At 36.9% G+C, this 120,644-nt stretch overlaps 4 protein-coding genes, 2 long non-coding RNA genes and 1 pseudogene across 7 annotated transcripts; 3 read left to right on the top strand and 4 right to left on the bottom strand.

The window, feature by feature from the left end:
- Positions 1-31,729: 31,729 nt before the first annotated feature.
- On the top strand, positions 31,730-41,539 carry LOC102801602 (otolith matrix protein 1-like). Its single transcript, XM_006817544.1, has 8 exons — positions 31,730-31,910; positions 34,681-34,796; positions 36,930-37,047; positions 37,614-37,865; positions 38,184-38,310; positions 38,799-38,979; positions 39,582-39,665; positions 41,246-41,539. The coding sequence occupies exons 1-8, from the start codon at positions 31,730-31,732 to the stop codon at positions 41,537-41,539; spliced, it is 1,353 nt and encodes a 450-aa protein (XP_006817607.1).
- Positions 41,540-45,994: 4,455 nt separating this feature from the next.
- On the bottom strand, positions 45,995-50,375 carry LOC100375274 (uncharacterized). The gene is made up of 3 exons (XM_002735573.4): positions 50,188-50,375; positions 47,455-47,577; positions 45,995-46,534 (listed from the first exon to the last, which is right to left on the bottom strand). The coding sequence occupies exons 1-3, from the start codon at positions 50,234-50,236 to the stop codon at positions 46,308-46,310; spliced, it is 399 nt and encodes a 132-aa protein (XP_002735619.1). The 5' UTR covers positions 50,237-50,375; the 3' UTR covers positions 45,995-46,307.
- Positions 50,376-51,990: 1,615 nt separating this feature from the next.
- Positions 51,991-96,172, bottom strand: LOC144353146 (anaphase-promoting complex subunit 2-like; annotated as a pseudogene). Its single transcript, XR_014927011.1, has 13 exons — positions 96,098-96,172; positions 94,270-94,330; positions 92,992-93,375; positions 91,434-91,599; positions 75,509-75,641; positions 74,629-74,941; positions 73,880-73,969; positions 62,340-62,367; positions 57,612-57,787; positions 56,817-57,109; positions 56,314-56,575; positions 55,565-55,803; positions 51,991-55,364 (listed from the first exon to the last, which is right to left on the bottom strand). The product of XR_014927011.1 is annotated as an anaphase-promoting complex subunit 2-like (transcript).
- On the bottom strand, positions 78,463-79,091 carry LOC146732010 (uncharacterized). Its single transcript, XR_014927031.1, has 2 exons — positions 79,027-79,091; positions 78,463-78,550 (listed from the first exon to the last, which is right to left on the bottom strand). It is a non-coding gene; the product is annotated as an uncharacterized LOC146732010 (long non-coding RNA).
- Positions 86,112-86,740, bottom strand: LOC146732011 (uncharacterized). The gene is made up of 2 exons (XR_014927044.1): positions 86,676-86,740; positions 86,112-86,199 (listed from the first exon to the last, which is right to left on the bottom strand). It is a non-coding gene; the product is annotated as an uncharacterized LOC146732011 (long non-coding RNA).
- A 1,076-nt stretch (positions 96,173-97,248) lies between the features above and the next one.
- On the top strand, positions 97,249-101,631 carry LOC100375720 (peptidyl-prolyl cis-trans isomerase-like 3). The gene is made up of 5 exons (XM_085493371.1): positions 97,249-97,357; positions 98,331-98,458; positions 99,469-99,577; positions 100,563-100,681; positions 101,154-101,631. The coding sequence occupies exons 3-5, from the start codon at positions 99,485-99,487 to the stop codon at positions 101,290-101,292; spliced, it is 351 nt and encodes a 116-aa protein (XP_085349497.1). The 5' UTR covers positions 97,249-97,357; positions 98,331-98,458; positions 99,469-99,484; the 3' UTR covers positions 101,293-101,631.
- Positions 101,632-105,751: 4,120 nt separating this feature from the next.
- Positions 105,752-110,059, top strand: LOC100375577 (kelch-like protein 24). Its single transcript, XM_002735575.2, has 3 exons — positions 105,752-105,841; positions 107,367-108,403; positions 109,248-110,059. Exons 2-3 carry the CDS (start codon positions 107,386-107,388, stop codon positions 109,970-109,972), a joined length of 1,743 nt encoding a protein of 580 aa, XP_002735621.1. The 5' UTR covers positions 105,752-105,841; positions 107,367-107,385; the 3' UTR covers positions 109,973-110,059.
- The last annotated feature ends 10,585 nt before the right edge of the window (positions 110,060-120,644 follow it).

A 120,644-nucleotide genomic window follows, 5' to 3' on the forward strand; every position in this document is an offset into this window, starting at 1 on the left:
GTGTAGGTAACAAACAAGGTAACACCAAACAAACTGAGCATTAATATAATACCTAAATTGTAGCAAGCATTGCATGGCAAGCTGAGTAGTTTTTCTCCGAGGAAGAATAAAGATTAATAAACAAGCAATAATAAAAACAAAATAATCCTGAAATTGCCAAATTCTATAGAACTACAAATGGTTCAATAAGTTACAATCTAATTGACAAAATTCGAAAATAAAGTCATGGATGACACTGCTTTCGTTTGTTGTATTTTGAAAGTTGCAACATATAATTTAATCAGTGTTTGGCATGGACATGAATTGGCAAACGTGATTTCTATTGCATCTTCAAGTTTATAGCACTCTCCATCCTGGTCAGCATTATTCTCAGAAAATTCTCAGCTCGCCACCTCTAGTGGATCACGAAAAAATGGCATCTTGCTCTCACGTTCCTTTTCCCGACAAGTTGGACCTCTCTGATGATAGAAGTCGCGCTGCTGACTGGAAACTTTTTGAACAGGTATGGATGAACTATGACATATCTTCAGGTCTTCTCGAGAAAGACAATAAACTCCGTACTGCCACTGTACTCACACGTGTCTCTAAGTCGGCACTCCGAGTTCGACTCACTCAGTTTTGACAGTGAAGGTGACAAACAATATATCGAAATCGTTATGGACAAAATGCGTGTATTGTGTGTGGGTTAGACAAATGAGACTTACGAACGTTATCGATTTAATATGCGTGTCCAGAAACCTGATGAGAATTTCGATCATCTCTATGCTGCAGTGTTGAAAATTGCCTCAAACTGCAATTTTGGCGATCTACATGATTCCCTTATTATAGATCGTTTGATAGTTGGTGTTACTGATCAAACTACTCTGAAAAAACTACTACATGAATGGAAGCTAACTCTCAAGAAAACACTTGAAATTTGTCTGCTCGTTTACAGTCTATGGATAAAGATATGTCACATGGTACAGTTGTTGGTTATGTTAATAAAAGCAGTAACCCTGCTAAGAAAAAGTACTAGAAACGTAATGTCACTGCGCAGTCTACTTTTCAGAGCACTCAGAATAAGGTTAAAGGTCACACATCCAGTGACAGTGCTTGCGTCTATTGTGGTAGAGGGACTCATGACCGTAAAAGGTGCCCAGATCAAAATGCAGACTGTAGAAAGTGTGGAACTCGTGGTCATTATGCTGCTGTGTGTAGATCATCGCAGACTAGTATATCAAAAGCTACCAATGTACATGGTATAACACAAGATGACAAACCTGAAGCATTTCTAGGGTTTATTGGTCAAGGTGGACAGTCAGGTGATGGGTATGTTAATCTCAGTGTAGATGGTACCACTCTCAGATTTCGTGTTGACACAGGTGCAGACGTTAATGTTATTTCTAACAATGTTTATGAAAAACATTTCAGAGACAAAATCCTCACACCCCTACAACTACTATATGCACTAGGGTCATTTCAAGCGAACATTGAAACTCACAATAATCATACACAGGTCGAGATATGCTTCATCGCTGGCAGTGGGTTATCACTACGGGGACAAGATACCAGTTACCTCGAACTTGTATCCTTCAATGTAAGTAGTATAGAGAATTACGCCCAACTGTTAAAAGGTTTAGGTGAAATGCCCCATCCATATAAGCTCCAGTTGAAGGACAATGCAAAACCGTACTCAGTTCCAATACCTCGCCGTATTGCTATACCACTCTTGCCAAGAGTCAAGGATGAACGTAAAGTCACCGAACCGATCAACCAATCGTCGTTGTTCAAAAGAAAGATGGTGTCCGGATTTGTTGTGGTTTCACTAAATTAAATGAATCAGTGAAACGCGAATGACATCAACCTCCTACCGTGGATCACGTTCTGGTTCAGATGGCTGGTGCGAAAGTATTTTCAATGCTTGACGCTAATCGAGGTTTCCACCAGATTCGACTCGCAGATGAACTCTCTCAATTAGCCACATGTTTCATTACACCATTTGGTCGTTACTGCTATCAGCATCTACCCTTTGGTATTAACTCTACTCCGGATCACTATCAACGACAAATTCACAGTATGTTAAGTGGTCTCGAAAGAGTAGCAGACCTGATGGATGACATTGTTGTCTTCGGTGCAAATGAAGCAGAACATGACGCGAGACTAGATAAAGTACTTAAACGTCTTGCTGAACATAGTGTAACACTAAATCGTAGCAAGAGTACAAGAAATCATTTTTGCTGGTCACGTGATTAGAGAAGTCTGTATCAAGGCTGATACCCGATCTCCGTAGGTTCATGGGGATGGTTAATCATCTTGGTAAATTTGTCCCAGATTTGGCAACTCACTCCAAGTCATTCAGATAGTTACTATCAACTAAACAATCATGGTATTGGGGAGATGTTCAAGATAAAGCGTTTGAAACAATAAAGAATTTGATTTGTATGACTCCAACACTGGCGATGTTTGATCCATCTCGTGAAACCCGTGTATCAGTGGATAGCTCTTTGTATGGGCTTGGCGCAGTTTTGAGACAACTGGATAATGACAATATTTGGAAGCCAGTTGCGTATGCATCAAGATCTCTACTTCCAGCCGAAACTCGCTATGCGCAAATTGAGAAAGAATCTATATCTGCAATCTGACGATGTAATCATTTCGAACAGTATCTGAACAGATCATAAACCCTTGATCACACTATTGGGATCTAAGTCACTCTGCGAATTGCCAACGCGCATCAAACGAATGCGTATGCATCTAATGCAATATGACTATCAAATTAACTACATCCCTGGTGATGAACTGTATATCGCAGATACACTATCAGGAGCTCCGACGTTTAACGTGTCTTCCATTACAAGCGATCCATTTGATGATGATGAAATGGATGCGTATTTAAATTCTCGATCATCAATGCTCCCAGATGACCTGCCATAACTGACTCATGAGCAAGTGCTAGTACTTTATCATGATAACAAAATGGTACAACTAATTGGGAACACACTCATCCTCTATCAACATGAGGTGACTGAAACTCTATACATCAGCCCCTTGTTCATCACAAACCTTGCCCGATTGTTACGACATGTGATCAACTCCTCACCTGTACTCACTAACTTCCTAGCACGCTCTAATGTGGAATCAGAGTGCTGTGCCTCTCGCACTGCATCCACAGTAATAGGTTTCTTACCACCATTAGTATCAACCTCATTATGCAACTCCTTAAACCCAGGAACTATAAGCCTACGTAATGGCTTCTTTTCAGCTAACTTCCTAGCCCTAGTCTGTGCCACCTGTACAACATCAACACTATCATCCTGACTAGAATTACTGGAGGGTTCACAACCACTCCCACTTGCTGAAGGCTCTTTTATCTCAACACCTGGAGAACAACCTTCATCCATATAGGGCACACTAGCCTGAATACTAGTAGATGTACAACCTTCATTACCTGAAGGAACACTAGTCTCATTACCCGAAGGACAACAACCTTCATCACCAGAAGGCACACTAGTCTCATCACTCGAAGGAGTACTATGTTCACCACCCGAGGCTGAACTAACCTCACCAGGCCATACTTCATGAGCTAAACCTAGCTTCCAACCAAGATCAGGATCCTTGGCCCCCTAGCTCCACTAATATTACCAATAATAAGACCATACACTAGGGTCCTCATACACAGTGCCTCGACCTCACCAACATAGAAAGGTGTATCTATATATAGCCTACTTGCATCTGTAATTTCATGAACTACACAAGTAGCACTGACTTTCTGTGAATCATTACTATTCTGATCACATGCCAACATAGCAGCTGACTTAACATGCAGTTGACACTTTTATAAAGCTTAGGACAACTGACAGCACAGTGATTTGGATCACAACAAATATAACAGCCTGACATTCGCTTTACCTTTCTGACAACCTCCTTGAAACTGGCTAGATTTCTGATTTTTACCACCTGTCTGTCTACGTGCGTCTCTAAACTTATCAGCTAATTCAGCCATTTCTATAACTGACTTAGGTGATCTTTCCCCTATGAAAATAGACAACTCATTACCAAAAGTACTCATCTGTTAATCTCTCATCACTAAGTCCTTAGCTTCATCAAAACTCCTAACAACTGCAGACAGCTCTACCCAATGGTCAAAATAACTACTTAATATAGCTAAAAATTGCAAAATGCTCTCACCACCTTCTGCCCTACTAGTTCGAAATTTCTTTCTATGCTTCAACAAAGCTGCCTTTACAACATTGTAATCGATTGACTCTGCTGCAGACAATGCAGAAACACATACAAAGCTTTGCATGTCAATAATGCACTAAGATTCATAACCCAACTATCATGTGGTCATTTCTGAGTTGCAGTAAATCGCTCGAATCTTAAAAGAAATGCATCCATGTCTCATCAAACAAAGGTAGCGTTGGACCCTTAGAACTAACAATGTACTGTGTCAACTGTTCTAAGCCTCCAGATTGACCATTAGCTTCCGCACGTAGTCTCAACACTTTCATGTTCTCTATCTAAATTCTCAACCTTTCAGCCTCACGTTTGGCTGCTCTCTCAGCCCTTTCTTGACGCTCTTTCTCTTTCTTCTCATGCTCTCGCTTCTCACGCTCTGCCCTCACAAATTGAGTCAGCTCTTCTCGCTTATACCCTAATCTATTACCTAACTCGTCGAGTTCAATAACAATATCCATGCTTGAAAAGGTGTAAATCAAGTTCCAGTAGTATTAAATAAAGAAATTTAATATCTGCCTAGCAGTACAAGCTGGTCTGACGACACCGTGATCTGCAGACATGAGCAGCTACGAAACAGTTAATTTAGTCAAGGAATTACTGACAATAAAATCCAAATCAGAATCGCAATCCGAATCCGAATTACAATCCCACTTCTGACATCAAAATATCAAAGTGTGAGGCCTGCTTATCGCTAATGAGAGGGCACCTACAGAACTCAAACTAGATAGGTTTTGTTTCACTGCTAGTAAGGGGTAGACAAGACAATAGTACTGGTAATGAAATACACATACACCAAAATATCGAATTAAAGCTCCAGGCTTTAATACCTCTCAAAATAATTACAAGAAATAAAGCACAGAAAAATACAATGAATAAGGTGACTAAAATAGGGGATTACTTAGGGAAGTGTGCATTGGTGATAACTCACAGTTCCAGGATATAATAATGGACGACAGTCAATGGCTTCTGTAACACAACAATGAAGAAATACAGGAGTCTTGCTTGCAGAGGAACGCTGGTATTCTGGAGGGCACCGCTGAAAGCAGGAGATCGCAGAGCATGAAGAATGATGGTTGTAGCCTGTATCACTTGTCACACAATATTGTAGCAGCACACACATGATACCAAGTTGAAATGATGAATTCCAACTGTGGTCAGTCTGTCCAATTTATAGGCATGATTCAGTGACACCACCTGGGTTTCCACATGAGCCAATCAGAATGTGATCTTGCTAGCAGCTGTGTCACGTAGGCAACTCAGTAGATCATAAACATACTTTGTTATTCAAATAACAGCACATCTGGTAGACTCCAATTCTCCTTCCAGACTTGTAAACACACTTTGTTATGTGAATCACAAACAAACCTGGTATATTTCAACTGTCTTTCCAGATTTGAAAACAAGGATGACCTGTCAATCACCTTTATGACAGTTATCACATGGCAATGTACACATTTCCTTCCCATGATTCCATGCACACTTCTATTTGCAGGGTTTGAGGTAATATGACAAAATCATAAAATAAATGATGCTGACATACTGTCATTAGATTATCATTCAAATGTTTAGCTACCTTCATTAGTATATAATACAACTGTTTAGCTACTGTCATTAGTATATAATACAACTGTTTAGCTACTGTCATTAGTATATAATTCAACTGTTTAGCTACTGTCATTAGTATATAATTCAACTGTGTATCTACTGTCATTAGTATATAATCCAACTGTTTAGCTACCTTCATTAGTATATAATACAACTGTTTAGCTACTGTCATGAGTATATAATTAAACTGTTTAGGTACTGTCATTAGTATATAATTCAACTGTTTAGCTACTGTCATTAGTATATAATTCAACTGTGTATCTACTGTCATTAGTATATAATTCAACTGTTTAGCTACTGTCATTAGTATATAATTCAACTGTTTAGCTACTGTCATTAGTATATAATTCAACTGTTTAGCTACTGTCATTAGTATATAATACAACTGTTTAGCTACTGTCATTAGTATATAATTCAACTGTTTAGCTACTGTCATTAGTATATAATTAAACTGTTTAGCTACTGTCATTAGTATATAATACAACTGTTTAGCTACTGTCATTAGTATATAATTCAACTGTTTAGCTACTATCATTAGTATATAATTAAACTGTTTAGGTACTGTCATTAGTATATAATTCAACTGTTTAGCTACTGTCATTAGTATATAATTAAACTGTTTAGCTACTGTCATTAGTATATAATACAACTGTTTAGCTACTGTCATTAGTATATAATTCAACTGTTTGACTGCTGTCATTAGTATATAATTCAACTGTTTAGCTACTGTCATTAGTATATAATACAACTGTTTAGCTACTGTCATTAGTATATAATTCAACTGTTTAGCTACTGTCATTAGTATATAATTCAACTGTTTAGCTACTGTCATTAGTATATAATACAACTGTTTAGCTACTGTCATTAGAATATAATTAAACTGTGTAGCTACTGTCATGAGTATATAATTCAACTGTTTGGCTGCTGTCATTAGTATATAATTCAACTGTTTAGCTACTGTCATTAGTATATAATACAACTGTTTAGCTACTGTCATTAGTATATAATTCAACTGTTTAGCTACTGTCATTAGTATATAATTCAAATCTTTAGCTACTGTCATTAGTATATAATTCAAATCTTTAGCTATTGTCATTAGTATATAATTCAAATGTATACCTACTGTCATTAGTATATATTTCAACTGTTTAGCTACTGTCATTAGTATATAATTCAACTGTTTAGCTACTGTCATTAGTATATAATTCAAATCTTTAGCTACTGTCATTAGTATATAATTCAAATCTTTAGCTATTGTCATTAGTATATAATTCAAATGTATACCTACTGTCATTAGTATATATTTCAACTGTTTAGCTACTGTCATTAGTATATAATTCAACTATGTATCTACTGTCATTAGTATATAATAAAACTGTTTAGCTACCTTCATTAGTATATAATTCAACTGTTTGGCTACTGTCATTAGTATATAATTCAACTGTGTATCTACTGTCATTAGTATATAATTCAACTGTGTATCTACTGTCATAAGTATATAATTCAACTGTGTAGCTACTGTCATTAGTATATAATTCAACTGTGTATCTACTGTCATAAGTATATAATTCAACTGTGTAGCTACTGTCATTAGTATATAATTCAACTGTGTAGCTACTGTCATTAGTATATAATTCAACTGTGTAGCTACTGTCATTAGTATATAATACAACTGTTTAGCTACTGTCATTAGTATATAATACAACTGTTTAGCTACTGTCATTAGTATATAATTCAACTGTTTGGCTACTGTCATTAATATATAATTCAACTGTGTAGCTACTGTCATTAGTATATAATTCAACTGTGTAGCTACTGTCATTAGTATATAATACAACTGTTTGGCTACTGTCATTAGTATATAATACAACTGTTTAGCTACTGTCATTAGTATATAATTCAACTGTTTGGCTACTGTCATTAGTATATAATTCAACTGTGTATCTACTGTCATTAGTATATAATTCAACTGTGTATCTACTGTCATAAGTATATAATTCAACTGTGTAGCTACTGTCATTAGTATATAATTCAACTGTGTATCTACTGTCATAAGTATATAATTCAACTGTGTAGCTACTGTCATTAGTATATAATTCAACTGTGTAGCTACTGTCATTAGTATATAATTCAACTGTGTAGCTACTGTCATTAGTATATAATTCAACTGTGTAGCTACTGTCATTAGTATATAATTCAACTGTTTAGCTACTGTCATTAGTTGTTGGGGAGTAAATATAGTGTGTAGCAGTTAACTCCCCGGGGTAGGATTCGGGAAGACTATACCGGAACAGAACCAGACAGATCAGTTGTATGCAAAAAACACAGTGTTGGTTTATTGCCAGATAGTCTGATATAGTAAGTAGTAACAACAGATGAACACTGGTGAAATACACAAATTCTGAGTATATATACTCTCTGAACGAACGTGATAGAAAACACAACTCTATAAAGTAGCAATCGTAACATAAATATAAATTGGTGGCAATGTGTACGATAGGTCAATAACATCTCGCCTGTGATAGGCTAAAATTAAAACAATCTGATTGGCTGAGAGATTTATCTCAGAATCCGAGACGTAACGTTACATGACTGCTTCTCTAAATTAGTCTATGATTCAAATGTTTAGCTACTGTCATTAGTATATGATTCAACTGTTCAGCTACTGTCATTAGTATATAATTCAACTGTTTAGCTACTGTCATTAGTATATAATTCAACTGTTCAGCTACTGTCATTAGTATATAATTCAACTTTTCAGCTTCAGTCATTAGTATACAATTCAACTGTTTAGCTACTATCATTAGTATATAATTCAACTGTTTAGCTATTGTCATTAGTATATAATTCAACTGTTTGGCTACTGTCATTAGTATATAATTCAACTGTTTAGCTACTGTCATTAGTATATAATTCAACTGTTTAGCTACTGTCATTAGTATATAATTCAACTGTTTAGCTACTATCATTAGTATATAATTCAGCTGTTTAGCTACTATCATTAGTATATAATTCGACTGTTTAGCTACTGTCATTAGTATATAATTCAACTGTTTAGCTACTGTCATTAGTATATAATTCAACTTTTCAGCTTCAGTCATTAGTATACAATTCAACTGTTTGGCTACTGTCATTAGAATATAATTCAACTGTTTAGCTACTGTCATTAGTATATAATTCAACTGTTTAGCTACTGTCATTAGTATATAATTCAACTGTTTAGCTACTATCATTAGTATATAATTCAACTGTTTAGCTACTATCATTAGTATATAATTCAACTGTTTAGCTACTGTCATTAGTATATAATTCAACTGTTTAGCTACTGTCATTAGTATATAATTCAACTGTTTAGCTACTATCATTAGTATATAATTCAACTGTTTAGCTACTGTCATTAGTATATAATTCAACTGTTTAGCTACTATCATTAGTATATAATTCAACTGTTTAGCTACTGTCATTAGTATATAATTCAACTTTTCAGCTTCAGTCATTAGTATATAATTCAACTGTTTAGCTACTGTCATTAGTATATAATTCAACTGTGTATCTACTGTCATTGGTATATAATTCAACTGTTCAGCTACTGTCATTAGTATATAATTCAACTGTTTAGCTACTATCATTAGTATATAATTCAACTGTTTAGCTACTGTCATTAGTATATAATTCAACTGTGTATCTACTGTCATTAGTATATAATTCAACTGTTTAGCTACTGTCATTAGTATATAATTCAACTGTTTAGCTACTATCATTAGTATATAATTCAACTGTTTAGCTACTGTCATTAGTATATAATTCAACTGTTTAGCTACTATCATTAGTATATAATTCAACTGTTTAGCTACTGTCATTAGTATATAATTCAACTGTTCAGCTTCAGTCATTAGTATATAATTCAACTGTTTAGCTACTGTCATTAGTATATAATTCAACTGTTTAGCTACTGTCATTAGTATATAATTCAACTGTGTATCTACTGTCATTGGTATATAATTCAACTGTTCAGCTACTGTCATTAGTATATAATTCAACTGTTTAGCTACTATCATTAGTATATAATTCAACTGTTTAGCTACTGTCATTAGTATATAATTCAACTGTTTAGCTACTGTCATTAGTATATAATTCAACTGTTTAGCTACTGTCATTAGTATATAATTCAACTGTTTGGCTACTGTCATTAGTATATAATTCAACTGTGTATCTACTGTCATTAGTATACAATTCAACTGTTTAGCTACTGTCATTAGTATATAATTCAACTGTGTATCTACTGTCATAAGTATATAATTCAACTGTGTAGCTACTGTCATTAGTATATAATTCAACTGTGTATCTACTGTCATTAGTATATAATAAAACTATTTAGTATATAATACAACTGTTTAGCTACTGTCATTAGTATATAATTCAACTGTTTGGCTACTGTCATTAGTATATAATTCAACTGTGTATCTACTGTCATTAGTATATAATTCAACTGTTTAGCTACTGTCATTAGTATATAATTCAACTGTGTATCTACTGTCATAAGTATATAATTCAACTGTTTAGCTACTGTCATTAGTATATAATTCAACTGTTTAGCTACTGTCATTAGTATATAATTCAACTGTTTAGCTACTGTCATTAGTATATAATTCAACTGTTTAGCTACTGTCATTAGTATATAATTCAACTGTTTAGGTACTGTCATTAGTATATAATTCAACTGTTTAGCTACTGTCATTAGTATATAATTCAACTGTTTAGCTACTGTCATTAGTATATAATTCAACTGTTTAGCTACTGTCATTAGTATATAATTCAACTGTTTAGGTACTGTCATTAGTATATAATTCAACTGTTTAGCTACTGTCATTAGTATATAATTCAACTGTTTAGCTACTGTCATTAGTATATAATTCAACTGTTTAGCTACTGTCATTAGTATATAATTCAACTGTTTAGCTACTGTCATTAGTATATAATTCAACTGTGTATCTACTGTCATTAGTATATAATTCAACTGTTTAGCTACTGTCATTAGTATATAATTCAACTATGTATCTACTGTCATTAGTATATAATAAAACTGTTTAGCTACCTTCATTAGTATATAATACAACTGTTTAGCTACTGTCATTAGTATATAATTCAACTGTTTGGCTACTGTCATTAGTATATAATTCAACTGTGTATCTACTGTCATTAGTATACAATTCAACTGTTTAGCTACTGTCATTAGTATATAATTCAACTGTGTATCTACTGTCATAAGTATATAATTCAACTGTGTAGCTACTGTCATTAGTATATAATTCAACTGTGTATCTACTGTCATAAGTATATAATTCAACTGTTTAGCTACTGTCATTAGTATATAATAAAACTATTTAGTATATAATACAACTGTTTAGCTACTGTCATTAGTATATAATTCAACTGTTTGGCTACTGTCATTAGTATATAATTCAACTGTGTATCTACTGTCATTAGTATATAATTCAACTGTTTAGCTACTGTCATTAGTATATAATTCAACTGTGTATCTACTGTCATAAGTATATAATTCAACTGTTTAGCTACTGTCATTAGTATATAATTCAACTGTTTAGCTACTATCATTAGTATATAATTCAACTGTTTAGCTACTATCATTAGTATATAATTCAACTGTTTAGCTACTGTCATTAGTATATAATTCAACTGTTTAGCTACTATCATTAGTATATAATTCAACTGTTTAGCTACTGTCATTAGTATATAATTCAACTGTTTAGCTACTGTCATTAGTATATAATTCAACTGTTTAGCTACTGTCATTAGTATATAATTCAACTGTTTAGCTACTGTCATTAGTATATAATTCAACTGTTTAGCTACTGTCATTAGTATATAATTCACCTGTTTAGCTACTGTCATTAGTATATAATTCAACTGTTTAGCTACTGTCATTAGTATACAATTCAACTGTTTGGCTACTGTTGTGAGAAGGCTATTTAACTGTATTGTTAATATAACCCATATATTTATTTTACATTGTGCGTGATTGATGCAGTGATAGTTACTCAATAGTCATTAATTTGCATAATGTTAGGAGATAAGAATTAAGATATGAATTAATGTTGTGAACATGAAATCAGAATGTGTTGGTTAAATAATAAGTAATTGACACAATCAATTACAGTCCTAGACGCAAGATTGCTTCTTTCATAATTTCTCGTCGATTTACTTTCAACCCCACGCCTGGAAATTTGTCAAAGAAGAGAATATACCGTGGTATATAAAATGGTGACACCTTCCCAGTCAGGAAAGTCTTCATTTCATCCGCAGTGTAGGGAGTTCCTTCTTTCAGTACAAGACAAAGGCAGATTTCATTCAAATATTTCTCATCAGGAACAGGGACTACTTGCGCATCTTTTAATTTTGGATGATCTCCAAGATAGTTCGTGATTTCAGCTGGAAAAACATTGCTTGAGCCTTTAATAAACATGTCGTCTCTCCTGCCTAATATAACCAACCGACCATCCTCATCCATCTGGCCGAGATCTCCAGTATAATACCAACCATCTGAATGTTTGACTTTCTTTGTGCGTTCTTTGTCACCATAGTAACACAAGAAAATATTTGGACCACGAACCCATACATCACCCATAGTATTAACAGGAATGATGCTGTGGGCTGTTTCTGTTATCTTTACTTCACAGTGACCAACTATCCGGGTTTTCCCACGAATTTTATCTTCCAATGCATCCGATACATCCCCGATGCCAATATAGAGGGTTTCTCTTATTCCGTAGAGGACAACTGCATTACTGCATAGTAACTTGACAGCATTCAGAACAGTGCCTTGTGGGAAGACATTCCCAGTACACCAACATCGCTGCAACGATGATACATCAAAACTCTTGATATTTTGTTGATTGACAGCTTGTGATAAAAGCTGAGGAAACAACAGAGCGAAATTACATCTTTCACTTTCGATGGCTTCCAGTGCACCAGTGAAATCTTCTGTCGGTCTTGGTGAAACCAGAGTAGCACCCCAGGTTAGAAGCATGGCTTGGTATAAGCCACATGATGACACAAGAAACCCTAATTTTAGAACTTTTATAACACTGTGTTCATCAGCTGATAATATATTCGATTAATATATTCGATGTGAAACGTGTGAATTTTATAATGTTCAAAAAGTGTCTTTGAGCTCTTTTATATTCTGGGTTTTAAATTCAATTGGTTTACTTTGTGTTACGTTGATAAGTTATTTCACATAACATTTTTGAACTATTTTACCAATTTAGGGAAGGGGTCCTTAGTCATTCCCCACCCACAGACAAACACATCCACACCCTAGATCCACTACGGCAAAATGTTGTACACAAAAAAGACAAGACTGTACGTATCTTAGCATCATTGTCTAAGGATTTTAAGGTAGAATGCTACTCACAGATTTTTTCGCTCTTCGCAGATGTTAGCTCACATTAATGTGGCACGATTTCATGTTGAAATCTGTCTACAATTATTTATTTTAGTATTAGTCAATTTTGTATTATGTAATTTTATTTCTGTACAGCCCATCATACAAAATATAATGGGTAGAAAAGTGCATAGCCGGTTTTAAAAATAATAAAACATCCATTTAAACATATGGTACTACTCATATTCATCTCGTCGCTTGAAAACTTTTAAAAGATACAGAGCTAGTTTATATATGGTTTGGCAGTTTGTGTAGCGACGAAGTAAGCCCAGACTGTCAGTATTTGCATAATTGCACAGGGTTATTGACAACTTGAAAAGATCAGCCCTTGGATCATTATAAAATGAACATATAAAAACAAAGTGAATTTCATTTTCTACCATGCTAAATTCAAACGTATAACTGCAAAAACTAAAATCTAACTGTATTTTTGTGTGTCTGCCTAATTCAACATTATTTTTATGGCATAAACAGCGAAAACGTGTCAGTATATATTTTAGTCTATAATTGCTTGCCAATAAATCTCCCAGGTTATAATACCATATTGATTTTTCCGAAAGTACACAGCCTGGGTGATTGTGAAATTGAGGCATGCCATTCTTGCTGACAACATTTGTTTATTCTTTGAGTAAATATCTCTAAGAAGTTGCAGTATCTCCAAATTGTTTTTCAAACCAACATCGCTACATTGTTTGTACAACTATTAACGCTAAGTAGATATCTGCAAAATGTTATCTGTACCCTCTCACTTTCCGAATGTTCGTACCCCCATATCGCTACCATAACAAATAGCTCTCATAATGATTGTATCAAACAAATTAATTAAATGCACTAACCAATGGCATACCACCAAGTATTTTACAGTATGTAAATTTGTTGGTTCACAGTAAATCTGTTTTTAGAGGGCGATAAAATAGTATGCATATAGTGGCAGTTTAGAAGCGGTCTCAATTGACCTCAATGACTACATCTTCTTTTCACGAACCCACTAAAAATATAGTAAATCTTCTAAGACATCAAAAAAACGTGTAAAAAAATATGTTTGTACAATATGATTCATCGCATACTTTCAGTGCTGAAGCAACACTGTTGGGTAAGTTGTTGGCTACAAGAAGCTCTTAGACCTATACAACTCGTGATGATAAATCTTCGGCATTTATTTAACGATCTGTTCAACCCGTAGCTGTACACCATTGTTCAATAACAGAGGCTACACGTACTAATACATTTGAATGATACACTTAGAACAAAACAGTATATATGCCATCATTAACTTGAAGAAAACAAAACTAATGAACCAAACTAGGAAAGTACAATGTCGTGTTATCGTGTCAGTCCTGTTTGACCCCCCCCCCACACTTTAAGACAAACGGCTCTAATCAGGACCACCACATTCTTCAGAGATTGACTACCATTACATTATTGTTTCAATAATGTTTTAATATTTAACACCAGCTGCTTGAACGCGATCTTCATTACACCATCGCGGAATCACCGAATAAAAGCTTACCCATTTAAAACTTTTTTTTATTGGCTGCTGTTGAGCTGAGACATTTAAAGCTCGTTGCCACCAAAATGCTCATTATTAATCAATTTCGGCTGAACCTAATAGTTACCTCACTGAGTCAAGTGATTTAAACGATGATAATTATTTTAATAAATACTGTTTGTTTTATTATGTTCTAATCAACGATCATAAATGTATTCACTTCCAAAATGTAGGGGGTTCGACCGAAACCCCCGACCCCCCCCCCCCCCCACCAAACTACGGACCTGCCGTAAATGTTTCAACAACAGTCAGTCGGTGCTCATGCCTATGAAGTTGACGATTTAGTCTGGTCAGGAATTCTACTTTCTTGGAGGTTGTGCAATTGGCTCGAGTAAACAGGTTGTGCGAAACGACCCGGTGAGGCGGTGCCAATCGGCAGCGGTAAGGCAAGCTCCTGCGTTGAAATCAAACAGAGATCTTTCATATCCGCCTGGCTCACTGTACTGATGTCATCAAAATAGTCGGTCTAAATCTTCTAACGTGAAATTTAAGTCAAACTGTGCCTCCACCTCGGGCTCCAATTTATCCATGGTATGTGTAAAATATGAGCACTAACCACTCGAGCGAGTCGACTGACACTGACCGCGTTCGATTCAACTTACACTACTGCCAGCACCTAGGCTATCGTTGCAACATTTGGACAAAATGTAACATAATGTACTAAAATGTTATTTCACAAGTTTGATTGCTGTCAAAATGTCATCATTTGATTGGCTAATACCAATCTTTTTCTCGGGCTGATTGGCCAGTGCTAAGTCGGTTAGATATTTTTTTTCAAAATGGCTTTCTAGTTCAGACAACTAAGAGCACTGTAATAATTGTTTGAGATTACATGTATATTCACGTAATATTTGTATTGATTTCCTTGCATCAACTAATGTACTTGGAAAGTTCGTGGTTAACTGAATAAGAGAGAATCTTCACGCTGAAATGAAAAGTAACACGTCACGGATTTCACAGACCTCAGCGGTTTGGATGAAAGAAAAAACAAAACACTGTTAATGCTCCCAACTCATTCAAGATACAGTCACTGTCTCGTGTTAAGACTTGTTTTAATGAACTGAGCTATAAGAAACTACATAAATTTATCACTCTCATTACTGGTTAAAAAATCATTTATATAAATTTCTGCTTGGTTAAATAAATGCACTCTATGTGTTCTGTATGCTGGGTAATTCATAACAAATTGTTTTTCATCTTCAACTTTGTTTTGTGTACATTGGTCACATATAATTAACTGCAATTTGTTTGTAATCTGTCAGTTTCAATTTTAAAACAATGATTACTAACTCTAGATTAAAGTATTTAAATACAGGAAATCTACTCATCACTTAATTCAGTGAATTTGAACGAGGCTATAAACTTGAATCCAATGAAATCATAAAACATTACGGATAATATAAAAACTAATTTCAAAGCAATCTTCATAACACTTAACCCATACATTTCGCACTAAAATTATCACTATTGTGATATAATTAACTGTCCAGAATAAAGTACTAAAACGGTAATCCGATGCTGGATTATAAAGGTAACAACAATTTTATAGGACAGCTAGGTTAACGCTAAAAGAACATCTCAATATCAAAACAAAGATAAACTCAAAACTACTTAAAACGGTTAACAATAGGCTTCTGAACAGCGCCCCCACTAGTGTGAAAGGTCAAAAGAATATATCATACCAAGCGTTGTCACGTGAATTTGTATTCCTTTTATGAGGTTGTTAAAAGGGGAACTTGGGGTAAATGAATATATCAAAGTATTGTTCTGTATATTTTCCGGGTTGTAGTTTCCTGGCAGGATCGTAATCCGTGGGTTTTCTGGGTGGACAACATGTCGAGTTTCACCAAACTGACGACCTCTCTCTTTATGGTGTATGCCACGATTTGCTGCGTTTGTGGCACAGACAAGGGTGAGGATCAAGTTGATTTTACTGATTTTACCTATCTACATGGCATAGTTGTACATATTCTCGTGCGTTGGTGACATTTTTGACGATCTTGCAAATCAAAGTCTATAAAGACTTTGATGCTATGTATGACTATGGACGTAGTACGTCCATGGTATGACCATGGAGGTAGAAAAATAGCTGAAACACGTAAGCCGATTAACGGTGACACTTGACAGTGTGTTTGCCAAATAATTACAATGTGTACTGAGTAAACAAATCCAAAGCATCATGAAACCAGCGGAAACAATAGCGTCCTCACTCCTTCACTTTTCTACTTCCATGATATGACTTAAAGCGGGGAGTATTCACCTGCGCATGCGTCAGATGGCCATAGCCGATCATTGCGTGGTGTCGTCACAGGAAGCGCTGTCCCAGCACAGACCTCAATCTCCCAGGCAGAATTCTATTACGAATATATCTCTGCCACCACGCGATCTTATGCTTATCGTTGATTGGTCGATGCGTCACAGTGGTACGACTAGTACTTTCAAAGACGCTCACCAAAACATTGCCATGCAGGTGTTCGATTTTCGAAACCGAAAAATGTGTACGCGTTGTTTGCATATACTGACCGTTTTCAAAGTTAGAAGCTTTTTTTTTTTTCTGTAACACAAACGGTGTGACAGTAGGACGTTTTAGCCATCAATACCCCTAGCTGCAATCGTTTCTTTATATTTCTTTGTCTGGCAATCGACAGGACGGTCAGTTCGATCACAGTCAGCTGGCGCACACGTGATAATAAAATAAATACGATATTTACTATATGGGGTCCGCCATCTTGAATGCAGTACAAAACTTAATAAGAGACAAGTTTTGAAACGCGTTTTTCAGATTCCTACAAATCAGGACAAAAATACCAATCTTTCACAGAAATACGAACCATTGGGATAATATTAAGCCAGCCGATAACAAAATTAGGACGAATTCGTCGTTATTGTGTGAACAAATCTCTTAAATACGAACACCTAATTACACGAAGAACATAAAACACTTTCTTGGGGTATTTGAAACCAAAAATTGTCATTCCAGCTCAGCAGCCAATCAGCGATGATCTTACAGTCAGATGAGAATTTTGAAATTTGAATCGGCCATATCGTCCTATTCAGCTTCAAGAAACAGTTCCGGACATGTTACAGAATGTAATTTTACGGTTTTTTTGACAAAATAACCACCATTTCGATAAGTTTTATCAAATCTCAAGACAAAGCATGTTGTTGTGTTACCTTGTAGTATACTACTTATGTACAAACTTTGAACTGAATCAGGCCATATCTTTCAGAGAAATCAGCACAAAAAGGAAAAAACAAAATAGCCATTTTGGTTCAGATCTCCAAAAAAATATGACGTGCACCTGTAACCCGGATCACCATACAAAGTTGGATTATGGAGGTAATAATTATTACCTCCATGGTTGGATTGACATCTGTGGATAATATTCGCTCACATTCGATCAGGTTCAAACTGCATGCATTGGATCGTAGAGTATAATAAAGAAAGAGTAATGTACATTTAAACAATACACTGTTTATTATGGCGATGTTACAACAAAGAAACTACAATGTAACAAGAAAGCAACTGATGAATACACGATGGAATGCCCCTTTTATAGGGTTCAGTAGGATTCACACCTATTGATTAAAATAGGAGGGAGACACAGTGATAGGTTTTCAATATTGATACATCGGCTTAAAATTGACCTTGCAACTGATTCCTATTGCGTTCGTGCTGTCTATTGATTATTATTAAATGGCTTATGTAACTAGACTCTCTGTTAATTTATAATAGAGATACATGTATTAAAGTGTGAAATCTTGACATGTAATAACTTCTACTGGCTATATCTCAGCTAATACTGCTTGTAATTGAACAAAATAAAGACGAAGAGATAAATCAAAACATGATCTAATAATACAACTAAATTTCGAGTAAGAATGAATAAATCTGAATAAACAAGAACAAATATGAATCAATGAGGAAAAACACAAGTGGATAAGCATCCACGACATACTCGGGGGGGACTTGCTCCATAACGATGAATGTGTTTATGTTGATTCAAATAAGTAAATATTACGAAAAAGGAGTTCGTATATAGCCAAAGGAAAAAAATACATGCATACATAGAATTCATGTAAGGTGTGACCTGAAATAGTTCATAACGGTAAGTTAAATAATTTTCACACTAGGTCTTATTTGGCGACCTTAGACAGTTCATAAATGACAGCTGATAAATCCTTTCTTGAGTCTGTATAGCGGCTTTGCGCGTAGTTCGTCTGAGGTAGAATGAATGGCTGTCTGGTGTAGGAGTTTGCGTTGTGTTTGAAGTTGTAGATGGGGTCGGAGAATGCGCCTTTTGCGACGTTTTCTCTTTGGTGACGTCATCGGTATGTTTGTTGACTCGAAGTCACTTACAGTATCTCCAGCGGATATAACTTGGTGATCGGCCGATTGAATCTTTTGCAAATGATTGACGGTTGCGTCCGATTTGCGATCGGAGACAAATAGTTCACAAACAGGCCATAAAGCGTAATTTCCTAACCATTCTGGACCTTGCCACCAGAGCTTAGAATTACGTAATTCCTTAGGGTTAAGTCCACGTGTTAATAAATCTGCTGGGTTAGAGTTGGTTGGTACATACATGCTCTCTTGCGGGAAGCTGTTGATCTCCGTTATGCGGTTTGTAGTGAATTGATCTGGTTTGCCACGATTATTGATCCAGTGTAGTACAATCTGGGAGTCTGACCATAAAACAAGACCGGTGATGTTGTACTTTGTAGACAACGCGGAAGTGACAAACTTACTAAGTCGGGTTGCTACTACTGCAGCCATGAGTTCAAGTCTAGGCAATGTTAGTGTGTTGTTCTTGATCGGTGCAACACGTGTTTTTGACATCACCAGTGTGGTTTGTTTTCCCGATTTTATGTAAACAACACCACCGTAAGCTTTGGTTGAGGCGTCGGAAAAGGCGTGTATTTCGATGTCGTTCTTGTTGTTGTTGTTGTCATTGGAGAAGTAACGTCGGTTGATACGAATGTTGGTTACTTCCTGTAAGTCGTGAGCTATATTTACCCAGTCGCGCTTGAGTTCGTCCGATATAGGGGTATCCCAATGGAGATTTAGTTTCCGTAGTGACTGGGTGAGTAACTTCGCACGAACATGGACTGGTGAGAAAAGACCTAGTGGGTCATAGAGGCTTGCTGCAAAACTGACTACGTTACGTTTTGTAGTCATAGTGTTGATGTTTGGTGAGTCTAGTTGTTTCATGTAGAGGACGTCACTGTCGGTATTCCATTTCACGCCCAGTACACTGACAGTAGTATTTGGGCTTGCCTTGTTGTCCCGGATAGCTGCTTTACGAATAGTTAAGTCGTTCGTACTCCATGATCGGAGGTTAAATCCACGTGTAGATAATAATTTGGTGGAGTCTTCATAAAACTGCATGGCTTCATTGGTATCACGACTGCCAGTAATTACGTCATCAACGTAAATATTATTTTGTAAATCTTTAGCTGCTGGTACTTCCGGATGGCTACACGTGGCCCCAAACAATACAGAAGTGAATTGATATGTGATGAACTCACTGTTTGGGTCATTAATGTCCGATAGCCATAGGAACTTTGTATATTTTCGGTCTCCATTGGCGAGCCTTATCTGCAGGAAGGCCTTTTCGATGTCACTTGCTAAGGCGATCGGGTTGGACCGAAAATGAAGCAAGATTGCAGTTAAATCGTTTAGTAGAGGTGGTCCCGTTTCCAAACAATCATTCAAGCTGGGTTGTCCGATGGCTGAGATCGCACTGCAGTCGTACACAACTCGAATGGGTGTTGTAGAGCTGTCGCGTTTCACAGAGCGATGTGGAAGGTAGTGACCACTGGAAGTGTCTGCTTGCTGTACACGCACGATGAAACCATTTTCTAGTTGATTGGAAACCACCTTATCGTAGATGTAAAGAAGATTACGTGGCATTTTCTTGATCATGTGAGTGCGTTTATTTACAATGTCAAAATTCGTTGGTAATGGGTCGTGATTTGGCTTCCAAGGTAGTTTTGCAGTAAAACGATTATTTTCTTCAGACAAACAATTTGAGGGCGTGCACGCATGCGCAAATTGACACAGCATGAAGGCTGGTATCACAGAGAATAGAAATTGTCAAATTTCGTCATAAATGCGTAAAATCTGGAAAAATATATGATTTATATGTAATCGGACAACATTTTGCGATAGTTCAGTGTCTTATAAGCACTCGTAACTGGTTTGGACAAGGTATTTTGTATTTTGAGGTGTGATTTTCGGCTGCTAGAAAAATGTGTGCACATTTTGTTTCCTCCCTTGTCTTATATATAAAGAAAAATCATAGGACAACGGATAACATTTATATTTTGAGATCCTTGATTACAAAATATGTAAACAACAAATGTAAAAAAACAGAAAACTATTTATTTTCATGCTTTATTGACTTCTCCAAAGCCTTTGACTCGGTTTGGCGTGAGGGCTTACTATATAAACTTCTGCATTTAGGCATTGGGGGGAACTTCTATAATTCAATTAAGTCAATCTATAAAAATACACACTATAGCATAAAAATGAATAGGGGAATTACACCATACTTTGATTCTAATAGAGGTGTGAAGCAAGGCTGCAACTTAAGTCCCCAGTTGTTTAATATTTATGTCAATGGTATTTGTGATGTTGTTAACAATTTTGACCCAGTGGATCTGAATGGTGTGAAATTTAACTGTATTTTATATGCAGATGATCTTCTGTTAATATCTACTAGTCATGATGGTCTACAGAAGGGCATTGATGCCATTCAAAATTACTGCCAGAAATGGAAATTAAAGGTTAACATAAACAAATCTAAAATTATAGTTTTCAACAGCACTGGTAAAAACCTTGAAGACAAATTTCAATTCTATATTAATGGAACACAACTTGAATGTGTGAATTTTTATAACTACCTTGGCATCACTTTCCAATCAAATGGGAAATTTAGTGCAGCCACAGCAAGGTTATATGAAAAAGCTCACAAAGCATCATTTAAAATGTATAAAATGCTTTGGGATTCAAATGAATGTCATTCAGTGAGTCTAGCCTGTAAACTGTTTGATTCTATTATTAAACCAGTTATTCTTTATGGGTCAGAAGTCTGGGGTAGTTTTCTGACTAATCTATTTAGTGGAACTGGCAATAGCAAATCAGAGATTGATAATACTGTTTTCGTATCAAAGCTATTCTCTGACAAAATATTACCAGAAAAACTTCATAATCTATTTAGCGTGATGATTAAATTTAATAACATATGCTTGCTTTACATTACTAAACTGTTTTAATTCTATAATTTATATTATTTTGAGCAAGGACAAGGTCCTGTACCGGGACATAGTCGTTCGGTCCCATACACGTCCATGCATTGAGACGAATAGATCGTCAGGCCCCTGTGGCTGTACCCCGTTGAGAATGCTGCAACGGCCGAGTTTTGCGGGCTGTCAAGATTTGGCATTTCGCCAATTGCTAGAATACGTATTTCGTTCAGCATTAGTTGACTTAGACGTGACAATGTCCATTCGTGATCCGAGTTGGCTCGAGCTAGCTGACGTTGGAATTCTATGGGCAACGTCTGTAACATGAGTGGTATGAGTAATTTCCCCATAATTAGTTTCGTCTTCACCGAGATTCTTCAAGCCCCGATATATTGTTTCCAATTCGTCGTGAAAACGCCGTAAGCTGGTCGGGTTGTTTTCTGGCGGTACTTGCTCCCATAGAGATGTCATGTACGCATTGATGATAGGTTGTTTGCTGCCATACCGTTTTTCGAGTAGGTCCATGGCAGTGGTGTAGTTGACGTCAGTAGTGGCTAGCCCGTCAATCAGTCCCTTTGCTTCACCTCCAAGAAAACTGCGGAGATAGGTAAATTTCTGCACATTCGATAACTGATTGTCTGAATGAATGGCAGCGTTGTACGTGTCGTAAAACTCACTCCAGAGGAGAGTATCTCCGTGAAACGTAGGGATCTCAAGTTTTGGCAGTTGTATGGACTTGAATCTGGTTGGTTGTTGCGTTGATTCAACTTGTGTAGGGTGGCTTACTTGTTGTGCGGTATCGTCTCTTGAATTTCCCGTGTTAGTTGTAGTAAACTTCTTTAGGAAGTAAGAAACTTCTAGATGACGAGTCGAAGCTTCGATCTCATATAGATCGGTCTCGTCAAATTCTGGGTGTTCGGGTGGGACTGCGTTAAATATCTCGGCGTCGGCAGCGAGCAGTCGTTCCATGCGTATCTTTGAGACATCGTATAGTCGTTGAATTTGTTGGAAAGCCAGTTCTTTGTTTTCTTGTTGTTCGTAGTCTCGGATCAGCGGTTCTATCTGGTTCATTATCGTGGTGAGTTGCCTCCTCGCCGTTGTTCTGTTTCTTTTCTGTTAAGATATGTCAATCTCTATGGCGTCGTCGACGTGTTGAACTTCGTTGTCAGACATGTTGCTGGTAGGTCGCTAACAGTCTTGAGTAGAATGCACTGCAGAATCTAGTTAGAATTGCTGAGTTGAGTACTATTGTTGAATTGTTGAGTACTATTGCTCAAAATTGCGCAAAATGTTTTCGGTGACTTTTATTAGTGACAAGTTACCTAATTAGTATGCATTTCGAGAAACCTCAGTGTGTGTGCATGCGCAGTTTGAAATGGAACAGTTTTGAACGCAATCAAATCACGCGTAGAACTCGGGCTCCAGCAAGAAATTGTGGCGTCAAACTGGTTGTCGGTTGAATTGTTTTGCAATAGACATAATTTTGGAGCCTGTTTTTGTTTATGAAATGTTTCTAAGTTTTGTTGAGGATTATTCTGTAAAGAAATTGCTTAAATTATTTCATCTGTTCGTAAACAGGACGTTGTTGCTTTGACGGTGGGCTACGGACGACTGACGTCGAAACGTTCCATTCAGATCGGATGGCGCCCTCTCGTGCCAATCCCCCCGGTCTTAAAGTCGACTTTGCAACTGATTCCTATTGCGTTCGTGCTGTCTATTGATTATTATTAAATGGCTTATGTAACTAGACTCTCTGTTAATTTATAATAGAGATACATGTATTAAAGTGTGAAATCTTGACATGTAATAACTTCTACTGGCTATATCTCAGCTAATACTGCTTGTAATTGAACAAAATAAAGACGAATAGATAAATCAAAACATAATCTAATAATACAACTAAATTTCGAGTAAGAATGGATAAATCTGAATAAACAACAACAAATAGAATCAATGAAGAAAAACACAAGTGGATAAGCATCCACGACAACATCGCCATATTTATCTCCAAGAAACAGTTCCAAACATGTTACAGACTGTGATTTTAGAATATTAAACTAAATGGCCGCCATTTCGACAAATTTTATCAAATCTCAAAACAAAACATGGTGCGTTATCTTGAAGTATAGTATCTTTGAACTGAATCGGGCCATATCTTATGGAGGAATCATCACGAAAACGGAAAATAAACAAAAAGGCCGCTAGTCGGCCATCTTGAACCGAATCTCGAAACAAAACGTGCGTGCGTCTATAACGCAATATGCATGTTCACCATACAAAGTTTGGTTGAAATCACCCTGCGAGAAACCCCGAGAAACAGTTCCAGGCACGTTTAAATCTAAGAATTTATCAAATTTGAAAACAAAATGAATGCCAGTGTCGCATACGACTTATTTACCACTTCCGTGTCACTGAGAATGTTCTAGAACCGTACTGTGTCTGGGTGAAATATTCTAGATTTTTTTTAGAAACTGGTTGAATAGGTAATAGAACACTGTAGGAGGCAATAGAAGGTAATGGAACATTCTAGAAATTTATAGTAAATTCCAGACTCATTATGTATGCTGATGTAATGGTCTATTTATAGACAGTGTGGGTATATATAGGGGAGTTGTTCAGCACTGAGTTCAGATCGGAGATCTCGTTGAATTGTATTGGAGTTTAAGTATCTAGTTATTGGAGTAATGGAGTTTTACCGTGTTATTGTACTTGATGTTTGCAGAGTATAATAATACCAGTACCAGTTGAAACCTCATCTGTTGGCTCCGTGTTCGTATTTTATCATCCCCCCCAGGGAAGTCTTTCTGTTACTGTTGCCATTTTGGTATTTGAACCATCACACCTGTACTATATCAATTACGGTAATATTACGTTGCGTGTGACAGCCAGTCGGCATATTTAATCGAATCATAACGAAAATTGGCAGGCACATGTTTGTCATCATACATTGTCAGTATACCAAGTTTGAACGAGATCGGTCAAAGGGTGCCCGAGAAATGGCTCCGGGCGGACACCCGGACGGAACCCAAGTTAATAATCCCCGTTTTCGGGCTTCATCAAAACAGGAACTAACAATGATCAAATCTCAGAGAGAACTAAAAATATCATGAAATGAACAAATTTAAGAGAAGTCTACCCAAGGTACATATACACCAAGTATCAAAGCATTTAGGCTTGTAGTTTTCAAAAAGAAGTCGAAAAAGTAAAAAGTTGACACAGATGACGGACAATCACTCATGTGATAAGCTCAGCTCGTCAAAGTCGACAGTGGAGTTAAAGATGAGACATTACAGCTGGAGTATCGACCGACGACAGTGGAGGTCCATTCGCGGCGTACTGTCTGAGGTATTCTCGTAATAACCTTATTAATATATATCTTCTTCTTCCAAAGATACACCATGGAAATGCCGAAATTCAAAACTGGTCTGGTTAAACTCTGTTGGCAGCCATTTTTGTTTTTATTATTAGAGGACGCATGATTATACATTATTATACATCTGCCACCGTAACACCATAAGTTACAGCGTGCCGTAATTTTGCGGTATTTTACGGAGTAATTTCATCCTACCATATTAGGAAATGATTACGCGCGTAAGCGTCCTCTACTGTCATTAGTATATAATTTTATTGTTTAGCTACTGTCATTAGCATATAATTCAACTGTTCAGCTACTGTCATTAGTATATAATTCAACTGTTTAGCTACTGTCATTATTATATAATTAAACTGTTGAGCTACTGTCATTAGTATATAATTCAACTATGTATCTACTGTCATTAGTATATAATTCAACTGTTTAGCTACTGTCATTAGTATATAATTCAACTGTGTATCTACTGTCATTAGTATATAATTCAACTGTTTAGCTACTGTCATTAGTATATAATTCAACTGTGTATCTACTGTCATTAGTATATAATTCAACTGTTTAGCTACTGTCATTATTATATAATTCAACTGTGTATCTACTGTCATTAGTATATAATTCAACTGTTTAGCTACTGTCATTAGTATATAATTCAACTATGTATCTACTGTCATTAGTATATAATTCAACTGTTTAGCTACTGTCATTAGTATATAATTCAATTGTGTATCTACTGTCATTAGTATATAATTCAACTATGTATCTACTGTCATTAGTATATAATTCAACTGTTTAGCTACTGTCATTAGTATATAATTCAACTGTGTATCTACTGTCATTAGTACATAATTCAACTGTTTAGCTACTGTCATTAGTATATAATTCAACTGTGTATCTACTGTCATTAGTACATAATTCAACTGTTTAGCTACTGTCATTAGTATATAATTCAACTGTGTATCTACTGTCATTAGTATATAATTCAACTGTTTAGCTACTGTCATTATTATATAATTCAACTGTTTAGCTACTGTCATTATTATATAATTCAACTGTTTAGCTACTGTCATTAGTATATAATTCAACTATGTATCTACTGTCATTAGTATATAATTCAACTGTTTAGCTACTGTCATTAGTTGTTGGGGAGTAAATATAGTGTGTAGCAGTTAACTCCCCGGGGTAGGATTCGGGAAGACTATACCGGAACAGAACCAGACAGATCAGTTGTATGCAAAAAACACAGTGGTGGTTTATTGCCAGATAGTCTGATATAGTAAGTAGTAACAACAGATGAACACTGGTGAAATACACAAATTCTGAATATATATACTCTCTGAACGAACGTGATAGAAAACACAACTCTATAAAGTAGCAATCGTAACATAAATATAAATTGGTGGCAATGTGTACGATAGGTCAATAACATCTCGCCTGTGATAGGCTAAAATTAAAACAATCTGATTGGCTGAGAGATTTATCTCAGAATCCGAGACGTAACGTTACATGACTGCTTCTCTAAATTAGTCTATGATTCAAATGTTCGGCTACTGTCATTAGTATATAATTCAACTGTTTAGCTACTGTCATTAGTATATAATTCAACTTTTCAGCTTCAGTCATTAGTATATAATTCAACTGTGTATCTACTGTCATTAGTATATAATTCAACTGTGTATCTACTGTCATTAGTATATAATAAAACTGTTTAGCTACTGTAATTAGTATATAATTCAACTGTTTAGCTACTGTCATTTGTATATAATTCAACTGTTTAGCTACTGTCATTAGTATATAATTCAACTGTTTAGCTACTGTCATTTGTATATAATTCAACTGTTTAGCTACTGTCATTAGTATATAATTCAACTGTTTAGCTACTGTCATTAGTATATAATTCAACTGTTTAGCTACTGTCATTAGTATATAATTCAACTGTTTAGCTACTGTCATTAGTATATAATTCACCTGTTTAGCTACTGTCATTAGTATATAATTCAACTGTTTAGCTACTGCCATTAGTATACAATTCAACTGTTTGGCTACTGTTGTGAGTAGGCTATTTAACTGTATTGTTAATATAACCCATATATTTATTTTACATTGTGCGTGATTGATGCAGTGATAGTCACTCAATAGTCATTAATTTGCATAATGTTAGGAGATAAGTATTAAGATATGAATTAATGCTGTAAACATGAAATCAGAATGTGTTGGTTAAATAATAAGTAATTGACACAATCAATTACAGTCCTAGACGCAAGATTGCTTCTTTCATAATTTCTCGTCGATTTACTTTCAACCCCACGCCTGGAAATTTGTCAAAGAAGAGAATATACCGTGGTATATAAAATGGTGACACCTTCCCAGTCAGGCAAGTCTTCATTTCATCCGCAGTGTAGGGAGTTCCTTCTTTCAGTACAAGACAAAGGCAGATTTCATTCAAATATTTCTCATCAGGAACAGGGACTACTTGCGCATCTTTTAATTTTGAATGATCTCCAAGATAGTTCGTGATTTCAGCTGGAAAAACATTGCTTGAGCCTTTAATAAACATGTCGTCACTCCTGCCTAATATAACCAACCGACCATCCTCATCCATCTGGCCGAGATCTCCAGTATAATACCAACCATCTGAATGTTTGACTTTCTTTGTGCGTTCTTTGTCACCATAGTAACACTGGAAAATATTTGGACCACGAACCCATACATCACCCATAGTATTAACAGGAATGATGCTGTGGGCTGTTTCTGTTATCTTTACTTCACAGTGACCAACTATCCGGGTTTTCCCACGAATTTTATCTTCCAATGCATCCGATACATCCCCGATGCCAATATAGAGGGTTTCTCTTGTTCCGTAGAGGAAAACTGCATTACTGCATAGTAACTTGACAGCATTCAGAACAGTGCCTTGTGGGAAGACATTCCAGTACACCAACATCGCTGCAACGATGACACATCAAAACTCTTGATATTTTGTTGATTGACAGCTTGTGATAAAAGCTGAGGAAACAACAGAGCGAAATTACATCTTTCACTTTCGATGGCTTCCAGTGCACCAGTGAAATCTTCTGTCGGTCTTGGTGAAACCAGAGTAGCACCCCAGGTTAGAAGCATGGCTTGGTATAAGCCACATGATGACACAAGAGACCCTAATTTTAGAACTTTTATAACACTGTGTTCATTAGCTGTAGCATCACACTTTGAAGCATATATATTTTCTAAAGTGCTTCTTTGTGTGCGAACCACGGCTTTGGGGTGTCCAGTGCTGCCAGACGTGAAGGTTATCATATAAGGATCATCTGCACTAACTTTGCTCTTCAAATCCTTAATTACCTGATATTCTTCTAGTCCGCCACGACCTCGAAGTTTACTCTCGTGCATTACGATGCTACATCCGATGAGAGGACAGTCATCGTCGAATGTTATGATGTAACGCAATGATGATACACGAGATAATGTTGGTGTGTCAGATTCTATATCGGGAGAAACTTGTTTCAATTTATCATATTGATTGTACAGACTGAAGCCGACAAACATAGCAGAACACTCCGTTTGATTTATTGTGTATTTTAAATGATCCACCGATTGTAATTCTGCCAATTCAAGTGCAATTAATCCAGCTCTAATAGCAGCTGAATTCAACAGCATTCACTCGTATCCATCCCCCATCCAGAGACAACTCTCTCACCAGGTTTTAGACCAAGCTTCACTAAATCACTTGCAAGTTGATTGGTATCATCTAAAAATTGTTTAAATGAAATTCGCTTGCCGCTCTCACAGTACACGAGTGCATCTCTATCTGGAAATTGTCTTGCGACCTCATCTTGTAGTTCGTGGAAGGTCTTTCCAAGGAAAGGCTGAGCTGAGGCACTGTGATAATAGCTCTTCTGTAGATTAGTCTTGCAACCACTGCTCATTTTGGTATCTGGGAAATAGAGTGAGATATACGTATTATACACTTGTATGTATCTTGTAATATTATCCTCATAGCCCTGTCAGGCAATCGGAATCAATATATTTTAATAGTATCTTCGCCAGCTTGAGCAATTGTCACACCTGCGATTTGCAATATAAAAGGGAAAAAATAAATTAAATGAGTAAATTCATTGGTTTGTTGGACACCTATTTTGGGATTTTTCGCTCTAAAAATAGAAGAATTCACACAGTGAATAGGATACTTGCAAGAATATTCAAATGTAATAAAATATTTATTCGAACATCCACACTGTTAAAATCAACGGAAATGCCAGGTGGATCAAACAACATGTAATCAACGCACAGGGAAGTTCACAGAGAAAGACTAAAGTCATGAACAAACAGTACTAGCTTCTAATAGTCCTTAGTACAGCAAACAATTGTCCAGCAATAACTGTGTTGATACAATAAGAATATCACTGTGCACTCGTAGATAACTCACAACTGCATGAAACAGTAAATACGCCCCTTATGGGTCAAAGGTCATCTATTAAATCGCGGAAACTGTATGTGTGAATAGAAAGTCAACACATAAAATAACATAGAATCTCGACATCAAAGAAGTATAAATGTATACAAAATTCAGAGCCGAGATTCTATGATCTGGGATAGAAACCACTACAGAGGATAAGGTAGAATAGTGTATGTCTACTACTTTTTATCATTTCATTTCTTATCCGATCAGATCCTGGGGATTTACCACTTTTTATTTTGCTGAATGCATTTTGTATTTCCAGTTCAGATATTAAATTGTCTAGTACCGGTATATTGATAGACGATTGGTTATGATATACATCATATATATATTTATTCTCAGGCATAGACGAATTTAAATTGTTAAAGTGGTCATGCCATTTTTGACCTGGGATGCTATCATTTTTATTTACATTTTGTTCAGAACCTTGTAGTTCTTTAATCAGGTCCCAATATTTGTTTGGATTAGATTTACTCACTGTGTCTAGTTTATTAATAATGTCATTTTTAAAATCTCTCTTACGTTTTTTTAGGAGCCGTCTGTAATTTCGCTTGAGATCATAGCATGTTATAAGCTGTTTATTGTATGGATGCTGACTAAGTGTTGATGATATATTTTATTTCTTTATTCATATTATTGAGGTCTTTTGTAAACCATTTATGATTTTGTTTTCTATACCCGATTTGTAACCACGTTCTTTATTTTTCTTCATAAACTTTTTTAGACTTTTATCAGCTGCTTTCAGATATATTTTTGAGACTAGTAAACTAGCTTCATTAACTGATTCTTGATTTGCTCTGAGCTCTTTACTGTTAAAGACATCAATTAGTTTTCCAATATTTTTGCTACACAAAGCATTGTCAAAATGTACTTTGGATTCATCGTGCCATAAATAACTCAAGTTATTTTGCTGTTTAGCATTGTAATAGTCATCTATGGCATCCCTGTACTATGTAGATGCACTAGTTTGAAGATGAAATGATATCTGACAGTGGTCAGAAAGCAATAAGTTAAGTGGGTGAACATGAAATAGGTTAAATTTCTCAAATAAATAGTTACTTAATATGGTATAATCCACTGTACTGCTACCTCTACTTTGGTGGCATGTAAATTTACCACCACTGTCCCCTATACATCTACCATTCAGAATGATTAACTCAGTGGCCATACAAAGATCAAGCAGAAGCTCGCCGTACTGATTCTTAGTGGCCAGGTCTTGTGACGCCCTCTTTTTGAACCTGATGGTAGAATTGGATACTGTATAATCTGTATTGCTATACATATTGTTATTTGACTCAAACATGGAAAACAATACGTATATGATAATAATAATAATTGCTATATTGAAATTATATCCATTTTCTGTTTATTTATTACAAATTATCGCGCACATGAACGACAAAGAAGATTCGAAAAACAATTATTTTTTCACGTCTTAAAAAGCTGGTCTTGGTCACAATTTGCTCAAAAATTACCGACCAGTTTCTAACATCTCATTTTTATTCAAATCACTGGAACGTATTGTAGCTGACCATTTATGTAACTATTCATCAGTTTTCAGTCAGCGTCATCGGAGATTTTGTAATAGGCGCTACAGGATGGTTGGGAAAATGGGTGTGCATCGTTGAAATGCCGAGAGTGGGTGTGACGGTACAGGAATGTTGGAAGTGGCGGTGTGCACCACAGAGAGGCCGGGAGCGGGCGTGGCTGGTAATGTTTACTATAATTAGATGTAGTATTTACCTTGCCGTTTATTCGGTGTTATTTGCTTACTTTACTTCCTATGTCGACAGCAACTATGAGTTGGTAATGTAACGTCGGATGCAGGAGACAAACGATCGCAAATGCCGGGGATTTTGTAATAGGCGGAACAGGGTGGTTGGGAGAAGCGGTTTGCGCCGTGAAAATGCCGGAAGCGGATGTATCGGTACTGGAATGTCGGGAGAGGAGGTGTGCACCACAGAGAGGCCGGAAGCGGGTGTAGGTGGCAGGGTAACGTCAGGTGTGGCAACAAACGAACGCAAATACCGAGGATTTTTTTTATAAGCGCTACAGGGTGGTTTGGGTGTACACCGTGGAAATGCCGAGAGTGGGTGTGGCGGTACAGGAATGTCGGGAGAGGTAGTGAGCGCAGACATGCGGGGAGCGGGTGTAGGTGACAGGGTAAAATCGGGTGTAGGCAACAAACGATCACTAATGCAGAGGATTTTGTAATAGGCAGAACAGGGTGGTTAGGAGAGGCAGTGTGCCCGTGGAAATGCCGGGAGCGGGTGTGACGGTATAGGAATGTAGGAAGAGGAGGTGTGCACCACAGACACAAATCAAAAAGTATATCTCAAATGTAAATATTCGTGGTATATTTAAGTCTAACTTGTGACTATGGGCAGAGACCATTGACGCTGCAGTTCGGCGTCTTCTACACCGACCTGACGCATATCGCGCTAGGTGTGCCGGGAGTTTGTTCGAAATTTCGAACGTTTGGAAGTCAATTGAAGATTGCCACGTATTTTATGGATATATTACATCGTTTCAGAAACCTGTTTACTAAATAATGATAAATGAAACTTAGAAAACTTGTAAAAACAAACTGGGCCCAAATTGCGCAAATTGCAATAAGTTTACGCTGCTAGAGTCTGGTTCGGATGGAGTTCTACGCGTGATTTTATTGCGCTCAAGGACGTTCTATTTTCGAACTAGTTGAAACCGGAAATAACGCAACTACTTTCGAACTTCAAACACAAATTTGATTATCGTTATTATGTGGTAGTTTCTGTTGTTTCAAAGATTGAATTATGTATGACAATAATATTTCACTCTATAAACAATATTTCACTAAAATATGTGATTCAAAGGCAACCCAAATTGTAAAAAGCAATATCAAGTTCCGCGTATAAACACTGTTGTAAAGCGGCGGCGGAGTGGAATTTTAGCCAAAATCGGCTAGTAAGGCGTCATATGACACAGGTTTGTGCTGGGACAGCGCTTCCGGTGACGACACAATGGGGCAGAGGCACTATTGCGTAAAGCGCAAAGGCGGGAAGGAGATTGAGGTTTGTGCTGGGACAGCGCTTCCGGTGACGACACGACGAGAGAGTTGTAAACAATATTTATCAGCGCCGCCACGTGCACCGTTTTAAGAGGGTCGGCAAGGGGTAATTTCCGTAATAATGTAATTTAAATAAATAAAAAACGTAAATTCGTAGACATGGACAAGGCGTTAAATGTAATCAGTTATTTTATTTGTTCGTAATTTGTACAAAGATCTTATTTTTTGTAAGCGTATAAAGTATTTTCCACATTAAATGTTGTAATTCTTACGCAATTCCAATTTTGTTTCTTAAACACAAATTATGAAAAATATAAAATGGAATTTGCTTTATTTGTAAAGTGTAAAAAACCTATTTTTTACTGTAAATGAAACTTTCATTTTATTTCCTGTAAAAACGTAAAATGTCTTTTTTTATTTCTCGTAACTTCATCGATAGCTGATAAATCTCGGTTTTGTGAACGCACTGAAAACAGTGAAATAGTTATAATTTACAAAAGAATTCGTTCAAGCTAGAAATAGTATTGAAATATTCACCAGAAAACAAGACGAACGGGATTGTTAGGAAATCCCTTCGAGTAAAATTAGTGTTTAATGTTTCTTTCCCCATCTTATGTACATAAACAGAATGCTGTTTTCCCTAGTTTTAGTTTATCACGTGCGCCATTTCACTACAATAACATTACCTTGCAAAACATAGTCCGTGATAAAATGGTTCGTATTTATGTTTTTTACTGAAGTCTGACATCAATAAATAGTTTGGATGTCACATACGTTTTGTCACATACGGAAAATGGCCGTGCGTAGTGAGGTGATTGAGCACAAAATTGAAGGCTGCCTGTGGCAGAGGTACTATTGCGTAAAGCGCAAAGGCCTCTGGGAAGGAGATTGGCGTCAATGCTGTCATTAGAGAGTTTAAGATTTGCGTACGTAACGTATTGTTTGTAATTTCGTTTGCGTTACGTTCACGGGTGTCAGAAAACGATTAAGTACAAGCGCCCACAACGGGAACGTAACTGAAACCAGAACCATGTAAATCCGTGCAACTATAACTATAATCCAATAACATTTGAATTAGTATTTAGTTCCCAGACATTTGACATAGCTACCACTATTTCCATCCACTCTGCTGAGGTCCCAGGCCTGTTTGCCGACCTCTTTCAGCAGATCAATGTCATGCGTTTTCGGTGGGTATAAATATCAGCTGAAATGCATCCAATATTTCTTATTTCATCATAAATATACAAAATCACTCTAATATAAAACGTTTTATCAATGTCAGTAAAAAATAATCAAAATTGACAGCGAGAAAAGCTCTCGGAAATCAACTACGAGTCAGTCACCTTGATCACGTTCAAAACGACTGCCGTACGACCAGGCAACCGATGACGTCATTGGTTCGCGCGGAGGTCATGCACAAAGCAGTGACGTATCCGTTCTCGTTCCGTTCTCGTATTATTTACAAACAAGCGTTTTTAGCGTGTGCTGTCATCGTCGTTTGGGACTCAATTCCCGCGCGTGCGCAGGTGACGACCCTCCAGCTTTAAATTTTTGTTAACATGCATACTGTAATGTAAAGTTTTAAATGCTGGTGAAGCAATGACATTTCTCGTTAAATGTCAGTGCAGTGAACAGAGTTAAGCCACCCTAACGTAGTTTGCGTTTTACCAGGGGTGTGCGGCCATTGGCTTGATTTGTGAAGCGTGCCTATATATTTATGTTACAGTTAAATGGTGTGTGATATCACGTGATGAAAAAACCAAATGTGAAGACATGAGTGCAGCATTCAAGGAAAAGGCGATCTTACCAAAAGTGGAGTGTATTCGACGCTACAATACACTGGTATGTTATTATGTGTCGGGTGAATATAAAATCCGAACAAGCCCAGTATTGTAGTAGTACAGAAGAAATTATAACCGTTCTTAAAGGGGGGTAGTCGTCGTGCCACGCATGCACGAGATATATGGGTCTCATATAAACAAAGATGGCGACTGTTGCGCACATGGACGAGTACAAATTGAAATGTTACCAAGCTTAAATTGGTATTTTCTTTTAGGTGATTGAAGGAGGTAAGTAGTGCAAGTCGTGTCAATTAGAAAGGCGCATTGGATTATGGGAAAATCAAGGTTTATCAACACAAATGTAGCCCATGCGCAGCGCGATGACCACCGCCCTGTTTTGGGTTGCAGATTTTCTGAAATTTTCTAGGCAGATAAAGCTGCTTTTACAACTTTGTCGGTAGTATCTTGTTCTACCACGGAACTGTTTGCTTAATGCTTTCGGGTTATTGTAGGAAACATCATGTTACATAGGGGTATTGTGAGGGCGTAGCCGGGAAAAACTCCTCGATGTATCGTGGTGTTAGCTACTTATACCCTGGATGCTTTAATTTTCATTTGAAGTACTAGGAAAGGTTAACACAACCTTCTATCAAAAATTTATTCTCTTATTTCCACCATCTGTTGACACTGACCCGGTGAGTGACTCAAAAGTCATGTCCACACCTGCTTTACGAGCTAACTGCTTAAAAATACCACCACCCTCTCAACAACACATTGAAACTGTCAGGCCAATTGCTTCTACGTTTTCAGTGTGGAATTATGCAAGAAACACCATGGCTTGTCTCTCATTGATGCTGAAAAACACCAAATGCAATTCTGATTGCTACTCACTCTGTAAATCACTTATCGGTACATAATTGATATTATTACGCCCATATGTTTCTTTTTCCTGTTTAATTATTATCTGTATAATAATTGAATAATGCATTTATTAAAGCCTGTAACGCTAACCTTTGAAAACATACCAGATTAAAACGGTAAAATGAGTGCAAACCTGTACGGGGGACTGTTTTTTTGTTAGTATTTTCACTATTGTAGTGGGCATTAATACTAGTCCGATTTATCCTGCGGTCTTTATCTGGAGTGAAAGGGTCTAATGTCTTCATTATATTCATTGTCATACGTACAATATTTTAGTTTGTAGTATTTAAGATGCGCTGTGTTCAGTGTTCCCTCTAAGCCTTATTTTCGCTGAATTTTCTCAGATTCAATTGAAGTTTCTCAGTGAAATTTTGTCTTTTGAGAAACTTTCCATGCATTTTGTATGCAGAAAAAACATTTCAAGGGGGAAATGGGCAAATTTTCTCAGTATTTTCAAGATAATAAAAAAAAAGGAACAGTGGCTGTGTTACTATATGAATTACTATCTCGGCTACCAGCTACCAGCCCTTTGTTATGTTATATATAGGTTTATTTCGTGAAAATTTCATTTTTAGTAAAAAGTTATATTTTCTTAAAAAGTATTAGCCTAATAATTTTGTTATGTGTAGGCATCTTGGGTAGACCTCTATCAGATCAGATTTCACGACGATATCATTAATTCTTTATTTTCAGAAAATATTCTTGACATTCGTGGCGAAAAAATGATATTTACTGCGTTTTGTCAATGTTCTTGTAGGACAGCGGAGCTATTTCGAACGTCAGTTCGTTTGTAAAATGGTCCGCTGATTGTGATTGTTTTACGGGGATTGCTTTTCCCATTGGTGGTCCGGGGTTACTCTAAATTTCACCGGCACATATTAACAGAGAAATCATCGACAAGCTTAATAAAAACAACACGTTTCCGCTGCAATGTCGACGGTCACTGGTCATATATCATTGGTCACAATTTTTGTTCAATCATTCCATGTCGTTGTTATGACTGACACTCAATCCATCGAGATCCGTCGTAATGAATATATTATGTTCACACCCAACTCGCACTTTATAGTAGTACGTATTCACAATTGTAGGTCTAACTTATTTTCATTCGAGAGTTTATCTTGGTATGCATGAACTAGGACCTACGTATAGGTCCCAGGCTATAGTAGCTCTTCCCCGCGAGAGGGCGTTATTGACGGGAAGGCATATATTGGTAGTCAGATAGTTTCCGATGTGCATTAGTATCATGGTGTAACTGATAATTCTGTTTTAGGATTGCATGCACACTATATTTGACGGCAGAGCTGATCTCATCAACTTGGATGCAGGAGATGCGTATGTTGCCGGGAAACAATACGGTCTGATACCCATCCTGGCAGAGAAATATTCAAGTAAGCATAACATACTGCAAGATAATGGCATTCATATTTTTTGAAGTGCATGTCTGGTACAGAGTACTTCTTAGGGCACCCCTCTCCAACTTTAGAGAAGAGTTTAATTATTTTAACAATGGACATAATAAAGGCGATTGACATAAACTATTCTTACACTAATTACAGTAGTCTCACACATGAATCACTACATGAATTGGACTGATTTTATTATTAAATACCCATCACAAGGGTATCGTTTAGTGATTTATTTGAAACATTTTCAACTGCCATTGCGATCGTCTCCAGTATTTACGTTTGTCACCCCAATCAAATCTACGGCCAATATCAAAACGCATAGCCGACTCTCGTCGTTCTGTTCGGTGCATTTACGTAAGTTATCAATTCACGCGATTAACATAAACTATTCTTACGCTAGCTGTAGTAGTCTCCTGGATATTCCCAGAATTAATTGGACTGATTTATCGTTTAGTGATTTATTTTAAAAATTTTCAATTGCCATTGCGATCGTCTCCGGTATTTACGTTTGTTAAAGTTTTTTTTATCATCTTCTCGCTTGCACACAGGTGGTACGGAATCATACGCCGTAGCCGTTAGCAAAGAAAATAATGATGACATCAATATTGACACCATGGAGAATCGAACAGCATGCTTTAGTGGAATAAAGATGGGTGCTGGATGGGTGGTTCCCATAGCAACCATGTTTGACTGGGGAGTTTTGCAGAGGGATGGATGTCAATACAACAATCGCGATGAGTTCTCCAACTGGACGGATACCTTATCTGTAGACACGTTATTCGAGGAAGGATGTGTACCGGGTATGTTGATCTGATATTTAAAATGACACTCAACGTCACCGTCGTAGATTATATGATGAGCAGTCGGTTTATCAGAGAGCTGCAAAATCATGTTGCATATTTACAGGAAAGCGGTTAAATACAACAATATTACAAACTCAATTATTTGTTAATGGATTCAAAATTCAAGGCTCTGTGTCACCTTGGCGGACATGAGTTGCTGCGCCCTCATTCAATTATCGTGGTATTCGTAGATAAGACTTTGAGCAATATATATCATCTCATTACAATATTGCGTTTATACGGTGACCCATAACTACAATGAGCTCGCTTTTCTAGGTGTGCTGTTGGGAGCTTACGATACGGGTGGGATGAATGGTCAAGATCTCTGTGATGCATGTGCCAACACACTGACATGTCGTCGCAACCACAAGGAATTATACTATGGCAACATGGGGTCGTTAAGGTATGATAATATGTATAGTCACGTGGCGCGTTAACTTTTTCTTAGTATCCCATTTCATTAACGGCCGTCGTTCTTATATCTAGCAGACTAATAACTTATTTTAACAAACGTCTGTGGAGTCCGCATGACACAGGTGGGTTGAAGCAATGTGTTAATATCTACAGCTGTATTAGTTTTATAGTTATTCGTCATTATTCTGAAATTAGCATTGAAACAAACTTTTACGTTGTTTTATTTGACCACGTTTCTTATTAAAATCCATTATGTTTTTATCGCATTTATTTATTTTATGTAAAAGTCGATGAACGCATTAGTGAACTAGTTCAATTTGGGCATTATCTTTCATTGTGTCATTTTTACAATGGGTTGCCCAATGCAGTTCAAATAATTTTCACAGGAGCACACACGATGTTTATAAGGGCAGGGGTCATCGAACTGTTTTGCATGACAGTGGTGATTCAACCTGAACTTATCCTATTTTCTCATAGATGTTTAATAGAAGGAACTGGTGAAATTGCATTCACCAATCATTTATCAGCATTGGCAGTAACATTTGATATACAATCACTATCATCAACGCAATCTGGAATATCAGTTGGCCTTAAACTTCTCTGTAAGAACGGGACTCGACGAGCGCCCTCTGAATATGAGGACTGTCATTTCAACAAGGTAAACAACTAAAGTTTACAGATTGAATGTATCTGGTAGTGGTGACATATTGTCAGGTAGCGTGTGTATATTGGTCATGTTGTTGTACGACTGTCATCAGAGGTACATTACTTGGGGTTTGCAACTCGCATAGTACTGTATGGTGACATCATGTCAAGATCCCATTCAAGTCACTTCTCGTAGATAACGAGACTGAGGCTACGACCTTCTGACATGACACATATCAATGTTCAAGGTTTGTAATGAAAAAATAAAACTTTTCTTGTCGCTATCATAGTGAAAAATGTATTACATCGAAAATGTACAGAAAATATAGTTCTCGTAATCCGTCATACCGTGGGCAGCTATTTTGATCCACCTGGACATCCCAGTATCCTAGTTACCTCGGGCATGCGCATTCGCATTTTTCTGAGTTGGAACGCTTATGCGAGAGCGAGATTGTGACGGGATCTTGGTATCATGTCACCGTAGTTACAAACCCCAAGTAATGTACCTCTGCTGTCATACGTATTTTTAGAATTGGCAATCAGTACCATTTACAAAATGATGACGTATCTATCTGTACACAGTTGTATGGTGTAACTGTATTTGATGCGTTGCAGGTGCCCTCTAACATTGTAATGACAAGTGGTAACAAAACAGATAGAGAATTACACAAATACAGAAAAATGCTTCGCATAGGACAAGTGAGTAAATCCTTCTTGCATGTTTTGTTGAAATATACATTAAGTATTCACTGGGTTTTAATTTTGCTTTTTTCGTTGATGTAGAATGTAGAATGTAGAATAACAATATTACTCATTGTTTTTCTGACAAGTTCGTGAAAACCCAGTGAAATTGCACAAAACATCCAAATAGTGAAAATAATTGGTTTTGCAGTAACTTCTTTGTGCAAGCTTGGAAGGTACAAACGTGGTGCAAGTATGTGATCATGCAGAGCAAATAACTTTCGGTTTTATACTTCGGCAACTGTGGCTTCACACACACCGGGAACAGAAAAATGAAAAACACACTTTAACACTTATACAAATGTGTTAATAACTACTTAAAATATCGACACAATTGGTTCAGGACTTTGGTTCAGTTTCCCGTGAATCTTCCACACCCTGTTGGCAGTGCGCACCTTCTTAGATGGTACGCAGTCAATGGCATTATGTCCGATGCGACGGTTTTGTTTGGCACGCATTGTTATCACGTTGCATCCAATATATTTCTCACGTGCAATATCATCAATGCTGGAAAGATCGTATGTAAATTGGATATATTAATAATAAAATAGATGAGTTCCGGTCACCAGAATTACATAGTTCCAGCTTCAGTTTTATGCAGAACGTGCTGATTCTGTAGTGTAGACATCCAATGTTATTTTTGAAAGTTCACAAACATAAAATATAGAAAATGTGTTTTGTAATCATAAAGCTGAATCTAAGAATTTAATTTATATATTTTGTATTCGTATGAACTTTAACATGTAAAATATGTCTAGATGACAATTTCTTTTGTCACAAGTGTTTTCAGTATTCAGTAACGTGACAATCATGGAACACGCCCCGGGACTCAAAACTCGTCTATTCGCTAAATTAAAAAAACGATTGAATGCGTCCGGTCTTCTACAAAAGGATTACAAACCAATCTGAGTGAAATGAGATCCTAGTTTTGGTTTTTTTTGTATATTTATTTATTTTATTTTGTATTTATTGTTTGAAGTTTTGGTAATTTTGAAAGCCAACAAGCAGATGTATGTAGTGATAGTTAAAAATATACCGAATCACAAGTACGTAATATAAAGAATAAATTTTAAAAAAATAGTGAAAGTAAATTAAATATATAAAATAAAATACACGCCGTACAATACATCATATTTTAATCAGATTGGATTACAATCCTGACCCTATCTAGAAATAATTTAGTTATAAATTTCTCTTTTTTTGATCATTTTGTATCAGTAATTGAGTCTTGAAACAATAAACTTTAAATATGACAACATTGTGATTTATATTTCAATTCTGTTTTCCGTCAAATCGCAAGTCCATAGAGGAAAAATCGTTGGAAAAGACAATTTGTTCGGCCACGTAGTCATATGCCATTTAGTATGAAGACAATTTATATGAGAAATGTGTTTATTGACGAATGACCACACATAAAACGCATTGAGCGGTGTTAATTATACTAATTGATGCCGTGGATCGAAAGGCATGAATAATAATAACGGTAATGTAAATTCACAACACGAATAATTGAATTGCATTATCTCTTGTATTTTCAGTATTTTTTTGGTGGTGATAACAATGATAATGGTTTCAAGATGTTCGACTCTTCGAACTATACAAGTCCTGATTTGATGTTCAGTGACGCCACAAATAAGCTTGTCGTCAAAAGCAGCAAGACGGAGTATTCTGATTGGCTAGGACAAGATCATCTAAGGCTCCAGCAAAGTTTGACCGGTTGTATTCCCCCTAAAGTTTTGGCACAAACATCTGGGACACGAAGTTTTAAACATTCTCTAATGATCATAATATCCATACTATTGGTTTTCTATTTTAACAAAAATGAACAATGATCAATGTCGCAGATTCATAATATTTCAATTCTTTTTATTATTCCCATTATTACATAATTTCGTTTTAGTCGCCTTGTTATATAGAGGTACTGCTGGATACTCTCGACCAATAAGAATAATTTTATTTCAGCCTATGAGAGAAGTAGCATATTACCGAACAATGTTGAGATTTACTCGATAATGTATCTATTTTTCCCCGCGAAATTTACCAATTTGTATTTGCCGCCCTTCATCTGTCAATGTTAATCTATGATGGCATTATACACTTTTGGGGCCAATAGACTATAATAATTCATATGTTATTGTTAATCTATGATGGAATTATACACTTTTGGGGCCAATAGACTATCATAATTCATATGTTATTGTTAATCTACGATGGCATTATACACTTTGGGGGCCAATAGACTATCATAATTCATCTGTTATTGTTAATCTATGATGGAATTATACACTTTTGGGGCCAATAGACTATAATAATTCATCTGTTATTGTTAATCTATGATGGAATTATACACTTTTGGGACCAATAGACTATCATAATTCATCTGTTATTGTTAATCTATGATGGAATTATATACTTTTGGGGCCAATTGACTATCATAATTCATCTGTCAATGTTAATCTATGATGACATTATACACTTTTGGGGCCAATAGACTATAATAATTCATCTGTTTTTGTTAATCTATGATGGCATTATACACTTTTGGGGCCAATAGACTATCATAATTCATCTGTTATTGTTAATCTATGATGGCATTATACACTTTTGGGGCCAATAGACTATAAATAATTCATCTGTTATTGTTAATCTATGATGGCATTATACACTTTTGGGGCCAATAGACTATCATGATTCATCTGTTATTGTTAATCTATGATGGCATTATACACTTTTGGGGCCAATAGACTATCATAATTCATCTGTTATTGTTAATCTATGATGGAATTATACACTTTTGGAGCCAATAGACTATAATAATTCATCTGTTATTGTTAGTCTATTGGCCCCAAAAGTGTATAATGCCATCATAGATTAACATTGACAGATGAATTATGATAGTCTATTGGCCCCAAAAGTGTATAATGCCATCGTAGATTATCATAATTCATCTGTCAATGTTAATCTATGATGGCTTTATATACTTTTGGGGCCAATAGACTATAATAATTCATCTGTTATTGTTAATCTATGATGGCATTATACACTTTTGGAGCCAATAGACTATCATAATTCATCTGTTTTTGTTAATCTATGATGACATTATACACTTTTGGGGCCAATAGACTATAAATAATTCATCTGTTATTGTTAATCTATGATGGCATTATACACTTTTGGGGCCAATAGACTATCATAATTCATCTGTCAATGTTAATCTATGATGGCATTATACACTTTTGGGCCAATAGACTATAAATAATTCATCTGTTATTGTTAATCTATGACGGCATTATACACTTTTGGGGCCAATAGACTATCATAATTCATCTGTTTTTGTTAATCTATGATGGCATTATACACTTTTGGAGCCAATAGACTATCATAATTCATCTGTTTTTGTTAATCTATGATGACATTATACACTTTTGGGGCCAATAGACTATCATAATTCATCTGTCAATGTTAATCTATGATGGCATTATACACTTTTGGGGCCAATAGACTATAAATAATTCATCTGTTATTGTTAATCTATGATGGCATTATACACTTTTGGGGCCAATAGACTATCATAATTCATCTGTCAATGTTAATCTATGATGGCATTATACACTTTTGGGGCCAATAGACTATAAATAATTCATCTGTTATTGTTAATCTATGATGGCATTATACACTTTTGGGGCCAATAGACTATCATAATTCATCTGTTTTTGTTAATCTATGACGACATTATACACTTTTGGGGCCAATAGACTATCATAATTCATCTGTCAATGTTAATCTACGATGACATTATACACTTTTGGGGCCAATAGACTATAATAATTCATCTGTTATTGTTAATCTATGATGGCATTATACACTTTTGGGGCCAATAGACTATAATAATTCATCTGTTTTTGTTAATCTATGATGGCATTATACACTTTTGGGGCCAATAGACTATAATAATTCATCTGTTATTGTTAATCTATGATGGCATTATACACTTTTGGGGCCAATAGACTATCATAATTCATCTGTCAATGTTAATCTATGATGACATTATACACTTTTGGGGCCAATAGACTATAATAATTCATGTTATTGTTAATCTATGATGGCATTATACACTTTTGGAGCCAATAGACTATCATAATTCATCTGTCAATGTTAATCTATGATGGCATTATACACTTCTGGGGCCAATAGACTATAATAATTCATCTGTTTTTGTTAATCTATGATGGCATTATACACTTTTGGGGCCAATAGACTATCATAATTCATCTGTCATTGTTAATCTATGATGGCATTATACACTTTTGGGGCCAATAGACTATAATAATTCATCTGTTTTTGTTAATCTATGATGGCATTATACACTTTTGGGGCCAATAGACTATCATAATTCATTTGTCAATGTTAATCTATGATGACATTATACACTTTTGGGGCCAATAGACTATAATAATTCATGTTATTGTTAATCTATGATGGCATTATACACTTTTGGGGCCAATAGACTATCATAATTCATCTGTCAATGTTAATCTATGATGGCATTATACACTTTTGGGGCAAATAGACTATAATAATTCATCTGTCATTGTTAATCTATGATGGCATTATACACTTTTGGGGCCAATAGACTATAAATAATTCATCTGTTATTGTTAATCTATGATGGCATTATACACTTTTGGAGCCAATAGACTATCATAATTCATCTGTTTTTGTTAATCTATGATGACATTATACACTTTTGGGGCCAATAGACTATCATAATTATGTACCACTAATACTTATGTAACAGTTTTGTTTTCTCGGGAAAAAATACACAAGACACCCAGATGTTTTAAAATAGCATTGCAATTTATTATTATCACTGACATTGTACAGTAAGGTACAAACTTGATTTCTTAAGTAAAATTTTTGAATTCTCATTGATTATATAATTCATTCATTGTATATTGCGTATATCTGTGTTCATTCATTGGATATTGGCGTACATCTGTGCTCATTCATTGGATGTTGGCATATATCTGTGCTCATTCATTGAATGTTGGTGTACATCTGTGCTCATTCATTGGATGTTGACATACATCTGTGCTCATTCATTGGATGTTGGCGTACATCTGTGCTCATTCATTGGATGTTGGTGTACATCTGTGCTCATTCATTGGATGTTGGTGTACATCTGTGCTCATTCATTGGATGTTGGTATACATCTGTGCTCATTCATTGGATGTTGGCATATATCTGTGCTCATTCATTGGATGTTGGTATACATCTGCTCATTCATTGGATATTGGCATACATCTGTGCTCATTCGTTGGATGTTGGCGTACATCTGTGCTCATTCATTGGATGTTGGCGTACATTTGTGCTCATTCATTGGATGTTGGCGTACATCTGTGCTCATTCATTGGATGTTGGCATACATCTGTGCTCATTCATTTGATGTTGGCATATATCTGTGCTCATTCATTGGATGTTGGTGTACATCTGTGCTCATTCATTGGATGTTGGCATATATCTGTGCTCATTCATTGGATGTTGGTGTACATCTGTGCTCATTCATTGGAATTTTAACGTCTAATTGGATGTTGACATATCTGTGCTCATTCATTGGATGTTGGCATATATCTGCTCATTCATTGGATGTTGGTGTACATCTGTGCTCATTCATTGGATGTTGGTGTACATCTTTGCTTATTCATTGGATGTTGGCATATATCTGCTCATTCATTGGATGTTGGTGTACATCTGTGCTCATTCATTGGATGTTGGCATACATCTGTGCTCATTCATTGGATGTTGGTGTACATCTGTGCTCATTCATTGAATGTTGGCGTACATCTGTGCTCATTCATTGGATGTTGGCATACATCTGTGCTCATTCGTTGGATGAACTGAACCATGTGAAACGCAAAAATTTAAATGGCAAAAAAATTCTTGACCTCCACCAATATCTGTATGAATCTCCACAGATGAATTAGATTTTTTTTTGGACTCTAGCTGATCATAAAATATTGAGTAAAACATACTGTATATGCCATAAAAACTTGCCGATATACAGTATACTTTATTGCATTGGTGTAAATGGACAACTTCAAGTATATCGACTGGACGGCTATCTAATAAATAGAGGTCGTCACGCAGAAGACCAGTTTATATCATGGCAGAGTTGGGTTGGGTTGCAAAACATTCAAAGAAAAACTATTTAATGATTGCTCCTAAATCAATTAGACCACCAGCATGGAATTATGTCTTCATTTTGTCACAAAACTCTAACCATTGAATTGTATTGCAGTAATTTCTTTAAATAACATTTTTGTTGTGATTACAAAATCTTAGCAAAAAACTATAATACAAAGTTGTTTAGCGCATAAAATATGTGCAGTCAATCAAAGTTTGCTTCACTTCGCTGTGACTTTTCTGTGATAAGAAAGCTTGAACAAAACCTTGTAAAATTATTCCAGCACCCTATGTTATAAATGTGTCCAGTGCTATTCCAGTTTTATTTTTTAATTCGTTTGTTGGAAGCAAACAACTTCCTGAATCATGATTTGTAGAGAGGGTCGTTATTTGGGCACTACCCTACTGTTGAAGCACTCACAGAACACAAAATAAACAAAGTACACTCAACACAAAAATACTAAAGCTGTGACCAAAGTTTTTGAAAGCTGCAGATGTGTCGCTATAGTTACAATCATTATCAGTGCAGCACGAACCACACGCCCATGCATTCTCTCGGGTATCACACGGCCAAGGTGACTGCAATGCAGTTGGACACTCGACTTGCCAGTAACAAAATTTTGTAATGGTTTTTCCATCCACACCTGACAAAACAGAAAATACAAAGTATGATTACAATCTCAACTACAATAGCTGCACGTTCATGTTCTTTCCTGGGTCCAGTATTGTAAAGCACTCAATATTTAAAAAAAAAATAAAAAATACACACTTAACACAGCATGGTTGTCAACATAAAAATATAGTTATTCAAAGAAAGCTTTGTATGCTAAAGCCAACTTTTGTCACCTTTTTCAAAATAAACCTCAATAATTGTACAACATCACTGAAACTCACATTATGGTCTATTGTTTCACCAAGAAATATTCAAAGGATGTAGACAGTATGATAATAATACAATGCAGCATATAAATGTGTGGTTTCAAATTTAGACAACATACATGTACAAAGATCTTTTAATCGTATATGTGTTACTTTGTTGCTACTTTTCAATGAATTTCAGGGCATTTTCTACCTGAACAAAGACATAGCTAAATAATTCAACGCCACAACAGTTATAAATACGTCTTTCACAGTTTTACTATTTTAGTTTTTGATTATTGATTTGTTTGTCTGAATCATGAGGTGATATGAATCCTTATGCAACAACCTCATACATATTCATGAGGTGATATAAATCCTCATGCAACAACCTCATGCATATTCATGAGGTGATATGAATCCTCATGCAACAACCTCATGCATATTCATGAGGTGATATGAATCCTCATGCAACAACCTCATGCATATTCATGAGGTGATATGAATCCTCATGCAACAACCTCATGCATATTCATGAGGTTATATGAATCCTCATGCATATTCATGAGGTGATATGAATCCTCATGCAACAACCTTAATATAGCAATTTCATGTATGTTAATGTGGTGAAGTGAATCAAATAAATTCATGCATATTAATGAGGTGATAAACAACACCATTGCGATCACTGTTAAGCATAACTTACTTGACCAGATTACACTTGTGAGACATGCATCCTGTGTTCTATCACATTCCACTAGATGTTCCACAGCACTGCAATCACTGTTACTGCTCTCACCGCTACATGTATAACAACGTAAACAGTCAACTAGAATTTTAAAAAATAATAACATTATTAGTGTTATCAAGAATCCTGAATCTAAAATAGATCAGATCGGCCTCGTTCTTCATTTCTTCATAAAGACTAGTTTTTGCTAAAAGTGAAATAGTACCATTTATTACTATACATGTACATCTGTCACTGTAACGCCATAAGTTGCAGCGTGTCATAATTTTGAAGTATTTTACAGGGTATTTTCATTCTACCATATTAGGAAATGCAAATTCCAAATATGGAATGATTACACGCGTAAGCGTCCTCTAATAATAAACACAAACATGGCTGCCACCAGGGTTTAGCCGGACTCCACACAAAGAAGTTTGCTGAATCTGTTCTAAACATTTTGGATTTCGGCATTGCCATGATGTATCATTGGTAGGAAAAGATGTATAATAAGGTTATCATGAGGATACCGCAAAGTATGCACTCCGACAGTACGCCACCGCATCGACCAGTGAGCAGCTGTACTGTCTTCATGTATACTTTGCGGTATCCTCGTAATAACCTCATATTATCATGTGTATTTCCACAGCATAACATAATACTAGATAAATCAAATTATTAATAAGCATATCATATCGTCAGACAATACACACTGTAGAACTAGTTTTCATTGTACATTGTATGTACTGTAAAATCTGTATTAGAAGCCACAACTTCTATTAAAATGGTACAATGCAACAGAAGGGATGCAGTTTATATAAGAGCACCTACACATATGAGAAATGGTGAATTTTTGGTTCTCAATTGTTCAAAAAGAATGGGTGAGACTTCTATTAGGGATGCTGCTTCTAATAGAGGTTTAACGGTACTACTGCCAGAATGTTGTCCAGGTCTATGATTATGGTGAAAATGGTTTATGTTACACCTCATTATCATATGATAAGAATTTGTGTGGGTAGAGTAAACCTGGATGCTGAGAGTCTGCTCACAGCATGTTTATTTTTACAATCGTTATTCAGTTGCTCAAAACAGTTGAAATAAAAAAAGATTTTAGTGAATTGGATCAAATGTCATAAATGATCAGAATTGTACATGTATAAAAGGTAATGTTTGCATGAAATAGAAAACAGTGGTTACTGCTAGAGTACACAACTCGGCTGTAAATCACATTGGCGGTAATCACACGTGTCTGCAGGTGAGAAGATATTTTAAGTTGCAATTTAAATGCTTATACACTTTTGGTTTTATCCAAATTGATTAAATACTCTGCAAATGATCAGAAAATAACACTATCCAACACAAAATAATATACCAAAACACATACAAGGCAGAATTTGATGTCGAAAATAACCTGGCAACCAACAAGCTGCTTTGTGATTGGTCAGACTGTTGGATATTAGAGTTCAGTAGCCAATCATGTATAACCTTGTATAGTAGCATTGACACCAAAATCAAGATATGAAATCTATGTAGAAAATTTAAACCCATGAGTGCCATAATTATAATTTTGACATCACTGGTGCTGATAATTATTTAGAATCTATACCGGGGTATATAAAAATATTTAATAATTTTACAGTAAACAACATCTATTGGAATGAAACACAACTTACCGGTAATATATATATAATACTTAATATAAAAGGACACTAGCAAAAACAGATTTTAGTTTTAAAACAAAATGACTCGGCCACTCATTTGCATTGCGGCCTTTTACGGCCTGCTATAGCAAATTGAGGTGCATGTGCAAGACACAATACACAGAATGTGCATGCGTACACCAGCAATATCATAACCTTGATTCCTCTTAAGCAATATTTTAATCAGATTGCACCAAATTCAAAGTGTAATTGAGATTGTCATGGATAAATTGAAGTTCATGTAGCTTTTAGTTTGTGTTTGGTTCAAAACATTGCTCATATATTTGCTGCACATCCATTCTGACATTGGCATGGACACACGGCTAATCCTTAAAGCGGCCGTTACTTTTGCATTTTTAGCATGCGTTGTTATCGTCGCTTGGGATTCAATTCCCGTGCATGCGCTTTAACCACAGGGAGCCCAGGAACTATCATCAACTGTACGCACTCCCTATTAGCGCGGGGGGGGGGGGGGGGGGGGGGGTATCGGCTGATATCTAGTGTAAGAAATAGACAAGGGATGAAGGCACCAGCCAGCTCATATTATTTAAACTGGAATAAACAGATGAACAGAATGAAAAATAAAATCTATAAAAAATACCAGGTTGAAGATTATTAGTTGCTCTTTCAAATTTCGCCAAAGCCTTACCTATATTTTACCTATATCTCCAGAATAAATCAAGAAAACTACACAAATTGACTCCATTTCCATTTACGAATACTTAACGGTTTGCCCGAACACCTATATGGGCTCCCTGTGCTTTAACACATTACAAATTTCAACAGGCATATCTATATAAGTCGTCTATCCCCTGTCGGTTTATTAGGCAATCATACATAGGCCGTGATTATAATAGAATATTTAAACCTCCAGAGGTCGAATCACATATCCAAGTACGTATTTCTGAAATCTCAAGTAATCCTTGTTTAAAAACTCAGTCCCTACCGACTCTATCGTAAGGGGCAACTTTTATATGAAAACAAACACTAGGCATAACAACTTGAACAGACTCACCGGAATAAAATACAGACAATAACACAAGGAAACGATTTATAAACGCCATTTCTGAACTAGATTATGTCACCTTCTAGACACCAACGCAGTCATAACGGGGGTGGCGATATCACGACTCCTAAACTCGCATCTTCATCACCCTTCTTAGTTTGTACACTCAATGCCTACAGTGTAAAGTTAAAATATGTCGCAAATATAATGCGCATGCGCACACTAATTACGTGACAGTTGATCGGCATAGTGGTGGCGTCCTTTGGTGCGGAGTTCCGATAAGACCTACATTGACTTTCAGGGTCACATGTTTATAACTATATTATTCTGCTATTCAATTAACCGTAAAGAAAACGATATGACGCTATCAATGTTTTATTTGATTTACATTTTAATGAAATAAATAGCTTTATTTCCATTGAATTCGTGGTCTTCACTTCCAGGGTTTTCCAATCTGGTACAGCACAATACATTCACCATGTTTTCCAGGGAACCAATTCGAGCAACTTTATATAACATTTTCATATTTTACCTTAAAAATAAACACCAACTTGATAGTTGCAGCTGTGGCTTCTCTAGTTGAGATGCTACTGTGGTACCTGTGTGGTACTGACTGTTTATTATTTCCCGGAAGTACGACGAATTAAAATTGAGATACGAAGCAACCCCAGGCCTTTAGTTTGCCTTACGATGCAGGGTGATTTCTTTTATATATTGGTAACAAGACAATCAAGTTTGATGCATAAACTTGTGGGGCGAATCGATTTCGTGACGGATAAACTCGTCGGAAGAATCGGCCATCCACGCAAGAATTACTTGTTAGCTCAATATTCTCTGTGACAGATTAGTTGAAAATCTTGAAAAATACAAAATATTTGTTGCTTTATGAACACAATTTGATGCATTCTATTCAAAATGACAACCAGAGTAGAATTCTCACTTTTCATTTGCTGTTGGTTAGATTGAATAATTCACTAAGAAAAATATCAAGTTAAGTGTTTTATAATGAGAATTTTAAGTCCCATCTGACACTTGTGGATTAGCATTTAGCAAGAATCGCATATTTTCATCCCTGATTTTTTGCTAGTTGCAAACACTGAAGCAAGATTAGGCATACATTGTCATATTTATGAACTCGTGGGCAATGTAAAGTTGAAATTGCAAAACGTGTTCTATTAAGAGAAAATAGACACATGTTACAGCACTGAAATTAGCTCATCCAACAACGGTAAACTCCGCTAATAGCAGTGTAGTTGTGCAATTGTCCATGCCTGGGTCTTATTATGATGTGGTTGAATTCGAGTTTTGGAAACTAGATTCACTGGATAAGTATTAGAGCAATTAAAAAATTCAGAATATCATTTTATTTGTCAATCAATACCTGTACAGTTTTAATTGCCATGAAAATCTCATGAAAAAAGAGAAGATGTTATTCGTCTGCACAGTATTATACTATCTGGACACTAAACTAAAATAGTTGAAGTAAATGTTTCTTGCTCAATTAGTGGTGAATTTCAACTCTACTGCTTTTCAATTCATTATATATTTGTGCACCAGTTTATTATACATTGAGCTAACCATATGTTGATACATAATTCTATCAACTGTTTTGTAAAACAATAGTACCGATACAGATTATAATTCTACCTATAAACACACTTTTAAATTTTGTATAAACAATGTATGTTCCACAAGTTGTATACATCACGGGTGACCCTTATTAAACAACTGTTCCACATTGAAGAGGACATTATCTGTATGGCCTTGACGGGATAGTTAAAAAGTGGAATTGAAAACAAAAAACAGACAAGATAAGAATAAAGTTATTTTTAATGTTATTAACCATATAGATTATCCTTACAGTCACTTGGTCCTACCAAGTATGGTAGATATGAATGAAAACATTCTGTCAGTCACATTTCTTGTAAACAATACAAATGTACATGAACAATATATGCGGGAGAGTGATACAACACAATATGCATAAATTATCATAAATGTTTTGCTATACTATATTTTCATGTGGATAGAAAACTGACCCCAGTTAACCATGCTGCTAGGTTTAAGTTCTAACTTACACCATGGTGAATTGGAAAGAAACCAGTGTATTGGCTAAAACAACTTTCCTCATTCTTAAAACTATGGTTAATGTACATAAATGCATACATAAGTGGCTGTGTTTCACACTGTCATTTGCTCAGCAATAATGCAATATTTATCATGTGATGTCATAAACACTATTTGAGTACATTTTATGTTTATTGGCAGAGCACCTCCGACCAAATCAGAAATAGCTAGGGTTAGAAGTTATTTCTTTCTTCTCTGCCACATAAATTATGGCAAAATGGCACCAAAAGTTTGTGTTCAACGGGTTGACAAAACCATATGTTACTACCGTATGTTATAAACATGTACCCTTAGGTATTCTGTAAACATCACCATCATTTGCTGAGGTGAATGGTACTTTTTAAGATCTGCAGACATCACCAGAATTCACTGAATTAAGGTATAGATGCATGTTCGTGGGCACTCTGAGTGAATTTTTTTTTTTTTTTTTTTTTTTTGCTTTTCTTACCTAGACAGTCTTGGCTAGATAGTGTTGAAATTTCGGAGCATTGTCAATGCTGGAACATGCCCAAAAATGGATTTTAAATGTAGGGAATCAAGGCACGCGTATGTGATTAAAAGTCCCGAAAGTTTGTTTACGTTGCTCTTTGATTGACAAGTCACTGTTGATGTTATATGCAAATGAGTTGCTGGCCTTAGTTACGGTGCGGCGATGTGTAACTTCCTGTCTGCGACCATGTTTAACTTACTTCAAGTAATCAACTATCAACTCGTCTTGCAAACTACAAACAAAAGACAAGATCTAGACGCTTCCAGAATGCAAGCGGAATACAAAAACATACAGTTGTAAATGACGAGTAAACTTTTTCACCCTTATCTCGCAACAATGTCGACAACTTCTATCCTGGCAGCTTCCAGTGGAGTACTGTTAATATTTGTTTGTCACGCATTTCTTTCTCCGAAGGCATTATAAAACTGACTAATTATTCATTTGTCGTTTCGCTGTAACGATCACTGTGCTGATAGCATTGCGATGTAGTAGTGGATAAACACCATTCATTGCTGTGCTGTGCTGTCATCGATAACTAACTTTTCAGTGGCAAAATACACAAATTTAAATGCTGGGTTAATTTAAAATTGAAAATACTCAGAAAATTAAAGAAACATCGGCAACGAGATGCTGTTTTTAAACACCGCGGAAAAATCACGCACTCTGCGATGCCATCTTGGTTACCTTAATCGGAAACCCCCTTGTCAGCTAGCATGCATCTGTAGCGATGTTGCAAATACGTTGTACGGCCGTGCTTGGCGACCTCTGGTACGCGTCTCTTCTGCTCGTAGTTGAATGAAACCCGTTTAGATTTACAATAGTTGTCTTCCATTTCGACTTTTTCACCGGCGTTTGAGTACAAAAACTGTGATTCGCCGTTGTGTAGCAAAATATTACGGCCCATTGCAACCTGGCCGTCTAACTTCGCACGGTCCATTTCACCGGAGATCGTGAAAAACTGTGTCATACAAAGTATTTTTTTAAAGGTTTGAGGAAAGGTAAATTTAGACTCAACCCACCCACCGCTATGTTTATATAACTGTATGAATATCTCATCGGCTTTACGTAATCCATTGTGCCCCTCCCTAAGTGGAAAAGATAACACAACGCCATGACAGTTTTCACGCAAGGTTTTGACTCCGCGGACGATTTTACGTCTGTTTCCCTAGTATTGTAAATGTATTTTTTTTTTTTATCTGACGATTGAACATCAGCAAGCGTCGGTGTATCATGGATTTTGGCATGTCGTCGTGATGCAATAGCCATTTTTGTGGATGATTAACGTCACTTTCATAAAACGGCCATTATCTCCGTTCGTGTTTTCTGGTTGGTCAGAGAGATTAAAAATTAATTAGCTCCCACAGTTTTTGTCAGTTTGTCTTGACATTTTCACACTATTTTGACAACGTCTCTACAAACAAAAGGATGTCTGGGCTTATTTTTAAAGCTTTGCATTCTCGGACAATGACATTCGAAGTGTGAAATACTGACCGGGATTGACTATATGGCACACATCCTGCTTGACAACTTTGTAATATGAAAACAAAACATACTAAATATACGCCTGGATGCCCATTTGTTAATAAACAACTGATAAACGTTGTGTGAAAGTTTCACTCAAAATAAACAAGAATTGTGCGAGCTATTTAGCTTTGAACTTCCATGGTAAACTGAAAAACACAAGTGGAGATAATGGCTAATTTGCATAACCATTCACTCGGTAAGAAGTTTGCTGATGCTCATAATTAAAATGGCTGTAACAGTTCCAAATTTAAACCTATTATCGTTTTGTAAAAAGTTAAATACAGTGCATAATATGGAGATCCCGTCATTACTTTTTTTTCACCATGTTTCTTTTGATTATTTATGTACAGCCTTGCTAAGCATTCAAAAGAGAGAATGTTTGCACCTGTTATCTATATTTTAAATCGTTTTTTCACCATGTTTTTTTTTATTATTTATGTACAGCCTTGCTAAATCTTGCTAAGCATTCAAAAGAGAGAATGTTTGCACCTGTTATCTATATTTTAAATCGTTTTTTCACCATGTTCTTTTTTTATTATTTATGTACAGCCTTGCTAAATCTTGCTAAGCATTCAAAAGAGAGAATGTTTGCACCTGTTATCTATATTTTAAATCGTTTTTTCACCATGTTTCATAATGCTGTGAAATTTTAACAGTCTATAGCCAAGACTGTTTGAAAAATAAAAAGCAAAAAAAAAAGAAAATTCACTCCCGTGTGCCCACGAACCTGCATCTATACCTTAACTGGTACCCTTTGGTAGCATGTATACATCACCAGAAAATACTGAGTTTACTGGCACCTTTTTAGCATGTCTTAAAATATACTAAGTTAACTGGTTCCTTTTGGTAGCCTGTAGACACTGCCGGAAAACACCAGTTTTTGTTCTTTGACTTTGTTGTCCAGAAAATGTCTGAGTTCTTCCTCACTGCACTCAATAGTAGACATGCGTCCTTGAATTGCAAACATCTTTAACATGGAGTAAATACGTTCTAAAGGCAAACTCTCCAGATTAGTCAGCATACCAACAATATAGGACCAGAAAACCTGAAGAAATAAAACCATTGTTACACATATATTCAAGAGCTTTTTGAAAATTTATGTGAAAATATTATTCTTGAAGGTAAGTGCATAGTTAATTGAAAATGCATATACATGTAAACAGTTTATTTTTTGATATTAACAGGATTTTTTACAAGATAAGGTTAATTTTCTCGCCAAGAAACAACACCCAAGATGTTCTTCACCTGTAATTCTTCTTCTCTTTGATCCTAAGCAGAAGCCATGACAGATTCAGTCTCTTCATCGCTGTCAATAATCATGACCTCATGGGTACCACGCCCACCTGGTCTTTCTTCAATCAATACAAATGTATCTGTTGACTGCTCTTTGAGTACTCCCTGACTTTGCCAAAAAGCCATTTTACGTCTCAGTGCTGTTACAGGTACTTTCATTACACTACTCAGCTCGTTTATTGTCCATGTATCTGAGGAAATGCTATATTATTGCTGAGTTTCCCAAAAATCTGAAGAATTATTAGGTTGTTATATTATAAATATATTATTACTCATATTATTATATTATTAAGAAGAGATATATTATTATTCAGGAATAAAAGGAGTAAGGTAACTGTTTAATACACAACACTATGAATAATCCAGTAAAAATTTGTGTATTGAGATAATCCACAGGCTTGTATAGTTTTTATTCGAAATTCATGCATAATTAATTAACTAATTTGAATAATAATTGCTAATTTTAGCTGTTTCACTAATATCTCAAAAATTATTCAAAGGATTTCAATGAAACTTAATACATATGTGCTCTGGGATAATCCACATACCTGATTAGTTTATAATTTAATTCTGTGCATATTAATTGCCAATTTTACTCATTTCACTAATATCTTAAGAACTACTTAAAGGAAGTTTCTGGTACAACAGCATTTTATACTAAAAATAAAGAGGACAATATTCTGATATTGAGTAAAACTCACCTTTCTCCTGAAAATGCAATATAATTGTGGCATGGGTTGGTGAGACAGAAAGAGATAAATTTCTGTCTTTGAGTTGAACATCAAGATGGACAAGTCCCAGATGTGCTTTCCAGTTTAACGTTCTCATGCCTTTCAATGTTTCATACTCTTTGGTGTATCTCTCCATGGCCTCCTTGATGACCTCCGGAACATCTAGTTTCTCTTCTCGGAATGATGGCCAGAACTGAGCTGATAGAATCATGGTGTTCAAGTCCACATTTTTCTGATGAAGAAACATATTATGGTAGATTGGTTCAATTCACATGGAAATAACTACTGAACACAAAGATGTGTGTAACACAAGTATTTGGGAAGGGTGGTTGATTCTGGAGGAGGTAGAATGGTATTTTGATTTGAAGCTTTGGAAGGGAATCCGAAAACGATCAGATAGAAATTTACACCCATTTTTTTTCAAACCCAATCACCCACAAAGTTTCTGATCACCACTTCAGACTAAAACTCACCTCTGTTTTTTCTTTTTCTTCTTTATCTTTTAATTCTTTGATGTGAGTGTTGATCCTCTTGGAATCTGCCACGTCTTTCAGCATCACTTCACAGTAATGTAGTTGCGATTCTCCAAACCAAAGTTTCAACAGTTCAAGATAACGAATTTCACGGGCAGTGTCGTAATTAAAACTAGACAAAATTCTATCGGCAAGCAACGTTCTATATTCATTGACAAAAAGTTTGCAGCTACCATATATGTTAACAAGCATACTGATGATGTCTGAGGAGCGACGACTTTTAGATGTTTTTGCTGAAATAGAATATATAGATGACACATTGAAAAAACACAATAAAATAAAACTGAATTTATTAAAATAAATAAATTTATTATTGTCATTATACGACTGAATCAAAATGATTTTATTTGAAATATATAAGATTTATAGCGATTTGTTTTCAGTCTTGACTTTCTTCTATATAAATTATATCTAAAGTTGCATTTTCAGCAAAATTTAATTTTAGCCTTTTTAATTTTGAGAAATTTGGCCAAAAAACAAATCTGAAAAATTAGTATCTGCAGGTTTTACTGTTCGTAACCTTGCAAATTGCTTGTAACATGTCAAAGGCTTTTACTACTTAATATTTTTATCTATTTCCATCAGTGAGTAAAAAATACTGAAAACTGATTTAATTTTACGAAAGGCAGTAAATGTCTCAACATAACAAAACAGTGACAATTGGTTAGACAGGAGACTTTTGTGAAATGAAATCTCATAACACGTTCAAATTATCAAATCTCAAAGATTTCTAACCTGGATCAGCGTCAATTGGATCAGGTTGCCACGTTTCAGGATCTCCATTTTCTTCATCGCTGTAATAATTCTTATCCATTAAGAGCGGTTCTCCTATGACCAACTCATCTGCTAATTCACTGCTGTCGTCGTCAGTTAGACTGGACACAATACAACGAACTGTGTCTTCACGAGTTCTAACAAAGACACACACACAAGCTCATCAAATTCTGTATATAAAGTTCAGCTTTCACAACCAGTAATTATTTCCACAATTGGTTTGCTAATTTATCTGATTGCGAATGCAGATTTATTGCACTCGTATTTCCTATTCATTGCATGCACATTGCACACTTACTTTGCCATCTCATTCAGATTGTATATTTCTATCACACATTTTAACCACCACAGTGACACTCTACATTTACTCTTGAAAAACACAAACATAGCTGCATGATTTATGATGGATGGCTCATGTCTGTGAGATCTTTCCTTTAAAAGAAATACAAATTTTCTATGGCTAAGACAAGCTTATTTGATCTCCAGTGTGGTGTGGTCGTGATAAATTTAGGCAGAGGGTTCTTCGAACCCGCCTATTCACATAGTTCATACCCACCATAGACTCCGGTTAGTCAAAATGACTATTTTGAACAGCAGGCATTAATCAGCGATTCTGCCAATGACGGAGAGATGGAATCTAGGTCAGGGAAAGCCCCATGACTCCCAAGATTCTTTTCCCCTACGTCACGAACCAAGTGACCGAGGCCATATGGCGGCACCATTACGGCTGGCTAATCACTCTGGTTCCTTCCTCTCTGCCTCGAGAACTTAGACCAACGCTACGGAAAGAGTGGGATGATTGGGACCCGGAGTCTATGGTGGTATGAACTATGTGAATAGGGGGTTCAGAGAACCCTCTGCCTAAATTCACTCCGTTCAATTAAACACCATAGACCCCGGACAGTCCAAATGACTATTTTGAACTGTAGGCAGAGTCGCCGATAGGTGGCGGGTTTTCCGAGCATACAGAAAAATGATGAAAGTCTTTTCCCAGTCCAGGATGAAACACTCTACAATAATCACTCAACACTCGAAGTAAAGACCGATACAGTTCTGCATGAGGGCATAGGCCGAAAAGCGGGACCTGGGAGCTTCCAGGGAGTGCTGATGGTAGAGAAATCTGTCCGCAAAAAATGCCGAGACTGACTTATTGCTTATGCGCAGGGACCCTTGTGGTCGTTCGGGCTGGGTCAGCAAACCAAGTCTGACCCGCTACGACAGGACCCAACCTAAAGAGACCCTCCTCAATGGATTAGGTGTCTCTTAGGTGGTAGTTGATAAAGACGTTCTGCGTTCTCCAGAAGCCTGCCCTCCGTGTGTGCTAGCACTAGTGAGTTAGCAATCGCACAGACCTCATGCGCTTGTACTTGGTGTCTCTGCAAGCTCTGTGTCGAGGAAGTTGAAGTATTATAGACCTCTATAACAGTTGCAGTAAACCACCTGGTTATGGAAGTTGGGGAGGCCGGCCTATCCTGCCTGCTGTAACACAAAGACATGTGCCTGGCACCCCCCATCCTGAATCCTTAGTACGGTTTAGTAGCAACTTCATGCTCGAACTGGGCAGAGAAGCAATTCCTCCTGACCCTCCGGGCCGACAAAATTTGACAGCCGGGGGATAATGATCGTGTGAGGATTGTGTCCTGGGATTTGGTTCTTGGCAAGAAACCCGATTTGTGTCTTTAGCACAACTTCATTGCCCATAACGGCGGTACATCATCCGAGAAGGACAATGCCCCCAGCTCTGGTCAACGCCTACCTGAGGCGAGGGCCAGTAGGAAGACTATTTTCCACGTCAAAAATTTGAGTGGTGCTGATCGGAGAGGCTCAAAGGGCGGACTGCTTAGAGCGGACAACACAACCGACGAGTCCCAGTTGGGCGGTTCCCTTGTATGGGGTCTCGGCATCTGGAAAGCAGTAAATAGTCTCCTAATAATAGGATAATTGGCTAATCTTGTTCCTGCACATTCTTAATGGTGGGGACAAGGCCGACCTGTAGCTAACGATCGCTGTGTAGGACAAACCCACTTCGTCAAACAGGTGGACGAAGGAGCCTGATACCTAGCCAAATAAAGAAATGGTATGGATCACTCTCCGCTTCGCTACACCAATCGCAACCTAGAAATGTAGGCCGCGTTGGTGGAATCCCTGTTTGCCCTGGCCAGAACGTTGGCAGCCCGCTCAGATAATGCTTTCGTATGTGTGGGTCTACTGAGAGCCTCTATGCATGTAAGTGATACCCACTGGACTCGTTGGTAGTGGGCCGTCTGGTTGGGACAGCAGGTCCGGTAAGTTTGGAAGCACTACTGGTGTTTCGACTAGCATTTCCGACAGAAGTGGAAACTAGGCCTTGCTTGGCCAATTGGGTGCGACCAATGATAATATGCAGGTGTGCACCAGTCGAAGTTTCCTCCGGTGCCCGGTGAACTAGAGGAAAGGGAGGAAAGGCGTACACAACTAAGTGGGTTCACAGGGTTAGCAAATCGACCCTGGTCCAGGCTCCAGGAGTCCGCAGTAGTGCTACGTATGTCGGGAGCTTGGTGTTCCGGGGTGCGGCAAACCGGTCTATCCTTGGACCGTCCCACAGCCGAAACAGCGTCAAACACGCTTCCCCCGCTGCCGGGGTAGACGACCGCCCGAGGAGGGTGAGGAGCCACCACCTGGCCCTTTCCTCCCTGGGGGCCCGCCACTACTCTTCCCTCCCGTGGAAGGGTATGAGCGCTTGCCTCCTGGCTGACTCTGGCTAGCGGACGACGCCCTAGGGCGTTGTGTTTTCTGTGCTTGGGGTGCCCTCCGCTTGCCCTTGGCAGGGCCAACTGGCTAGCGGATTCGATCTGAACCCACTGGTTCATTGCACTCTGAGGCTCCGAGACTGTACCAACCATTCCCTAAACAAAGAGGGTGGAAGATGTCCAGTCTGTGTCACTGAGGTGGGGACGTACCCCCTGACTAAGCTTGCCGGCGAAAACACATGCGTCTAAGGCTGCGTCTCGTTGCACAATGGTGGCCACGGCCAAGAGAGCCAGGTGACACTTGAGGATGTCACACGGAGATGTCCGGTGGCCCACCAGTAAATGTGTCGCCTGGTCTAGGAGGCTGGTGCTTTCCGCCTCCGAGGTCTCAGTCATGTGCGCGCACAATAATGTGCTCAAGCTCACGATGGATCGTCTCAGATTGAGCTGGTGAGAACGCCCATGGAACGCGGCTCTCCCCCGTTTGCCAAACGGTAATTCGTGGTACCGGGGTCTGGGGAAGGAGCCTTGGGTTCCGGCTGAGGGTATTTTGGTCTCATCCCACACTTTGGGGTCTGATCCCAAAACCACACCGACCGGGTAGCGTTTGGTCCAGCGAAAAGTGTTCCCCGGAAGAGACGTGTTTGAATGCAAACGATTGCCCACCGTGGGCCACGGTGGAGACAGCTCACTCCGACTGCGTCTGATCTACCTGGCCTGCCAGGGACGCAATTTTACCCGACAGTCCTTCGACCAAAGCCCTAAACTCGGAGGCAAACCCGGTGCCGCACAAGGAAGAATCTACAAAGGGACCCGCAACGAGCCCCATAGAAGGAAAACCTCCAGGGGCACAGCCTCGCTGTAGCCGGTAAAATCGGGTAAACCACTGCCTGAAAACACACTGTGAGGATGCCCTCCGATCAGTGGGAGGGAGACCGAAAAGATATCTCCACTGTCGGGCCTCCTACTTGATGTCCCGGTACGTGAAGCACCGGTAGCCGAGTGTGAGGACTTTCCACTCATGCCAAACATGCAACTCACTTTAACCGATTTTTACTGGACACGCGACCTTGCTGTGAAAATACGAGAGATGCGGTCAGTCTCAGCGATTTTAATGGCTCTGAAAAAATATCTGCCTTCAAGGCAAAAACCCCGAACCCCGCACGCAGCCATGGCAAAAGGCATATCGGATGCAGGTTCTATGCTGGTAGATTCTGAATATAACGGCAGCGAGTCCTGGTGCTGTCATTAAATCTATTCATTTCTAAATACGTAGATCAAGCATATAATGAAGACAACATGAATGAGGGAAGCAAATTACAGCAGTAAAAGGTGACGTAATGCAATCAACAAGTGATTAAGCTACGGCGCTCGGATTTTATTTTTTTGTTGTGAAAAATGCTACACACAAAGGGGAAAACGACACGAGGGTAAAAATGACAAGGAAAACTTACCCTACCAGCTACAATGTCGGATGCCGCTGAGCGGCAACAACCCAAGTTAGAAACCCGGTCAGGAAAAAGCAAAGCGATCCAGGCAGAGCTCGCTAGATTTCATCTCCACTCGAAGCAGAGAAAACATCAGAGTGATTAGCCAGCCGTAATGGTGCCACCATATGGCCTCAGTCACATGGTTCGTGACATAAGGAAAAAGAATCTTGGGGTCATGGGGCTTCCCCTGACCTAGATTCTATCTCTCAGTCATTGGCAGAATCGCTGATTGATGCCTACAGTTCAAAATAGTCATTTTGACTGACCGGAGTCTATGGTGGGTAATTGAACGTAGTGAATGTCTGTGTGCGATAAATAAGTGGTGAAATGTAATAAATGTGTCTGGCAGATTGAGCTAAAGCTGTACTGCACATGTAAAGCCAGCTTCATTATTGACTTTTTAGTTGTTGTCAACAGTATTGATCATGAAGAAAATCCATTTTTCTCTGCTTTTTAAGTAATTATATTACCTGAGATATTTCCTGACTGGGTCACACACTAGCCGGATCCAACACACGTAATGCTCTAATAGATGATATATACTGGGTCAATATATCTGCTGTATTGGCACCTAAAACAAATATATACATTACAGTAATATTACACTAGCTGGATCCAACACACATAATGCTCTAATAGATGATATATACTGGGTCAATATATCTGCTGTATTGGCACCTAAAACAAATATATACATTACAGTAATATTACACTATCTGGATCCAACACACATAATGCTCTAATAGATGATATATACTGGGTCAATATATCTGCTGTATTGGCACCTAAAACAAATATATACATTACAGTAATATTACACTAGCTGGATCCAACACACATAATGCTCTAATAGATGATATATACTGGGTCAATTATAACTGCTGTATTGGCACCTAAAACAAATATATACATTACAGTAATATTACACTAGCTGGATCCAACACTCGTAATGCTTTAATAGATGATATATACTGGGTCAATTATATCTGCTGTATTGGCACCTAAAACAAATATATACATTACAGTAATATTACACTAGCTGGATCCAACACACATAATGTTCTAATAGATGACATATACTGGGTCAATATATCTGCTGTATTGGCACCTAAACCAAATACATACATTATAGTAATATTACACTAGCTGGATCCAACACACGTAATGCTCTAATAGATGATATATACTGGGTCAATATATCTGCTGTATTGGCACCTAAAACAAATATATACATTTATACAGTAATATTACACTAGCTGGATCCAACACACGTAATGCTCTAATAGATGATATATACTGGGTCAATATATCTGCTGTATTGGCACCTAAAACAAATATATACATTACAGTATAAAAGGCATTACACTAGCTGGATCCAACACGTGTAATGCTCTAATAGATGATATATACTGGGTCAATATATCTGCTGTATTGGCACCTAAAACAAATATATATATATTACAGTAATATTACACTAGCTGGATCCAACACAGGTAATGCTCTAATAATTGATATTTTTATTGGGTCAATATATCTGCTGTATTGGCACCTTAAACAAATATATACATTACAGTAATATTACACTAGCTGGATCCAACACGCGTAATGCTCTAATAGATGATATATACTGGGTCAATATATCTGCTGTATTGGCACCTAAAACAAATATATACATTACAGTAATATTACACTAGCTGGATCCAACACGCGTAATGCTCTAATAGATGATATATACTGGGTCAATATATCTGCTGTATTGGCACCTAAAACAAATATATACATTACAGTAATATTACACTAGCTGGATCCAACACATGTAATGCTCTAATAGATGATATATACTGGGTCAATTATATCTGCTGTATTGGCACCTAAAACAAATATATACATTACAGTAATATTACACTAGCTGGATCCAACACACATAATGCTCTAATAGATGATATATACTGGGTTAATATATCTGCTGTATTGGCACCTAAAACAAATATATACATTACAGTAATATTACACTAGCTGGATCCAACACGCGTAATGCTCTAATAGATGATATATACTGGGTCAATATATCTGCTGTATTGGCACCTAAAACAAATATATACATTACAGTAATATTACACTAGCTGGATCCAACACGCGTAATGCTCTAATAGATGATATATACTGGGTCAATATATCTGCTGTATTGGCACCTAAAACAAATATATACATTACAGTAATATTACACTAGCTGGATCCAACACATGTAATGCTCTAATAGATGATATATACTGGGTCAATTATATCTGCTGTATTGGCACCTAAAACAAATATATACATTACAGTAATATTACACTAGCTGGATCCAACACTCGTAATGCTTTAATAGATGATATATACTGGGTCAATTATATCTGCTGTATTGGCACCTAAAACAAATATATACATTACAGTAATATTACACTAGCTGGATCCAACACACATAATGCTCTAATAGATGACATATACTGGGTCAATATATCTGCTGTATTGGCACCTAAACCAAATACATACATTATAGTAATATTACACTAGCTGGATCCAACACACGTAATGCTCTAATAGATGATATATACTGGGTCAATATATCTGCTGTATTGGCACCTAAAACAAATATATACATTTATACAGTAATATTACACTAGCTGGATCCAACACACATAATGCTCTAATAGATGACATATACTGGGTCAATATATCTGCTGTATTGGCACCTAAACCAAATACATACATTATAGTAATATTACACTAGCTGGATCCAACACACGTAATGCTCTAATAGATGATATATACTGGGTCAATATATCTGCTGTATTGGCACCTAAAACAAATATATACATTTATACAGTAATATTACACTAGCTGGATCCAACACACGTAATGCTCTAATAGATGATATATACTGGGTCAATATATCTGCTGTATTGGCACCTAAAACAAATATATACATTACAGTATAAAAGGCATTACACTAGCTGGATCCAACACGTGTAATGCTCTAATAGATGATATATACTGGGTCAATATATCTGCTGTATTGGCACCTAAAACAAATATATACATTACAGTAATATTACACTAGCTGGATCCAACACGCGTAATGCTCTAATAGATGATATATACTGGGTCAATATATCTGCTGTATTGGCACCTAAAACAAATATATACATTACAGTAATATTACACTAGCTGGATCCAACACATGTAATGCTCTAATAGATGATATATACTGGGTCAATTATATCTGCTGTATTGGCACCTAAAACAAATATATACATTACAGTAATATTACACTAGCTGGATCCAACACATGTAATGCTCTAATAGATGATATATACTGGGTCAATATATCTGCTGTATTGGCACCTAAAACAAATATATATATTACAGTAATATTACACTAGCTGGATCCAACACATGTAATGCTCTAATAGATGATATACACTAGGTCAATTATATCTGCTGTATTGGCACCTAAAACAAATATATATATTACAGTAATATTACACTAGCTGGATCCAACACACGTAATGCTCTAATAGATGATATATACTGGGTCAATTATATCTGCTGTATTGGCACCTAAAACAAATATATACATTACAGTAATATTACACTAGCTGGATCCAACACATGTAATGCTCTAATAGATGATATATACTGGGTCAATATATCTGCTGTATTGGCACCTAAAACAAATATATATATTACAGTAATATTACACTAGCTGGATCCAACACATGTAATGCTCTAATAGATGATATACACTGGGTCAATTATATCTGCTGTATTGGCACCTAAAACAAATATATATATTACAGTAATATTACACTAGCTGGATCCAACACACGTAATGCTCTAATAGATGATATATACTGGGTCAATATATCTGCTGTATTGGCACCTAAAAAAAATATATACATTACAGTAATATTACACTAGCTGGATCCAACACACATAATGCTCTAATAGATGATATATACTGGGTCAATATATCTGCTGTATTGGCACCTAAAACAAATATATACATTACAGTAATATTACACTAGCTGGATCCAACACACATAATGCTCTAATAGATGATATATACTGGGTCAATACATCTGCTGTATTGGCACCTAAAACAAATATATACATTACAGTAATATTACACTAGCTGGATCCAACACACATAATGCTCTAATAGATGATATATACTGGGTCAATTATATCTGCTGTATTGGCACCTAAAACAAATATATATATTACAGTAATATTACACTAGCTGGATCCAACACTCGTAATGCTTTAATAGATGATATATACTGGGTCAATTATATCTGCTGTATTGGCACCTAAAACAAATATATACATTACAGTAATATTACACTAGCTGGATCCAACACACATAATGCTCTAATAGATGATATATACTGGGTCAATATATCTGCTGTATTGGCACCTAAAACAAATATATATATTACAGTAATATTACACTAGCTGGATCCAACACATGTAATGCTCTAATAGATGATATATACTGGGTCAATATATCTGCTGTATTGGCACCTAAAACAAATATATATATTACAGTAATATTACACTAGCTGGATCCAACACATGTAATGCTCTAATAATTGATATTTTTATTGGGTCAATATATCTGCTGTATTGGAACCTAAAACAAATATATACATTACAGTAATATTACACTAGCTGGATCCAACACACGTAATGCTCTAATAGATGATATATACTGGGTCAATATATCTGCTGTATTGGCACCTAAAACAAATATATATACATTACAGTAATATTACACTAGCTGGATCCAACACGTGTAATGCTCTAATAGATGATATATACTGGGTCAATATATCTGCTGTATTGGCACCTAAAACAAATATATACATTACAGTAATATTACACTAGCTGGATCCAACACATGTAATGCTCTAATAGATGACATATACTGGGTCAATATATCTGCTGTATTGGCACCTAAAACAAATATATACATTACAGTAATATTACACTAGCTGGATCCAACACGCGTAATGCTCTAATAGATGACATATACTGGGTCAATATATCTGCTGTATTGGCACCTAAAACAAATATATACATTACAGTAATATTACACTAGCTGGATCCAACACGCGTAATGCTCTAATAGATGACATATACTGGGTCAATATATCTGCTGTATTGGCACCTAAAACAAATATATACATTACAGTAATATTACACTAGCTGGATCCAACACGCGTAATGCTCTAATAGATGACATATACTGGGTCAATATATCTGCTGTATTGGCACCTAAAACAAATATATACATTACAGTAATATTACACTAGCTGGATCCAACACGCGTAATGCTCTAATAGATGACATATACTGGGTCAATATATCTGCTGTATTGGCACCTAAAACAAATATATACATTACAGTAATATTACACTAGCTGGATCCAACACGCGTAATGCTCTAATAGATGATATATACTGGGTCAATATATCTGCTGTATTGGCACCTAAAACAAATATATACATTACAGTAATATTACACTAGCTGGATCCAACACGCGTAATGCTCTAATAGATGATATATACTGGGTCAATATATCTGCTGTATTGGCACCTAAAACAAATATATACATTACAGTAATATTACACTAGCTGGATCCAACACATGTAATGCTCTAATAGATGATATATACTGGGTCAATTATATCTGCTGTATTGGCACCTAAAACAAATATATACATTACAGTAATATTACACTAGCTGGATCCAACACATGTAATGCTCTAATAGATGATATATACTGGGTCAATATATCTGCTGTATTGGCACCTAAAACAAATATATATATTACAGTAATATTACACTAGCTGGATCCAACACATGTAATGCTCTAATAGATGATATACACTAGGTCAATTATATCTGCTGTATTGGCACCTAAAACAAATATATATATTACAGTAATATTACACTAGCTGGATCCAACACACGTAATGCTCTAATAGATGATATATACTGGGTCAATATATCTGCTGTATTGGCACCTAAAACAAATATATACATTACAGTAATATTACACTAGCTGGATCCAACACACGTAATGCTCTAATAGATGATATATACTGGGTCAATATATCTGCTGTATTGGCACCTAAAACAAATATATATATTACAGTAATATTACACTAGCTGGATCCAACACACATAATGCTCTAATAGATGATATATACTGGGTCAATATATCTGCTGTATTGGCACCTAAAACAAATATATATATTACAGTAATATTACACTAGCTGGATCCAACACACGTAATGCTCTAATAGATGATATATACTGGGTCAATTATATCTGCTGTATTGGCACCTAAAACAAATATATACATTACAGTAATATTACACTAGCTGGATCCAACACACGTAATGCTCTAATAGATGATATATACTGGGTCAATATATCTGCTGTATTGGCACCTAAAACAAATATATACATTACAGTAATATTACACTAGCTGGATCCAACACACATAATGCTCTAATAGATGATATATACTGGGTCAATATATCTGCTGTATTGGCACCTAAAACAAATATATATATTACAGTAATATTACACTAGCTGGATCCAACACACATAATGCTCTAATAGATGATATATACTGGGTCAATATATCTGCTGTATTGGCACCTAAAACAAATATATATATTACAGTAATATTACACTAGCTGGATCCAACACACGTAATGCTCTAATAGATGGTATATACTGGGTCAATTATATCTGCTGTATTGGCACCTAAAACAAATATATACATTACAGTAATATTACACTAGCTGGATCCAACACACGTAATGCTCTAATAGATGATATATACTGGGTCAATATATCTGCTGTATTGGCACCTAAAACAAATATATACATTACAGTAATATTACACTAGCTGGATCCAACACACATAATGCTCTAATAGATGATATATACTGGGTCAATATATCTGCTGTATTGGCACCTAAAACAAATATATACATTACAGTAATATTACACTAGCTGGATCCAACACGCGTAATGCTCTAATAGATGATATATACTGGGTCAATATATCTGCTGTATTGGCACCTAAAACAAATATATACATTACAGTAATATTACACTAGCTGGATCCAACACATGTAATGCTCTAATAGATGATATATACTGGGTCAATTATATCTGCTGTATTGGCACCTAAAACAAATATATACATTACAGTAATATTACACTAGCTGGATCCAACACTCGTAATGCTTTAATAGATGATATATACTGGGTCAATTATATCTGCTGTATTGGCACCTAAAACAAATATATACATTACAGTAATATTACACTAGCTGGATCCAACACACATAATGCTCTAATAGATGACATATACTGGGTCAATATATCTGCTGTATTGGCACCTAAACCAAATACATACATTATAGTAATATTACACTAGCTGGATCCAACACACGTAATGCTCTAATAGATGATATATACTGGGTCAATATATCTGCTGTATTGGCACCTAAAACAAATATATACATTTATACAGTAATATTACACTAGCTGGATCCAACACACATAATGCTCTAATAGATGACATATACTGGGTCAATATATCTGCTGTATTGGCACCTAAACCAAATACATACATTATAGTAATATTACACTAGCTGGATCCAACACACGTAATGCTCTAATAGATGATATATACTGGGTCAATATATCTGCTGTATTGGCACCTAAAACAAATATATACATTTATACAGTAATATTACACTAGCTGGATCCAACACACGTAATGCTCTAATAGATGATATATACTGGGTCAATATATCTGCTGTATTGGCACCTAAAACAAATATATACATTACAGTATAAAAGGCATTACACTAGCTGGATCCAACACGTGTAATGCTCTAATAGATGATATATACTGGGTCAATATATCTGCTGTATTGGCACCTAAAACAAATATATACATTACAGTAATATTACACTAGCTGGATCCAACACGCGTAATGCTCTAATAGATGATATATACTGGGTCAATATATCTGCTGTATTGGCACCTAAAACAAATATATACATTACAGTAATATTACACTAGCTGGATCCAACACATGTAATGCTCTAATAGATGATATATACTGGGTCAATTATATCTGCTGTATTGGCACCTAAAACAAATATATACATTACAGTAATATTACACTAGCTGGATCCAACACATGTAATGCTCTAATAGATGATATATACTGGGTCAATATATCTGCTGTATTGGCACCTAAAACAAATATATATATTACAGTAATATTACACTAGCTGGATCCAACACATGTAATGCTCTAATAGATGATATACACTAGGTCAATTATATCTGCTGTATTGGCACCTAAAACAAATATATATATTACAGTAATATTACACTAGCTGGATCCAACACACGTAATGCTCTAATAGATGATATATACTGGGTCAATTATATCTGCTGTATTGGCACCTAAAACAAATATATACATTACAGTAATATTACACTAGCTGGATCCAACACATGTAATGCTCTAATAGATGATATATACTGGGTCAATATATCTGCTGTATTGGCACCTAAAACAAATATATATATTACAGTAATATTACACTAGCTGGATCCAACACATGTAATGCTCTAATAGATGATATACACTGGGTCAATTATATCTGCTGTATTGGCACCTAAAACAAATATATATATTACAGTAATATTACACTAGCTGGATCCAACACACGTAATGCTCTAATAGATGATATATACTGGGTCAATATATCTGCTGTATTGGCACCTAAAAAAAATATATACATTACAGTAATATTACACTAGCTGGATCCAACACACATAATGCTCTAATAGATGATATATACTGGGTCAATATATCTGCTGTATTGGCACCTAAAACAAATATATACATTACAGTAATATTACACTAGCTGGATCCAACACACATAATGCTCTAATAGATGATATATACTGGGTCAATACATCTGCTGTATTGGCACCTAAAACAAATATATACATTACAGTAATATTACACTAGCTGGATCCAACACACATAATGCTCTAATAGATGATATATACTGGGTCAATTATATCTGCTGTATTGGCACCTAAAACAAATATATATATTACAGTAATATTACACTAGCTGGGTCCAACACTCGTAATGCTTTAATAGATGATATATACTGGGTCAATTATATCTGCTGTATTGGCACCTAAAACAAATATATACATTACAGTAATATTACACTAGCTGGATCCAACACACATAATGCTCTAATAGATGACATATACTGGGTCAATATATCTGCTGTATTGGCACCTAAAACAAATATATACATTACAGTATAAAAGGCATTACACTAGCTGGATCCAACACGTGTAATGCTCTAATAGATGATATATACTGGGTCAATATATCTGCTGTATTGGCACCTAAAACAAATATATATATATTACAGTAATATTACACTAGCTGGATCCAACACACATAATGCTCTAATAGATGATATATACTGGGTCAATATATCTGCTGTATTGGCACCTAAAACAAATATATATATTACAGTAATATTACACTAGCTGGATCCAACACATGTAATGCTCTAATAGATGATATATACTGGGTCAATATATCTGCTGTATTGGCACCTAAAACAAATATATATATTACAGTAATATTACACTAGCTGGATCCAACACATGTAATGCTCTAATAATTGATATTTTTATTGGGTCAATATATCTGCTGTATTGGAACCTAAAACAAATATATACATTACAGTAATATTACACTAGCTGGATCCAACACACGTAATGCTCTAATAGATGATATATACTGGGTCAATATATCTGCTGTATTGGCACCTAAAACAAATATATATACATTACAGTAATATTACACTAGCTGGATCCAACACGTGTAATGCTCTAATAGATGATATATACTGGGTCAATATATCTGCTGTATTGGCACCTAAAACAAATATATACATTACAGTAATATTACACTAGCTGGATCCAACACATGTAATGCTCTAATAGATGACATATACTGGGTCAATATATCTGCTGTATTGGCACCTAAAACAAATATATACATTACAGTAATATTACACTAGCTGGATCCAACACGCGTAATGCTCTAATAGATGACATATACTGGGTCAATATATCTGCTGTATTGGCACCTAAAACAAATATATACATTACAGTAATATTACACTAGCTGGATCCAACACGCGTAATGCTCTAATAGATGACATATACTGGGTCAATATATCTGCTGTATTGGCACCTAAAACAAATATATACATTACAGTAATATTACACTAGCTGGATCCAACACGCGTAATGCTCTAATAGATGACATATACTGGGTCAATATATCTGCTGTATTGGCACCTAAAACAAATATATACATTACAGTAATATTACACTAGCTGGATCCAACACGCGTAATGCTCTAATAGATGACATATACTGGGTCAATATATCTGCTGTATTGGCACCTAAAACAAATATATACATTACAGTAATATTACACTAGCTGGATCCAACACGCGTAATGCTCTAATAGATGATATATACTGGGTCAATATATCTGCTGTATTGGCACCTAAAACAAATATATACATTACAGTAATATTACACTAGCTGGATCCAACACGCGTAATGCTCTAATAGATGATATATACTGGGTCAATATATCTGCTGTATTGGCACCTAAAACAAATATATACATTACAGTAATATTACACTAGCTGGATCCAACACATGTAATGCTCTAATAGATGATATATACTGGGTCAATTATATCTGCTGTATTGGCACCTAAAACAAATATATACATTACAGTAATATTACACTAGCTGGATCCAACACATGTAATGCTCTAATAGATGATATATACTGGGTCAATATATCTGCTGTATTGGCACCTAAAACAAATATATATATTACAGTAATATTACACTAGCTGGATCCAACACATGTAATGCTCTAATAGATGATATACACTAGGTCAATTATATCTGCTGTATTGGCACCTAAAACAAATATATATATTACAGTAATATTACACTAGCTGGATCCAACACACGTAATGCTCTAATAGATGATATATACTGGGTCAATATATCTGCTGTATTGGCACCTAAAACAAATATATACATTACAGTAATATTACACTAGCTGGATCCAACACACGTAATGCTCTAATAGATGATATATACTGGGTCAATATATCTGCTGTATTGGCACCTAAAACAAATATATATATTACAGTAATATTACACTAGCTGGATCCAACACACATAATGCTCTAATAGATGATATATACTGGGTCAATATATCTGCTGTATTGGCACCTAAAACAAATATATATATTACAGTAATATTACACTAGCTGGATCCAACACACGTAATGCTCTAATAGATGATATATACTGGGTCAATTATATCTGCTGTATTGGCACCTAAAACAAATATATACATTACAGTAATATTACACTAGCTGGATCCAACACACGTAATGCTCTAATAGATGATATATACTGGGTCAATATATCTGCTGTATTGGCACCTAAAACAAATATATACATTACAGTAATATTACACTAGCTGGATCCAACACACATAATGCTCTAATAGATGATATATACTGGGTCAATATATCTGCTGTATTGGCACCTAAAACAAATATATATATTACAGTAATATTACACTAGCTGGATCCAACACACATAATGCTCTAATAGATGATATATACTGGGTCAATATATCTGCTGTATTGGCACCTAAAACAAATATATATATTACAGTAATATTACACTAGCTGGATCCAACACACGTAATGCTCTAATAGATGGTATATACTGGGTCAATTATATCTGCTGTATTGGCACCTAAAACAAATATATACATTACAGTAATATTACACTAGCTGGATCCAACACACGTAATGCTCTAATAGATGATATATACTGGGTCAATATATCTGCTGTATTGGCACCTAAAACAAATATATACATTACAGTAATATTACACTAGCTGGATCCAACACACATAATGCTCTAATAGATGATATATACTGGGTCAATATATCTGCTGTATTGGCACCTAAAACAAATATATATATATTACAGTGATATTACACTAGCTGGATCCAACACACATAATGCTCTAATAGATGATATATACTGGGTCAATATATCTGCTGTATTGGCACCTAAAACAAATATATATATATTACAGTAATATTACACTAGCTGGATCCAACACACATAATGCTCTAATAATTGATATTTTTACTGGGTTACATTACATTAAAAAATTTTTTTAAACCTAAACTCTTACTGATAATTTTCAAAAGAGAGTGATTTCAAAGTTAGGCAAGTATTTTGTGGAAGGTAAAAAAAATGATAATAAATCATATACCTTACAAGGTTTATGAATCAACTTGATGTCTGTTGATCAACATAAGATCAGTAAAAACATACCACATTTACTCTATTATTATGTACTTTAAGAACCGAATGACGCTGTTTTTTACAGTCATTTTGGCTATCCACGAAGGCTTTAATTTAAGCAGGCATTGTGTTAAAATGAATGTTTTTTTTTTATTTACATAATATTCAGCAAATCAAATATAGCTACATCGTGTATTCTCACCTGGATGCAACAGCCTGGTCTCTAAGGCTGTCTTTAGCGAACTCATTAATTGATTTCTCTGATCTGTTTTCTCCAGGCAATTCTTCAAGTCTTCTAAAGCAGGCACAGACTCTTTGGACTCTACTATTATATTAAACAGTTCTTCAATGCGAAGATTGGCATATGTTTGATACAGAAAGTATTGTAACCGATCTTTCCATTGAACAAGAGAAACCTTTGTACTATTGCTTAGTAATCTTTGCTGTGGCAGTTCACCTCGGAAAACTAAATTTAACCATCCAACTACTTTGCCTTTCAGCCATGATAGTATACACTAATATAAACACTTTTGACTTTTGTTCTTGGCAAAGCTGCCTTTGTGAGTGTGTTTAATATGAGGTTATTATGAGAATACTGAAAAGTATTCATAAAGGCAGTACTGGTGATCATATCAATCATATGCATAGAAGAGGTCAATGCGATTCTGTACTGCCTGAGTGCATACTTTATGGTATTCTCATGATTATTATTATACATCTTTTCCTGTGTGCAGTAACAATTTAGTGAGATACCAAAATGCCAAAGTTTTCTTGTCTGTTTAATATATTGCATTCATTGAGGAAATTCTATTAGTCATCCTATATTATTGCTGTATCCGATGTAAACAAGGAAAGTAAGAATAAATGTGACCCATTTTCCAAATAAGGAAAACATTCAAAAGTGTCAGTACCGGTAATACACATTTGTAAGGAGTTTTACGAATGGATTAATTCTACTATTACTTTTGGTCTCAGGTAAATAATGATGTTTTGTACACCATCCAACCAAAATTTGTTTTCCCATTTCATGCATTTACTTAAAAATTGAGATAGTTTTCCATCCCTTATTTCAATTGTCTTACCTTTTCTAATGGTCCTATAAATGATGATTCAAATTCTTCTTTACAAGTATGTATAATGTAGTGTTCTATTTTGCTTTGAATTATAGACGTAACAGCTTCTGACGAGACTCTCTCCAGTAATCCTAATTCATATCTGCAAATAAAATATATCTGATAAAACCTGGCTATTTTATAGATGAATATTGCACTGGGTTTCAATACTTTTAAACACTAATAAATTGCACTGTTTTTCTAGCAGAAACAAACTGGCGATAAGCTATTTTAAAACTGCACTTTGAGAAGATTCCTAACCATATTAGGATCTAGGAGCTAAGACAGGAAATATTTGGTGGTCTGATTTTATGTGAACTGTAAGAAATATGTGTGAAATATTCAATTTTCAATGATTTTCAGCACATGCTTATCTTTAATTTTTTTTTTTAAATTTCATTTGCTAACACCTTTAGGCGAGGGTTCTCCGAACTCGCCTATTCACATAGTTTATACCCACCATAGACTCCGGTCAGTCAAAATGACTATTTTGAACTGTAGGCATTAATCAGTGATTCTGCCTGTGACGGAGAGATAGAATCCAGGTCAGGGGAAGCCCCATGACCTCAAGATTCTTTTACCGCTTACGTCACGATCGCACGTGACCGAAGCCACCTGGCAGCGCAACAGGTAGCCGTCCATCACTCTGGTTCCTTTCTCTCCGCCTCGAGGACTTAGACCAACACGACGGAAAGAGTGGGGAGGTTGGGGGTGGGACCCGGAGTCTATGGTGGGTATGAACTATGTGAATAGGCGGGTTCAGAGAACCCTTGCCTAAATTCACTACGTTCAATTACCCACCATAGACTCCGGTCAGTCAAAATGACTATTTTGAACTGTAGGCAGAGTCAGACACCGATAGGTGGCGGGTTTTTCTGAGCAAACAGAAAGAATAATGAAAGTCTTTTCCCAGTCCGGGATGAAAACAAACTCAACACCCTAGTTAAGACCCCCCCAAAAAATGGGGGGTGTCTTACCTTGCCTGTGCTGTCCTGTGCTGTGCTGTGAAGCCAAAATGATGCTACGGTGACAGGGTTCGGTGATCCCGAGAAACCTAGACCCCAACCCAATACTGAGGGGGTAGTAAACTTTCGAAGTAAAGACCGAAACAGTTCTGCATGAGGGCATAGACTGTAAAGCGGGACCTGGGAGCTTCCAGGGGATTGCTGAAGGTAGAGAAATCTGTCCGCATAAAATGCCGGACTGACTTATTGCCTATGCGCAGGGACCCTAGCGGTCGTTCGGGCTGGGTCAGCAAACCAATCTAGAGAGACCCTTTTCAATGGATTCGGTGTCCCTTAGGTGGTAGTTATTAAAGACGTTCTGCGTTCTCCAGAAGCCTGCCCTCCATGTGTGCTCGAGGGGGGGCGCCTGACACTAGCACTAGCGAGTTAGCAATCGCACAGACCTCATGCACTCGTACTTGGTGTCTCTGCAAACTCTGTTGAGGAAGTCAAAGTATTATAGACCTCTAGAGCGGACAACACAGCCGACAAGTCCCAGTTGGGCGGTTCCCTTGGTATGGGGTCTCAGCGTCTGGAAAGCAGTAAATAGTCTCCTAATAATAGGACAATCGGTTATTCTTGTTCCCGTACGTTTGAATGGTGGGGGGACAAGGCCGAACTGTAGCCAACGATCGCTGCATAGGACAAACCCACTTCGTCAAACAGGTGGATGAAGGAGCCTGCTACCTGGCCAATAGAGGGATGGTATCGATCAATCTCCCTTCCGCTACACTAACCAGTGTATGCTCGCAGCCTAGAAATGTAGGCTGCATTGGTGGAATCCCTGTTCGCCCTGGCCAAAACGTTGGCAGCCCGCTCAGATAAAGCTTTCATATGTGCGGGTCTAATGAGAGCCTCTATGCATGTAAGTGATACCCGCTGGGCTCGTTGGTAGTGTGCCGTCTGTTGGGACGACAGGTCCGGTAAGTCCGAAAGCACTGCTGGTGTTTCGACTATCGTTTCCGACAGCGGTGGAAACTAGGCCCTGCTTGGCCAATTGGGTGCAACCAATGATAATATGCAGGTGTGCACCTGTCGAAGTTTTCTCCGGTGCCCGGTGAACTAGCGGGAAGGGAGGAAAGGCGTACACAACTAAGTGGGTCTGCGGGGTGGCAAAGCGACCCTGGCCCAGGCTCCTGGAGTCAGCAGGAGTGTTACGTACGTCAGGAGCTTGGTGTTCCGGGGTGCGGCAAACTGGTTTAACCATGGACCGTCAACAGCCGAAACAGCCTGGAGGCTACCCACTGGGGTATCTGCCACTCCGTGTTCTGGAGACGGAGTCGCCGTGAAAGGGCGTCGCCAGACTGTTCCTCACCCCTGGAAGGTGGTGTGTGGTTAGCTCCACATACTCCAGGCACCAAAGGAGGATTTTGCTCCGCTAGGACTGACAACAATGGGGAATGCGCCCCCCCTCCTTCTTGAAGGAGACCACCGCTGCGTTGGCCGTGCGGAGCAGGACTCTGTGGTCTCGAACTATGGGTAGAAAGCGTGGTAGTGCTAAGTATACTGCTCACAGTTTGAGCCGGTTGATATGGTAGTCACGAAACTAATGCGGGAGCCATATCCTTGGGCTTGTTCGTCCAATAGATGCACTCCCCCAATCCAGGGGGGAGGCATCTGTTAACAGAGTCATACCTGCGGCGAGCGGGTCCAAGGGGGCCCCTCTGCCCGAGGTTGGCCAGTGACGACCACCAGGGCAGGGCTTCCTTCACTTGGTCCGAGATCGAAAACCGCCTATCTAGTTTCCATAGGAGAGCTCGGCGTTATAACAAGTGTTATTGTAATGTCCGTATAAATTTCCCAAAACTGTAGAGCCCCGTATAAATGTTATTGACTCAATGAAATATATAGACACCACTGTTGACAGGCTATGGGTCTCCCACGTCAATGCATTCTTCCGACAGTTATGAAACAACAGTTTCCCTTTAAGTTATGCTTTATTCCTATTCATCATACCAGTTATGACATGTACAGGCTGAATAGTACTCTGATGGTATAGAATGATTGACTGCAAAAATACAAATAATACAAAAAATAGAATGTCACAAAGTCTCACCAAGCCTTTCTCAATGTTACAAATACAGCTCCATAAGAGCACACACAAAGGGAAATATATCAACAGTAATAGCGCCTTCAGGCAACAAGAAAAAATACACATACTTTTCAGTAAATAACCTTCATGTATATAAAATACCACACAAATTCAGAAAATGACAGTACAGAGTAAATCATTCATGAATCACTGAACTATTATTATTTTGTAAACTGGCATTATTTGGGCGTCCGGCTGTGATCACTAAGTGAATGCGTGATCACCCAACGTGGTTGCAACATGTTATTACATCATCGACACAACTCTGCCGCATGGAGAAACGACTCGCTAAAATATAACAAGATTAATCTGCATAAAGTGTCTCTCACCGTACTTGTAGATCTACCCAGCTATCAACTAAACGTTCGATTGCTTGTAAGCTGTAAACTTGCCAGTCTTTCGAAGTTTCTGCCACAAAACTTAACCAACGCTATGTGTCACTGCATACGATTGATTTCTTGCAATAACCACCTTGTTTGTTTGTTCAAGTTCTACTTCCCGTCTCACCTCCAATGCTACCATAGGTGGCGCACTAACCACACGTAGTATCGTGAATAACAATAGCGGATTTAAGAGAGCAAGTACAATGTAACAGGAATGATAAACTGAGTTAAATAAGTTTGTTTTGGCCATAACATTCCGGCCCCCTAATTGTACAGACTTAGTCGAACCAATTATTTAAAAACTAACTAATGGCCAAATCTAATTAAAGTATCACTAAAAAAAAAACAAAAACAAAACAAAACAAAAAAAACATTAAAGTGCGAGTCAGCCAAAATCCACCCATGAGGTAGCCAAAGCAATCACAGGAGCTTGATGGCATCAACGCAGCCCCCGCACATAAACACGCACAGCGCCACCCACCACGGAAGACACACCCGCAACAGGCCACCAAGCACTCACGAAGGACTGCTAACCGCAAACCTAAACATCACCGACCTGTGGCTTAGGACCATCAAATCCACCATCAGCATCATCAGATTCCAGTAGCAAACATAACTTGTCCACTGGACGCAAATACACATTGGTCTTCGTCTTAACTTTAACCATTCGAACCAGCCCCCTTCGGTCCTTCATCACCTCCACTACCTTTCCCATTGGCCAGATGTTTCTTGGGACTGAATTATTTATGACAAGGACAATATCCCCCAAAGCCAGGTTTCGTCTGGGGTGAACCCATTTTTGTCTTTCCTGCAGCGATGGTAGGTACTCATTTAGCCATCTCCTCCAGAACACATCTGCCAAATATTGTACTTGGCGCCATCTACGTTTCACGTATGTGTCTTGCTTCTCAAATACACCAGGAGGCAGGGTCTGATTTGCATGCAGCAACAGCAGGTGATTTGGAGTTAATGCTTCAAGATCATTAGGATCTTCTGATACAACTGATATGGGGCGTCCATTGATAATAGCCTCCACCTCACAAAACAGGGTCTGAAGTGCTTCGTCATTCAAGTATACTGTTTGTTCCTTAAAGAGTGACACAAGAATCTTTCGAATCGTTCTAATTTGTCGCTCCCATATCCCGCCCATATGTGATCCAGCAGGAGGATTAAATCTCCACTCAATATGATCTTGCCGAAGTATGCTTCCAATCTTTTTGTGGTTCCATTTATTAAGTTCCTCCTGCAGTTCTCTTTTGGCACCTACAAGGTTAGTACCGTTATCTGATCTTATAGACTGGACATTCCCTCTTCTGGCTTTAAATCGCCTAAGAGCATTAACACAAGAATCAGTATTCATTGAATACGCAACTTCCAAGTGGACTGCACGTGTTGCCATGCAGGTAAATACAACACCATACCTTTTAACAGTACAACGACCTCGTCTGACCTCCAAAGGCCCAAAGTAATCAACGCCGGTATGCGTAAATGGAGGGTTATCTGGTGTGACACGCTCGGATGGCAGATCCGCCATTTTTTGTTCACCTATTTTGGCCCTGTATCTTCGGCACACAATGCATCTGGCTACAGCTCTCCTCACTAAGGTGTTGGCACATAAAATCCAATACTTCTGACGGAGACTGTTCAGCATAGCATTCCTACCAAGATGTCCAACAGATTTATGTACAGCATCTATAATGAGATGTGACACAGGGGAGTCTTTGGGTAGAACTATTGGATGTCTAATACTCTCTGATAATACTGCACGTTCCAGGCGGCCTCCAACTCGAATGAGTCCATCTTTTACTACTGGATCTAATTTGTACAAACGGCTCCCACATGTAATCCTTTGGGAGTCTGATGTCAAGGCCTTGAAGTCATCTGAGAAATGTTGCCTTTGGGTGTAAGCCAATATACTATGCTCTGCCTTTCGTAAGTCCTGTACTGTGAGCTCTGCAGGCTTAAAATGCTTTGACACCCTTTTGAACTCTTTCATTTTGTCATTAACAACCTTCTCTTGTTCTATTGGATCCATAAATGTTTTTCTTACTGCTTCTCTCACTTCCTTACGCGTCGTAGCCAATTTCCGAAGCTTCTCCTTTGCTACCAAAATCCAACCAATGGCTATCTTCAAATTCATCCAGCTTGAGTAGTGTGACATGAATCTGTCCAAGATTCCAGGAGATGGGTTCATTAGAACTGATGTATGCACCTCTTTCTTTATCTCTGGGTCAGTATCCGGGAGTGCAGTAGAAAAGGCACTGCATGTAGGCCATTCGGTCTCAGGTTTCCAGAGAAATGACGGACCATCCAACCACCTATTCCGCCGAGCTGAGTCAGCTACATCAAGTCCCCTAGAAGAGTCATCTGCAGGATTAGATTTAGAATCTACATACCTCCATTGTGATGTCTCAGATGCTTCTCGGATAACATTTACACGATTTGCCACGAATGTGTGAAAGCGAGCAGTTTCATTCAAGCAATACCGTATGACTGACATACTGTCTGTCCAGAAGAACGTTTTGTCGAAAGTATACTCCAACTCTCTCTTTATCAGCTTGCTCATTCGTACCGAGATGACAGCAGCTGTCAATTCCATGCGTGGAATGGTTACCTTCTTGACTGGAGCTACTCTGGATTTACCAACCAAAAGAGCACAGTGGACCATTCCTTTGTCATTTACAAAACGAACGTAGGATGCGGTACCATAACCTCTTTCGCTTGCATCAGAAAAGTTGTGAAGTTGACATGAAACTATTTTGCCAAAGCTGGGGGGCTTGAGACACCTTTGTACAGAGATGGTCTTTAATTGAGGGAGGTCTGCTGCCCATTTTCTCCACCTTTGTAGATCTTTACTGTCTATCTCTTCGTCCCATCCGATATTGCGTCGACACAAGTCTTGCAGAAGAATTTTACCAGGCAGCACAAATGGAGCCGCTAACCCAATTGGATCATAGATTGAGCAGATCACTGATAAAAGGCTCCTTCTCGTGGAGGATCGCTCCTGAATGTCAATATCAAAACCCAGGGCATCTGACTCGACATTCCAGAACACACCAAGTGCACGCTGCATAGGAAGATCATCACAACTTAGATTTAGTTGCTTAACATTCTTGGCCCTGCTTTCAACTGGAATCGATTCCAAAACCTTGTGGCTATTACTTATCCACTTAGTTAACTTAAAACCACCCATATCACAGAGGCTTATTAGGTCTTGGGCTACCAACTTAGCACTTTCTTCAGTTGCACATGACTTTAAACAGTCGTCCACATAGAAATTCTTCAGAACTGTTTCCGCAATCTCAGGATCGAACAAATCTTGGTTATCTATAGCATTTTTGTGCAGTGCAGCATTTGCACAACTTGGAGAAGACACTGCACCAAATAAGTGGACTGTCATCTGGTATACATCTGGCTGAGTGTCCAAGTTGCCATCTGTCCACCAATGGAATCTCAAACAGTCTCTATCTCTAGCTGGAACACCCACTTGGTGAAACATGGCCTCTATGTCCGCCATTAGTGCCACAGGTTCTTGTCTGAACCGTAAGAGTACTCCCAGTAGATTATTTGTTAGATCTGGGCCCTGTAACAGCAAGTCATTTAGAGACACACCTCGACACTTTGCTGAGCAATCAAAGACCACTCTAATTTTGTCAGGCTTCTTCGGGTGGTAGACACCGTGGTGTGGTATGTACCACACCCTGCCATCATTTCGATCTAGTATTCTTTGTGGTACAAGGATAGCATATTTCTTCTCAATCATGTTAGCCATGAATGCCTTATAATCACTAGAGAACTTAGAATCTCTTCTCATCCTTTTCTCAAGACCCCTAAGTCTCTGCTTAGCGTACTCCTTGTTATTTGGCAGCTTTGAATCATCATTTCGAAATGGCAGCCCAATCGTGTAGTGTCCCTCGGTATATTTCACAGAGGTGTCTACCTTTGATAGAAACAATTTATCTTCTTGAGAGTTTTCTCTTTTGTCATCTATTACCCGCTCAGGAAAATCCATGTTTATGGAACTTCTCACTAGCTTGTCTAATGCTTTGAGTCCCTCCACCTCTTGTATGGCAACTACTTCTGCTCTATTAACGACTAAACTGTTCTGCACCATACCCATTTGTTTATTACTTGCTCCTCGAACCACATTCCATGGGATCCATCCTAGCAAACTTCTCGAAGCATGGGGACTGCCACGTGGACCAGTGATAGTCTCTAATGGTGTGTAGGCATCAGGTACCTCATTTCCTATTAGTAGCTCAATGTCAGCATCAATCTGTGGAAGTTCAAGGTGACGCAGATGGGGCCACATTGAGATGTCTTTCCAGGTGGGCATATGATGGAGAGAAACCGGCATTTTATCCTTTGTATACACTGTTGGAAGTTTAATGGAATTGTTACATCTCAAGTCACTCAGCTCCAACCCTTTGACCATGTATGTGTTCATGGTGTAAGGTACACCCATCGTGTTGAGAGTAATTTTCGCCTTATTACCACTAGCCCCCAGTCGCCTCATTAGACCCTCGGTGCAAAATGAAACACTACTTCCAGGGTCAAGAAATGCATACGTCTGGATATCCATACCGCCATTCTTTGTCTTCACAACCACAGGTATAATGGCCATTGTACAATCACCGGCCCCCATATGGGCACTGGACTCTTCATTTACACTTGCACAGGCACTTGTAGCCTTATGCCCAAAATTATTGTCACGTGACTTAGTTTCAGCATGCTCGTCTGCCTTCACATACCTTTCTTCATGAAGAATTGTAGGGTGACGTCCTTTACATTTGGTGCACGTTGCTCTGAAGCGGCATTCTTTGCTCATATGCCCAGGCTTTAAACAACCAAAACATACACCCTTAGATTTCAAGAAATTCAGTTTGACCTCACGCGATTCCTTCATTAAGCTATCACACCTATCTACACCATGGTGTTCACTCTTGCAGAACATGCAGACTTCTTTTAAGGTAAGATTAGATACCTGGTTGGCCAACTTTGCTGCATTACAAGATGGGCTCTGTCCAACTGTGCCACGGGAATCTGAGCAGTAGTGTTCTTGCTCAATCTGGTCCACCTTATCAACATCAGTAGCATAACTCCCTCTATTTCTGTATGGCTGTGTACGAGTCTTTGTACCTTTAAAGGAAGAGGTTTCTATGTGCATGGCTTGTTTTCCATACAATAGATCATTGGCCTGCTCGGCTTCAGCTTTAACAAACTCTACCAACTTTCCAAAGGTAATGGGCTTCCCATTCTCATTAGCTCTATGTACAATTGCTCTCCACTTGCCATGAAGGTAGTAAGGCAGTTTCTGAATGAGGATTTTCATGTGATCATGGTATTCCATCGTCTTCATGGAACTAATGCTTCGAGTTGCATATTCACATTCGCATAGGAAAATCGCAAATTCGTCTAAGGCTTTGGCATCATCAGCTTTAATTATCGGCCATTTTTTGGCTTTCTCTAAATAAGCATTAGCAATCATTTGCGTATTTCCATACCTCTTGTCAAGCTCTTTAAAGGCAGCTGTGTATCCAATTTCGGCAGCAAGGAAACTATATCCAGTTACTATTTTATTTGCTTCACCAGTGGTGTACTGCTCCAAGTAATTCATGCGCTCCTCAATGTCGTCAGTAACGGACACAATTCTGGCATTGAACTGGCGAACAAACTTCCTGTACTCCAAACAGTTCCCACTGAACCTTTTGATATCTGACTGCGGCTTTTTCAGTTCCCTAACCACTGCCAGGATGCCCTCATTTGACGATCCGCTATCCGCTCTTGGGCGCTGATACCCAGCATCACGGCCGCGCCCCCCGCCGCCGAGCGAACCATGCATGTCACGCACAAAGGCAGCATCAACACCACCAAGACTATGAGCAGGAGGCACCCCCCTGAAAGAATCCAACACTGACTCGCCATCATGCATCCCTAAACAAGGACCCCCCTTCAAATTGAAAACACTAGCATCACCTACTTGTCCATATGCATCATCATGTACATGGTCTACTCTACCTGACTTATCATTGGTTGCTCTATAAAGCTGTCCCTGTGAAATGTCACTTTCTGTTAACTCGTTTGCTTCCAGCTCAGTAAGAACCTTGCGTCTGGCATCTGCTACGGCCATCTCCGTTTCTAAATCAAGTTGCTCTTCCTTTATTTTGAGCTGAAATCTTGCTTGCTGTAGAGCTTGGTTTTCTTGTTCTAATGCCTGTTTTTCTTTCAGCTTCTCCACTCTGGCTAACATCTCTGCCTTTCTTTGGTCTTCTTTTGCCTTCGCCATAGCAAGGGAACTAACATGAGTTGAGGCAGTGCTCGAACGTGACCTCTTGGAGAGCCTTGAAGCTGCTTTACTTGTTTGCGAAGCGCTGTCCCCTGGCTTTACATTGGCTTCATACAATCTCTGTGTTACGTGTTCCTCTCTCCGTATCCATTCCCTGACGTTGTCTTGTATATTCTTGTAAAATTCGTTCTGAGGTCTGAACCACTGTAATCGATCTTCATGCTCGTCAGATGGTGTAAGCAATTTCCGATATTCATCATGGCATATTAAGAACTCCTCATACGTCATCATCCACTTTGTGTACACTGATCTTATTGAACTCAGGTCTGTCATTCGATCATTCATTAATGACAAGATGTGGTCAGACTCGCTGTTAAGTTTCTTACATATAGTATATCGATTCTTCAATTTAAGTTCAAGAAAGTATGCTTTTCCCTTTTCTGTAGGAATCCTTGATCGCTTGGAGTATAAGGTATCTCCTCTTTGTCTTTCTTGATTGCTAGTAAAAGAACCAATTCCATCAACCCTTAGGTTTTCTTCACCAATGTGGCTATTTGTTGTAGACTCCATTATAATCCACTTGTATTCTTGTTCAAGATAATCACTGGCATTGGTGGAGAATGTCTCAATCCTTTCAATGGGAGTTGACCAAGTACGTCAATAGAAATGTAATGTCCGTATAAATTTCCCAAAACTGTAGAGCCCCGTATAAATGTTATTGACTCAATGAAATATATAGACACCACTGTTGACAGGCTATGGGTCTCCCACGTCAATGCATTCTTCCGACAGTTATGAAACAACAGTTTCCCTTTAAGTTATGCTTTATTCCTATTCATCATACCAGTTATGACATGTACAGGCTGAATAGTACTCTGATGGTATAGAATGATTGACTGCAAAAATACAAATAATACAAAAAATAGAATGTCACAAAGTCTCACCAAGCCTTTCTCAATGTTACAAATACAGCTCCATAAGAGCACACACAAAGGGAAATATATCAACAGTAATAGCGCCTTCAGGCAACAAGAAAAAATACACATACTTTTCAGTAAATAACCTTCATGTATATAAAATACCACACAAATTCAGAAAATGACAGTACAGAGTAAATCATTCATGAATCACTGAACTATTATTATTTTGTAAACTGGCATTATTTGGGCGTCCGGCTGTGATCACTAAGTGAATGCGTGATCACCCAACGTGGTTGCAACATGTTATTACATCATCGACACAACTCTGCCGCATGGAGAAACGACTCGCTAAAATATAACAAGATTAATCTGCATAAAGTGTCTCTCACCGTACTTGTAGATCTACCCAGCTATCAACTAAACGTTCGATTGCTTGTAAGCTGTAAACTTGCCAGTCTTTCGAAGTTTCTGCCACAAAACTTAACCAACGCTATGTGTCACTGCATACGATTGATTTCTTGCAATAACCACCTTGTTTGTTTGTTCAAGTTCTACTTCCCGTCTCACCTCCAATGCTACCATAGGTGGCGCACTAACCACACGTAGTATCGTGAATAACAATAGCGGATTTAAGAGAGCAAGTACAATGTAACAGGAATGATAAACTGAGTTAAATAAGTTTGTTTTGGCCATAACAGTTATACTGGGTGGCTGCGTAGCGCGGCCTGGGGAACGACCCTTTGAACGGAAGTCATCATTCTGATGATCTGCATTAGTTCACGGAGGGACACTGAGGAAACGCTGACTAGGCATTCGGCTAGGCTGCTTAGCGCTAAGCAACACGCTTGAAATAGCTAAGCCAAGCTTACCTCTGTGTCAAAACTCCATGCCCCGGGACACCAACTGCGCATTGGGTCAATGTGGGACATGTCAATTTACTCACGAGCCCAACTGGTGAAGTAAATCCTGTGTTAGTCTGACGCGTTTGGTTATTAACCCCTTGCCCGGGTTGTTGGTAACCAGTAGTCTGGGTATAGATTAAGGTGTACCGACATCTGGTGAAGCAGCAGCACTACCTGTTTCATCACTCGGATGAACACGTAGGGCGCTGTGCTAACCCAAACGGGAGGCACCCGAAATTCGAATACTTGGCCCAGCTGGGCGATTCGAAAAAGATGGCAACTCGGTGGGTGCATCGGTATGTGCAGGTAGGCCCCACTTAAGTCTAGTGGGGCTAGCCAGTCAAAATGGTGGATGGAGAGAAGAACCCTGAATGCTGTCTCCATGTGGAACCGATCGAGGAGCACGTACTGATTCAGTCTGCCTAGGTCCAGAACTGGACGCCTGCCACTTGAAGATTTGGTACTACGAACACATTTGGGTAGAAGTCAGGACTTAGTTCCGGCTGATGTACCCTGTGTATGGCATCCTTCCCAGCAAACTGCTACTTCCCGTCTGATTGAGTCCCCTGGCAGAGCCCAACAGGGGAGACACTAACGGGGGTAAATGGAGATTTCAGCGGTATCCCGTAACAGGATGTCACCACCTGGAAAGGTCCAGGGATCAGTCACCCGCTGTCTCCAAACCGGACAACACCGGCGCAATCTGTACGACAGGAATATGTGGCCATGTGTTCGGCCGTTGCGAGGGGAGTGCAGTCTCCCCCCCCCCATGAGGTGAGTTCCTCAAGGCCTGAAGTAGTCACTAAATTGTGACCTGGATACTCACCGAACACCCCCCCCCCCCAGAGGTGAGCGTCAAACATGCTTCCCCTGCTGCCGGGTAGACGTCCGCCCAGAGAGGGTGAGGAGCCACCACCTGGCTCTTACTTCCCTGGGGGCGCGCCACTACCCTTCCCTCCCATGGAAGGGTATAAGCGTTTTCTGTGTTTTCTGTGCTTGGGGTGCCCTCTGCTTGCCCATGGCAGGACCAACTGGCTAGCGGATTCGATCTGAACCCTCTGGTTCATTGCACTCCGAAGCTCCGAGACTGTACCCACCATTCCCTGAACAAAGAGGGTGGAGGATGTCCAGTCTGCGTCACTGAGGTGGCGACATACTCCGGCTCAGCTTGTCGGCGAAAACACGTGCATCTAAGGCCACGTCTCGTAGCACAGTAGTAGCCCCGGGCAAGAGAGCCAGGCGACACTAGGGGGTGTCGCATGTAGATGTGCGGTGGCCCACCAGTAAAAATGTCGCCTGGTCTAGGAGCCTGGTGCGTTCTGCCTCCAAGGTTTCCAGAGTGCTGGGCACGCATAATAATGCGCTCAAGCAACTCTGCCCTCAGGGCTGGATGGGTCATCTTCAATTGACAAAGACACCCATGGAACGCGGCTATCCCCCTTTGCCCGGTTTGCCAAATTCGTGGTACTGGGGGTCTGGGGAAGGAGCCTTGGAATCCGGTTGGGGGCGTTTTGGTCTCATCCCACGCTATGGGGTCTGATCCCGAAACCACACCGACCGGGTAGCGTTTGGTCCAGTGGGAAATGTTGCCTAATGTTATCCCCACCCGGGGGCCTTAAGCATTACATCCTCCGCGGCTGACCAACGCCGCCCATCAACACCGTTTGCGTGCTCTTCGCCCCACTCCGCACTCAGACAGACAGGGAGAGACGTGCTGACGGGGTTGCTTTGGATCCCAACGCCCGTGATCCCATAAGTGTTGAGGCAACCTTAGGTGGTCGCTTTAGGATCAAGGGTGGGGGTATCTACATCGTATCACAGGGATCGATGATACTCCGCCTCCCCCCAAAAGCGTGGCTCACCGAGTCATACAGATGGAAGACTCTGAGGGACCGCCCGGAGTACCAACTGTATCCGACGCGAGCGAACTGCGTCCTCTTTCACTTTAAATATGCGAGAGGGAGCGTGTTCGACTGTGCGTCTCATAGCTGGGTCGGTTCCCTCTGGGGACGCCCATGGGTCGGTAAGAAAGGAGACAAAAACCCACAGCAGAGACCGGACACAAGGATAAATTTGTTACCGTTGTACCGTTACCGCGTGACGAACCCTAGCTAGCTGAAAGTGGGGGGGTCAACGTGTGCCCTGCCCTGAAAGCCTTGCCCCGAGATCGGAGGCTTGACTGCCAGCACTCCGTTGGCATTCAGTGCCCGAGGCTCCAGAGAAGGCCCAGTGCAATTAGCCTGAGCCTCGGCCTCCCACCCACCCACCCACCCCCAATATAGTGGGAGAGCCGTGACTGGAAACGGGGGTTCCCCGGAAGAGACGTGTTTGAATGCAAACATGCTTTCGTGTCTCTTCCTGCTTGCCCACTGACACAGTGGAGACAGCTCGCTCCGACTGCGTCTGATCTACCCGGCCTGCCAGGGACGCAATTGACCAGACAGTCCTTTGACCAAAGCCCTCAACTCGGAGGCAAACCCGGCGCCGTGCGAGGAAGGGTCCACAAAGAGACCCGCAACGAGCCCCATAGGAGGAAAGCCTCCAGGGGCACAGCCTCGCTGCAGCCGGTAAAATCGGGTAAAAACACCGCCTGAAAAAACAGACTGTGAGGATGCCCTCCGATCAGCAGGGGAGACAGAGAAAAATATCGGTACCTCCACTGTCGGGCCTCTTATTCGACGTCCCGGTACACGAAGTATCGGTAGCCGAGCGTGAGGACTTTCCACTCATGCAAAACACGCAACTCACTGTAACCGATTTGTTTACTGGACGCGCGACCTTGCTGTGACGCGTTCAGGATCAGCGATTTTGATGGTTCTGAAAGAAAATCTCAGGCCTCAGAACTCCAGTGATAAAACACACACCTTCACGCAAAAACCCCTAGGACAAAGTATCTCGGATGCGGGTTCTATGCTGGTAAATTCTGAATATAACCACTGTCAACTCGAAACGAGAGGAGACCGGAGACCGGAAAGAAAACGGCAGCGAGCCCTGGTGCTGTCATGACATCTATATATTGCTAAATACATTGTAAAAAAAAGACGACATGCATGGGGGAAAAAAACGAAATACAGTTGTAAAAGGTGCCGCCGCGAAACCAACCAGTGGTTATGTAGAGGCGCCAGGTTTTAATTTCTTTGTTGTGAAAAATACTACACACAAAGGGGAAAACAACACGAGAGTAAAAATGACAAGGAAAACTTATCCTACCAGCAACAATGACGGATGCCGTGGCAGCGGCAACAACCCAAGTTAGAAACCCGGACAGGAAAAAAAAAGCAGGCGATCCAGCAGAGCTCGCTAGATTTCATCTCCACGGAGAGGCGGAGAGTAAATCAGAGTGATGAACAGCTACCTGAGGCACTGCCAGGTGGCCTCGGTCACGTGGGTTCGTGGCGTAAGGGGTAAAAGAATCTTGAGGTCATGGGGCTTCCCCTGACCTGGATTCTATCTCTCCGTCACCGGCAGAATCGCTGATTAATGCCTACAGTTCAAAATAGTCATTTTGACTGACCGGAGTCCATGGTGGGTAATTGAACGTAGTGAATAGTGCCTCAGAAATTCTAAATCAGACAGAGTCATCAAATAATTAGTGTATTTCATTCAATGGTCTACATAATATTCCCAAGTCTGAAGGAACTAACAAATGCATAAATCATCTATAACACAAGTTCATGTCAAAAACCAGATGCTAATTTACCAATCACTTAGATAAGTGAAACTTGGGATCTAAAACTTGCCCATTGTCAAAACTGTTGTGAACAACCACTTTGTCATGGGCAAAAAAAATATGGAAAATGATTGCCATGCACTTGATACAGAAATCACACTATTACATTATCCAATGTTATATTATGCTACATACATTTTTTTAACAGAAAAGCCATAGCCTAACATGATTTTACTTTGTACAAAATGACAAAGTTGACATGGGCATTCGTAGGCTGTCATGATTTGTGGCTGTGACTAAGTTTAGTCATCTGCATTTTGATATTGATACAGTGTATGGAACATCTGGTGATGACTTGGGCTCAGTTCCAGGCCTAGAAGTTGAGTAATAAACATTTTAGTTACAAGTGCTCCTCTCCAGCGTGTTATTCTCCACCCGAATTTGGTGACCAATACTCACTTGGTTCACTCTACTCTGAGAAATCAGCTTTCATTTTACAAAAAAACAAAAGTTTTATTAAACAACTCTTTCACATCTCGCTGAAAAACCAGGTATTTGTTTTAATATCTACCCTTGGATCATAAATTTTTTTTGCAGGCCAGAACTAGTGAGATTAACGATCCCTGCATATTACTTACAACTGCTGATTCACTTGATGAAATGTTTCTAATATTTCTTCACACTGGCATTCTTCGCAATCTTTACTACATCCTGGACATCTAGGTCCATCATTTTCATCTCCATCCTCCTTGTCCTCTTCGTCGTCATCATCTTCTTTTTCATCTTCATGAATCTGATGAAAAGCTAGATAAACAGACACAGTGAAAGTACTATCAACACCATAAATCCATTTTTTTGATTTTTATTAAATATACATAAATTTCATAATTCAAACTTACCCGGGTAAATGAGAGCTTTTTCTATTCAACGATGGAATTAACATTGGAACATTTATAAAAAGTTTCATTATGCACCCATTGTTGATTGGCTCGTTAGATTCAATTTAAATCTAATTATATGTACAAAAATTAGGTATCATGGTATCGGATAGTATCAAAATCTTGAACAATTTTTTTTTGTCTTTTCAATTGTTGGTAGGCCAGTGGTTAACACCTGCAAAGAATGTTCTTAAACTGTTGAAGTTCGCCAAATACAAATAGTATTTCAATGGAGGGGAGGTGATCAAAGGGCTATTTTGAGTAGGAGTCGAAGATCAATTTTTAATTTTCATAGTTGAAAAATTTGTATTTTTGTTGTTGCATTTTTAGTCTGTAAAACACATTCTACTTTCATGTACTGGGGAAGGAAGGGGAGGGTAGGAACGGGAAGGGAAGAGGGAAGAGGGATATGATCCTACCTGTAATACCTTTTGTTTTTTGGTGAACTTTTAGAACACTTCCAATAGGTTAGGGCGTGAACGGATGTTACACATTTTATTGAAATGAAATTCATCATTGGTGACTTGCAAATGATTAATGGAAGCAAGTAGTATTGAAGCAGCAAATTATCAAACCCCCTAGTTTAGGTTTAAAATAAACAGTTGATTTATTCGAGTGTTCATGATGGCATTTGACTGGCAGATATATATGGATTCTGAAATGCATGTAGCACCAGTATTTGCATTGTAAGTGAGGTCTCAATTACTATACTGAAACGCCCCATGATTTTATAATTGATATCAATTTGAGAAGCAAAATACTAACATTTTCGCCACCACTGACTAAGGTAATTTATTCTGCGAAAATGGTCATTAAAAACATTACCTACAGAAATGGGTATTCTACAGTAGCACATTTCAATTTTCTGACAAACTCTGATTTTTTTATTTCTCATTGACGAAGTAGCTAAACCTGTTTGAACTTGGCCAAGAAAAACAAAAGTAGTATTAGTCTAAGTGACTTAATCCACTTTATCCTCAGCAGAAGCCCAGTTACTGTTTTCGCCTTAGGAATGATTCAGTGAAAATAAAATCCATTGAATAAACTTTTTTTGCCCTAAATTTGTTACATCTAACTTATCAAAAATCAGTGCAAATAAATTCCATACAAAACAGCTAAAATGGTTTCAGCGAAAATTAGTTTCAACTTAAATAAAGTATTTTACAGTTTTGCTACAACACGAAGTCTCCTTATGTACTCGTAAACAAGGCAAGAGTACAAAGTAGAGAAGCTACAGTATGATGGATAAATGCAATACCTTTGAAAGCCTTGGAATAAAATTCACTAACAACATCACAAAAATGAGACGGTATTGTTGAAAAGAGAACAGCTTTGAACAATGTCTGTACTCTCTCTTGTAATGTATAAAGCCTTGGTCGTTGGACAGATTCTGTAAATTGTTTCCAATTATCCAAAGAGTTCACACAATGTATGTAGAACCCAAGACTTGTATACAGTTGATTAACAGCAATGTCAAAATCTCTTGTCTGACATGTTTCTTTCGCGAATTCGCAGTCCTCATCAGGGAAGTGTTTCCAGAAGTCCTCTGTGATATTATTCTGTAAATCTTGTTGTAATGTCTCAGTAAACCAGTCTTCAATGATGTAACCAAGATCAAACTTTTTAATGTTGCCAAGGATGACTCAATATCTTCTTGTGGTGATTTTACAACCTGATTATTTAGTAGAAATTGGAAAGTGTTAGTAAGCATAGAATCGTTTTCCTAATCAGTAAATAAGCATGTACAGTATGAGAAACAATTTTGTAAAACATTTTATGATTCGATATGTGAAATACTGTAAACTACTCTTATTTTGCGAACGCCAAATTTTCATTGAATTTGCAAAATTTGTACTTCATAAATTGCTATAAAATGCGGCGATAGGAACACACTATTTATGGGACATATTACCAGGGTGGAAACAGGAAAACAATTTGAGTCATCTTGCATTTAAAACTCTATTAATTCATGGTAGTGATAATTGTTTTCCTCAAAAAATATGTACTACAAGTTTACTGTTACATTAATTTAGATGAGTCCGAAATACAAAATTACGGAACTGAGAGCTTTATCAATCTGACAATCTTTTACTAAGACTATCATGTCAAGCAGTTATCCAATCACAGACATGTTCGAATTTCATGTAAATAAACAACGTATTTTACACGCGTTGTATACGTCGCTACGAGTCCCACATCGAACAGGACGCGGCACTACGACAGCCGCCCTTTAAAAGTTGTAATGGTAATACCTATTAGTGGAGATCCGAGATAAAAACAAAATACACAAGTTTCGGGCACAGTCACAGATTCACTGGGAAAATGGTTATCATGTATTCCAAGACGCCACAGACATTCATTTTACATTTTTACATCGCAAAAATGGAAACAGGGAAAAAATTAATAATGAATAGTAGTGATCGATTTATTTTGATTTTCATCTCTAAAGTGACAGTATCCTCTCTATCGGCCACAGTCCCTCAACATGTTGAGGGACTGTGATCAACCATAGCAGACCATGGAGGTCTCTTTTTACCTCCATGAGCAGACTGACCCGGAAACTGAAATAGACAAATACTCGTTCTGACAATAACAGACTATCAAGAAATAAAATTCAATTGTACGGATCCAGTACATATCAATATCAATAAATATACAAATAGCATTGGCAAGAAATATCTTTATGCCTGCTTTGTTGACTTACGCAAAGCTTTTGATAGTGTTTGGCGTGAAGGGCTATTATTTAAATTAGGGAAAGCAGGAGTGACAGGAAAATGTATAAATTTGATTCAATCAATGTATTCAAATACTAGCTATGCTATTAAGACTGGTCAGGGGTGCACCAAACCATTTGTATCATCTAGTGGTGTTAAACAAGGATGCAACTTAAGCCCATTATTATTTAACATATACATCAATGACCTATCTGACAGTCTTAAAAAATCTGAGTCTGTCAGTCTTAATGGCACCAATATTAATTGCCTACTTTTTGCAGATGACATTGTCATTTTTTCAAACACAAGTACAGGACTACAAGATAATCTTAATTTGTTTAAAAGCTACTGTATCAAATGGAGACTTGGAGTTAATATTAACAAAACTAAAATTATTATTTTTAATAACAGGGGAAGAAAGATAGATGGCAAATTTTACTTAGGAGACCAACAGGTAAAAGTTGTCCCAACATATACCTACTTAGGTATCACTTTTCAAAGTAGTGGTAATTTTACAATTGCTATCGATAATCTAGTCAAAAAAGCAATGCGTGCAATAGGTGCATTAAAACAAACACTTAGCCTACACAATTATATAGTTTCGCCAAAAAATGCTATTCAGTTATATCGCAGTACAATCCTGCCCATTTTATTATATGGATCTGAGATATGGGGGGCTTTTACTTTCAAACTTGTTAAAACAAAAAATAACGAAATAACTGAAGACAATTTTATACAAAGTCTGTTTAATGACAAAACATACTTTGAACAACTCCACATTAAACTTTGCAAACAGATTTTAGGTGTTAATAATAAGGCCAGCAATGCAGCAACTAGAGCTGAACTTGGTAGCTATCCTCTCATTATTGACATTAGTTCACAAACATTGAAGTATTATGAAAGGCTAAAATCAATTAAACATAATCATCTTCTGGACTGTGCTTTTAATACTGACAATAAAATGAACGGTAATTCATGGACAGCATTTGTTAAAAGATTATTCACATTAACTAAAATTAGCGATGAATCTAACACTATAGAATTCAAAACCAAATTCAAACAAGTTTACTATAATAAAGTCTGGTTGCCAACGGTATTTAAACCAGAAAAGAATAAGCTACGTACTTTTAACAAGTTTAAACAAAATTTTGAATTTGAACCATATTTAGAACAAATCAAAAATGTGCAACACAGGGTCAGCTTCACTAAGTTTCGCATTTCTTCTCACGCGTTGCCAATTGAAAAACTTAGATATAATAAAACACCTCCAGAGCAAAGGTTTTGTTTTCTATGTAATGAACAGGCTATTGGGGATGAATTTCATGTATTACTCACATGTAAAAATAGTCAGATTGTACAAGCTCGTACTAAATTTGAAGCTGAATTAGCAATTTATGATGATAACATTTGCAAGTTATCAACTCATGAGAAATTCAAGTGCTTGCTAGGCACTAAAGATAGCTTTATTGTCAATTGCTTGGGAAAATTTATTGATTTTATATCTAAGCTTTAGTTTAGTATATTGTTTTATTTGTGTTTTTCTTGACCATTGATTTATTGTATGTTTTTTTCATTCATGCTAAATTTTGTGTCAAATAAAATATCTATCTATCTATCTATCTATCTATCACGATTGACATGAAAAAGTACCTGTGGTTGCTGTCGAGAGAATGTCGAAGTTAAAATTTGCCAAGCAGAATTTAGATTTTCTGCAGAGACCGCCATTTTGAGATTTCTCACCATTGCGCATGTACAGAAATAAGGTACGCCTATCCTAACCGTTAAATGTTCATCATGGATTGTTGTTATTTATATCTGAGAATAATGATTGTGGAAATTCATACTTTTGAAGTATGTATATTATATTAATCATATAAAAATATTGTGTACTGTTCTAACTAAACTATTTGATTTTATTTAGCTGTAATGAGTGTATCCATTTAGAAAATAAGGTGGCCATATCATTTTTTATTGTATTTTTTGTAGCAGCTTAGAGGGTACTGGGTATCGACAATTTATTTATTTATTAACACACAACATCCCTCGGAGGGGATGAAAAGGGTTACAAATCAGATATTAGTAAAAGAAAAATAACCACATAAAGAGTAAGGGAACAAAAAGGCATAAAAAAAAAAAAAAGATAATAAGTTGAATACAAGGAATGTATTACTGGCTTAGTTTATGTAGGTGCTGCTGTCTTGTATTAAAACAGTTTTTTAAATATTGCGCTAAAGGAATTGACATTTTCTCGTCACTTAGTAATGATATGAATTTATTTTCATTACTAAATTTGTCAAAATTTGGTATACGTTTATTAGCTACAATGTAAAGTTTTGATCTTATTTCATTGTAATGAGGACAATTTGTGACAAAATGTTGTTCATCTTCAACATGGTCATTGTCGCACATATTGCAGACTCTGTCTTTAAAATCCAATCCTGTATGCCGGCCTGTTTCAATTTTCAGACAGTGGTTGCCAAGTCTAAATTTTGTTAAGGATTTGCGAAGTTCACTGTTTTTCATAATTGTTAAGTAGTTTTCTTGTTCTATTTTGGTTTTAAAAAGTTTGTAGGTTCTTAGTTTATTTTTAGAATTTGATTTTTTCCTATTGTCATTATTTATTTCATTTTTCCACTCAGTTGTAAACTCTTCTTTTAATTTCTCATCAATTGTTTTTAATTTTGATAATGAGATAATATTTGTTTCATTTAAAAGATAAGAATGGTTAATATTATTTAATATCAGATCAAGTTTTTTAAACCATTTACTTTTAATAATTTTAAAACAACAACATGGTAAGTTTGGCAGGTGTAAATGTTATATAAATTTAGGCTATGACTTTGCTTAGCAACCAAATTATTACATGTGCAGTGAATAGCTTTGAATCTATCAAGCAACAAGTTAGGAGAGGTGGTTTTCTATTCCATGTATCCGGGGATTCCATTTGCATTTTCCATAAATCACGATGAAAAAAATATCTTTGAAAACAGTTTATTTATTTTACGTGAATGTGTTACCAAAGAAAACACAAAACTGATTTGGAGGTTTTCAAACATGCCTATTCTCGGAGTATGGTTTTGCGGCATTATAGATTTGGCTCGAATTCGTGCCGACATCAGTAATAATACACGGCCAACGTCAGTGTTCAGGCCACAAATGCTTTCCTGTCTTCACTGACAAATTTAAAATATTAGGATCATTCTACAGCCATAATAACACACCCACGCGCACGTTTTGTATCATCAAAATTTGGATAGTGGCCATTTTGGCACTATTAGTATTATAACGATTTTACCAGATGCTCCTATGGCAGAGATAATATCTTGTATCTTAAAATTGTAGATTGATGACCTAGGCTGAAAAAATTATATATTGTAAATGGTGGGGTACTTTTTGTTTTGTTATTTTGAAAATCTGGGTTTTAAAATGTGAAAACAAACGTAATTTGTCTTGTCATTGTGCTCTATGGAACTGTTCTAAAAATAGCATTTTTTGAAAAATATTAGGACAAGTTTCTTAAAATACCTGGTACGTCACGGTAACACACAAAAGAATGCTATTTTATGGTGCCATGAAACAATAGCTTCATGATTTCATGTACATGTGTAATAGACCAATGAACATTGTCATGCTATTTATGACAAACTTGCACAAAAATTATGAGTAGGTTTTTACCCTAATTGGCTTGGCTACTATTTAATATTTTTGACGCCATCATTTTCCATCCAAAATGTTTTCATTTGTCTATTATGTAATATGAACCAAATAGATTTTATCAAAATTTTGAAACATAATATGGAAAAAAAAAGTTGAAGTTCTAGGCTTAAAGTTCAACACTAGGTGGCAGCATTTACTGATTTGAAATATTTATTTTGAATTTCAGTCGGTCACATTACATACAGATGTTGGTGATATTAAAATTGAATTATTTTGTGACCTCGTTCCGAGAGCATGTGAGAATTTTCTGGCTCTAGCAGCCAGTCACTACTATGATAACTGCATTTTCCACAGGTATGTCTTACTGTCACTTAATCCTTTGCAATCTTTGATATTTCTCACCAAAATTTTGAAGTAACATTCTGCTCATTTTTATGTATTTTTCTACAGTTTTATTCTTCATTTTTGATCAACAGAATCATAAAAACATAATTTCTAATCAGCCCAACATTATTGAAAACATATAAGTTTATTTTGTGGAAAGTGATAAAAATTGACTTTAACATTCAAAGAGTCAAAAGTCGACTGGTTAAATATTTGAATATTTTCCTTTCAAATGTGTTTATTTCATGATATCTCAGATTTTCTAGTAGTACCTCAAAGCATGTGTTGGAATATCATGTAAACAAACAAATGTTTTTACACACGATTTATTAGTCGACATGGTGCTGTGACCACTCCCCTAAACCATGGCACCACAATTTCCTAATTTGCACCAGTGCATAATAGGAGATGTAATATTATTGTCACACCCGTCAATTAATATTTATAAAAAAACACTACGGAATGTGTTTATCTCGTGTACTAACATCTTGCAAACACCATTGTCCACCTGAAAGTATGTATTGTATATGATCAAGACGTGCAGGCAATGGTAAATTATGTCCTTTTGGTTTAAAAAGAATAATTAAATTTGAGAATAATATGTGCATAATATTGGTGCAAAATTTAGTGGTAAAATTGATGGCAAATACTGTAGAATACTTTATTTTCGCTTGGAATTTATTTTTGCTATTTTCGCTGAAGGGATGATTCCGTGAAAATAAAATCCAGCGAATATACCTTTTTTTCCTATATTTCACATTAAACGCATCAAAAATCTATGAAAATAAATTCCAAGCAAAACGCCCAAAAAACCTTTCAGCGAAAATTAATTCCAGCGAAAATAAAGTATTCCACAGTATATTGTTAAAGTATCTGCATTTTTAGCCTTTCTCAATTGCAGTAAAAACCTAGATAATCCTGTGTTGCATTTGCTTCAGAAATTTTGGCATGGTACATTTCACATTACTTTTTCATTCTAGAAATATTGCTGGATTTATGGTGCAAACTGGTGATCCTATGGGCACTGGTAAAGGTGGACAAAGTATCTGGGGAAAAAAATTTGAAGATGAAATTGTGGATTCATTGAAGGTAAGTAACCGCCAAAACAAGTCAATACCGACTGTTTTATTTTTGCTCCTTTCAAATTTGCCATTGAATAATTTCAGGGTATTTGTGTTAAAAAAATCTTGCAAAGGCCATTGTCTTTACGTTTTTTCCGAGATTTGAGAAATTAACAAACATTTGTCTCCTTTGAAATTCAAACAGTTAAAATTATATACCATGTTGCTCTATCAAAGCTCATATATTGTACTATAACATTCAAATTGACTGTCATTTACATAAGCATAGATAAGCTATAAGCTACAAGGCACTTCATAGATCAACACCAACCTACATATCAGACTTGATTCAACTCCGTCAACCTGATAGAACTCTTCGTTCAAGTAATGCATCTACACTTACAGTGCTCAGAACCAGACTCAAGACATGGCGATCGCTCATTCTCACATGCTTCTCCGTCATTATGGAATCAGTTACCAACAGACATTCGTTCTGCAGCCAGTTTAAACATTTTCAAATCTAAATTCAAAACTTGTATGTTTCAGAGAGTATTTCTGTGAACTGACAGCGTCATTGGACATCATCATGATGGATATTAGGGGCTATACAAACTCTTAATTATTATTATATTATTATTATTACGGTACTGTATGTGCAAACAAACTTATTTTTTGTTGGTAAAAGTAATTCAAGTTTAATTACTCACTGAGAAGAATGTCATCAACCCAATTGCAGCATTGAAGTACAGGCTATAAATGTGTTGTTGATAAACAAAGAAAAAGTATTATCTTATTTTCTGAAACTGCTGAGAAACAAAAAGATCATGCTGTCATCAGGACTGTACATGTTTGTATTGTATTGTACTGTTCTGTACATACACCATGTGCATTATTTCATCAAAACAAAATATGGTCATAACTTAACTATTTAACTTAATTTCATCATTGATTACTGTAATAACAAGGTAACGGTTTTGAGATATGATATTGTGTTTTTCTTAATCTTTTTATAGCACAATGTGAGAGGAGTAGTTTCCATGGCAAATAGTGGCCCAGACACCAATGCATCACAGTTTTTCATCACGTATGCAAAACAGCCTCATCTAGATATGAAATACACCATATTTGGAAAGTGAGTTGAAGGGTCAACGGTCATATACTCTTCACTAGCTTGCATTGTATATTTAATATTCTTTCTAAACATGTGTTTGCTTTATGATTTAACATTGAATAACCATTTTTCTGAAAAGGTTGTAAAATGTAGAACACACATTAGTGATTAATATTCATATTCACTGCGTGTGAGTACATTTTTGCTCCTATATCTAGCTTCATTAAGTTGTGATGTCAATCTCTAGCTTTATCTGCTACATTTTAATCTTGTTTAAAATAAAGTTGATAGGTAGCCGTGTTACAAAGTGGATGCACGAAATAGTTCAGTTTATCTTAGTAAATTATTTCTTGGTTGGTTGTTGTGCCAAAAGATAAATTCAGATAAATTCAATGGAGAGAAACTAGTGAAACCTGTTGTAATAAATTTGTACAAGGTTGGATTTTAACATTTTTTCATATTCAAAAACATCTTTATATCTTTTCACCCTTAGAGTTATTGATGGATTTGAAACGCTTGATGATCTGGAGAAGCTACCAGTGAGCGAGAAGAACTATAAACCTTTGAATGATGTTCGGATACGTACTTTAACAATCCATGCAAATCCAATTGCTGATCAGGCCGATAATTAATGAAGTACAACACATGAGGGCGCTGTCCTTACTGACTGAACATTTACCAACATTTACACTGGTTGAGCCTTCAAGTGTCGACTACAAGGTTTTAACAAAATCAAACTGAATTGAATAGACCTTATGCATAACTCAAAACTACCTAGTCAGGCAATTTGCAATCCCAATTGCAATTATTTTCACATCTGCTAGTTTTATTTTGGAATATTCAACTTGAGATTTTTCTTTCATACATACATATTTATTTATTCACTTGATTTCACTCTCTTGAAATAAATAAATAAAGTATTGTTGTGTTTTTACATGGTTTAATTTTGCAAATTTCATTATCAGTGGAATTTGCAAAATAAAACCATGTAAAAACACAACAATACTTTATTGTTGTACAATTGTATTAGTGAATTTAAAACTTTGTAAATATGTCAAAATAATAAATTAAAACCTGAGGAAAAAATATTTATTCTATACAATGACTCACTCAATTTCACCTCCCTGTGTTTGTTTGTTTGTTTGTTTGTTTGTTTGTTTGTTTGTTTGTGTGTGTGTGTACACCTGTCAAAGCAATTACATTCAAACTTCACACACATATATCGTATCGATACATATGGACCTGCATTTGTTTCATGATCCAATTCAAAATGGCTGAGTGATGACATTTTAGTGCTGAAAATACATGAAAAGCAAACATTTCTGCCATTTTGAAGTTCGTGCATGAACATATTTTATTCAAATTTAATTTGGCACATACATTGAACACATTTGGAACTTAATTTCCCACGATTAGTTACAAAATGGCTGACTAGTGGCCAATTTGTTTTAACGAATGCTGTTCCAGGGCTGTAACTTTTCTTGACCAATTTTGTTGAACAAGCATAAAATGGCTCCAATTTGTCTGCCATACGTCTGTTGGTCATAATAGATAAGACAAATATGTTGTGTATCTATTTGTACTACTAGCATGAACTGTAATTACTACTATGAATCCACTATTATATTAAAGTGGCAATAGCTATCAATCTGTTTTCTCCGATTATTATTTTTAATAAAATGTTTTCTGTGTCATTAGTGTCAATTTGTAATGGTCATCGCCGAAATGTGGACACTGAAAACATAGCATATATGATGTATATGGACGTTGTACATTTAATCACTTGCAAGTGAAAAATGATGTCTGTGTCCGTCCATGCCTCCAGAGGGCGCCATCTATTGAAATAATGTTTTGTCAAGTAAATCTAAAGGATTATGGTACATGATGAGATCTGAAATACCTTGCCATTTTGAGAGGTTAAGCCTCGCTCTGATGATTTTATATGTAATTTTCCATAATAGTGTGCGTAATGCATCATAACGAATTTCAAAGCAATGGTGAATCCTCGACCTTCAGTTTTCAAATCGCTTGTTTATGCTTTGTTTATAGTCACATTGCCTATGCAATTGTGTCTACTTTCGGTAAGATTTGGCCATCTTTATGTGGTTATTTTTAAACATTTTTTTTTTCTTTTTCAATGTCTTGTTCATTTATACAAAACTGACACAAATACATTGCCGAGAAATCTTAGGTGAATAAATTGGTAAATTGCAAGTTGTTCAACCTGACACTGTGCCTGTAGATATGATCTGAGGATGTCATCTACATACAAAATCTGAAGCCGAATTCCAATGTCAGACTGTTTAATGGCATAAGCAGATGTTTTTAGAGCTTAACCAAGTTATTATTATCATACATCTGTCACTGTAACGTCATAAGTTACAGTGTGCCGTGATTTTGCGGTATTTTCATCCTACCATATTAGGAAATGCGAATGATTACGCGCGTAAGTTAATAATAATAAAAATATGGCTGCTATCACCAGGGTTTGATTCTGTTCTGAACATTTTGGATTTCAGCATTCCGATGATGTATCCTTGGAAGGAAAAGACGTATAATAATAAGGTTATTATGAGGATACCGCAAAATATGCACTAAGATAGTACGCCGTCGATCGACCTGCGCTGCGCGTTGGTCGATATTCCCGCTGTATTGTCTTCGTGCATACTTTTTGGTATCCTCGTAATAACCTCATATTCTACTACAAAATACGTAACATCATTATTTGAACACCATAACATTTGGTAGTCCTCGCGCTTCTTATGCGCCTTTCCCTCTCAATAAAAGCTTATTTAGTCTGGCACCCCAATAGTCATCCCCACAATCTAAGACTTCCCTCATCTTTCTTGTTTGTGCATTGTAAAACCTGTGGTGCGTGAAATATGTTCTTCCCCCAACAGCTTCATCTTCTGCAAGGATTTTTTCAGCATGTAACTAGTCTAATCACGACATTCCTGAACTGGGTTTATACTCTATTCAAACTTTCGCTTCAGATGATTCAATTGTTGCTCCAACACGCACCTGTTGTTTAGTGTCACATTCGTATATCAAAAAGGTAGTTCAGCCTGCGAGTGACCGTTAACGGTTCCATCGTATCTCTCACAATCTTCTTAAATTGTTTATCTTCTACAGTTGCAGAATATTCAGACTCATCACCTATAGTTCTCTCACTAAATCTTAGAGTATGTATGTACCAAGATTCATTGAAAATTAATAATTATTAAGCAAATTAGCTAATTAATATGAACATATTTTATCCAACAAATTAGCAGGTCTGTGCATTGTCCTAGAGTATCTATATAGTTTTATAGAATTGTTCGTGTTATACGAAGTACGGGCTATGATTTAAGCTAATCTCATATGTTTGCATGTCAGATAGACTCAATTGCATTCACGCACAGGGGGCAAACAGTGGTTAGCACGGACTAAGGAATGCCCAAAATCTTCAGTCATTTTAACTAGGACGGTTCTAAAACAATATCAAAGCAAATTTAGAAAGTGCAGATTGCAGAATAACAGGTAGCACATAGCCTCATCGTTAGTTTATTTTTTTTTTTACCAAGAACAATGTCCCTAGATGTGCTCTGTTGATTGTCATGTCTGTATTGTTGTGATGACACAATGCATCACATAATATAATACACACATAACCTGCTGATACTGATATACACTGGGGTGACATTTCACGTTATTTTGTTTAGAAGTGGGTAGCCATTTATCAATGGTTTGGTTTAGAAATGTGTAGCATTTATTTACTTTTTCACAGATCCTTATATTCAAAGTCAAATACTGGAAAAGGCTGAATAAAATGCATTGCCATGATGCGCTCACTGGTTGCGAAAGTTGTGAGCTGGGTGTGTGTTTTTTTCGCTGAAAACACTTGTGTTTAGAAGTGGGTATATAAATAGAAAAAAAAATGGTTTAGAAGTGAGTATGGTTTTCGAGAGGTGGGCTTCACACCCTTACCCACTTAATGTGGAAGTAGCCCCCCGGGAAGTAACCGAACCACTGATTAATATCCGATGAAAATATACGTTCCATTTTTTCATATTTTTGTTTATTTATTTATGATTAATTTTTGGTTTTACTTGCCGTTAACCGTTATTATTTTTTATAACGTATCGCGAAAGCGACTGGGACTGGCGACCAATAACAAAAATTAAAACACCATACACCAGATTTTAATCAGATTACAACTGAACTACATGTAGTTTTTTTAATTATAAACCCCAATTTTCGGTTAAAAAAGAGGAAAGTATAATACTACATTGTTTGTACTGCACAAAAATAAATGTTTCCATACTACTACTTTTGAGTTACATTTTTGCATTCCTCTTTCATGTACATGTGGATTTTTTTTCACAAATATATTGTTTATGTAATTTCACTGTATATACATTTTTTTTCAATTTTCATGTGCAGATTTTTTTTTCAAATTCCACCCAAATTTTCAGAACTAAAACCATTGACTAGTACACCCACACTACTACTACATTAATCTAAGCTTGTACTTAGTACTTTTAATAAGAGTAAAGGTATGTTTTGTTAAAGTTTAACATTTACAGAAATGAACATGGTCGTCCCACTTTCTTGTAAATAACGATGGCAGTAACCACAACCCCAGATTCAGTATACAAATATGTAATTTACATTCCCATATTGTATGATCCGTTGAAACCTCTCAACTATCCTGTAATCATCGTAGGTGCTTTGGATTCTGCACAGTTATCGTGAAATTGAATTTAGGAGCTCTTTTCTAAAACACGTACAACCACATAGAGAGACTGTGATACAACTGAACACCACAATAACGTTTGAACATAGTAATTAGTGGAAGATGTTCTATGTATAATAAACAGCTGGAATACGACTTTAATTGATATTTTCGAGGGTTAGTTTGAATGCACTCTTGCAGCAGATGGTGAATTAACTACAGCGTGTGACAGACCGACGGACAATGTATACATCCGGGTCACGTATGACGCGACGGCAAGCTTAACAATGATGTCATACCAGCATATAAATAAAATGTGTTCATTCATAAATTCGTACCATGTGCACATTTATAATACATTTCATATGCAAATTACACCGAGTTGTATTGCAGACAATGTGCCGCCAGACAAGTACAGAGCTCCTCTGGAAACTGCCTTGATATTTCCTCTTTTTATCTGAAACGAGGTAAGTTAGATTATTTCCTGAAAAGTGTACTGCCGCACACCATAAATCGTTTTTGCGTGAATTTCACGTCGATGACGAGAACAGCCTCTCGCACAACTCATTCATAATATGTGCGATGCATAGTGATATTATATATCTTAGAAATATTGTCCTTAGCTTACTAGATAACCCCTTTTTTATTTTATTATTATTTAATTTTTGGATGCTTCATCATGATACCGTTGATTTTTGGCAATCAGAAAATTGAAAAAAAAAACTTGAGATTCGTTGTTCCATGAAGTATCATTACTATGCTAGTAATTTCTACTCACAATTATTCGGTGTCTGAATAACAACAATATAACATTGTTTAGTCACGATTGAATAAAACGTTTATCGCAATAATAATTTGGCAACAAACGATTTAGAAATATTTATTTGAAGAATTAAAAATAAAATTTGTTATTTCAGTTTTCAACACATCAACAATAGTAGATGACCTTTGCGGCGTGTTACATATATTAATTTACTAGTTTTATTTTATGGATTAGCATATGAATTGGCGGTAATTGCAGTTCACTTTTATATCGTCATATAAACTGTCATATATATTAATACATTAATTCGCGTATTCGTATCTGCTTCGGATGTACATTACCTTCCGTGATAAAAAAGCGTCCAAGCCGTGTACATTTATTATATCTTTGGTTGGCAGACACGTTCCCACTTTACATGACTCTCCTGAAAGAAATATTTATTGCGATTCTAAATTTACCGACAATTATTTTGGCTTTGATAAATATTCCGTCGTTATGTTGTGACAGTCTGGTGCAGGTCATTTAACAATGAATCGAGCGGCTTTCCCCATTGTCTGGAATGTGGTCTACTTTATATGCTACGTATCCCGCATCAATATGCTTTGAGGGAACAAAAGAACAAAGAGATTGGAACTGAGATGTTCATTGGCTGTAGTATTTGCAGTACCTGGTTCGACAGTAAGAGAAATAAAGAAGCTATAAATTCATTTTTTATTAATTATCATATTTCATGTCTCACATATATGGTCAGATAATTACAGCTTTTGAATACAAAAAACACGTCACAGGATAAATAGTATTCGATGTCCGTCATTTATAATATTGTCTGAAACGTGATTAATTTACGGTTGCCGGATTTTTCGACTTTCATATGCGCATGCGCTTTATTGTTCACATGGATATCCATCGCTTCAGTGCATAAACCTTAAAATAAGGTCTATGTTCAGTGTTATCTCCTTGTTCATTGTGCCAGGACTACTTTTATTTACTGACGACCAGGTCGAAATATCTTTCGAAAATGTTGAACCGAAAAAGATAAATAAAAATAATTAAATAATAAATAAATAAATAAATAAATAAATAAACAAACAAACAAACAAACAAATAAATAAATAACCGACAGAAAATTATATTAAACTTAAAATCTGGTTAAAAAGAAGCCCTGACTGCGTCAATAGTTAACACATTTTAGACTTTCACTTTGTTCACCTCATTTGTTTTACCTGTAGAAATCACGGGACCTAACACATGGCGGAAGTAGAGAACAATTATTTGACATTACATGTACCGAACCTGGCGTCGCGAGTATTGGATATTTTACACGATATGAGAAAGCACGCCCTCTGTGTAGACACAGTCGTCTGCGTACAAGATGAGGAATTCACGTGCCATCGGGTGGTTCTCTCTGCGTGCAGTTCATTTTTTAAAGCCATGTTTTCCCATGAGCTCAGAGAGACTGTCGAAGCGAGAGTGACTCTGAATGACGTCAGACCCGAGATTATGAAAGATTTGATCGAATTTGCATACACTGCAAAACTCCATATTCATGAAGAAAATATCCAAGAAATGTTGACGACGTCAATATATCTCCAATTTGATGACGTCACTACTGCTTGTTGTGATTTCTTGACGCGCCACTTGACGTCATCAAACTGTCTTGAGATGTGGAAGCTGGCAGAAAATCACGCTTGTGAAAGTTTAAGAGCAAACGCTCAAATGTTTTCTCTGTGGAACTTTTGCGAGGTGAAGGAGCAAGAGGAGTTTTTGAAGTTGGATAAAGATTTTTTGATAAGATATATAAGAGACGATGAACTTCAGTGCGATGACGAAGTGGACGTATGTCAGGCCGTCATTCAATGGTCGCTTTACGAGAAATCCCGCTTTACTGAGCTGACGTCCATACTCGAACACGTCCGACTGCCGCTTGCCAATTTAAAAGCCGTGATGAGCCACTCTCCGCCGGAGTTGATGGCAGACAAACAATTTAAAGAGTTCTTGGACGAGGCCATAAACTGCCAATTTTTAATTCAGCAAGGGTACCGAGTTCAAGGTCCTCGGACGAGGATGAGGGGCATCGGTAAGAATTCTGGATATCTGGTCGCTCTTGGTGGTCAGGTGAGAGATGGGGATGGCATTATGGATGCTACGTTCAATGGAAATTCGAAACATTGCGCCGTTTCCTCGGTTGGCAATAAGAAGGGACCATGGCAGAACTTAGCTAGCATTCCCAATCACAGAAAAAGAAAATATTCTTTGGTGAATTCAGGTGAGGCTATGACAACTAATGATTTCCATTCAATATTTATGAATGTGGAAAAAATAGTGTACAGAAAACTACGTCAAAAGGATAACGTGTGCCAGTAAACTCCCATTGTATCGTTCTATATTAGAGTGTATGAATTTGTAGGGACCGGACATAAATAGGGCGTCTGGTGAAAATGTGCAAATGCGAAAATATCTCTGTAAAACTGCATTACATCCGGGCATTACATAGTGCTAGTATAAGGCTGTTTTCAGATTATTTTTAAATTCAACGGCTTAAGGGGTCCAGAATATTATGAAAGAGTTCATTGGTCAAACAAATACTAGTACACTGAAAGGCAGATGACTGTATCTTAGTAAAAAATATATTTATAAAAATATGTAAATTGTGATCATTAGCTTCATTCAAATTCCTATTGATTGGCTCATAACTGCGATTGCCCACAAAATAAAGCAATTGCCGATTGGTTGATGTTAAATTAACTCATTATTAATTAGAACCCGCGATAATGATGATGATTCATCATCAAATAACAAAAAGTTTAGAACAGCATATAAGTTGATGTAGTACAATACCCGCAAGAATATTTACTAGACTATTTGGAGATCAGTTTTAACAAGCTCTAGATGGCGTAGAATTTTGATGTAAATAAACAATAATTTGACATGAGATATGTACAACGCAACTAAAAGTACATTGTTTACACAAATAAAATGCGTAGCAAGACAACTGCAGCGCCCTCAACGACACTTGAAACTTCACATTTCATTACAAGAGAAACTCCATGTAGTGAGATCTTGACACAACTGTTATTTTTATTTATCTTTTAATCTTTAATCTATTTTAGGTACTGATATATATATTCTAGGTGGTTACGACTCTGTTAAACAACGCTCAACTGCTGAAGTATGGCGTTATAATTTCACCAATAACTACTGGACTCAGATGAGCAATCTAACAATCGCCAGGCACTCTCATGGATCGACCGAGTACAATGGTTGCATCTATGTAGCTGGAGGAAAGAATTCGCTCCTTTCTATGCGCCTGAACAGTGTTGAAAAATACAACATTGAAACGGACGAATGGGTCACCGTACCATCCATGCCCGAGGCTGTCAGTGTGCCTGCTGCAGTGGCAAGCTGTGGGCGTGTCTACGTATTAGGTGGCAGCAATGTTAACAATATGCCATGTCACAAAATTCAATGTCTTTCTCTTAACACACTGACTTGGTCTGTTGTTCGCCACATAACCATACAACGGAAACTACTATCTGCCGCTGTCCTTGGCGACACACTCTACATATTTGGCGGGAAGTCAGCAAGAGACGTCATTATTTATAATCCTAAAAGCGAGTCGTTGAGATATGAATTACATGCATGTAATGAGCAGAGATTGTACCCAGGTGTTCTAACATGGCGAGGGAAGATTTATTTGACTGGCGGGAAAGGAACGGAGAGAGTCTACAATGATGCCGATGTGTATGACACAGAAACCAATGAATGGAGTCGAATTGATGCGTTTCTTCCAAAAAATATGTATATGCATGGCTGCTTCTTAATTGAGGAACATTAGGCTGAGGAAAAAAATATCTGTTTCTCGTTTCCGTTTGCATAATTTTGAACTATGCAACGTTTTTTTCCCCTCTAAAGCATTCCAAAATGCGCTTGTACTCGCACTTGTCTCAAATTTCCCCCATTTTAGCTCAGTATTAAAAAAAAAATCGCCACGCTGCTCAATTTTAAATTTCCATAAAACCAGAAACAGAGAATTTTTTTTCCTGGCCTTAGAAGAGATAATTATATTTAACGCTTGGTATTAGGCATCAGCCATTATTTCATTATTAATTGCTTCCTGCCAAGAAGTTTGGGGAGCATTCATTTTGAATATTGTTTTTTTTACCACAAAGAGGCTTGTATGTGAAAGCATAACAAGTCTTTATACAGGCCACTTTTTTCTACATTTTGCCTTTTTATTTATTTTTTTCTCGCCTAGCTATGTCTGGCCTGAAGAGTTACCCATCTATGCATAGGAGCAGGTTGAAGAATTTTAAAATTTTTTTACAAAAAAACACCTTTTTTATCCATGTACCAAGGACAGAGGTAACAATTATCGCATTTATTTATAAATCACGCAAACATGTATTCAGAACCCTCGCTAATGGAAGGGTTTGAGTAGGGTTCATAATTATACAATAATAAAAATCAACATCAAATAATGAATCACAAAATATGAATGTACAAACAATGTTAAAAACACACTTCTTCTAAAACCAGCTAGACAAATATTAAAAATTATCGTTTAATAACAATCATTGAGTAAAATAGGAATTCGGTTTTAAAGTGAACATTTCTTCTAAAACCAGCTAGAGAAATATTAAAAATTATCATCGTTTAATAACAATCATTGAGTAAAATAGGAATTCGGTTTTAAAGTGAACATTTCTTCTAAAACCAGCTAGAGAAATATTAAAAATTATCATCGTTTAATAACAATCATTGAGTAAAATAGAAATTTGGTTTAAAAGTGAGCATTTTTTAAAGACCAGATAGACAAATATTAAAAATTATCATCGTTTAATAACAATCATTGAGTAAAATAGAAATTTGGTTTTAAAGTGAGCATTTTTTTATAACCAGATAGACAAATATTCAAAATTATCATCGTTTAATAACAATCATTGAGTCACGGTAAAATAGAAATTTGGTTTAAAAGTGAGCATTTTTTAAAGACAGACAAATATTAAAAATTATCGTTTAATAACAATCATTGAGTAAAATAGGAATTCGGTTTTAAAGTGAACATTTCTTCTAAAACCAGCTAGAGAAATATTAAAAATTATCATCGTTTAATAACAATCATTGAGTAAAATAGAAATTTGGTTTAAAAGTGAGCATTTTTGTAAGACCAGATAGACAAATATTAAAAATTATCATCGTTTAATAACAATCATTGAGTAAAATAGAAATTTGGTTTAAAAGTGAGCATTTTTTAAAGACAGATAGACAAATATTAAAAATTATCGTTTAATAACAATCATTGAGTAAAATAGGAATTCGGTTTTAAAGTGAACATTTCTTCTAAAACCAGCTAGAGAAATATTAAAAATTATCATCGTTTAATAACAATCATTGAGTAAAATAGAAATTTGGTTTAAAAGTGAGCATTTTTGTAAGACCAGATAGACAAATATTAAAAATTATCATCGTTTAATAACAATCATTGAGTAAAATAGAAATTTGGTTTAAAAGTGAGCATTTTTTTTAAGACCAGATAGACAAATATTAAAAATTATCATCATTTAATAACAATCATTGAGTAAAATAGAAATTTGGTTTAAAAGTGAGCATTTTTTAAAAACCAGATAGACAAATATTAAAAATTATCGTTTAATAACAATCATTGAGTAAAATAGAAATTCGGTTTTAAAGTGAACATTTCTTTTAAAACCAGCTAGAGAAATATTAAAAATTATCATCGTTTAATAACAATCATTGAATAAAATAGAAATTCGATTTTAAGGGAACAGAAGAACAATCAATGATATTCGCTTCAAATGCATTCCCTATTTTGCTTTGGGGTGTTATTCCATTGACCAGTATTAAATGTATGGGATGAAGTTTGAAACCTACATATGGCTCTTTTGAGAAATTATTTATCAATACATGATGAATACCTAATATACTATAAAAAAAGATAAAGTATAAAGAATCTGAAATATAATATTTAAGTCATAATAAATGTTCGTCTTGAAATTAAGATGTGTCGAAGATGCAATGTGATAGATGGAACAAGTGTGAGTGAGTGAAGTTGTGTGTGTGAAGGGGGGGGGATGCTCATCTGGAGGGTCCAATGTGATATTCACAGTTTACAAACATGAAAACAGATAATTCCCCCGGTATCATTTTAATTGATTTTGTAAAATTTTGGTCCATTTTTAAAAAATAATTCCTTTCATAGAGATTTGTGTATTTCTAACATACAAAGGATGTTTAATATTTGTGATAAAATGTGCAATTGATTTTGTAAAATTTTGGTACATTTTTAAAAAATAATTCCTTTCATGGAGATTTGTGTACTTCTAACATCTAAAGGATGTTTAATATTTGTGATAAAATGTGCAATACAAATAATTTATAAATAATTAATACTGATTTGTTTTGTATATTTAATTGTACCATTGAATAAAGGTCTGAGTCTGTGCGCAATAGGGTAACATCGAATGTGTAATTTTTTTTTTTTAAAGATATATTTTTTGTGTCATTTTCCTTTTCATTGCAGGATTTTCTCAGGTAATATGTTTATTACAAATCTACCATCCCATGAGTTTCTAATTGACATCCTGTAGCTTCTTGAAAAGTTTATTGATATATCATTTGTTGCTCAGATCAATATAGAAATACACTATATTCTGGTATTGTTCCTATTGTTTTTTACAGAAATCTCTACAGGGCGCGTAACATTATGCATGTGAGTGACGTCACCCCCCAACACAGACAGGCATTGCCTAACTGTACACTATAGTTAGTGTACATTATACCATTTCAGGATTTAAAGTTTCATTATAAAAATCGAATATGTTTTTTGTCAAAATATGGAGTATGACGCATCACCGCAAGCAAAACTAATATTGTGTGTGCTGATCTAAATATTCACTAGTTCAATGTTCGTTTACATTCCAGAGAATAATGCATTCATGATTTCAACAATGTCTTTCAAATCAGACCATTTTTCAGCTTTTCTCACCAAAATCTTTGGTGTGTTTTTTGCAGAGAGTTTATCATCATATTCAAATTCTAAATGTGTGTTAGTCAGATTGATGAATACAAAATGAAAACCATCCGATAAAATTGCAAACGGTTCCTCTCTTTTATTTTCCGCCGCTAAACACATTAGCTGTATTATGACCTGGGCCACGGCGTTGTGGTTAAAGCTCTTTTTAGATGAATTCTTTGCTTCCATTATCCCAATACAACTACCATCTTTCATGAAACGATAGTCATACTTGCATATTGGAACAAGGGTGCCTTTCAATGACTGTTCAGTTGTCATGGTGATATTGTTACACTTGCATAGCAGGTACAGCAAGGGGTTAAGAAATAAACGAGTGTCTGATTCGGTTATGGACCATTCAAGTAATTGTTTGAGCCCTATTTCATCGTCACTATCGTCACGCTTAATGAACCCCAGGGCATCGATAACTTCAGTGACACGATCCTGAATATCGATAAATTTATATTTCATGGAGGAAGACTCGATCACTTTCATCTTTGGGTTGAATCTTCTGACGTTATCTCTCCCCAAATATTTAGCCAGCATCCGTAAGTTCCACTGAGATGCTGATTTTTCAAGATCGTACTCACGCTTTACTGCTTTCGTACGAGATTTCGTCGGATTGGATTTAAATAAGCTGGCCATTTCATTTGTACTCATTTTCGGAACAGTGGTTGGTACTGGTAGTATTTTGAGAGTTTCCTTTTCCCTGAATGGTGTTCCCTGATTTCCTCCTAGGTCGTTGACCCCATGAACACTTAAGTCCGTCGATTGAGGCCGACTGATGTCATCAGGGGGTACGCACTCGCTTTTCAGTGTAGTATATTCTTTGCTGACGATTGAGACACCGTCTGACAGTTCACTTAGATGTTCATGGGAACTATAACAACTCGGAACTTCGGTATCTACGGTAGCAGTGTCGCTTCGTCTGCGTTGATTTGATTCGGTCTTCGATATCTTCGCTTTCACACCAGACACTTTCGCTTCCTGCACGGAATATAGAAACTCTCCTGCCAACGATTCCTCCAAAGGAACGTTGTCACCAATATCAATAGGTGGCCACACTTTGGATAACTCGCCTCGTCTTCCACCACGCGTCAACGGTTGTAGGAACGATGTCCAAAATTCTAAGTTGGTAATATGGTAGTTCACATATTGTGGATTAGCAACTCGAGAATGTACGTCAGATAAAATGGCATTAAATTCATCGTCTGTGACGGAAGCTGGTGATGGTTGCCACCCATCATACAATTCACCAAGTTTGTTGAACGCACCGCTCATAGCGAAGTTCGTATGTATGTACTACCTATGTACTTTGTACTTATGTACTCCTTCCTATATAAGAGCGTTGTGTCATCACAGGAAGCCTTGCCTCAGCACAGACCTCAATCTCCCAGGCAGAGTTCTATTCCACGAATATACTTTCAGTGATCTAACCGCAAGGAGCTCTGAGAAGGAAAATGCACAGACCTGTGTCATATGGCGCCAACTCGCACAGTTCGATACGCGTTACTTATCGTACTATTGCGTAAAGCGCAAAGACCTATGGGAAGGAGATTGGTACGACGCCTTACTAGCCGATTTTGGCTAAAATATCGCTCCGCCACCTTTTTACACCAGTGTTTATACACGGAACTTGATACTTCTTTTTACAATTTAAGTTGCTTTTTAATCATGTATTTTAGTGAAATATTGTTTAGTGAGTGAAAAATTAATGTCATAAATAATTCAATCGTTGGAACAGTAGAAACTAACACATAATAACGATAAATCAAATTTGTGTTTGAAGTTCGAAATTTCCAAATTTCCTGCGTAATTTCAGGTTTCAACTAGCTTGAAATAGAACGTCCTTGAAGTCCTTCCGAATCAAAAACTAGCAGTGTAAACTCATTGCAAATTTGTGTATCGGTATATCAACATTACAACTATTGGAGACAATAAATAGGGGGGGGGGGCGTATTTTCGTTCAACGTAATTGCAATATTTTTTGTTCGTACAACCACAGTCCCTATAGAGGGAAAAATAAATTCCGTATTTCTGTAATTACAACGTAATCAATCAAATATTTTTTTCGTTCACTGTAAAAATGTGTCATTTTTCTCCGTACGTACAAGAATTTACATCCTAATCAAAAAAGTCGTAAAGAATAATCCAGGGAAATTAAATTTTCTAAACTGTAAAACGACTAGATGACACAATCACTGCAAAATTCAATTTTTACTAAAAACTGTAAGAACGTCTTTTTTCCCCTGTAAATTGTAAAAGCCCTTTTTATTTCCCGTAAAACTGTACCAGCTACCCCTTTACTACCTCAATAAAAATAACAGCTGTTTGTATAGCTATATTACATTCTACTAGTAATGTCCCGGATGCGCGCTGCGTGGCACCCCCGGTAAGAGTTACACCTGTATAATTTCCAGATGGATATTCTTTCATTTACTATGATTATTTTCAGAATGATATTTTTCTTATTTAGCATATTGCCTTTATTCAATTAAATACTCTAATACATATGTAATAATAATGATCTTTATTGAAACCGTATCCCGGAATGGGATCTTAGTTGGAAATACAATAATGTAAAAACAAAAACAGTGTAACAAAAACAATCACAAATATTTGAATGTACTCGTGAAGAATAAACAGAATCTAGTGGTTGGTTGAGGTATCTGGAATTTTAGAATTGTTTTTGTCGTAATTTAAAACAAGTGTTGATGAATTTTCCTAGCTCAATGCTTGTTTTGTCATTTTAATTTGTAGTATATCTGTTAGATGTTCATCGTCGGTCCTAAAGTATTTGTATTTACTATTTATAATAATATTTTCTCGTTCTTCATAGATTACAATTACAAATTCGGTCCTCGGCTATAAGGTTGATATATCTGCCCCTTTTGATTTGAAGGGTATGGGCACTTATTCTGAGTTTTGTCATAGCAGCTCTATGATTTGCATTTTTGATTGTGGTGAGTTATTTTTCATATGCAAATTCTGTTTAATTGTCCTTCGTGTGTAACTTGTTTTTATGGGTTGTACTCTTAATTTTATTGTGTAATGTTTGTGTGCTATGTATTTCAAAGGATTGTTCTAGTTTGCGCGTTATTGTTTCAATGATTTTTTCGTCATCCTGAGATTTATCGTTTTTCCAAATATTTCCCATATTTAAATTTTCTAAAATTTGTTTTATGTCTGTTACCCAGTTGTCTTTTCCTCAAGATGTATTCCAAGATTGTAAGCTACGTGCACTATCGAATTTGGGTTAGAATTATTTATTTTGATCTAATAATGTATTTTAAGCTTGCCAAATTACTTGTTTTGCTATTTACTTTTAGAAGGTATTTGCAGAAATGTATTTGTACTTTTTCCATTGGTGTAGAAAGATTTGCCATAAGACGTGATTTGTTGCGTCAAACATTTTAAAGTATGATCATGTTGTGACAGGCGATCTAAACATTATTGAACATGAAAACCTCCGCAAGGTAGTTTCACATGGACCAAAGTTTAGAGAAGCCCAACACATCAACTGGAGCCATAATTTTAAGATCATCATGGACACTGTTAAAGAATATGCCAGGAAGTGAACAAAAAGAGAGAAAGTTGAGCTTGACAGTCTTTCTGAATGGGTTAATTAGATCCTTGATACTGAAACGCATTCACAAATTAAAATCTTGTATGAATAGAAAACCTAAGTCAGTATTTAAAGATCCTATTGCGCTGAAATGTTTGTCTTCTTTTCATGACAGGTATGTTGTTGTTCCTGCAGATAAAGCTTCCAACAACATTGTTTTTATCTGTAAAACGTACACAAGGCTTATTCAGGAACTAAGGTTAACCCATACATCTGATAATCCTACTTATAGACAAACCACTTTTACTGAGGAAGAAATCCTGGCAAATCACAAGTCTTTCACAGTTTCTCTTAAAATACCAGCCAGAGTTGAGAATGATGACTTGCCCCGCTTGTACTGGATACCAAAACTACACAAAACACCATACAAGGGAAGATTCATTGCCGGTTCTTCTAATTACAAGTGTAACTAAAGAATTGTCTAAAACATTAACTACAATACTGTATGGCATTAAAGAAGAAATTCAAAAGTACTGTGACACTGTCTTCACCAGGAGTGGCGTAAATCACATGTGGATATTGCACAATTCTAAAGAACTTTTGAAAAACTCAGATCTAGATCTTTCTCTGAAATAAAGTCTAAAGTCCGAGTTTCTCCAAAAACAAAGAATTAAAGAAGCTAAATCTTTTAATTTTACATTTAAATATATTGATGATGTCCTTTCCATCAACAATCCTAACTTTTGTGATTCGCTCCCATTGATATATCCCACGGAACTATACATTAATAAAACTACAGAATCAGCTTCATCTGCCTCATATTTGACATTTACTTCGAATTTGACAACAATGGTCATCTTTCTACCAGACTTTATGATAAAAGAGATGATTTCAATTTCACTATCATCAATTTTCCAAACCTTAACAGCAATATACCTGTTTCCCCCGCTTATGGCGTTTACATATCTCAGCTTATCCGTTATGGCAGAGCATGTAGTATGTATTCTAATTTTTTACAACCATTACGACATCGTCTTCTCTGTTTTAAACTATTAAGTCAAGGGTTTATAAGAGAAAGACTGATCTTGTCATTTAAAAAGTTCTATGGCAAGTATCATTAGCTGGTGGACAAGTATGATGTTTCTATGAAACAGATGGTAATAGAAGCGCTGGATGTCAATTGTCTTGCACGAGGATGACCTAGAAATTCACGATTGTGACTCAGAGAGATATATGGCGGGTGCCACATGTGGAGCAGGATGTGCTCACTCTTTCGAAACACCTGACATCACCTCTTGGCTTGTGCCATGAGATCCATGTATCTCTCTCACCGATTTGACAGTGTGTTGTTTGTTTTGTTTGTGTGTCCCCTGTGTGTTCTCGGATTTGTAAATACATGTATTGCCTTTTGACATTGATTGTTTGGATTATAGTTGGGTATTGTTGCTTGGATTTTGATTGGAATCAGTTTTAATATTTCATATTGAAACATGCCTTTATCCTCAAGCTCTGAGGTCTTCTTGGGCTCCGTTGAGTGTAGGTTTTTGTATTTTCAAGTTCCTTCCCATCAACATAAACATTTGAATTTGTCCTGTGATTTTTTAGACCTACTAAACATGATGATATTTGACTTAGAGATATTAATATTGAGTTTCCATTTCTGACATTAAGTTTCATAATAATTTATGGCATTTTGTAAGCCGATATGTGATTGGGACAACACTACAAGGTCGTCTGCATATAGCATGATGTTTCAATGTCATTTACATAGATATTGAAAAGAAGTTGACTGAGTCCATTCTTTTGCATAATGCCTGTTTAAGTTTAACACATCCTGTTGAGTTCAGATAAATGGATTGTACGATGTTGTAGAATTTCCTTGTAATGCCACTTTGGATAAGTTTCCAGAAGAGACCGAGGTGCCAGATGGAATCAAAGGCTTCCTCAAAGTCAATGAAACAAAACAAACATCTTTTTGTTGCTTCGGTATTTTGTGGTTAGTCCTTGGAGCTCAAGTTAGGCATAGATCCAATTTGTTCTCTGATAATTGTATTGTTATGTTTCCAAAGTCGTTGCTCAAGAATGAAAGCGAAGAGCATGATACTAGTAAGAAGTGTGATGCCTCTGTAATTGTAATTGTCACATTTATTGAAAATAGAAGTTATCATTCTTAGATTCCAGCAATTAGGGATGAATCCACTTTGCAGGATTAAATTGAATAGGTTTTTATAATGGTTTTACTAATGGGTTCCTGCTGGTCATGATCATGTCATGAATTAGTTTTCACGTATCTGTAGACTGACTTATTTAGCTGATTACTAGTAAATGGCTGCGTTATATCTGTCATCATTTAGGCTCATGCGAGATCCTGGACGGAATTTGACTCAGTGATTTGGAACTAATTACGATACAACCAACGCCATCCTGACTGTTGGTATTTGCAGTTATTAATATATTGTGACGTTAAATGCGGGGGGGGGGGCTTTATGGGGCTACACCGTATTCAGGATCGGGGAGCTTGTTTTTAATACCGGTCTAATAGTCTTTGTCTTTGGTAGCGTGCTTATCTTATAAGTTTCCTCCCTCTCAGCTCGTCCGCTGTCACAGGGTGGGGATCGTTTGGTGAATGTATATCACCACAACTGAGACTGTGCAGAGAAAGAAATATACCAGTAACGATTATAACAAATTAACACAACACAATATATACGGTTTCCTGTACTTTAATGAACAAATAACAACAGGGGGTGGGGGTATACAGTACATAAATAGAATTCAAAAGACTTGATCAAGGCTGCAAGGAACACTCCACTCTCCGGTGAACAGCAATGTACCTGGTTGCGTTCCTTTGTATCTGGTACACTGTCACAGCAGCTGCACTACAATTTAAACTCGTGCTCTGTGTCCAGGGAGTATCGGCAACTTCACTGCTATCTGCTGCTACTGGTAGCACCGGTACAACGGGAGTAGTTCAGGCAGTGAGCTTCAGTGGTTCCTGTTGATCAGCAGGGGTTACTGCACAGCACGTCTGCATGTGTACCACAGTATAGGGTACAGCTCACTGGAGTCAGGAATCAGCGTCTCAGGATGTTGTGGGACCAAGTCAGGTTACCTTCCTGACTAAAGATTTTCCCCTTATGTCTCAACTTAAATACCCTAGCTAATTTATGACCATGCAAATAATAAAATGTATATAACGAAATGATTGGTTATCTCGAAATAGCCGACAAATCAGTGTACAGAGGATGCCAATTTTGGCAGTGGAATAAACCACGCTTAATCCAAGCTCTACCAGTTTAAAGTAGGAGACTCGGGTCAATGATGTCATATCTATTTTCATTGCCAACAACACTGGGCTCAGCACATTCCAAGGTATTTCACAATCACCATGTCACTGTCTGAGACATACCATTATGCCACAGGGAGGGACAGGATGTATGTATCTCAACTTCTGCTGACAACACAATCCAGTGACTGTATCAGCAGTCTTAAAAATAAACATGTGCAATGGGTTGTTGCAAAGTATCCAAACATGTGCGCTTTTCATTCACACAGCCAGGGCTCTGTACTTTTAACTTACAATTTATGTCACAATATTAATAACGATTAATCAAAAGATATCACGTGTTCAGTACTTAGTTTGATTGGCTATGTGTGCAAGTTGAATGTGTGAAGGTTACACCCTATGTCTTTAAACTTCTTTGTAATTGGTTAAGTTTTGAGAGTCTTAGTGAGTCCAGGGCAGAGTCTCCGGCGAGGCAGTTTGCCTCGAGGCGTTCTCGATGTGGCTAAAGACTAGCTATTGAAACGTATTTCGTTGTTTGTGTCTATTTGACTGTAAAGCTTAAGTGGCTTTCCCGGTCCGGTACCTCAAGCAGACGTGATATAGAGACAAGACGAGAAATTTCC

The sequence above is a fragment of the Saccoglossus kowalevskii genome, chromosome 18 (genome assembly GCF_978046115.1).
Source record: "Saccoglossus kowalevskii chromosome 18, keSacKowa6.1, whole genome shotgun sequence".
Classification (NCBI taxonomy): Eukaryota; Metazoa; Hemichordata; class Enteropneusta; family Harrimaniidae; genus Saccoglossus; species Saccoglossus kowalevskii.

Bases quoted from the DNA above. Each gene is read 5' to 3' on its own strand.
- LOC102801602 (XM_006817544.1), top strand. From the start codon at position 31,730: ATGCAGGAGACAAACGATCGCAAATGCCGGGGATTTTGTAATAGGCGG. The intron at 37,048-37,613 runs GTAAGCATAACA...GCTTGCACACAG, and splicing joins CCTGGCAGAGAAATATTCAA to GTGGTACGGAATCATACGCC. The intron at 38,980-39,581 runs GTAAACAACTAA...GATGCGTTGCAG, and splicing joins AGGACTGTCATTTCAACAAG to GTGCCCTCTAACATTGTAAT.
- LOC100375577 (XM_002735575.2), top strand. From the start codon at position 107,386: ATGGCGGAAGTAGAGAACAATTATTTGACATTACATGTACCGAACCTG. The intron at 108,404-109,247 runs GTGAGGCTATGA...AATCTATTTTAG, and splicing joins ATATTCTTTGGTGAATTCAG to GTACTGATATATATATTCTA.
- LOC100375720 (XM_085493371.1), top strand. From the start codon at position 99,485: ATGGTGCAAACTGGTGATCCTATGGGCACTGGTAAAGGTGGACAAAGT. The intron at 99,578-100,562 runs GTAAGTAACCGC...ATCTTTTTATAG, and splicing joins AAATTGTGGATTCATTGAAG to CACAATGTGAGAGGAGTAGT. The intron at 100,682-101,153 runs GTGAGTTGAAGG...TTTCACCCTTAG, and splicing joins AAATACACCATATTTGGAAA to AGTTATTGATGGATTTGAAA.
- LOC100375274 (XM_002735573.4), bottom strand. From the start codon at position 50,236: ATGGCGTTTATAAATCGTTTCCTTGTGTTATTGTCTGTATTTTATTCC. The intron at 47,578-50,187 runs GTGAGTCTGTTC...TTAAAATTCTAG, and splicing joins ATTGTCTGTATTTTATTCCG to TTGACTGTTTACGTTGTTAT. The intron at 46,535-47,454 runs GTAAGTTATGCT...CTGTTTTGTCAG, and splicing joins CACAAGTGTAATCTGGTCAA to GTGTGGATGGAAAAACCATT.